Source organism: Ornithodoros turicata, unplaced genomic scaffold (assembly GCF_037126465.1).
Source record: "Ornithodoros turicata isolate Travis unplaced genomic scaffold, ASM3712646v1 Chromosome15, whole genome shotgun sequence".
NCBI classification, from domain to species: Eukaryota; Metazoa; Arthropoda; class Arachnida; order Ixodida; family Argasidae; genus Ornithodoros; species Ornithodoros turicata.
In genome coordinates, this window is record NW_026999318.1 from 1,904,915 (window position 1) to 2,049,093 (window position 144,179).

General features: G+C 46.6%; 4 protein-coding genes and 1 long non-coding RNA gene across 6 annotated transcripts in view; 3 read left to right on the forward strand and 2 right to left on the reverse strand.

Annotated features, from left to right (window-relative positions):
* Window positions 1-2,001, forward strand: part of LOC135372494 (uncharacterized) — a 4,488-nt gene extending 2,487 nt beyond the window's left edge. Inside the window, exon 2 of the mRNA XM_064606103.1 lies at window positions 1,569-2,001. Coding sequence (XP_064462173.1) covers window positions 1,569-1,868 — 300 coding nt within the window. The 3' untranslated portion in view covers window positions 1,869-2,001. The remainder of the gene's footprint in view (window positions 1-1,568) is intronic.
* Window positions 2,002-10,500: 8,499 nt separating this feature from the next.
* On the forward strand, window positions 10,501-13,798 carry LOC135372492 (neprilysin-1-like). Its single transcript, XM_064606102.1, has 2 exons — window positions 10,501-10,674; window positions 10,752-13,798. Exons 1-2 carry the CDS (start codon window positions 10,615-10,617, stop codon window positions 13,776-13,778), a joined length of 3,087 nt encoding a protein of 1,028 aa, XP_064462172.1. The 5' UTR covers window positions 10,501-10,614; the 3' UTR covers window positions 13,779-13,798.
* Window positions 13,799-34,726: 20,928 nt separating this feature from the next.
* LOC135372414 (sodium-coupled neutral amino acid transporter 7-like) lies at window positions 34,727-100,432 on the reverse strand. 2 transcript variants are annotated; one of them, XM_064606030.1, is made up of 10 exons: window positions 100,390-100,432; window positions 91,094-91,236; window positions 82,558-82,676; window positions 81,098-81,248; window positions 58,932-59,067; window positions 52,397-52,492; window positions 52,204-52,261; window positions 51,459-51,721; window positions 48,141-48,340; window positions 34,727-34,964 (listed from the first exon to the last, which is right to left on the reverse strand). In XM_064606030.1, the coding sequence occupies exons 2-10, from the start codon at window positions 91,200-91,202 to the stop codon at window positions 34,789-34,791; spliced, it is 1,308 nt and encodes a 435-aa protein (XP_064462100.1). In that variant the 5' UTR covers window positions 91,203-91,236; window positions 100,390-100,432; the 3' UTR covers window positions 34,727-34,788. The 2 variants fall into 2 exon arrangements, with proteins under 2 accessions (XP_064462100.1, XP_064462099.1); XM_064606029.1 differs by having other exon boundaries at window positions 81,050-81,248.
* Window positions 100,433-108,503: 8,071 nt separating this feature from the next.
* Window positions 108,504-110,765, forward strand: LOC135372499 (uncharacterized). The gene is made up of 2 exons (XR_010416006.1): window positions 108,504-108,824; window positions 110,393-110,765. It is a non-coding gene; the product is annotated as an uncharacterized LOC135372499 (long non-coding RNA).
* Window positions 110,766-138,571: 27,806 nt separating this feature from the next.
* LOC135372457 (uncharacterized) lies at window positions 138,572-139,039 on the reverse strand. Its single transcript, XM_064606065.1, has one exon. It carries the CDS (start codon window positions 139,037-139,039, stop codon window positions 138,572-138,574), a length of 468 nt encoding a protein of 155 aa, XP_064462135.1.
* Between the last annotated feature and the right edge of the window lie 5,140 nt (window positions 139,040-144,179).

Genomic DNA, 144,179 nt, shown 5'->3' on the forward strand with positions numbered 1-144,179 from the left:
ACACAACCACGGTTTCGCTGAAAATGGCCTCGCAGTTGCTGCATTGCCGAAGATGCTCAACTAGCTCGCGGGAGATATGGCTCTTTTTTGCTTCTTTGTCTTCGTGTCCCGTGTCTCTCGGTTATTCGTTCCTTCATCATAAGTTATTAGTGTCAGTTCTGTAATACCCGTTTTTCGAAGCAGCTATGAGCATTTGTTGTGGGCGTTCCATTCCTGGCCAATAGGGTAGTGGACTGTGATGGATTCTGCTGGGTTCTGCCAACGCCACATAGATACATAAAGCCTGCCTAATGCTTCCTCTCCCTCCTTCCCTACATGAACACATAGTAAGAATTCGTCTGCAACCGCTATTCGCCATTGTGCGAATTCAAGAACTCGCAAATGATTGCAGTTAACTTCGCAAACTTGAACCTGTAGAGTAAAAGTGAAACAGGCTTTCTAGAAAATGGGTCTTGAGAAAAATATGGGACCGTTTTTGCACTTTATCTTGTCTTCCGAATGACATCGTCTTCTGCCCTGATTTGTTGAAAATTTTCAAAAAAATCAGGGCAGAGAACGATGTCATTCGAATTGATGGTTGGATTACAGGTGAATTATCTGCCGTTCTGCTAACGGCTTTGGGTTTGCCGTCTGACTAGGATAGTAGATCGCCTGCTTAATAACTCCTCTCACTCTTTCGCACGCAGACGTACTAAGTCTGGATGTCAGCCAATCGCAGCAGACAATTTCAAACACAGGTTTTCTGAGGATACAAGTGGCCGCCCTTGGAGGCTCGTGTCCCTATAAGTACGATTTCCGAAAGCACGGTCGGGATTGGCGGAATTTTTACGTCACGTTGTTTATGCGATCAGGCTTTGTTTCTAGGTGTTGTTTACCGTGCTTAGTCGGTCAGTGTTCGATAAGAGAGGAATAAGGATGTTCCTCTGTCGTCTTGGTTGACTATTAGAAACAGCGTGTAGAGTAACTAATATGACTTGAAAGCGATGTCGAGGAAAATGTCTCGCTTGAGCGACACACATATATACCCAGGATGGCCAAACGGGTCTTGAAGCTATACTATATTGATGCTATGTCCCATTCAGGGTCATGGGTAAATGCTGCACCATTCTTATTGATCCTCAGGGCGCGTGACATGTCCCAAGCCTGCCGCATACGTGCAGCGTGAAGCCCGGCTGAGCAGCTTCTGCGGAGCTCGGACAGTGCTTTTTAAAAGTTATGTTCAAGTTATGTTTTTAAAAGCTATGTTGAAGTCAAAATGGTGATGCAGATAGGCGGGAATAATTCGCTGCGGCGAGGTCGATTGTGCCTGTTAAGGTGATGGCGGCGAGGTGGCACAGGAATGTTGACCACGTTTAAAACAAGCATTCAACAAATATATACATGCGAATCAAAAATGAAAATAGAAGAAACTTATCAGCCTCCTGGTGGCCCAGCTGACCGACATGGACGTGAAGGTCCCCTAACATTTGAAACGTTGCCGAAGGATCAGCAATATTCCTTTTATGTATTTTTGAACGCGTGCCGTGATATCGTGTTATTTTATGATGCGAATATGTACTCTTTCGCAGTCTACCGAGGTGCTCAGCGGAAACCATCGTCATGCGAATACAGCTTCACCCCTTGGTGGGAGTCGGTGTTCACTTTTTGCGCGGAGTCTCCTGCTCTCCCTGCTGGCCCTAATGGGCGTCTCCTCAGTCCTGGGCGTGGTGTCGTGGCGTCTCTTTCAAGAAGCCCAAAGCATTGATTACGCCCGCAACGCCTCATCTCTGCTGAGGCTCTTCCTGAACGGGTCGTTTTTCCCAATCACGAATGACTCAGAAGCGTACGTGGATATCAACAACGATACCCTGTCTCCTGTTGGCCTCTAGTGTAGACTATTAAGTACGCTGGATGTGTGGCCTCACTGTTGCATACGCCTAATCCAGAACTCTACAGATAGGTCACGATTGGGCGCTAGCTCACTCATTATTTAGAGTTTCCAAATACACTATTATCTCGCAATTTGGAAGGTGTATTTTCATTATCTGTATTTTCACTGAGCATTTGGGTGCGTATGGATTTTACAGTTCGTTCTACGACTGGTAAGTTCGGAAGCCTGCATAACCAATGTAGATCGGAACTAATGTATATTAGAAGTTGGCATAACAAATCAGTGCCTGATTGTAACAATGAATTAGGGGTAGAGGGCTTTGAGTTAAAGTCGACGATGTTTTCGGCTTAGAATTTACGTTGCTGACTTTCCTAATTTGGTTAATGAGGTGACCTTGAGCGGTAAGTCGTTCCACTAGTTGACAGTTCTCAAGCACCTGAATAACGTCTTGCAGGCGACGTTGCTTGGTGATCGAGCGTGTACGAGACCGTCGCGACGATATTGGTGGAGGAGCCGGAGACGTCAAAGGTTGCTCTACAGATTTTCCCGCTTTGACCTCGGACACCATATGCTCCGTAACGCTCAAACGTGTAAACGTACGTCGGAACGAGATCTGTGAAGGAATCGCATGTCAAAGGTTGCTCTGGACAGGTTCCAGCTCTATGCTATGCGTTAGACGTCAAAGGTTCCTCTGCAAGTTTTCTGACCCCATGCTTCCGGACACCGAGTGCGTAACACTGAAACGTTACGCGAAATTTTTATAGTGTGCGCCGTGCACGAGGAAGTTGGGACGAAATTGGTGGCGGAACCGTAGATATCGGAGGTTGCTCGGCACGTTTTCTGGATCTAATTTCGGACGCACTATGCTCCAACAAAATCGGTCGAGGAAACGAAGACGTCGAAGCTTGATTTCCAGGTTTCCTGGCTCCATGCTCTTGAACACGAATTGTTCCGTAACACTAAAACGTTACATGGAATTCCTCAAGTGTCAGCACACCGGGGAAGGGGCCATGGGCATCAAAGGTTCATCTGCAGATTTTCTGCCTCTATGCTCCGAAACGCCACAACGTTACATGAAATTATGCTATAAACGATTGGAAGATCAGGTAAGAAAAAAGAGGGAAATTGTTATATCGGCCAAGAGGGGAAACTAACAGCGCTCTCAGAAATGAACTTCACTGCACAGCACTCTGCTAGCCAACCATCATCCCGAATGACATCGTTGTCGCCCATGATTTGTTGGATACGGGAGGCGTACGCCTTTTTTATGACAATTATGTACCGCATAAGTGTCACAACAACAAAAGGCGGACACGTGGCTGGCTAGCAGCGTCGTTGGCTAGCGGGAGTACACAGTACGTAAACGAAACACCCATATGAATCTCCTTCCTGTCCTTTCTTTCACCTTCTTTGGCGGCAAGGGTCAACCTCGTGCAGCTCTTTTCGCTCTCTAGAAACCTGCACTTGGCTATAGTGCAGAGACATGTGTTAGTTTGCAGGACACACTCCCTCAGTTGGGCTCGATGGTGGGCGACACACCTGCTGCACTGAACGTACCTGTATCTCCTTATAGATAATATCAACTCCAAAAAGAACCGATCGGCACCTAAACGGAGCCGCACCGGGGAACGACCATTGAATTTCCTTGATCCACAACCACAACCACTAGTTTCAATAACCTTCGTTTGCCAAGTTCCTGATTATCGACTCGGATAACGAAGCAATAAAAGAGTATCTAGAGTATCTCCGTTTATAGTTAGAATCCCAATTTTTTTCTTTCAATCATCATCATCATCATCATCAGTTTATAGTCGCCAGCTCACTTGAACAGGTGATAGGAAAGGCATTTCTGGCAAAAAAAGTTGAGTACAGGTGACATTCAGGTCGAGGTAAACAATAAGAGACAAAGTAAAGTACAATGGGGTGATTCCATCTCAACTCAGGCAGGGTGGTCCGGACACCATCACCGATTTCCTTTGGAAAAATATATGTTGTACCACAGCACGCATACACGCAGGAGCAATAAATATTTTGGCTCTATGTGTTGTGGTCCGTCAGAAAAAAGGAAAAATCCCAAAGAAATTGACTCGGCGACGGAGCTTTCTGGCGGAGCGACTTTGACATTTTATTCCTCGCCATCGGACGGTCCCAAACTATAGATTTTTTTGTACAATATGTCAGGTACAACGACTTTCAGTGTGCGTGAACAGCACGGGTCAATTCTATTTTGATGTTCAACTAAAAGTCACCGAAGTTGCAACACAATTCACATTTTGCTCATATTTGTCTTTGCGCTGTACTCCTCCTATACACGCCATTGAGATATATGAGGTACCGGCGTGTCGGTCGAAGCGGGCTCTTTAAATTGATGCCAAATTTACAGGTCTATACTTCGCCCCCTCTCGGCGAGGCGGTGTAAGGTACAGCTATGTTCTCAAAAATTGGGGTTTTTGGGCTCTCGTTTCTCAAAAACCCCACCTCCGATTTCCTTCATATTTTGTAGTTATGTAGCCCAGGCTATGACCTACATCTGTTCGCAAAACGGAAGTTTCCCTCTCCGCACAACTTGGGATAGCCCGCAACAAACGTGGAGTGCGGAACACACGGTGTACATCGCGACCGGGAGAACCACGCCGGAGAGTTAAAGGTACTGTAAAGCAGCTGAGGTCGAATGTCATTTGGCGTGGCTATTCGATAGTCCAAGCAATCAGTACAAAAGCGGCACAGATTTCATTTAATTTCAACAGATTTCACCGCAGTACAAACCAGCAAGTACATATACAAAGGAAAAATAGCCGAAGCTCTGCGGGTGCACGCGGAGCATGTGCTTATAATTTGATAGTGGACTCCCAGCCGGGTACAGCTGTGTCGTCCTTGCCAAGGCTTGACGGCATTGCCAAGCAGAGGTCGGCATTTCGGCCCGAAAGAACTCACGATCACGATCATCTGATAAGGCAAGCGTGAGGCTGAAGCCGACCCACGCTCACGCTCAGGCTGATATGGCGCGTGATCGCTGTGCACCATGAGCGCGATACTGGATCGCACTCATCCTCGCGCCACTGTTTATCGCAATCAGAACGTCGAACGAATGAGTTAATCGCGCATGCAGCGATCATCATGAGGGTGATTGCATGAGTGCGATCACGATATCAGGCAAAGGCCGTTCGTGTGATATCTAGGCATTATCGCACTGACGCGATCACCATGTAGTTGCGCTGTTGGCACATGGCACCTTGCGCACAGCAAAGGCAGGGAGGGCGTGAATTTCCTCTTGTGATTGTGCTTTCGGGCCAAAAATAGGCAAATGAAAGATCGTAATGGCAGTAAAAAGCTGTTCGAGCCCGGGTGTGGGTCCTTTGGGCACTGGTTGTGCAGGCAACAGGTGTTGCGCCACTGCTGCAGCGAAGAATCATGTCTGATCGCGTTGACGAGCTCCACACCATGGGTGACTTCGCTGTCCCCGATTGGCTACAGGACCACTTCAAATATATCGGCAGCTCTAGTGACGGCGAGAAAACATTTATGATGTGTCTTCACTGTAACACGCGAAAGATTGGAAAGAGAAGAGCATGGGAAATTTCGAGCACGGTCAGAGCACGCTGTGGATCTTTCCACAGCCCTCGGCATCCACGATGTCCTTGATACAGCGTTCCTGGTGCCTGAAGTTCGGCAGACGTCTGAACTTGACGAGTATCTTGCGGAAGACTATGACGAGCAAGATGTCTGTACCTTTTGGAAACACGACACCAGTCGATAGGGTAGTCTGGCGGAGGTCTGCTTCGGCATACCGGCCACTGGCGGTGGCGTCGAACGCCTTTTTTCGGTGGCCGGTGCAATACAAAGGACGCGACAACAAACCTCACTTCTCCCGACTACAGTGGAAAATGTCATCCCCGTGGCGGAAAGCGTGAAGGGGACAAAAGGGCAGGAAGCCGGAGAAATTCCACGACGCAGCCATTAAAAGCTCACTACCCAACACGTATTTCTCCATGTCAATGTGAGGATGTTTCTCCCTTCATGTATTTCTGCGCGCTAAATAAATAAGTATGGTATTAGATGGTAATTAGATGGTATATGGTAATGGTATTAGAAGCACAATGTAGGCTACCGATTATGACAGATTTCCTCACTGCCCGATCGAAAAATCCATCAAGACTCCATCAGAAATTCTAATGGTCATTTAGAATATCTTGATGAACCATCCTTGTCGGCACATTAACAACTCCTAGTGGTCCAACAGGACTGTTAGCGGTCCGACAAATGCTATCTCAGAGCCCGTAAGGTGGGCCGAATGGCCCCACAAAAAGGCCTGATGGTACCACAGGGCCCCTGACGGCCCAACAAAGGGTATCTAACTACCCTTCAGGTGAGCTTAGTGGTCCCACAGAACAACTTAATGGTACGTCAACCGGGTTTTGCGGTCGAATAGGTGATGCCTCATTGTAGATCAGGGGCCCGTAACGGGACATAGGAGATATGGAATGCATATAATCGCCAAAACACTCCATGTAGGACGCCGTAAAGGACAGAACTGCAAAAGCTAAGACGGAACCAACCTGAGTCCTGTCCTAGTCTTGTTCGTTAGTGTTCCCTTGTGTCGAAAGTTCTAGCTGTTATAAAAAATCAGCAACGCTGTAGCCGACGTTCTTCCAGTATATTGCAGCTCGCATTGTCCTGACAGGCCGATAGACCTCCGACCGTCAGGCTACTAATTTTTTATGCCGTCTTACTCATTATGACTCGGAATATTCTAATATTTCTTCAAGATATAGTCGTTCGTGATATGTGACCCCCATAAAATTCCCTAAGACTGATCAGCTCTCAGAGACTCAAGCTCCGAACGCCGCAGCGTGTAAAGACGATTGAGCATCGCGCGACGCTCCCAGCCTATAAAGGGCATTAAAAGCGATAAAAACCCCCTTACCGGGAAACAAACAAAACGACGACACCACACACAGCCACACTGACGAACAAGATTTTTATTGACAGACCTGCTTAAATAACCCGAGCCAGCAACGCTCTTTTCTGCAAGGTTATACCCCTTTACACCCTCAAGCCTGCCTAGTAACTTCATCTTTTCGAAAGCACAATACTTATCAAGGGTCCCTCCTGTTAACAACTCCTATGTCTTGTACTTTCGAAAAGATAAAGGCACTAGGCAGGCTTGAGGGTGTAAAAGGGTAACCTTGCAGAAGAATGCGTTGCTGGCCCAGGTTATATAAGAGGCAGGTCTGTCAATAAAAAATCTTGGAAGGAAGGGAGTTACCTCAGGACGGGCAATAAAAAATCTTGTTCGTCAGTCTGTGCTGTGTGTTGTGCCATCCTTTTGTTGTTTCCCGGCACAGTTCTTTTTGTCGCTTTTAAAGTATGAAATACCGAACAGTCCAATTTGTAACCATTTTCTATAAAAGGCCACGTGCCATGCGCGAGTACCATAAGCATCCATAAAACGACTGGGAGCTTCATAGGTGGACGTCGCCTTCCGTATATCCGCCGGATGTTGCGTGACGGCAGTTTCAAAAATTTTCCTAGTCTTGACGGAATTCTCTGATGGAATGGAGTGTTGCGAGAGAGAAAAAAACGCGCGATTGCAATACAGAATAATCGATTCTCGATGGATCTAGAGGATGTCTAATCCAAAATGAGTAAGAAACACAGACATTGTGGTAGTCTTCAGTTAAAACCCCAAGCCATTCCTCACTTCAATGTTGCGTGTGTGAGTAAATTAAATAAATTTAGACACCTCACCCCTTCTGTTTAACAGCGGCAGCAAACGGGGCTGTCGGATTCGCCAAATGACGGAAGACAAGCTGTAAGTATAGTATATGTGCTATCTGCACCCATTTCCACTTTGATGCCAATGCATCAAAGAAAATGGACACTGCCATCCTTAGTGATGTTTTGGTCTTTGAGTTCTGGAGAGCGTTTATTTTATTTCATTTTTACGTTTTCTGTTCACTTCTTGAAATGTTGTGCGCATTGTATATTTTGAAACGTCTTCGAAACAAAGGAAATAAGAATTGAAGCAATGAAGAAATTAAATTCTGTCATGAGAGGAGTCAGAAAAAAGACAGAAAGAAACATTTTGTTTTTACTTTTGTGGAGTTCTCATCAGACCCGTAGGTCCTAATGGTCCCATTAAACCGAAATTACGATAGGCCTCTTGGCCTATCGTAATGATGGATTTTTCGATCGGGTGACGTGGCCATTGGCCCTCTCGTCACCAGTATGTCTACATGCCAAAGCAAAGTGCGGCAAACAGAAAACGACACAGACCACCACATGCCAACATTGCAAAATTCTAGCATCGTGACAACAGACATTGGTCACCCGGCAACAGGTTCACAACGACACAGTGATCGGCGAAGACGAGATACGAAAAATTAGAGACGCGGAGCGTGATAGCAACAGTTGAGAAAGCATCCAAAGACGAGCGTTCTGCAAATATCGCCTCTTATACTTGAGCTTTATGGGCAGCAGGATGTTGAGGGTAGACAGCAGTGAAGCAGAGCATCAACCATAATATAAAACTAATCAGAACGGGACTGCACACGCGGCGTTGTGAACGCGCCCAGAAAAGTGCGCGCTTCCCTATACTTTGCGCTTTTGCAGAACAACATGATCGCGGTGATGTGCGCAATCACGCAATAATCGCACTCAGCGCAAACAGCCTGATCGCAATCACATTGTAATTCCTATGAGTGCCTGCAGAGGCGCGGCATCGTTGTCGCAATACAGGAATCACGAAAAACAGATTACTGCCGTGAGCGCGATTGCGATCACCACAGGTTTTCCTGATGTTATTTTAACGCGCCGTGGTCATCGCAAGGGCACTTCAATGACGATTGCAATCACAGCCACACTCATCCCTTTGGTGATCGTGATGGCGTTACTGTGGGTTATCGCGATCATGCGTGATTTCGCCGAGGTCTGTTGCCAAGGCTTTTGACTGTTTATTATGTTCGTCTCATTCATAAGCTCTCCTCTCTTAATTTATGTCCGGATGTGTTGAAATAGATTGAAAATTACCTGACCAACCGTTCTCAAATAGTAACTGTAAACGACCATACCTCTACACCGCTACCCGTATCTTTTTGCGTGCCTCAGGGTTCAGTACTCGTTCCTCTTCTCTTTCTTATTTTTATCAACGACGTCCCGAACTCCATATCTTCCTCCATATGTTTTTTTTTTTCTCGATGACTGCGCCGTTTATCGTCTTTTTTTTTTCCTGATTCTGTCAGACATTCCTTAGAACATGACCTCGATCGAATTAACGCCTGGTGTTCCACTCGGCTGCTATCACTTAATGTTTCGAAGTCTTCGCATATTTCCTTCTCACGCGCCAAGCAGCCTTATCATTACTTGTACACACTAGATAATCGCTCTATCCTAAAATCGGATTCGTACAAGCATCTCGAATTGCATCTTACATCTAATCTAGGCTGGGGCAACCATATTAATTCTATAATCAGCGACGCCAACCGCAAACTAGGATTTATACGCCGCAACTTAAAACGCTCCTCCGTCCATAAAGAAACTAGCTTATACTACGCTGATTTGACCTAAATTCGACTACGCGTGCAGTATATGGGATTCTCACATCGCTAACATTGGCAACATTCTCGAAGCGTTACAGAACCGGGCTGCTCGTTTTATTACTAACGTCTATCAGTATCCTTCAAATGTTACAGCTATTAAACAATCCATTGACTTTCGTGACCTCGGGATACGCAGGGAATTTATTACGCTCCGCCTCTATCATGAATTTTTTCATAGAGCTTTATTGAGACCAAATTTTGTGTTACCGGCTGTACAAATATCACCGCGACTTTTAAATTTGAACCTTTTTCATGTAACACTGCACATTTTTCTCGCTCATTTTTTCCTCGATGCACCACCGAATGGAACAGTCTTACATTGCCGCTTGTCACTGGTCGTGATATAACTGCTTTCAAACGTGAACTGTTGTACTTTCTCCAGATTTGAGTTACATGTTCATTGAAATTGTCTTACATGTATCCGTTATGTCTCACTGCAAGTATGCACGTGTTCACCTTGCTTGTTATGAGTGTGCCTCGCTGTAAATATGTACGCGTCTATGTTGTTTATTACGTGCGGTAACCTATTAGTAAGTTTTGTTACTCCCCCCCTCATGTAATGCCCCCAGCCTTACTGGGTTAATTTGAGGTTTAAATTAGATACTTAATTAGTTAATAAGAATAAATAAAAATTAACTTACTTACTACATCAAAATATCTGAATTAAATTGAGAGTGATCGAAGTAAATCCTAGGCCCAAATTCTCGCAGACCCTCTCAAACAGAGAGAGTGCACACCTCTTGTGATTTTTTTTTTCATCCTCAGCGGAATAGCAAGTCGACCTGGTGTTTCACTACCCTTTCCTCCTTCCCTTGGAATAAACATATAACCCCGGACTTCTGTGTGCCGAGATCTCAGCGCACTTTAAGCGACCGCAAGGTGGGCAAAGTTAATTCACGGATGCATCATCCTGTTGTCGCCTATGATGATTGTTGCCTCGCGAGGTAAAAATCCGGAGTTATTGTTGTTATCTTACAGATTGAAGACGACGAAGACATTTAAACGATGAAAACGATGCTCGGATCCTGCGCTTCAAACGTCAGCAATCCACAATTACGGCCTCTGAGTCTAAGGAGGAAGACGAATGGTTGCGTGATCTCAAACCAGTGGCTTCGAAAAGCCGTCGAACAGACCAAGTATCTTGTCATGTTCAAGTTCGCCCACCAACAATCGAGCAACAGCGCAAGTGATAGTACAAACAGCGTTGTAAGCTGTCATACTTAATTTTCATGCGTCAACTGAAATGAACTTGACGTCACTTACGGTGATCTTCGCTTTTGCAGGACATCAATAACATCCTTCATCTGAGGACTGGTAGGATCACCTTGGCAGGGCTCATCTTGGTCGTTCTTTTTGTGCTGCTTCTTGGGGCGTTGACGACAATATTGGCTCTGAATGACGTAAGTGGGACATCGTCTGCATTGCCTAATGACGATTCACATAGGGCCGGCACCGTGAAACAACCTCTTGGGGGGGACAAAGCTGGGCCAAATGAAACAGTTTGGCGCGAGATGAATGACGAGAGGACGGAAGAGGGGTTTGACAGTGATTACATCCCCGACCCAGAAAAGAGAATCAAAAGTACGCCACCTGTACAGCCCACGGATGGACTGAGAGGGAAACCAAATATGAGTTCGGACGAAGACTCTGAACGAAAGATTGATGTCAAACCTGAGAATAAAAATACGGACAAGCATATCCCGAGAAAGAAGGTTCACAAAAAGGTGGGACATGATTCTGGAGCTAGTACCAGTACCATGTCAGGGACGCTTACCATGAATGTGTCTGGGTACACACCTTTGATGACTTCAAAACAGACGGACATAGCAACTCATTACGTCACCAAAAAGAGAACGAAGAGGACAACTAAAGTGTCAGCACGAGGGTCATCTGTTGTAACACACGAGACGCAAGCGACAAGGAAACCGACATCAGTTGCGGTAGAACCGAGTGACACGTCGATATCTAGAAGTGTGAAGACGATGGCAGGAGCAACAAATGAAGAGAAGGCCAGGATAACAACTGGAGCAAATGCGCTAAGCAATGGAACAGCTGAAAGCAGGAGGGTGCCAACAGGATCTGGATTAAGTTCAAAAAGGACTACAGGAGACCCTACGCAGAGCACGGTAGAGAACTCCGTGCAAAGCACTCAGAAGAAAGCTTTTAGGGTATCTGTGAGTGAAGCACCCACGAGGCCGAATACGGTAACGGTTGCAAGAGGAAGCAAGCAAGCAACATGGAGCGAAGCCAATACTGAAGCAAAGACGTTGTCAAAGTCCACGGAAGAAGCAGTAATGGAAATCACGGATGCGACGACCTCTGATCATGCTAAGGCTAACGGGAGATTAAAGCCAACGCAGAAACATGACGAACACGGCAACGAAACAGTATGTAGTACTCCTGACTGCCTTTACATACGATGGCTGATTAACAGCTCTGTGGACGTATCGCAAGATCCTTGCAAGAACTTTCACATGTATGTGTGCAGCGGGTTCAATGACAAACTCTCAAAGACTTTTGACCTGGTGAATGGAAGTGTGTCCAACATGATAACTTACAATTTATCATCCGATATCTACCGACAATTGGCTGCGGAGGTCCCTCGTGTTAAAGGACAATCTGCTTTTGAGAAAGCAGCTTCACTGTTGAAGCACTGCTTGTCTTCTACTTTGTCGGATAACACGAGGGCTATTCGGGACTTCCTCCAGCACAATGGAATGACGCTTGTAGATAGCTTGGAATTTGATCCGCTGGAGAAGCTCGTCGAATTTTCAGTGCACATCGATATCCCGGTGTTATTCCAATTAACTGCAGACTTCGCACCCGACACGAAAGAGTTCACGTTCTTTTTAATGCCATGCCCACAGATGATGACGTTGAAAATAAATAGTTTACTTAGTAGAATCACTCGAATGAAATTCGTTGAAGACATTTTGGCATTAACATTTGCCGGACATCCTATCAATGAATCCATAGTTGCTGCCGTCATAGAAGCGGAGGACAAAATAATAGAAATAACCAGCAAGGAGTATCCCCGACATAGCTACGTGATACCTATGTCCGACTTGGGGTTTGTAGACGGCGACAAAGACTTGTCGGTGAGGTGGCACAGTGCGCTTCTCCTCCACACGAAGGGTCGCCTTCCCGGCCAACGAACGCTCCAAGTTACAGCTGCCGATTTATATATTTTTTGTGATATATTTTTACGTTCGAAAGTAATAGGCCTGCGAAATACGCGGATATTCATTGCATGGGGGACTGCGTTGTACCTGAACATCATATCTGGACATCTGGAGAAGAAGGAGGCCCTAAAATATACATGCTTCAGCACTGTCCTCAAAGTGTTTCCTATCGCCGCAACGTATCCAGTTCTGTTTAAACACATCAGCAATTCTAGGATCGCCATGGTGAAGAAAATGACTGAATCCATAACGCAGGCACTCGAAGAATCCTTCATGATGTCTACATGGCTTGATGATCAAACTCAGATGGCGGCACGCAAGAAATTATCGATGCTCAGAAAATACATAGGGTACTTATTCAACCTTACATCGCTAACAGCCGTCGACATTCTCTTGAAAGACGTCCCAGACCTGACGGGTCCCTATACCGGTGACCTGATCAAGGTCAAAGTGGCCCACACGAAATTACTGTGGGAAAATGTGTTTGAAGGATCCGTGGAGTACGCCACCCAGGGTACTCTCAATGGCATGACGCCGGTTTATTCCGCTAACGCCTGGTATCTCGCACAAACGAACACGATTGTCATCCCTGCGACCATCATGTTCAGTCCGATGTTCTCACATGGAGCACCACCGGAAGTCAATTACGGTGCCCTGGGGCGCATCATAACTCACGAAATGATGCACGGCTACGACGAGTTTGGCAGAAATTTTGACGGGTCGGGTCGGCGTTCCACGTGGTTCACAAACGGCAGTGCGAGAGCTTACGAAAAACTGGTGGGGTGCCACAACATCAGCGTCAATAAGGCTACGAAGACTACGCGCTTTGAGGCCTTCTTCAACGAATACCTCGCAGATACGATGGGCGAGCGTTCGCTGCTAAAGGCTTACAGGATGGCTTCTCGGCGGTCGTCGGTGACTATTGGCCGCGTCAAGGATCTAACGAAGGATCAGCTCTTCTACGTCTCCTGGTGCTTGCTCTGGTGCGGAAAAAATTTTCCTAGCGAGTCGCATCCGCCGCCGGAGGACAGGTGCAACTTTCCCCTAATGAATTCCGTGCACTTCAGTGAGACGTTCTCGTGTCCCGCTTATTCTCCAATGAACCCAAAAAAGTGCCCCTTCTGGTAGAGAATGATGTAAAAGCAGTCTCGCACATTATATTCATATTCATTGAATAGACAAGACTTTGCTCGTTCGAATAAAATGTATCTCCTGAAAGTACAAAAATACTGATAGTGTAGAACGCTACAAACGAACAAACAAATGAAAAACAGACTACGGTACTAGGTCGTTTGTCTTGTGTTTACAGTTGTTAGCTGACAGTGATTTGACTTTAGATCGAATAAAACGTACTGAAAGGATGAAGTTTCATTCGTGTACTCGGCTTGTTAGAATAAGTACCCTGTGCAACAAATCGTCGCTCTGTCGCATCGTTTGTTACTTGTCCGCTTTACTTTTGGCCAGCAATGGCGTTCACATGAGATAAAAAAAAAGGTCAAATGATAGGGACGGGGCCCGCCGATGTCCTGCATAAAGGCCATACATGCGTGTTTGTTGGTCGATCAGTATCACTTTCATGCTTCAAGAGGAGCCGAGGTGATGCGTTTAGCCAGGGGAGTCGGACTCTTACGAGGAAGCGTTACAACACCGGAGCTGCCATCCGTTGGTCATGAAAGGCGTTGCCTTCCGTTCGCTGCTTCATTCCGCTAAACTTGACGTGCTCGTTTCCCAAAATTCATCACTTGCTATCGAAATTCGGCATTGTTTGTGCGTAGCTCATACGTATTTCTTAACCCTTTCGGCCCTGGTGTACTAAAAAAAAGAAAAGTACACAACAAAGATCTGTTTTGACGCCTCAATGAAATGGCCGAAATAGACAAAGTAGAAGAGGACAACAACAACTTTATTACAAGATGATGAATGGGGAGTTTGATGAATGAAGGGCGATACTCTACCCCATTACTAGTGGTGATGAGGGGAATGAAAGAATGAGGAGCCGCTTCATAATAAGGATTGAAGTCCTATGGTATCCAGAAAGGTGAAGAGAGCTTTGACGGCAGTGCGTTGGTGGGCTGCATGTGTCCAGGGACGAAGCAATTTTGTGAGAGAAGGGGGGGGGGCGAGAGTCCAGCTCGTTAAGAGGTCCGGAGAGTACAGTTCGGGAAGGTTGGTGGTGTAGGTAACGGAGAAGAGTGCTCTAGATCTTCTACAGCGCCGCAGTGACTGCATTGTGGATAGTCAACTTGCCTCAACCGGTAACGCCACGGCGCTGTAAAAGCCACATCGAGGCGCATTCGATGAACTAATTCGGCACCTTGACGAGAGGTGTGTCGAGGCATGCGGAAAGCGAGCGCTGGATCAACTCTGCTCAGCATGGCTGGGGGGAGAATGTCAGCGGTCCATTGGGTGGAAGCCAGAGGAGTCGTGAGGCGTCGAAGTACGGAACGACGATCTCCTAGCAGCAGCACAATAGGCCCCGTGTGCTAACGAGGGCGCGGCAAAAATTGACACGCGCACCACTTGCGGGGAAAATCGGTATGACCGAACTGAGCGCTGACTGCGGTCGCGTGTTGCGCAATGGCGAACGCAGCAGCTAGTATCAAAATCAGATGCGGCTTCCGACCTCCTAAAGAAGCAGGGTTTCTTTTTTTGACGTACAACTGTACAACTTTAGACCAAGGAAGGCTTTACTCGTATGAGTCCGGACACGTTTCTGAAGTGCAAGTTGTCTTCGAATACCCGGGAACAAGGGACGGTGCGGTGATAACAACCTGCCTTTTCTCAACTAGTCTTCCCGTTTCAGGTTCATGCCTATCTCAGACGTAGGTTTTGTGGTTTTCGACATTTTCTGAAAAATGTCGAAAAACTCCCCGAATGATTTTTTGTCAAACTAGGCATATTCCGAAAAAGCGGACCGCTATGCGGATGTGACTATGGTATACAGGGTGTTTCACGAGAATCCCCCGGCTGAATAATTCGTGAACAGGTGGCGCTATCGAAGAAATCTTTTGTTGGTAAAGATCCTTGGGACATCGGCCATGAACTGAGTAGTGAGCAGCTCATTTGCATATGCTCATTAAATAGATAAACATCTTAACTCTTAACTTTTACTTCGCACGATTATGGAACTTCTGTTTTACGCATCGGGACCTTCAGCGAAAAATGTTGCAAGGAAAAAACCGCATCGACACTTAGTGATTTTTTCGTGTAATTAATCGGTTTCGATTTACATATTTCTTGCGCGGAGCAGCGCACCAATGCGCTCTTTGGATCATCTATCCGTCTGTCAATTTCGTGTTCATCCGCCTGGTTGACACACGGGGTTGACGGAAGATTAGGAACAACCGCAACAGACGCTTTGATATTCCTTCTCCAAGCGACTGGTAAACAGCACTGTCGGTTCTGTTGTTCCGTAGGTGAGATAGCATGCTGTTATCATGGATGATGACGAATGCGCCTCGAGCGCTGTGAACAAGTGGGGTACACTCTTAAAAATTAGCTACACCGCTTAGCACGGTCCTAACCAACCATCATCCCGAATGACAACGTTCTCGCTCGACTTGTTGAAAACGGGAGGCGGGGCCTTTTTTGCCGTTATGTTCGGCATAATTGACAGTACAAAACAAGCGTACAGCTCCCATTTTCCTCAAATCAAGGGAGAAAACGTTGTCATTGGGGATGATGGTTAGCTAGGAGCGTGCTATGTGGTGTGGTTCATTCTTAAGAGTGTACCGACTGTCGATGCGTTTTTTTTTCTTTCTTGGTCTTGGTATTTTCTTTCCAGTCTAACTTACACTGGGAGGGTCACATTAATCAGGTTCTGTCCACACTCTTAAAAATGATGGTGGTGGTGGTGATGGCGGTAGGGCTTGCCGTTGTCGGCCTCACGTATGCGGGCAACGTCACGACTGACGCCCTGGGGGAATGTGCGTCCTGGGCCGACTTCTAAGGCGACTAAAATGAACTTCACCACATAGCACTCTTCTAGCCAACCATCACCCCGAATGACAACGTTCTCGCCCTAGATTTGTTGAAAACGGGAGAAGGAGGAGGAGGAGGAGGAGGAGTGTCGTTGGGAGGAACCCGAGAGGTCTGCCTGCCTGATTAGGCGGCATGTTTCTCGGGAAGGGAAAGGTGGTGGAGAGGAGGAGAGGAAAGTGTGAAGTGGAAGACCGAGCGGAATCAGCTCGGGGGGAGGATAGCTGCGTCCATGGGCCGACTTCAGGGGAACTGTGCCGGCATACGCCTATTACACATCTGAGGGAAACCCAGGAAAAACCCCAGACGGCACAGCCGGCCCGCGGATTCGAACCGCGGACCTCCCAGTCTCCAAGCGCACGCGTTACCGCTGCGCCACCGGAGCTGGTCGCGGGAGAAGGAGCCTATTTTGTGCCGTGCATAGTGGCACAAAATAGGCTCCTCCTCCCGTTTTCAACAAATCAGGGGCGAGAACGTTGTCATTCGGGATGATGGTTGGCTAGGAGCGTGCTATGTGGTGAAGTTAATTTCTAAGAGTGCAGGGCAAGTCGTACTTTGTTTTCCCTAGACGCAACTTTATGCGGGCGCCCCGTAATTTAAAGGAAACTGTTTTCAAATCATATGTTCTCCCCATATTGGAGTATGCTTCGGTGGTGTGGGATCCCCAGCAGGAATATTTGCAGAAAAGGATTCAGGGAGTACAGAATATGGCAGCGAGGTTCGTGTCGGGTAATTATTCTTTTCTTATCTGCTCTCATGAACTTATTGCTGACTTAGGGTGGGACAACTTAAAAAATAGAAGGCGATATAATCGGTTGAAATTGCTGTACGATATTCATAGCGAAGACACTGGTCTAAATAAGGATGAATTTCTTCTGCCACCTGTGTATGCATCGTCCAGGATGGATTACTCTAAAAAGACTGAACCACTCCGTTTTTCAAGGAGTGTTTTAAGGCAATCCTTCTTTTGTTCTACCATCCCAGATTGGAACTCTTTGCCCCAAGAAGCTGTTAATGCTGCCAATAACTCATTATTTATGGTTAAGATTAGGTCTCTTATGCACTGATTCTTAGTTTTTGTTGTTATTCTTTTTTTATTTTTTATTTTTATTTTTATTTTTGTAATATTGTGTGTGTTGACCTGCTGAGAATGATGCAAGTAGCATCACTATTGTACTGCCTCACGGCGCTGCAGAGCTCTCTGAATAAATAAATAAATAATAAATAAATATTTTTCCCTGAAAGTCCCGATGCGTAAAACAGAGCTTCCGTAAGCGTGCGAAGTAAAAGTTAAAAGCTAATATGCTTATTTAATTAGTGAGCGTATGCAAATGAGCCGCTCACTACTCAGTTCATGGCGGATGCCGTAAGGATTTTCTTCAAAATTTCTTCGATGGCGCGATTATTCAGCCGGGGGATTTTTGTGAAACACCCTGTATACGCTTGCATTTACTACAACAAAAGATAGGCTTTCCTTGTTTCCCTGTTTTCTACTGAGGACAAACGCCAGTTCGCTTGGTATTTCACTTTTGCTAGTTAGTTGGCTGTTTCCCTCACTCACAAAATAGACATTGCTTCGCGTGCAATTAGACAGACGCCCGCATTCGGACATCCCGTCCGTACCGACGGAACATAGCTGCAGAAAGAATCTGATTTTTACTAAACCATATAAATGTCGGTAAACTCCCCCTGAATTTGCTTGAAAGTAAATGCCGAAAGCCACAAACCTTACGTATAATCAACGGACACTGCGAGTGTAAAGCGGGAGCGGCGGCAAATGTAAACACAATGCGGCACTGGCGATACCCCTCAATCGGCACGAATTTGCGTCTGTCACCAATTTGCCACAGTGGCGGGGATCAATCCCAATTTCGAAAGGAAGGGAATACTAAGAGAAGCCTGATTGTTTTCATCACCTTTTCTGCTATATGATGAAACTGGTGCGCAAACATTATGCACACCAGATGACGTGCGTAGAGAAGTTTTACCTCGGTGGTTTGACACAACATAGTCACATAAATTATATGCAGATTGCAGAAATGAAGACGTTCACATTTACTGCAAAACAGGTCGCAGGTATCACATGAGTAGAATTTAGATTCTATTTCCGGATAGATCATATTTCGTTGTCGCGCCAGGTGACTTTAATCCAGCGTCGCCTGCGGCCGCGCTTGTACAGCCGGACAGGGAAACGATAAAACCTCATACCTCCCTTGGTTCTCGGAGTGCCAACGACCCAGCAATATGAGCCATGCGGATCTGGAGTACCCGAAACGTACTGGTCATTGCAAAAGTCGAAAAAAGTCAAGAGCAGCTGCAGGAAGGCGAGAGCGGATTCGCCGGCTGTTGTTTCCAATGCAGTCCCCAATAGACGGATTATCTCCGATGAATAGAAGGATTAGCCATTGTGTAGGGTACACCACTAGAGGGCGCTACGAGCGACGCTTCACCACTAGGGGCCGCTGCTGTCGCATTCCGCGGATGACGTCATTACGCCGTCGGGGAGCATGGTGAGAGATAGCGGGAGGCATGGGATGGTGATGCGAAATAGAGCGCCCTTGTGCAAGGCTGGGGTGGCGCTGCGAGCGATGTGACAGCCGCTCCCCAGGGCGTTGTTATGGCCTCGTGACCGCGATACGTGGCGTCGGCGGCAAAAGGTTTTGGGTCCAGCGCTGTGTACCAGTCTGAGCGAGTTTTTATTAATCTCACTCCGTTTATTGTTCAACTGATGGTTGTTGTTTGAGAGCTCAATTGCTATGCTGTGAGATTGCGGTGTACGGCACGCATACGGCATACGACAATATAAATAAATTAATTTAAATAAAATGATGTGCACGGTAAATTACGCCACATTATTCTTCCCGTGTTGCTACACTTTGTAATATAAAGGCGCTTTCGCGAACCAGTTCGTTTACTGCAGTGTATACATTAAACTTTGATACTTTTCTTTTAATGTCGTAATGACGCCTTTGCGACTCGAGCGCGTATATTAGCAGCCTGAAGACTTGCGCAATATCATTTTGGTGATGGTGCATATGTTCAGACAAGAGCGGAGGACAGTTGTTTCAATTCGCATTATGTATTTATTCACTTCAGTATATCATTCTCACATACTACTTTAAATTTAATTAGCTGTTAGTAATACTGTAGTATAAGCAATTTTGCACACTACAGTGCTGTAAGATATATTGTAAGCACCTTATGGCTGCAGAATCACTGGGTGGATGTCAGTAAAATTTTCTGTGGTGGTCACTGTTACTAATAGGGATCCATTTAAGCATTGTGGCAATTACAATGTAAACAGCCATCTGCTATATTGGAAAGTGAGTGATTATGGTCAAACAAGTCTCAATAAACATGATACCTTCTACAATACCATCTGTGATTCCTAAATGTCAGTATGACAAGGTATGGAGAAATGTTAACGTAGTGCATGTTATCCAAAGCAGGTTCTTCCACATCCCCCCATGTGCACACACTCAGAAAAAAAAACTGGTCTTGGGTTTGCCTCTGGTAACATAATTTAACTACACAAATGCAGATATGTGCGTACAAAGACATTTGCAAGGAAAGCATGAAGATAATTGCAGTTGCAACAGCCATGTCAGTAGGTCATGCACACCTTGGTATTTTTGAAATTTCTCAAATATTTCCATATATTTTATATTCAACGTGCTGGACATTTGGTGTGCAACACCTGATATTGAATCAAAATCTGAGCCAGTATTGGGTCATGAACACACCGGTGTAACATGAGCAACAATAAGGCAGACGACATGTCAACAAGTTGCAAACCGCTGTTCCATCTTGCACATTTGTCATGCCCATCTAGGTATTTTTGAAATTTCTTAAACAACTGCACATCTTTTATATTCAACGTGCTGGACATCTAGTGCGCAACACCTGATATCGAACCAAAATCTGAGCCAGTATTGGGTCACGAACACACCGGTGTAACATGAGCAACAATAAGGCAGACGACATGTCAACAAGTTGCAAACCGCTGTTCCATCTTGCACATTTGTCATGCTCGTCTAGGTATTGAAATTTGAAATTTGGAATATCAATAGGATGAATAAATGTTAACATAGTGCATGCTATCAGAAGCAACTTCTTCCACCCCCACGCCCCACACACACGCACACTCAAAAAAAAAAGTATTTGGTTTGCCTCTGTGCATGTAGCTTCTCTGATCAAATTACCTAATATTGATACAAACAGTCTGCGGGACGCACACTAAGATGTTCAGCACATTGAATATAAGAGATGTGGAAATGTTTAACATTTTTCAAAAATTCCTAGATGAGCATGACAAATGTGCTAGATGGAACAGCGGTTTGCAACTTGTTGACATGTCGTCTGCCTTATTGTTGCCCATGTTACACGGGTTTGTTCGTGACCCAATACTGGCTCAGATTTTGATTCCATATCTGGTGTTGCACACTAGTTGTCCAGCACGTTGAATACAAAAGATGTGGAGATGTTTAAGAAATTTCAAAAATACCTAGATGAGCATGGCAAATGAGCAAGATGGAATAGCGGTTTGCAACTTGTTGACATGTCGTCTGCCTTATTGTTGCCCATGTTACACGGGTTTGTTCGTGACCCAATACTGGCTCAGATTTTGATTCCATATCTGGTGTTGCACACTAGTTGTCCAGCACGTTGAATACAAAAGATGTGGAGATGTTTAAGAAATTTCAAAAATACCTAGATGAGCATGACAAATGTGCAAGATGGAACAGCGGTTTGCAACTTGTTGACATGTCGTCTGCCTTATTGTTGCTCATGTTACACCGGTGTGCTCGTGACCCAATACTGACTCAGATTTTGGTTCGATATCAGGTGTTGCACACCAGATGTCCAGCACGTTGAATATAAAAGATATGGAAATGTTTGAGAAATTTCCAAAATACCAAGGTGTGCATGACCTACTGACATGACTGTTGCAACTGCAAGAATCGTCATGCTTTCCTTGCAAATGTGTGTGATTGCACATATCTGCATTTGTGTAGTTAAATTATGTTACCAGAGGCAAACCCAAGACCCGTTTTTTCTTTCTTTCTTAGTGTGTGTACATGGGGGATGTGGAAGAATTTGCTTTGGATAACATACACTACGTTAACATTTCTTCATACCAGGTCATACTGGCATTTAGGAATCACAGTTGGTATTGTAGAAGGTATTATGTTTATTCAGACTTGTTTGACCATAATCACTCACTTTCCAACATAGCAGATGACTGTTTACATTGGAATTGCCAGAATGCTTAAATGAATCCCTATTAGTGACAGTGACCCCCACAGAAAAGAAGGAACTAAAATTTTACTGATATTCACCCAGTGATTCTGCAGCCATAAGGTGCTAACAATATATCTTACAGCACTGTAGTGTGCCAAATTGTTTATACTACAGTATTACTAACCGCTAATTAAATTTAAAATAGTATGTGAGAATGATATACTGAAGTGAATAAATACATAATGCGAATATAGGAACAACTTTCCTCCGCTCTTGTCTGAACATATGCACCATCACCAAAAAGGTATTGCGCAAGTCTGGAGCCTGCTAATATACGCGCTTGAGTCGCAAAAGCGTTACTACGCCATGAAAAGAAAATTATCCAAGTCTAATATATACACAACGGGATGCACACAGCTGTTTGTGAACGACTGGTTCACGAAAGCGCCTTTATAATGCAAAATGTAGCAACACGGGAAGAATAATGTGGCGTAATTTATCGTGCACATCATTTTATTTAAATTAATTTATTTATATTGTCGTATGGCGTATGCGTGCCGTACACCCCAATCGCACAGCATAGCAATTGAGCTCTGAAACAACAACCATCAGTTGAACAATAAACGGAGTGAGATTAATAAAAAGTCGCTCAAAGAGTGGTACACAACGCTAGAGTGTACTAGAAAGGGAGAGTGCGCCGACCGGCCGTATCCTCCGGTGCTTTCCCGTGAAGCGCAAAGTGTGGAAAGTGGGAGTGAGGGCGCTGTGATCGAGGTGGATTGGGGAGGTCTCGCTGGCTGTAGTGGGTCACACCGAGTTTTTGTCGTGCTCGTGCGGTTTCCTTGTCATTTCAGCCAGGTGTGAGTTTACTATGAAATAATATAGTGTCCCGTCTCACAAACCACCATGACCAAGTGGCGAAATCGACACTGCTACACTCCAGGGTGCCGTACTGGATATGCAGGTGTGTCGACCGGACAGAAACTGTCGTTGTTCAGTGTATACCCAAAGACGAAGTACGAAGAAAGGTGTGGGAAAGAGACCTTCACCGCAGCGACATGCCGCTTGACGATCGCTGCGCAGTTTGTGAGCTGGACTTTGAAGATAGGTCATTCCTCGTGATTATGTGCATGTCGTGAACGGCCAGGAGGTGAGAATCGCACGTGAATTGTGCCGGCCCGTGCGCATGATGTGCTAATGCTTACTGCACTACTTGACACAGGAGATGCAAACTTGCAAATCAGTTGCATGTGAACAGTATCCTGCATGTACTGTCACTAGTCAGGGTTGAAGGCCGAACGCTCGGCTGCATCGACCACAAACACGAAGCGAGGTGATACATATTGAAGTTCTATGTCCTCACACGTCTTCACTTCTGGGTGAAAGTTTTAAACAAAGACAAACAAGAAAGGAGCAAAATGCTGCAGCACTTGAAGGTCCGCAGATGCACATAATTGTGCACCTCGTATATGTACCAAACTGTATATAATTGTAGTGTATAAATGTATATAGGCATCGTTTGTGTTAATATGTGAGGAAATAATTGTTCAATAAAAAAAAAAGAGCGAGTATCCTGCGATCTGTGTTGTACGCCAGAACGCACAAGATGGCCTGAGTTTACACATTTCCTGCGTAACCAGCCGGACGCTACTTACGTTAATCAATTCGATATCGATACGATATCAATCAACGATATTCGTCCATTCAGTTGATCAAAGCGTAATCACATGATAGGCAAGCCTGAGCGATGGGCAAGACACGTAAACAAACACAAACACGAACGTTTACGTGTCTTGCCCATCGCTCAGGCTTGCCTATCGTGGAATTTATCCACCAGCTAGCCTGCATTTACGTCATTCTGTCAAAGCGTAATCACGCGCGAATGCGTCGTCCACGGAGTCCTCCACGCTCCTGCTATTTCTTTTCTTTCTTTTTTTAACGTGCTCCTTTGATAGTAACGTACTGCTCTTTGCAATTCTGCTTGCGCGATCGCTCAACTAAAACCTGTTGATGCAATCCGACGAACTATCTGCAGAAAGCGCAGTGGACTCCGTTGGGTTGGTCCAATCCACTTCGTGCGCAGCGCCCCCTGCCCCGTCCACATCCAGCGCGTCGGCTGACAGCCTCGGTCGGCGCACTCTCCCTTTCTAGTACACTCTAACAACGCTGGACCCAAAACCCTTCGCCGCCGACGCTGCGTATCGCGGTCACGAGGCTATAACAACGCCATGGAGAGCCGCCGCCGAAAGCGGCTGTCATACCGCTCGCAGCGCCACCCCAGCCTTGCACGAGGGCGCTCTATTTCGCAACACCATCCCATGCCTCCCGCTATCTCTCACCATGCGCCCCGACGGAGCAATGACGTCATCCGCGAAATGCGACAGCAGCGGTCCCTAGTGGTGAAGCGTCGCTCGCCCTCTAGTGGTGTACCCTACACAATGGCTAATCCTTTTATTCATCGGAGATAATTCGTCTCTTGGGGGCTGCATTGGAAACAACACCCTCGGAGCCTATACGCGTCCGTGTACGAGACGGGAGAGCTGCTTCTCCGGCGCTGTCGGCCTGTTCGTTCACTTCGGCACCGCAATGGGCGGAAACCGATTGGAGAACCAGCCTATGCCCTGCTTCGTAGACAAGGCGGTAAGCCATTAACACGTCCAACACCAACGGTGCGGATGAGCCTCGGATGCCAGAATTTTCAATTGCTTGCAGCGCAGATGTAGAGTCAGTGAACACAACCCATTCCCGCGGAGTAAAATGAACGATGTGCTGCAGAAAGAAAAGTATGGCATAGAGTTCCGCAGCTGTGGATGAGGTCTGATGCGAAAGGCGACGTCCTTCCACTACTCCTTCAGACGGGATGACGAATGCAGAGGCGGACTTGCCATTTCGAGATGCGCCATCGGTATATGCAGCGGTAGAGGTAAAAAACTTCGCGTCTAGCAGAGCACGGAGCATAAAAATGGGCTCGTGGGCCTTGAGGGGGGAACTGCATCTCTTCGTTCCTGGAGGTCCGGAAGATGTACAAAGGTAGGTGGCACAGGGAGACACCACGGGGCGTCCGGCGGTGGGACTTCCGTAGCTATGAAGCCAGTGAGAGCGGTGCGTGTCCTCTGCGCTACGCGATGGAAATCACTTTCAGGACGGTATCGAACTTTCCTGAGTGGTGGGTGACGGGGAATGTGCGCACGCAGACGTAGAAAGTGCCGAGCCAATTCAATCCTGCGCAAGATTGAAAGAGAAAATATTCGTAACACATCCTAATCCGCATCTGCATCGCTTGTCGGGATCTCGCGTGCCCTGGAACAGGGGAAGAAGACGACGAAGCAGGTAAAGGCACCTGCAAGGGAAGCAGCGGGAAGTACAAAACAATTTTTTTATGACTCAAGTATTGTAATGTGCATGATGAGAATTTTGCATGTTATTTATGAAACACTGAAGGCCTTATGGACACTGAAAAATATCTATTGCCCCATCGTATGCATCGGATATGGCACGTCCAGGTACATACGTGCTATATTTAGTACATCACGGCCCAGCGTCTGTCACTCCTTGGAAGTTGAACTCAGGAAGTACTCCTTTGCAACAATGTTTCCTTTGTTTTATCTTTATTTTATTGATAGGAATTCCGCCTAGTAGGTTTTATTTTGCGACGAAGACATATTCATATTCTCATATTTCCATCTGACCAAGAAAATTATCCAGGTAATGAGGAGGACGGAGAATGTGCTTCACGAGGTGCGGCAGACGACAGGCATCATGTATTACATGACCTAACTTACGTGTTTGATGAAGAGCAAATCACAGGGAATGTATAATGGCGAAACAAACTAATGAAGAAGCTATACAGCTAATTTTTGGGGCTCAAAAATTAATGTTCATCTTCCACATGCTCTGCAGTATTTTTGACAACTGTTAGTTCAAAATGATCGTGTACGTTTTTCCGTTTCTGAAGAGGGTCCAAAAAAATTGTATCGTCAAATATTTTTACCTTTTTCACAACCACTGAGCCCTGATGTACCACATTTAGTACATGACGCCATCGTCTCTAGCACAGAAATAGTTACCTCGTATTTTGTATTTTTGGGTTCCCTAGCCGGTATGGAAACCAAATCAGGTCTGAAAAGATCTAACTGAATATTTTCCCACTACATCATTTGCGCGTGTGCTCTCATTCGTTCGTCACTTTATTATCACGAACCTCGATAGACCAGAGCATGGAACGGCGTGTGGTTTTGCCATTTCCGGTTCCCATTGATTCGCAGAGTAGCATGAAGATAACGGTTGACTGTGTGTATTCATCTTTGAATTACTGTTGTCTTCCGAACTACATACCTACATTCGTTACGATTTATTGGTTTCACTCGCAAAGCACACAAACACAACTTCAACACGCCGTAGGCGGTAAACATGTTCATCCGTCTCGCTGGAAAGCAAGGGGTTGGCGGTGTCGCATACCATCTCACACATAAGATATGAGTCACGTTTGATATGACAACGTTTTTCTTCCGATAATGATAGCACAAATTTTACACGCACCCAAAAGGGTCGCACGTACTCAACACAATTACGCGGCTTGCCTGGTTTCCTTCGCTCGACGTCGTTCCCTCCATGAACCCGTTTCGGCGTTTGTTATTCCAAGTGACTGCACAGGGTGGGTAACCAACGAAGCAGCTCCGCTGTAGTTAGGGGCAGAAATTCGTCCACTAACATTGTCCATGACCAACGAGTGGCTGCGCCCTGGTGGTCACACTCGGGGATAGGACAATCCCATCGACAAAGTCCGTTCTCTAGAGTCTTCCTATACTCTATGCATTCAACGCGCAGTATGGGATAACGAGAAGTTGAAGATAGGGCTCCTGGTCACAAAATTATATCTTTCGGAATGATGATTGGCTGTAGGAGAGGGCGATGTGGTGAAGTCCTGTTTCAGCAGTGTATATCGCATTACTGTATAGTGCGTGATCAGGACATGATGGACGAAGCCCGATTCTACGTTAATTGCGGTTCGTCAGCATGAACAAGCTGCCAATCCGATCAGTCGCATCCCTCAATGAGAGGTCCCCACGTGGCATCCCTTTTGCAGACTTTTGCTGTTGGCATCCCGTGGCAGACTTTTGCTGTTGTTACAACTCTCCCGCAGAGGGAGAGAGAAGAGAACGCTTAACTACTTCATCGAGGAATGAAATTGAAGAGTACTGAACCCCGGGGATGCCAAATATTGCGGACATTACGTTTGCAATAATGGGAGCAGGACCATAGCGATTGATTATAGATAAGATTACGTCTCTATTAATAAGCGTAAAATGCACCTCGACGCCGAAGAAACTCGTCTCACCGAGGTAGACATTGTTACCGAGTAGTATAGAGGGGTGTCGAGTTAAATCAGTGTCCAGTCACAGCAGCGCCCAAATAAAACGGTAGCCAGTTAGTCCGCGTCTTCCTGGCGCCGCCAGAGTGCGCACGCATCTCCATCATGCAACAGACGTTTACTAGGAGAGCTTGGTCATTTGGAGGAGCTTGTCTCAAAGTACGCCATTAGACGTCACACGCCGGGTGGCCTAAGGGCCACTGGCACCATCTTGGATCAGAGCGTCCTTCATGGAAATCTCACATTTCGCCATTTTGGAACGGATGCACAGCTTTCAAATCCCCGTATCGCCGTGGCTCGCCTTTCATCCCGGCCAAGTGTCCGGAGCGATGACGGCTCTGACGTCACGGCGAGCCCCCATCTCCGGACAGTCAAAGATCACAGAATAGCAGAACTGTCTCAATAAATGGGTAATGCATAATGTCAGAGCCGTTTGTGGGGAGTGTTGGGCCGTTTAAAGGAGCCTGTTTTAAAGTGTCCCATTTAGAAGCAGAGGTGCTGCCTTGAAATATATCCGTGCCACCACGGCTCGCCTCTTATTTCACCAAAATGGGTAGAGGGATGACGGCTCTGACTTCATGGCGGCCCCCATCTCTGGGAGGCAGAAAACCAAAGAATGGCAAAAATCTCCTCCTAAACGGCTCCGTGTTACGTGATCTGTGGCCACCTGTGCGACCCCCTCCTCATGCAAAGAACGTACATACACAGAAGTCTACAAAATATATTATTGAAACACATCTGTCAGCTCCTCTGCATTTCCAGGAATAATCTAAAGAAACACTGCGTGACGCTAGCGAAATGTCCACGAAGTTCTTTCGAATCCGCGGGGTCTTTAGACCTCTTCCACACACACCTGCAACCCTGTAGTATCAATTATTATTCTTTGACGGATGCTGAACAGCCGACCCCCGGAGCTGTCATATCGACGCCCGACGACTTCCTTGCCACGCCCATGTGAACACATGCAAAGAATACATAGCTGTACATTTGGAAATATTTGTTTTAGACTTACACAGTTGTACACTCGAAAACAACAACTTTATTTTATGATGGTGACTGGGGAGTTTCATTGCCAGGCGAGTGTACACTCGAAAATATTTTTATTATTCATATGGAACCTGTAGTGGACGACGATGACTAAGCTCACGCCACTACAAGCTCAACCAACTGATCTCACATGTGGAAGTATCTAGTTTCCAACCAATGCAGACTATTAATAGCTGTAACAACATGTTGGAACAAGGCATGCTAATCATACCGAGTGATAATTGTCCTGCCTTGCGTCTCTGCACCACAAATTTTGGACTATGTTCATGCTGTTCAAAATTTGAGGAATAGAACCAAAGAGGACAATGACTATTCTGTATTTACTATCATAACCACCTTTTTACACACACCCCATATTTTCAATTGCACAACCAACATTCCAGATATCAAAACCCATCAAATCATGACATTCAAATTTGCAAACATGCAAATTTTTTACACTTAGAACCATCTATTTTATGTTTCCTTACACCTGACATATCATAATTGTTTTCTTAAAGCTACCAATACGACTCTATCAAGTGAACAATAATTATTCTGCATATAATATCATAATCGTTTTTTACACTCACAAATTTGTGTCAGAGGCCTAATGATTTTCACTGATCATGTGATACAGAAACTTAAACGATCCATGTTCGGGGGGTGACATTGCAGATATCAAAGCACAACATGCAACTATAGCCGCACAAAACCAGGCACAACGTATAACTGAGTATATTTTTAGCAATACAACACAATCGAACTTTTCTGCATGTGACCACCATTTGCAACCTCAGTGCTTGGAACATATCAGGCTTACCTTACCTTTAATCCTATGAGGGGGTATGTCTTAATCGGCTCGCAGTTGGTAGTCACACAGAAATGGCTATACAGCACAAACGCAATACGACTTAACCAATCCTCCATGGGCTATTCCATTAGATGACAGTAAATTATGACACAAGCACTCCTCTTCAGTAATGGCATACTTTGGCTCGGCGTGAGTTAACGTTCGACTCTCCTAGGTGATAACATGTTCGGCTCCCGTAACTCGCTCTATTAAAAAGGCACCAAGGCGGCGACCACTCGCATCAGTGTGGACTTCGGTTGGTACTTCCGGATTAAAATGTGCTAGCACTAACGGGGAAGCTAGAGCCGTCTTTAAGTCGGCGAATACAGGCATACGAGACTGGTCCACTCCCCTAGTGGTGCATGTGTTGATGACTTACCAGAATTCGTATGAAGCAAGACACAGGCTGATTCTCCAGTGGGTTCCAGCCCACTGCGGTGTTGTGGCAAATGAACTTACAGCACCGCAGAAGCAACTCTGTCATCTAGGAGACGAACGAGAATTGCACTGCTGCTAGAAGACTGTCGTTCCATTCATCAACTTCAACAGTTGCACCCCTGGCTTCCCGCCAATGGGCAACTAACATTCTCCCCAATCTATGCTTGCAAGAGCTGATACAGCAGTTTCTCTGAATCAGCTGGACTCTCACCTTCTCACCGTGTCAAAATTGCTTGGTCCTTGGCCAAATCCAGTCCACTGACGCTCAGCCCTAAAATCAATGCTAGTTTTTTAAACACCGCATTACCGGCAACAACGGGCTACAGTATCGCCGCTGGCGATGAATCTCCCCACTCATCAATATTGAAATCAAGTTTTGTTTGTTTCCAACAAATTTCCACAAATTTCGATATGCAAATGAGCCGAAACCGCAGTGATCGAGAGTGAAGCAAGCACAGCGCTCATTTCATGTAAGAGGGTCATGTGCTTTAGAGCGATAGAAATTATAGGAGCTTATCTGCTAACCAGACCAACCACTTTCCGACCAAGATAAGCCTCTGCTGGTGAAGGTGATCCGCTCCTGGGGCGCTGTTCTGGTTTCGGCTCATTAGCATAGCAAAATTCAGCAATGAATATTTCACAGCACACGCTCTTTTCTAAGTTTTTAAAAGATAGAATGGATTTCAATGAACAGTTTTCTCCCATTCTGCGATCTCGCTTTTGCCCAAAATTCCCTGATTAAACAATTAATCAAGTGTAGGTAGTTATTCATCTAGTAGTTACCTACTATCTTCGAGAGGATGTCCGCCTTGCCGTATAACTCAACAGAAAAAGAACTATTTATTCAAACTACCCTACTTCTCCACTTACTGTGGAATTGCGTAGGGGAGAGGGAAATACAGCTGATACAAAAATGTCAATCACTATATCTAGCTAACAGAAACTCAGTGCTTTCTAAGTATCAGGAAGATTCAGACATAAATAAACAAAGCTTCATGGAGAACCTGTTTCTACTGTTGGTGGCAACTAGGTCTCGTGGAAGGCCATTCCATTCTGATATGGTTCGCACGAAAAATGAATCCTTAAAGACCGACGACCGGTGGCAATACGGCTCGACCTTGCATGCCTGATCCAGCCGTTCCGAGATAAAATGGGGACTTCGCAAATAATCGTATCGGCTAACACCCGTGTATCCATAGTATATGTCGAAAAAAAGTTTCAAACGAGACGCCTTGCGGCGATTTTCCAGTGATGTCCAGCCCAAGGCTGCTTTTAAATCTGCTGATCTGGCATACTGAGAGTAATTGTTCGTGACAAACCTTGCAGCTTGATTTTGTACCCTTTCTATTTTCTTCCGAAGACCAATACCAGATGGGTCCCATACTGCGCTAGAACATTCCAAGATCGGGCGAACATACGACTCGTAAACTATTATCTTGATCTCTTTAGGAGCTGATCTAAAATTTCGTCGCAGGAATCCAAGTGTTTTAGTAGCTTTACTAACAGTCCGTTCGATATGTTTATCCCACTTTAAATTCCTGCTCAGCGTGATGCCCAAATACTTGTAGTCTTCTACAGTTTGAAGGACTGTGTTGTTTAGATTATATGTTAAAGTGTGTATATTCGAAGAAAACGCGATAGACTGACATTTAGAGATGTTTAATGCCATGCCCCATTCTCTGCACCAGGTCTCGATTTTGACCAGGTCTCTCTGTAGGATATTAACGTCATCTGCTGAGTGGATTGCCCGATATACTACACAATCGTCAGCAAATAACCTGATGCAAGAATCCACGACTTTGGGAAGGTCATTTATATATATCAGGAACATTAGTGGGCCCAATACTGATCCCTGTGGGACACCAGATGTTACATCAACTACTTTTGAAACTGCACCATTTATCACCACAGATTGCTTCCTATCTTTAAAATAGTCATTGAGCCAGTTCAATACCACAGGGTCCAATTTCAAGAACTGTAACTTGTGAAGCATTAATTTATGATTGACAGTGTCAAATGCTTTTCGGAAGTCGAGGAAAATGCAGTCAGTTCGGATCTGATTATCGAAATTACGTGCAAGATCATGATAAAAGCAGACAAGCTGAGTTGTACATGACAAGTTTTTGCAAAATCCGTGCTGTGATGGAAAGAAAAAATTATTTAGAGATAAGTGAGACACTATATTTGAACAAACAACGTGCTCTAAGATTTTGCCACAAATGCATAGGAGTGAAACAGGTCTGTAGTTTTCAACGTGAGTTTTATCACCTGCCTTAAAGATCGGAACGACGTTCGCAAACTTCCATTCCTTCGGGACCTTAGCTGTCTCCAACGAGCGTTTGTAGATCACATAAAGATATTCCACAATAACACTGGAACATGCCTTTAACACAATAGAAGATATACCATCAGGTCCCGGACTTTTTTGGGTGTTTAGATTTCGAATCTGAATTAATATCCCATTTTTTGATAACCTAAGACTGTCCATGTAGTAGTCTAACGGCACAACATACATTGGTTTGCGTGTAGCAGCATGACACGAAAACACAGATTTAAAATAATTATTTAAAACGTCACACTTGTCCACACTTGTCCACATCATTTGTTACAAATTCACTAGCAACCTTAATCGCTGGAATACCTGTAGGGACCTTATTCATCGACTTCACATATTTCCAAAGTTCCTTTGTATTGCCGCCAAGTCTGGGCTTTAGTTTGGAAAAATATGCTCGCTTTTCTAACCTGATAGACTGTCGAATGAGTCTTGATAATAGCTCTATTCTATCGTACCTTGACGGGGTTTTATTCTTGACATAAACGGAAAAGGCCCTCGCTTTCTGCCTAATTAGTTTCTTTATGTGCCTCGTAAAGTAAGGTTTGTCGCATTTTGCTTTATGTTTGATTGTAATTAAAGGGACATAGGTACGAACTAAATTCATCAAGGTATTTTTAAACGCATTCCACAGATCATCAATATCTAAATGTTCTCCAAGAGCCTGGAAATCAGGAAGACTGACCACGAGCTCTCTACTTATAGCCTCGAAGTCTCCATGTCTATACAAGAAGACTTTCCTCTGGTTGCGATAATTTCTGACACTGTGTGGGGTCCTCATTTTAAATACTACACAGTCATGGTCTGATATGCCGGGTATAACTGACGTATTACAAACGATGTCCTTTTGGTTACACAATACTAGATCTAAAATGTTTGAAGCGCGAGTAGGAACGAGGACACTTTGTTGGAAAGAATGTGCTATCAACAAATCTTCAAAGGCTCGGTACACTGGTGAGTTATTTAGTCTAACATATGCCGTCTGACCCCAGTTGTAATCTGGGAGATTAAAATCTCCTGCAATTATCAGCACGCTGTCAGAAATTAAACAAACCTGCTCATGCAATTTCATTATTGGATCGTCACCACTGTTTGGTGGTCGATAAAAGGAGCAAATCGCAACAGTTAAGCCTTTGAGTAATAGGCGGCACCATACTGACTCGCAGCAGTCAGCATGAATCGGGACATGAACAGGCCGTAAATGACTACGCACACAAATAAATACATCTCCTCCGTGGCTGCCTCTATCATTTCTAAACACAGTATATTCTGTTGGGAACACTTCAGAGTCACCCACCGAACAATCAAGCCACGACTCAGTTCCTATCACAATGTCAGGGTTTATCGCAGACAAGAGCATGCAGAAGTCGTCCGCCTTATTTTTTAAGCTTCTAACATTCAGAGATAAGACAGTGAGGTCAGGTGGTGTACCAGGGGCTTGATGGCTTAGCTATGTCGAACTGGCATTCTGCTTCGAACGGTTTTTGTTTGTTTGAGATCTAGTGGCCCGGCCTCCCGCTGCCAATAAAGATTCAGACATATCATGAACTGCCGCGTCATCGGTGTTGGCAGTAGGCTTTGTAGTATGCACCTTAATCGGTCGCCTATTCCCGCTGGTACAATCCCATTCATACAAACCTCCGCTAACAAATAGTCTGTTATACACCAACCGAACGGGCTTTCCTTGCAAACGCTCCTCTTTCGCGGAATCCCAAAGACGTCTTCTAATATCTCTTGTCCGTCGACAAAAGTCTTCAGACACGGAAACATTAGTGCCTTTCAGTTTGCGACAATTCTTTAGAACCTCCATCTTTTCCCTGTAATCACAAAACCTCAATGCGACTGGTCGATGCTTATATGCTACTCGTCTACCAAACCTGTGAACTCGCTCAACAGTTCTAGTCTCTACTCCAAGCTGTTCAGAAAAGAGCTTAGCCACCTTCTCGTGAAGGCCTGGTGGTGTTTCATCGTCAGTTTCGTCCAATCCAAAAATTAGTAGGTTATTTCTACGCGACCGATCTTCTAGGTCGTCAATTCTGTCACACAACTGGCTAACACTCGATTCTAATCTAGTTATGCTGTCCCTATTAGTAATTACATCATCAATAAGGTGCTCGAACTTCTGGATTTGAGATTGAATGGCTTTGATTTCAGTACTAGTTTCGCTCATGAATTCTTTCATTTGGTTTTGATCCTTCCTAATCTGGGCCATCACTTCAGCGTCCCTCCTTTGATTACTTAGTATTTCCTTGAGCATATCGTCAGTAGAAGGACCTGGGTTGGTTTCAATATCCCCAGATAACAGCAGCTCAGTCACGTGCCAACACTCAGACATCATCGCTACAACTTGTCGGGTGCACGGCAAGACCACTACGCATACGTTATTGCTTTTAAAACAGTCATGTCTTTTTCTGCTCACCTGTATAAACAGAAGAGGGTTAAGCATTTTGACACATTGGTTGCCGTGCACCCCTCTGAAGAGTCCGTCTGGATGGCAGCAACTATATATATATATATAGATGGCAGCAACTATACTGCTATCATAGATTTTTCATGAAAATTCTGTAAATTATAAAAAAAGCGCCTGGTATGACGACTATGATTCGCGCCGCGTCGCGAGACAACTATGGTCATAAACGACGCCGTAGTGGTTGGGTCTGTTTGCCAAACTCAAGGTCGCTTCTATTTGGCTTCTCAAATTTTTCTTTCGCTGAGTAATAACAAATGAATTTTGAAAGTGATGTCCACCAACGAAGTACGTCTCGGGGATGTTGCAAGAAACCAGTCACATAGGAAGTGTAAAAAAGGCTCTGTATTTGCATCATTCGTGTGGTAGAGGTGCCTCTATTAGTAGGATGGGCTTCAGCATTGACACTGAGTAAGATGAACCGCTGCCTGGTCAGCTGCACTTATGGCTGGCCCCGCTCTTTGGAATATGATGCACGATAGTCCGTACAAGGACCGTGCCAGATAGCAGCAGGCCAAAGATGATGACGACGCACCCCAGGAACTGCATCAACCGCTCCCGGGGCAGGTAGCCGGGTTTCTTACGTACGACACCCACCAAGCATAAACCTGAAAGCATTTTAATTGGCGACTTTATGCACAGCAGATGACAAGAAGCAGCGTCACTTTTTCAGATCAACTTAAATTAGCAATCAATATCGGCCTTCGGTGTCAGCTTCGTACTACTGAAGTACTATGGAAAAGATGTAACATGGAGTTAGGGATTTTCCCAGCACATACCTGCTCACCTTATTTGAAATCCTTATTTGGAATCCCCAAAACAAGAAGAAACAGCCAAAAAGGCCAAAACATTTAAAACAGACTGCAGGTACCGGTGCCACACCCCCTATGGAATTCCAACACCCCCTGAGGGGAAAACCTAACACAAATCCCTAAATGGAGCACTTTGAAAATGAGGTCTGAAACGTGGGAGAGGACAATATTTGTTCCCAAGAATAAAAATTATATATGCAAGCTTTTCTCATAGCCACGTTCTTTTTTCGTCTCACATATTATGGGACGACGACTCCTCTTGCCGTGCCACACGAGAGCTCGCCCCTGTGCCATGCAATCGAACGTTGGTACTTTATTGAGCTTCGTTTCCAGTAAGTTGCATGACGTATCAATTTGAAAGGGAGCAATACCCCCTTCTTCATGAAAATCTGTTCGAAACGCGAGTTTTGGACTTCCTGCGTTGAACAGCCGCGTTTAGACGTTTTCTCATGCCAAGTACCCCACACCCCACACCGCTAGCAGGAAAAGCAAAAAGAAACAACCACCCATAGCCTCGCGACACACTCAGCGCTCCGAATGCAGTAAAAGTAGCACGTAGCATATGTTTAGAGTTAAAGGAGCATAAAAGTGACTCCCAAAATATTTTTTTTCTTCGCTGCGGCGGGTTCTGCAACGAATAAAATGAGCTCCTGTGATAGAACGCTGAGCGCAAGTGACCTACACCTTTAAAAAATCCCCTCCTCGTGCAATGAGCGCATCGCCGAACGACGAACGGACATCGTGAGGTATCATGGGCTTCGGCCGCGACCAGTGACGTACAGCGACACAACTCAATCTTGTATAAGCGACGCGTGAGGTGAAAAGAAAAAACAAAGAACAAAGGCAGGCAATTTTTCAGTGGCCAGCTTTATGCAACAGAACGCCTTTCTTCGACCTCGGACAAAATTCACAGCACAACCAATTATCAGATAAAGAAAGCTAGGTCACGCTATGACGAAAACTGTCACAAACAGTTGCCATAACCCACAACAGTGAGTGTTTGGTTCCGCATAGTTGACCCTACCACCTTTGTCGCAAAGTGTCGACCATCCCAAGCATTTATATAGGATTAATTTGAGTGGCACCTGGATTATTTTGTATGGCACTCGGATTAATTTAAATGGCACTCGGATTAATTTAAATGGCACTCGGATTAATTTAAATGGCACCTGGATTAATTAGTTTGGCACTAGGATTAATTTAGCTGGCACTTGGATTAAAATCGCCGGGAAATCCTGTAGTACCTGCCCTGTCGTCTCTTCTCTCTGTCCCGTTCCCAGTATTAGTTCATCATGCAAGAACATAACGGAGCCAATATGTCTTCCCCAGACGACGCCCCCCGGCGAAGAACTTGCAGTCAGAGAATGGTAACGGCAATGGTAGCGGAAACAAGCGGTATATTACAGAAACGATAACGGAAACCGGAACGCATACCACGGTCCTCCATTACCGAAAACTGAAACGGAAACGAAAATTATCATCTGGTATTGAATTCGGGTAATGGCTATTCCTGTTGTGCGGTGACATTTGAGTGATATTTCATTTTTATTTTTGTATTTTGATGATTCCGTTCCCTGTAATGCTATAAATACCACACGTGAGCATGGAAACGAAGCGCAATTTGGATCTCGTCCCTGTCCTCCAAACTCCATGACATCAACACCTAACTTTACTCCATCATAGCACGAGGATGACAGCCTACGATTTTTAGTTATTAGTTTACTTTTTTTCATTTCACCGTGGCTATGGCAGTATTATTTACTACTATTTATAAATGCGACATTGGATGAAGGTTACGCCCATCTTGAGTTGCTGGACTCAGAGTGCTGATGACTGAAGACATCATCCAACATTTAAAAAAAAAATCTTGCAAGATGTGCGCATCCCGACGACGTAAAATGTGTGTGTATGCGTGACACCAACGTTGCACTTGGGCAAGACAGGGTGCTGACGGAGCTTTACCCGCAGCTCTGTGACAGCCGTTCCATTACCAGAAACAGTAACAGAAACTAAACTGAGAGGCTGGTATCAGAAACAGATAACGGAAACGAAAATATAGCAGTAACGAAAATGGAAACGGTAACGAAAATACGTCCGTTGCCCTTCCCTGCTTGAAGTTGTACATCAGTTGCAGTACTCTGAAGCTATTCAGTGACTCTATTGCTAGGTACTTGAACTGCAATTATGAGGTACTTTGCCCATCACTGCTCCTAATCTTCCGCACGACCTTGGCTGCCACCAACAAGCTGCCGCTTTTACCTGCACTCTAAAACAGAACTTCACCGCACATCACGGTGAAGGCCAACCACACCTTTATCACTCCCGATTTGTGGAAAGCGCGGGGCGTACGCTTTTCTGGGAACCGCATTAGTGTTCTAAAAAGGCGTACGTCTTCCGTTTTTAACCAATGAGGGAGCAGAACGATGCCATTCGGGATGGTGATTGGGCGTGCTATGTGGTGAAGTTCTGTTTTTAGAGTGGGTTCAGCGATGCCACTGGTCGCTAAGTGTCTGCACTGCCAGTGTCACCTGATGTCGTCCACGCCATCTGGCAACACGTGCGCCGCGGAGTAATAGCGTTAGGCGGTGTGCTGATGAGCATTCGCACAGGAGTTAGGAGGAGTGCCGCCAAACGCTGCGGGAGATGAAGAGGCGACGGTCGAAAATGACGAACGCGAGCGAAGCGCGGCCACCCAGGCAAAAATCTGGAGTGGGACCACTTCGAAGTGGATTGGACAGGAACCACTTGGAATGTGGAACCATTCATTGGCTGGGACCAGTTAAAAGTGGAACCAGTTTCATGGTAGTCCCACTTAAAGTGGAACCAATAGAATTTGTCCAGTGGTCCCCTCTGCTAAGTGGTATCGGATCCGACCACTTTGCAGCTGGGACCACTGAATTCATGACCGAAAGTAATGCATAGAAAAGCACATACTGTTCAAATAAATGTTGTTTATTCTGCCATGAGCATACACTAAGTATAAAGAAATAATCGATACGTATTTATTATTTATTATCAATATCTCTCACGTATTTCACACGTAATCACTCACTGCGTCTAGACTAGGCATTTCCCTGTGTTGACTGTGCGATGCACTCACGGACCACAGGAAGCATGGCGTTTTGTTGACCACCTCACACCTTGTATTTTCTCTGAGAAGATGACACCTCCGTCCATGTAGGTCGCGACATGTACCCTTTTCCTCTTCACCAAACGATCCTAACCTTTATAGACACTTCTTAACCATGTTTCTCAGGTTCCTCTAGTTCCTGAAATGAAACACATAATCAATAGTAATCGAAGCATCACGGTAAGCACTTATACCTGTAGACATCAGAACAAGTGTGCAGAACAACATCAGAACATTATGTGCCGTCCGTTTGGCGTTTCATGGTCCGGTTCTTCTCCGGACGCCGTGTCGTCTTGTTAGCGTCAAAACTTCTCCGAGATGTCGACAATAAGTTTCACATGAATCATTGTCATCACGTTGTCTTAGAAAACGCACTAAAAGCACGTAAATACTGCACAGGAGATGTCCGATCTCTGCCACGGCAACCGAAGAGAAAAAACAACTGGTTACGGCGTGTCCAAGTTCCAACTGACACTCTCCTCTCTCTGCTCACTCGCCCTACGCCCTACCGTAGCCCGCCGTTCGAATTTGAATTGATAACCTCCCGCCGCACCATGGCGCCCTCATAATTATTGCGCCTGCTTTGGGTCAGCCCGTGCAATTACCTCTTTGGTTTTTCTTCTTCTAATTATTTAGCGTAGTTTGTCATCTTTTGAATGTGTCTTTTAACATTTTGCTGGTACTTTTTATGACGTTCACCTGTAGATGAGAATATGAGCACGAATTGAAGTTACAGCATACATTTTGTCCAAGACGTAGATTGATAAAAAGCAATAAAAACAGATGTTACGTGTGCTAAAATACATCAAAATAATGGATCAAACAAACAACAAGGATATATGGCAAGAGTGGACTCTTCCTCCCCAACAGATCTCAAAGGGGAAGTCGCCCAGTTTGGAATCTCAAGTGGTTCAATCGGTTCAATTGACCATTGTGGGAACAAAATGGTACCTGTGAGGCTCCCACTGTAAGTTCTAGAACCATTTGAAGCCAGAGTGGTACCACTGATTTTACCAATGTGGAACTAGCCACTCCACTTGGGAATCCAGCTGGGACCATCCAGATTTAACTGGAACCATTCCGGGACCATCCACATTCAACTGGAACCAGTCCAGATTTTTGCCTGGGCAGTAACGCCAGGAAGCCGCGTGCGACAAGCCCTGCCGCCATTACACTCGTCCAGATGTTCAGAAATGCGCACCAAAGAGTACGGCGACTTTAGTGAGAAGTGAACATGTTTGTAATGGACACCCGGGTTTCTCGCACGAGGCCCATGGGAGATGGACGGGTTTGCCGTTGGGCTGCACGCAAATCATGTGGGGTCACACCGGACGTATCGCACTTCGTCTGCTGCAATACTATCACATTTCGTACGCGTTTGGCGGTGCGCCGAAAAGTGCAGTGATTTGTATGTACGTAATAACGATAGGGACTAGCGTATGGGAGACTTCGCGACTAAATGGATTCCAAGCATGTGGTATTCCCGCAATCATTTACACAAACAAAACACATTTGTGAAATATCTCACTTGAAAATGAAAGGGGTATAATAAAAACGACCTTTAACTTTTGAAATTTGAGAAAGGCTGGCTTCCACCAGCGATCGTCGATGGAGGTGCTGCTTCTTTCTTTCTGTGGTCAGCCAACGTCACCGTGCATTAGCCAAACCATTCCTGTGTTGTTTCCTGACGCGTGCAAGTAGACTAAAAGCTGTTTTTTTTTCATCAGTGTCTGAGTAATCTGATCCAGAATCTTCCTCCATTGTTTTGTTCCGGGAATATAACACTGCGGCTGCGACCGGCGTGGTATACTACTTGTCTGCTCCATCCAGAGTGACGTCAACAGGGTGGCCTTGGAAGGTGAAAATTTCTATGACATCCTCTCCACGTTCCTGTTTCGGTTTGATTGTTTTCTTATTTGAAGTATAATTCGTCACATGAGGAGGAAACAAAGTTGATGGCAGGTCTACAGTGGATGTTATGCACCAACTACAACGTATGGCACTTTTTTCTCCGATCGCTCGGAAGTCTCTCTTTTTTACCAAGCTGACAAACTATGCGCGTCACCGCAGGGTAGTCCATCACGTACGAATGCGCATTATTTGGACCACATTGCTGCCATCCTTGGCCGGCAGCGAACCCGTTATGAGTAGGACATCACGTCACCGAGTGCTTATGTTAAACGCTTCTGAAAAGGCATTATAGAGCATAGTGTTACTTATAGATACAACACAGCTTAAAGGTCAGCTACGCCGATTTCCCGATGTGTTAAAACGGTTGTGATATTCAGAACGAGCACATCCAACTGCCCCCGAAACGCACGTTCGTTTCTCAATTTTGTCTTCCTATTACGAAAATTAATCAATCAAAGAAACCAAAACAAGCCATGGGCGCAGCCGTTGTTGTGACGTAGATGGGAAAAACCTGCTCCATCTACGTAGAGAGAATTGTGCTTCTGATTGGATGAAAGCTGAGGCTTTCCCCGACTTCCCTGGCGTCTTCTCCCGTTTGCGAGGAAATCCAGTTATGGCCGCCGGCTACGATGAGCGTTTCGTCCGACGTAATCCCGAGAACTATTGAACGATGGAAACAACAACTGCGAACTCACCTCAACAACATTTTCGGCGTGAAATTGTGATTATGTGCTAGAGAACTTCGCAGTTCAACCGTTCAGCTGCCATTCACGGCGACCCGTTTGCTGCTTTTGCTTTTACTACATGTGCAGGAATGGGAGCGATTGGGCAACAACGTGAGACTTGGTGGTCGTTTGAGCATATACCTGCAGAGGACTGGTCTTCAAAGAAAGAAGACCGTATTTCTGCCCATGCACATCGTGCGATTGCCAGCTTGTTACACGAGATACATATATTGTGCAGCATCATAGCGTGACCGCAATGAACGACGTAGGAATGTATCGTGACCATTCGAACTGCATTCGTTCAACCATTCGTCGGTTATATGAAAGTGGTCATTAGAGTTGCCCCGCACAAAAAGTGTTGGATGTAGTTTTGTATTGTGTTGATTACCTCGTGGAGCGCACTCAAGCGTACTCAAGCGTGGAGCGTACTCAAGTAACTTTGTCACCAAATTAGTCAGTGACAAAAGGTATGTGTACTTTATCACAAATTTAATAACCTTGGTGGAAATGGTTGATGCTGTCCTCTGCCTTGTACGGTGCACTTCGTAGCAAAATACACAGTGTCCAAGTGTTTTCCTTGACCACAAAAAATAAATGCCCTGTCAAAGCTGAAAGACCCTTATCAAAATGGGGAAGCCCGGGCTTGCTTGTCCAGAGAAACAAATTGAAACTGCAGCGCTCAACCTAATTAACTGCATGCTCAGCAACTAAGGCTGGTGATGCCGAAGACCTAGTATTTCTAGGTTAAAAGGAACAAAGGAGAAAAGTCCACGGCGGCGTATTAATGTTGTTTCAAAAGTACAACACCACAAAATTTGTGAGAGTCAGTTGGTGTATTTAGTTATGTTCGTCACCTCCTGCACCAATTTTTAATAAGGTTCAATTGCGTTGCTACCAACCAGGACCTAAGCCTGACCGATGATCTAATAATAATAATAGTATCTATCTATGACCTGTATGGACATTCAACACTAGTTTGGTCTAGGTTTCACACGTGGCTTCTAGTGAAATTCGAAGCTGCTCTGTAGAGCTGACAGGAGACTTGCAGAGTAGATAATTTTTTAATATATTTTCCAAAGACCATGTAAAAAACAATGTGCTGTACCAACTGTATTCAAAGAAATACAAATATACTCTGACCGATGACACACAATGGGCGCAAGGTTGAGAACACAAGAATACTACTACTGCAGGCACTGTCCTGAAATTCTAAGTCACCATTTGTGAGAAAGCAATGACCACGCACAGCCTAAGGATCATATTGAGCTCCTTCCATTATTCTTTTTATTGACATCACGTTGGCTGCCATCCACATCCAGTTCATGAAAATGACCTTTATCGTTGAAAGAACGGTTCAACAGTAAGCGAGCTGGTGATAGTGTCCATGATGGCGAGACCTGAGGAGGAGATACAAGAAGGGACATACACACACTATGTTGAGACATTGTGTATGGTCCCTTCCTATCCCTCGTCTCAGGGTTTTTCGCTATGGACCTTCATGATGTTTCCTTCCGGAGACTTTACATATTTTTACGTATGATTGTGAAGGTACAGTCTGGCGCTGTTAGCAAATCACACAATACTTGTCTTGAAACAAGAATCCGTAGAAGGTACACAGTAATCTTCAGCATTGCACACATCTATGGGACATGGCAATCACTTTGGAATGTCACAGGTCGGCACATGATTAGTCGTGTTGAACAGACAACTATTTGTCATATTTTAGGCACAAAAAGCAGTTTTGGCACCTGCATGTTGAGACAGGTGTATCCCTACATACCTTGCCATGACACAAATATATGAAGCAACAGATGTACTCTCTACTTTATTATGGTTATTAGTCAACACTCCCAAGAATGTGGGAACACAGTCTTGTACCACCTACACTCTTCAAAACTACCTTCACACACGACACATTGTAGGTCAACGAGACTCCAGAATGATGTCCTCTCCTTCCTCATTAGCTGAAAACATTTTTCTACTACTTTACATACGGGGAAGTTAGTACAAGAAACGCACACGTTCCTTTTTTGAGCAAATCAGTATTCAGAGCGTTACCATACTGTAGTGGGCCTGCAGTGCATTACGTGGTACAGCACACATTGTAAAAAATTTCACTGCAGAACATGTCCCCCGTTCTAATGACAGTCTTCTCCAGTTTTTCAAACTGCCATTTGTCAAAGTGCTTTATGGTATGACACAGTATTTCTAAATTTTTACTGTAGTTTACCGGTTGTAGCAGAAAAAGATACACTGTTTCCGATCACAGGACGCAAGCCATAAGTGCTATACGGCAACAGTTTTTTGTATACATGATTTGTATACATGATAAATAAGTTTTTGTATACATGATACCGCTTGAATGGAACACAAGCTTCTGCTGCATTGCCAGAACACAACAGCGGACAGATTTACCTTACTTCACCTGAGAAAAAGAATGTACTGTTGCACACATTATGCTGTTTGAATGTCTCGAAAAATATAATTTATGACCGCAACACATCAACTGGAAGATTTCGATTTACCTTACTCAAAACTGACAAAAGGTATGCACGGTTGTACACATGAAACTGCTTGAACTGCCCTTGAGGGCTCTGGAAGAACACCTTATTTGTGACCAATATACAACTTCTGAGCCAACATTTTAATTTATACCTTACTCAGAATACACGACATGTGCTGCCGTGCATATGATACGATGATACTGCTTAAATGTACTCTGAAAGCGCTGGAGTAAGAACACAAACACCTCACGCATGGTTGTTCTAAGCTAGCGAGCAACAGCAAGGGTATACGAACACAAGAAGTCGAGCACAAGTCATGCAATGCACTTGATTCATCAGAAAATGAAATGTCTCAGTACCACGTGTCACTGTTCCGTCAACAAAAACAGATGAAGGGCCGTCTGGTTGGCATTGGTGACAGCCTTCAGCTTGAAACCCAGACCCAGACGGTGATAGTTGAGACGTGGAGTGCAAGCTTTTCGGTGGTGCCACAATGCCTGCGAAATCATTTAACAAATAAGGCAATTCCAAATATGTACTGAGAATACACCCGCTGGGGCCTAATCTCTAAAGGATGAAGCAGTAACTGACAGATACCGTATTTTTCTTTTCTATGTGATGGCATTTGCACCGCATGACTGACTTGTCTAACATTACGGGTCTCACCTTTATCTGCTGCCTAGTCCTGTCCCTGCAATCTCCTGCTGCAGATAATGTTGGCACAGCATCCGGGACGAGACATCTTCGGATTCGTGTGAAACAGGTTGCGCATTGCTACCCTAACATTCGTATGAGCGAAATGAACAGATCAAATCGCTGCTTTCGAAGGTGGCACCCAGTCGGAGTTGTAACCGATTGTTGCAGTCAATAGCTTTTTTTTCGTCTTTCGGAAAGTTGTAGCTTGAAACATTGGAACTGCATGCTGAAGTGTTCTTGCAGACGGGAGCAAAACGCTCACGCATTCTCGGCACGCAGCACAGAACACAAAACACACCATGAAGTCTGTACTGGCCTAGCAAATGCTTTGCAGTCGAAGGAAGCAAAACTCACGTTCCTCGTGGGTTCAGTGAAGTCCAGAAATATACTGGCTCCCTAATAGCGAACTGTTTATCACTTCCCCAATGTCAATCTGCGCAGCAGACGGCTCGACAGAAGAAACCGGCCGGCTTGGCGGAAGAAACCAAGCCAAATGTCATGCCAAGCCGGAGCACCGGCAGACCACGAATGTGTCGTCGACACAGGGTTTGCGCGCCACAAGACGGAATGTCAGTGAAACTAAAAATTCCCGTTTTCGAAAAACCGTGAGGAGTTTGGGATAACTATTTTGCACACATAATCAGTCTTCCCTTATGAACATATCGTGTGAGTACCATTCCATTCTGTAACACTCGAAAATCGGCGTAGCTCAGCTTTAAGGAGCAGACCTCCCCGTTGTATTTATGAACACCTTATTTCTCCTGAGCAGAACACACTAACCGTACTACAGAAATCAATGTGGATGTACCGTGTCTCCTGGTGTAAAACGCAGGCGTCGCGTTACATGCGGTGCAAGGTGCTGTCTCCAAGTAGATGCGACGCAGTCCCATCAACTGGTAGATGTCTTAATTTTACACGTTTAGTTTAGCTGAGATGTAATGGGTGGGATGAACAAGCAGCTTACGCGTAGAAAGGTACTAGACGTGCTTTTACGGAACACCAACCGCAAAGCGGCTGACAGTAAGATGCCACATACATATTCGGTAGCTTTGGCGAAGTGTTCTTTACGTCCATGCAGAGATTTGGTCGGGGAGAAATATCTTACTTCTTTCAGCACATAGACCATGCCTGCCAATGTATTTTCAAGGTAGAAACTTCGGACAGGGCATTTTGTAAAAGGTGTTGATCTTGGCGCATAGCTGCAATGCATCGTGCAGCTGTAGGCCGCCGCCGTACGTTTTTGCGTTCGTGTTCGTCGTCCGTGACTTATCAGTACTACTGGGTCTTCTCTCCGTGAAATTTGCAAAAATAACTGACATTTCATACACCGGGTTGGAGTTGGGACCACTTGTCTTGCCTCTTGGGGTTGACTTTCATTGCTCACCTGTCCGCTCAAAAAAAGTGGAAGTCGCTCGTGTGGAAATATTAGGGAAGTTCTACCTACAGGAAAGGGCATTGCATCGATGTTATGCAGCCGTGCAGACGACCAAAAAGGTCATATCTCACACATGTCGCGTTACCCGCCGATTCACCCACACCCTTCAATGAACTAAATTTTGTTGGTGACAACGTCTGTTTGTTTCATACATTGTTTGTTGTGTCATACACCAGGCGATGATCTGGACGAGAAAGAGCCGTTCACCAGCGCCTCAAGAACATTACCACCTTCCTGCCATCACCATAAATATGATAGACCCATCGACAAATGAGAGATGAAGACAGATCGACAGCTCAACTGCCTGGAGTACATGGTCTGTTCGGATACGAATGTCGACATAGACAGTGACAACAGAGCAATCGTACTGTCCAATGTATTGAGGTCATGGCATCAACGCATTGCCTTCCACTTCTCGAACGCTCACACAAGCCGTACGTCGAACTGTGCCGCCGTATAACGTCCCCTGAACTTACTATGCATGGTGTGTGTATGTGTGTGTGTGTTTATTCTTTACGATTTTTTAGAAAAACGATTTTTGCAGGCGGTTTATGCGCCCTACCGTACGTCCTGCGGAAAAGCCTATGTGACTACTGGATGACTGATTACCTAAATTTCTTTGATTAACTTTGTAATTGCATTAGTTAATTTCGGGAAAATACGAGACAGCAGAATTGGAAGCGGTCATTATTTGAGTACACTCTCTGAAACGAGCAGGTACTTTGATATATAAATTGCGAAACTTAATTGTGATGCAGATGAGCCGAAACCAAAACTAGGCACTTCTCAGGCGCAGAAACGACATGACTTCCGGCTTACGTGGGACGGAAAACGGTCTATCTCCCTACCAGATCAGCGCTTACTCCAATCAGCTACATCGCAGCAAAACATATGGCCCTCCGACTCCAACGTACATCGTTCCTTTTGCGCTCGAAAGGTGCGTGTTTCGGTTTCCGTTCATTTGCATATCAACATCCGGCGGTGCATATTTCAACGCATGTGCGCGTTTCGGGATTTTTTAAAAAATGGAACTGCTTTTAACAAGGATTGTCTGCCCTTCTGCTATCCCGCTTGCGCCGGAAAGCCCCTAATTAAAGAGCTAATTAATTCATTTTAGGTAATTACTAGTCCAGTAGTTACATACGGTTCCCGACAGGACATTCGCATGAACGGGTAAGCCGCCTACCAAAATCTTGGTCTGGGTAGCTTTCATAGTTAAACTATAAAATCTTTGTAGAGGATAGCAAAACGCTCTCTATATGACCAAAGCTTACAGTCCAAAACAAAAAGAAGTCATCAGAATTGACGAGACACACCATCCACAGAGACGCCGCCATTCTTGAGAAAATACGTAGAGCTGACTCTGAAGTCAGAGGGATGGATACAGAATCGTCGCACTACAGTGCACCAGAACGAACTTCCCTCGCAGGCATTGCAGAGCCAACCTATCCCGCATTGACTCTCAAGCCTCGAGCGTGCCTGCAACAGACCTCTTCTTAAACCTTCGTTCACGAGGCTAAGCCATAATTACTCTTTGGATTTCTTCCCCGCCTCATGCCTTTGTGCTTGCTGTCCTTTTTGGTGTCCTCTAAAATTTCAAGGCGTCGCTGGAGGGCTCCTACATGAGAACTTGAGACATCTGCCCCATACAATGTGCGCTTTTACTACTTCGTCCATTTTCACGTATTTTGCGAACCGTCAGACGTGTCCACGGAGTGCTCTTAATTAGGATGATGCTGGTGATTGCAGGTCTTCCGTTGAACGCAAAAACCATACAACACAGGGAATGACGACAAGCAGCCTTATGATGCAGAAAGTGGTTCCCAGAAAGAATGTTGCTCTGATTGCCATACAGCTCCAGTACTTTTGCCGCATTTTTCTTAGTGTCGTCGTCTTTCCCCCAACCAAGATATTCGTTACTTCCATCAACATTCCACTGCGCGCTTTAACGCAGGACGTTTGCCATTTTTATCCTTGTTTTTTTTTATGTAATACGGGATATACCTGGGACAGATTGGTCGCAGTCAGTGATCTCTGGCAATTTAGAGCTACTCAACGCCCGATATGTGAACTTGGAACTAAAGAGAGTTATGACGTTTTGTTTAATGTGTCGCGCTGGAGAGCACGCGAAAGCCCTTTTGATGTTGTGTCTGAATAGCGGTCGCGATTGGGCTTCGCGGGGGAGCTCTTCAGGAATCATGGGAAAGTGGTGCTTTACTGAATAGTACAAAAGTTGAGTATGGGGCTCCCTGACTCCATCGCGCCTCTCAAGTCGGATCGCTCACGCCTACACTCTTAAAATCATAACCCGATTCCAGAACATGTTTCCCATTCCAGAAGATTCCAGAAGATTCCCAAAGTGAACTAGCCTTCTGAATGAGACAACACTGTCACCTGATTTCCTGAAGACGGTAGCGACACAGTGAAAGCGCGCACGACTCCCATAACAATCAGAAGACAGAACAATTTCAATGAGGCAACAGTTGGGATGGTTGGTATAGATCCCACAACGAAGGCAACAGCAATACAACATAAGCAACATAAGGATCCATTCGTGAGCCTCATTCTCACCTGGGAAGATGTATACATTAAACATTGAGAGGCAACCCAAGAACTTCAAGGCGATTCCAAGGTCAATGGGTGATATAGCCAGCAATGTGGGAACCAGCAACCAGATGGCCATGGCGACGAAGGTTCGCTTCCGCTCTCCCTTACTTGCTTCCTCGGGAGAGAGATTGTAATACCTGATGTACATACTTTCGAGCTCTTCCCTGTGAAACAAGAGGGGAAACAGGTATATTCTATGCAGTAGTACGCTGTTCAAAACAGAACTTCGCCATATAATACACCTGTCACGAGGTCTTCAATGATTATTGAAAGTGAAGGCCACTGAACATGCAGTACGCGCGTGTAACTTGTGGACTTGTCAAAAATCATAATTAATAATTCGGGGCATTGCGCCGCGAGACAACTGTGACTTGTTAAATGGCACCGAGTGCAGTGCTCCCTGACAGGTCGATACGTTACACGCTTTGCGGCGCTACGGTTTATTCGATTTGGTCTGCACTTCCGGCACTAGTTCGGGGGGGTGCCGATGTGGTTGTTTTTGCATTTTAGTGCCCCTAATTATTTAAAAATGTACTTGAGATAAAAATTAGAAACCTTCTGCGTCATACTTGTAAAGGTTTCTTCGCCCAAACAGGTGGTTTCCCCACATCAGTGTACCTCATTAATTTTCTAATTAGCTTAATTGAACTCAAAAAATTCCCGAGGAAAGGTAACTTTTTGCGCTAATTAGAAAGCCCATGGCCACAACACCCCATTTCAGTCACAATTACAGCATCTTTCACGATCTTTCCACAAAAATTCGACACGCGAAAACTTGCCATCACTGCAAGCCCCTTTCCGGATTTCATCAGTGGCGGCGCTATCGGCAAAGCCCGAAGACATTACCGCTGCGCATGGAAACAGCATGAGAAAATCAGAAAAAAAATGGAGGACGGGGAACGGCCCAATCACGCAATTTGTCTTCGCAAGCTTATCTGTTCACTGCCATCAGATACCGATAGTCACCGACATCGGATGTTCTGTGCTATTTCCTGTGTTGCCCTTTCCTCTTCCCCATACTTTAGGCGGGGCAACTTGAACGAGCGCGCCTTGATGAGCGACGGTTTTTCAGGATTTTTTTTACGCGTTTTCGGGTGTCAAATTTTTGTGGAAAGCTCGTGAAAGATCCTGTAACTGTGACTGAAATGGGGTGTTGTGGCCATGGGCTTTCTAATGAGCGCAAAAAAACATTACCTTCCGTTGGAAATTTTTTTAGTTCAATTAAGCTAATTAGACAAATTAGTGAGGTACATCGATGGAAACCACCTCTTTGGGCGACAAAAACCTGCACAAGTTTGACGCAGAAGGTTTCTAATTTTTATCTCAAGTACATTTTTTAAAATAATTAGGGGTCATTCTTAACTGAAACACCCTGTATGTGCACATTACACGCTTTGGGAGCGCTACGCTCCTGTTCAATGCCCATTGGTTTCAATCATAATTGAAGACTGCCCGTGTGACAACGCCCGAAGCCAACTGTCAATAATATCGTATTGTCCCCTGGCTTGTTGAAAACTGGAATTTATGGATCTTTTACAAATATTACGTAGTCGCCAAGTGTCTAAAATAACTCTGATTATCAGTCCCATTTTCATCAAACCAGGCATTCGGAATGACGGTCGGGTAAGGACCTCTTAAGTTTTCAAGTTTTGTTCAGGAGCACTTCAGGTACAGGTTCAAGTTCAGTTTCGCCTGGTCCCTTTTTTAACAGGACAGATGTCCAGAGGACGCCACAGGCGGAAAAAACTATAGGCAGCTTGCCTAGGCAGATATGTCCGTGATTGTCCGAGAGACGGTGTTCACTGTTCACTTCAACTTCACGTCACGGGGTGCCCATGCTCTGTTAGGTGGTGTTGTCGTCCGGGTCGCTTGTAGTCACTTGACTTACTTGACGACTGCTCTAGGCTGCTGGCTTGACTGCTGCTCCGCGATGTCGTGGCGGCGTCTTAGCTTGGCCCTGAGGTTGGCGACTATTGCTGTTTGACCGGTTTGGCGGTTCAGTTACGGTTTGTAGCGCTCTCAGGGCGTTCTTCGTCTGCTTTTCCCAGTTGATCAGGCGGAGCGTGCACTTCTCTGCGTTGGATCAAGGCAGTCAAACAGTTGTGTTGGTCTTCTAGCCAGGAGAGCGCCCGTTCTGGCTTAGAATGGCAGGCCTCTGTCTTGGTCTCCTCTATAATAGTTGTACGGTGCCGGTTGTTCTTTATGTCAATATTAGAGGATCATGCGTTGTCTCTGTTTCATCTTTTTCTCCACTACTTAGTCGTGCTCTATTGTCTTCATTCCTTTATCTGTTTGTACCATTCTATTGCGTTGTTGGTCTTGTGGTGGGTCGTTCACTTTCTGCATTTCGAGTAAATTCGGATCATTCGTTTTATCCAATTTGTTTTTATTCCCTTGTATCGTACGTGTTGGTAGATTCGTTTTGCGTTTCTATTTTCCGGAAGGCGGTGTCTTCGCCCTAGGTAACGCGTTCTTGATTGGGCCTCTCTTTATTCGAAACTTGACCACGCCTATTCTCCTTCGATGGCTGCGTTAGCTGTGGCCAGGTTTCCTTCCATGATCCATTTTCCTACTAGTTTCTGCTCGCGTTCCAAGGCTTTGTTAGTGTTCCCCTTGTAGCTCAGTACTTCGTTGGCATATGCAACGCTTGGTACTGCTAATGTCTTCCATAGCAATTTTGCCTACCGTATATGGGTTATAGGACTGGCGGCCCATGTGACACACGCGTCCTTTCTTTCTGTTTGATGTCACTACAACTGTCTTTCCGTGCGCTTCTATAGGTAACTTGTCTATTTATTTTTGTTTGTTTTTTTAGGAGCACGCAGAGGTATGGGCATTGATAGGTATTGGTCACGTTGAAGCTCTGGAGTGAGAATCTTTTGTTGTTTATGTTACTGGTTTCCCCGAATCTAATCCACTGCATTTCCCCCCTGCTGAATTGTATTCCATTGGGTTCTGCGATCTTGGTGCGTACGTCGAGCAGAGTTTGCAGGTCGCCGGGCATCCCCGTTATGAGTAGTACTACTACCAATTTTGGAACCTTCGGTGCACACCTTTTAGGGAAAAGTCTGCCACTGAAGCGTGTCATTTGTTGCACTAATTAATTGGTTTTGGTTTACATGTTTTTGTCGCGACTGGTCGCGGTGATGTGCAAATGGACGCTTTTCCACTTCCTTGTCCACCAATGAATAAAGTGTTCTTGAGCTTACTTCGCAACCAGGGAATAAAAACGACGCGCTGTTTTCTCGTAAGAGAAAGTTGCGCAATTGAAAGAACACTAACCTTCCAAAGAACACAATGAGTGGGTACGTGACAACCATCTTGATCATGAGGGCCACGATGCCGAAGAGCACGATGGGATCAGAGGCATTGAACATCTGCATGATATTGGGCTTCACGGTGTGTCCGTACGTGGCATATCCGAAGCAGCCGACGGTAACGTATGCCATAAAGAGAAACGCGAGTGCTACGGTCAGAGCCTTGGCGAAACCAACTATTCCGCGTTTCTCCATACCAGCGTACACTGGCACTGACATCTCGTGCATCTGTGGAATTACAAACATCACATAAGTGGTGTCAGGATTGAAAAAGAAAAGAAGAACAAGAGGAAATATAGGTATGTCAAACAAAAAGCAACGCGATTCTAGTTAGACGTTCTTGTACACCCTAAAAACCTCACTCTCTTCACCGCATAATGCCTTCTGGTTGTTGAGAAACGGGGCACCGATTTGAAAAAAGAGTGTGGCGAAGAAATACACAACTCTTGGGGCCCTACTCTAAGTTTTATTTGTATAGCATATACTAGAAACACGACTTCACGCCACTCTTTATACTGCTCATTCCATGTGTCAGATTCTTCGACAACCTTTGTTTGTGCGTGCGTGCGTGCGCCCGCGTGTGTCAAACCCGTTTCTCCTCCATCATTCAAATAAGCCAATCCTCTGAACGACAGGAGAACAAATGTCCACTGCGCGGAAACTACGCAAAAAGCGACAGCCTCGCGCAGATATTCTGCGGAAGTACAAACCTGATATGCGAAGCAAAAGACAGGAATATTGACCACAAAGTCTATGATGGAATCCGGCCTGTAAGCGAAAGCAGCACAAAAGGTAAAACATTCTAAGGTAGTCAGTATAAAGTGAATTCAATGAACTTTCTCCCGTCAATAATCCGAGTCCAGTTCAGCTTAACTGAAGTACGGTACCTCATGCTGTACTTACTCCGTACGCAGATGAAGATCTTCTGGGCGTTCAATGGTATAAAAAGAGTAGACTGTCAAGAAGACAGGATAAAGCATGGCGACGACCCCCACTTTGCTGCAAGACAGTAGAACGTTCGATGACACGACGAGAAGATGCATAACCACATATAACAGATTCACAAAATTTACACGACGATAGCAGTTTAGTTCCAGTGACGTAAGTGGCCGCTGCTTTGGCCCATCAGTGACATCCTTCCTTTAAGATAACTTTTAATATACTGGTACATTTAAAGGGGCACTTAACAGCTCGACGAACATTCTCCAATTATTATGCTCCATGAAAGAACGCAGCTCACGATATCCAAATATAGAATTCATTCACTTCGAGCGAGCGTCTTTACCACGAAACAATGCCAGTGCGACTAGGGTTGTCAATCCCGAGCCATTTTTGCAGTTCCGGGATTTCGAGATTTTTTGCTGTCAATCCCAGGATCACGGGACAGGATTTTAGGATTGTAACGAGTTCTGCTGGTGCTTCCAAGTGTAGTCCTTCGTGGTTCAGAAATATCTGACCCGCATCTGTCCCGTACCCGCAGGTGCAAATCCGCACCGGGCACGCAACCCGCGTCTCGTTACAAATTGAGACCCGCATCCTCCCGCAGCCTCCATATTTTTTTCCCAAAACCTCACCCGCACCCGACCCTCAACCCGCAATACGATTAACGTTGTCGAGTAAACTGAGAGTATGCTCCCTGGTCTACGCCGGATGGTTAGATATGTCTGTGTATGGTTTCTTCTACGACATCAGCGCAGGGGGCAAAAGGGGGCAAATGCGTGTTGGTTTGTGACTTGAGGCATGATGATACGAAACGCGACATGGACAAACAACACAGGCACTGTTGCACGCTGTGAGCGTTTGTTCCGCCCTTGTTGCCCGACGTTTGACGTCATATTTCGAGCCACTGCAGTACAGACGTGTAAGCAATTGAGCAACTCGGTGTACTTGCTAATAGTGTTTTGGTAAAATGCGTTGACCGCACCCGACCAGCTGCCTGCACGACACCGAAAGCCTGAACCCGCCACCTGCAACAACGTGCGGGTGCCCGTGCGTACCGCGGGCCGTGCAGGACTCTACTTCGAAGTCCATTTACCTCAAGTGACTATATCGGCGCGTTGCGCGCAGTTCATGTGCGCTTTCTCAATTCTACTTTTTCCTGAAGGAAAGCACTCGAAAATTAGCAGTGTAACCACGTTGGTAAAATAGTGGCGGCGAAATGGTTACTTTTTTTTTCTGTGGTAGAATAATGCCACTCCTTTTTCATTCATCTGCATTTCACTGTTGCACACGAAAAGAAGGCGAATCCCACTACACTTGAAGTAACCGGAAATATTACTTTATAATTTCCTCAAACGGTGTAATATTCCACTTAAATGAAGAACAGCAGCAACAACAACAAAAGAAAAACGAATGGAAAGAAACGGAACACTAAACGGTTTACAACACCGTCGCAGCGTGCTTATTACACTGTACAATGATTAAAACGTGACATGAGAAAGCACAGCGCGTCTAGTGTGGTGTCCTCCAGTTCGGAGCGAACTTTTGTGCAAATAGTGGCTGCCGAACTGAAGGTCCGTTCAGCTTCTGCGCTAGAGGAAACGACAGTCAGCAAATATCTTTACGCACGTGTAGGCAGCGATCCTCTGGCCCCTACAGTCATAAAAAGTGCCTTTTCCTTACGAGGGAGTGAGTCTGTGCCTGATGGCCTATGGGTGTTTGATTTTCCTGACATATTTACTCTCACGAAATCCCGGGATTTTCCGGAAGAAATCCCGGGACCTCGGGACGTTAAAAATTGGGCGGGATCCCGGATTTCAGGATTCGCGATATCTCGATTGACAACCCTAATCACGACACAAAGTTCCAACGTATAGCAACACCGCATTCCATACTGCGGGGGTTGGAGAGATTTTGCCCTCCTAGCCAACGACGGGCCTCAATGAGGCAGGCTGTAGCTCGCGAAGGAACCGGTTGCGGGAGCATCGCGGTGACCTCGCAGAGAAATACAGCACCGAAAACATAGTGCGCACACGAAATGGAACATTGTGTATGGGTTTTCGTTACCTTTTGATCTGGTTACCTTGGGATTGACAAGTGGACACATGTTTAGAATTGACCTGACTTATCGATATTACAACAAAATCAATTTATAAGCGTCCCGCATTTTGAATGGTTGGTGGTACGCGACCTCACAATGACGTGTGGCTAAGGAAGCAGTGAAATTGTGCTATTACGATTGCCCGAGAACGTGCTCGGTAAATAATGCAGTCTAAGAGGGTACACGCAAAATTTTTTTCGATGAATTATGCCTTATCGGTGCAGATTCGATTTAACCAAGAACAGAGACTCTTGCGCAGACCAGTGCAACCTTCGATGCGCAAACTCAAGGCCGAAATGCGTGGAACGTCTTCTGAGAGTCAAAATGTCACGCGCACGCCGTGGACTTGCACGAGCAGTAACGAAACGCAGGGGATACGACCGCCGGAAATGCATGGGATGCGTGCATGCGAGCGATGCATACCAATGTTGACGTATTCGTCTACCAGTATTTTGCACTGGCGTTTGTTGAAATGCGCCTATGTCATTGTTTTCTGCGCTCTCTGCCTTCACTCTCTCTAATTATAGTTCAAATGCTGAAGTGAATTTACTCTGGTAGACGTCATCCCGAAAATTTCAACGCGCTATTGACACCCAAGTTTGTCCTTCCCGGAAAACGCGCGGTATGCCTGTAGTGGTCGTCGGACACCCCCCGCGATATGTAGGATACCTACAGGGTTAGTCTAGCAAACGTTACACATTTTGATAGCATCGTGAAAATAGAAGACGGGGTTCATCCAACACCAAACTTTGCAGACTGGTAGCCATTTGTCGGAAGTTTTGTGGAATTTTTTCTGAGTATTATGGTCCTGTAGAAGAGAAATTAAAAATCAAGCAAAATCTCGCCCCATCCATTTTCAATGGCCTATCTCACTCAAAAGCCGCCATTTTCTGCTCTGTGCGCTTCACTTTCATTTCACCACACACAGGTGGCACTAGCATACAGAACAAGACTTGAACAAGACGATTGGTGCATAACGTCAGAATTGGCATGTGACATCGTTGTAGGCAGCGCTACCTGTGGAAAGTGATGTGAATGTGAAGCAGACACAAGAAAAAATGGCGGTGTTTGTGTGGGATAGACCATTGAAAATGCATGGGGCGAGATTTTGCTTTATTTTTAATTTTCTTTCTACATGACCATAGCGCTTACAAAAAATTCGAATGAAACTTCAGATAAATGGCTATCAGTCTGCCAAGTTTGGGATGGGCCAAACCTATAGTCTTTTATTTTTACAGTGCGACCGAAATGTGTAACATTTGCTAGAATAACCCTGTATATGCATGTCGCCATCTCTTCGCGGTGCCTCAGGTTCCTTCGCTGAAGCACTCAATAAATGTGATCACAATTGGATCGCGATCACTATTTCACCTCGTAAACGTGGGAGCAAAGACAGGTTAGAGCATTAAAAACGAGTACAGAAGCGTTTGATAGGTATCGTTTTATAAGCATCGCATGAAGCCCTCCGAAGTGTAGAAGGCATGGGTAGCTGTTCCGAAGGAGGACGATGTTACGGTACGTGAAGTAAAGTAATAAACAAATAAGTGTCCTTAGGCTTTCAGTAGGCAGTTTTATGTTTGCAACTTACACAGAGGATCTCAAGTATCTAGTACCTAATTCCTTTTATATACTTTTTATACCTCCCTCAGAATCGTCAAAGGGGCTCTATTGGAGCCATCACTACAACCAAGCAGCAGCAGCAGCAGCATGGGGTTTCGAACTTCCGGTCCGAAATTTTAGTTTCGCTCAATTGGAGCAAAGCAGAAGTTTATGAACTCTGACTCAAACTACAAGCCGAGATAAGTTCGCCTGGGAACGCCTGCCCCCCAAACGAAGTAAGTTACTTTAACAAATACTTTGCACGCACATTTTCATGACCAAAGTTTGGACTTCTTGACACTTCTTTCATCGTTCATTTCTTAGGCAGTTTGAGGCTTTGTATGTATTTGTCCTTTCTATGTTGTTCCAGCCTCAGAACATCAGTTCTCTCAACTTCTTGCATGTTTCGGTTCCGTGCGCGCGCTTTGAATCGCGATCGTTTGCTGTGCGAAATGTCCCGTTGCAACGCGGTCAACTTCACAAATATAAAAAGCAATATTTGAGATATGGTACAACAAAATCTACAGGAACTATTTTTGCGCAGCAATCTTCTCCACTCTGAAGATTATACGCATATAGTCATTTCCTTTTAGTTTGGGACGAAGTTGTATGACTTTAATGAAATTGTTCCCACATTATAAGTTAATAAGTTCATACTTTTTCACAGATTCGTCCACAGTATCCCACCTAACATTTCTCCGCTTACCCGCTCTACAGTTATATTCCCACGTTTCGACCATCGATGCAAAGTAAATCGTTTTCAATGTCGAACAGACATCTTTGCGAAATCATTTTTTTGTCGAACCACAATTAACTGGAACGATCTTCCCTCTCACCTAGCTGAGCTCGTTGACTACGATAATTTCCGTGGCCAACTTTCCGTTTGATGTTTGTATTCTTTTTATAATGTACTATTATGTTTTTCTATTGTATGCTCTACTTTTCGTGCCAGCCAGGCAATATGACTGGTCCATTGTTTTGTACTTTTTTTTCTCTCTCTCTCATCGTTTTTGTGTTGCTGACATGCATGTACCATCCTACTCCCCCATGTAGCGCTCTGATGAGCCTTTGGGGTACTTTAAATAAAAAAATAATGTTATCAGAGCTACGCACAATTCTACATGGTAAGTACACAGCATGGCGTTTGGTGACAAGTACCTTAGCTGGTTCTCCCCTTAGTTAAATTTTCTTTTACGCTGATGATGTTTTTCCAACGGAGCAGGATCCTAGGGTACGCGATACCGTAGGGTAGGGTATTTTACGTATTATTTTACGATATATTTTTCCGCAGAATTAGTGCAGTTAAGAGCTGAACATCCGCGCCTTTTGTACGTTGAAAACACGCTGACGCTATGCTACTTAAGCAGAACTTGGCCTCGAAAGCGTAAATCCACGTGACATTGCAATTTCCCTTACGTTAAGTTGACAAGTTGTTTCAAGCCACACATACAGCTGGGTCCCTGTGTGCTAGGTCAGCATCAAGAGCAGGCGTATCATTCACCCACTGCAGACCAGCAGGCATGTTTTCAGCCGCAGCTGTTATTAATGGCACAGATCGCCTTTACGCGTCCGCTTTCGACGTTGACACAAACCCCTCCTTCTCCCCCTCCCCCATCCTCTTTGCAGTCCCCCTATCTGAGTTCGTGCATGTGATGTGGTCTCTCTCTTTTTCTGTTTGTGGAACGTGTTGTCTAGGCGCCGAAATTATATAGTCAGGACGGGACCTCCTAAGGCGTCGCATGGAACAACCTGCCTCGAAAGTAGATATGTACCCGTTCACGAAATATGGTATCGCGACACTGATACTCGTTACTTGAGTGAAAAGTATCGAAATACCGATACCGACATCTCTTCTTTAAAGTAACAGAGTGCCACTACCGTTACTTAAAAAGGTATCGCGATACTGTGTGCCCGATAATTTGTTTTCAATACGAAGACGATGCAACATAGAAATCTCACTTACACGAACGCCGCATTTGTATAACAGCAAACTGGGAAAATACAATTTTGCAGTAAATAGGTAGCGTGTTTATTATGTAGCTCGCACACATTGCTTGACGTTTATCAATAGCTGATTCTCAAAGTCGTCTTCTGCCATCCTAGCAGACCGTGGTGTATTCCGCAGCTGACACAGGCCAGTATGAGAATTACGTTAGTGTCCTGTCAGGCAAACGTATGCCATGGAGTATAATGACCAAGGAGACCTATACGAAGAAAACAACACTACAGTATATTCGAGCGTTACTCAGTGCGACACGGCAGCTTAGCAGTGAAATCCAGAGCGCACTGTCAATGGCTTGACATCTGTTGGTTGACCTCAACTCTTTTTTGTTGAGCCAAGCCTGGTTGTTAGATCCAGGTTTGAAGAAAAATGTGAACATGTGTTTGGTGTAATTCCCGTTACGGAGCACTTAGGCGTGTCCACAGGTTGGTTGCACTGTTGGTCCGCTACGGTAAAAATAAACCTTTATGTTGTTTGCTTGATTTCGTTGTTGTGCTTGTTCCTCTTCACGCGGAACGGACGGGGACGATTTAATTAATTTTCTCTAAAATGCAAAACAAGGAACCTTTGACCCTTTCTATTTTACGTGGATGGTATACGTATGGAGCACAATCGAATGCAATCATAATCCGAGTACCCTCTGTAGCTCCGGACTGCCCATTTATGCCATACTTCACTGCATATGAAGCGGTATCTTGGTACTCCTTTAAGACTTTACCATTGCGCTGGATAATATGCCATCCACATGTAACTGTGTCAACAGCAATGTAAATCCTACACGCAAGAATTATGTTTACCTGGCACGCTGCAGGAGTGTTACGTTTTTCATAAGGCACAGCGGCAAGATGAAGACTACAGCCGTGGTGACGATGGTGAAGTGGCGAGACATGTACCATTCGTGGCAAAATTGCGCTCCATACGCAGAAGCAAATACTGAAAAAGTAAGGGACCGTTCGAATGACACATGTATATATTTTCTCCGCATTCCACAAGTATATATTTTTCTCTTCTTTTCTCCTACCATCATCATCATCTTCCAAGTAAATGCAAAAACTTTGCAGGTGCCACGAACGTCGAAATTAGGAAGAAACACGATGTTGCAGGAAATCCTGCGAGAGCTAATGTATGTTAAGCACCACATCGACACCGCGCGTGTTGTCAAAACGACGTTTCGACTGCGTTCGGTAGTATTTCGTGGGACCTGTTCTCACGTACAACGCCTCGCTTCAGAGCGCTCAAAAACAACGCTGGAAACGAAACGCTGTTTTCTACCTTCGTGTTCTCACTCGCGCTCGGCAGCTGAAGTTTCGCAGAACCTCATTGGCGACGTGACGCAGCGCCGTTTCGTCTTGTGTTGATTCATGCTTCCTGTAAGCTATGCCGACGCACGACCTCAATTAGCTTTGCAAAAGGGTAATTCGACGGTTTTTTTTTTTTTTTCGATTCACCCCAACCTCGACACAGCACTGCAAAATCAGGAAGCAAAACAATCCCACAGATTCTGCGAGGTCATGAGTAAGACCGCCTCTTGACTGGCCATCACAATACTGGCGCTGGAAAAGTTCACAGGAGCTCAACTCTGATAAGCGCTGTTTTCTAGCGCTGTGGATCAAAGCGCTGCACGTGAAAACATTCACTTAGTTTTAGATAGGGTAACCAATATTAGGCAATATTTCATGGTGATCTGGTAGTCAGTTGTTCAATTTTGTCGCACACGATGTGCCTGATATGAGCACAGCCTTTTTCCAAGTTCCAAAACCTATAGGAAAAAAAAACGATACTATACATGCTGTGAATAAGCAGATGGTGGTGATGAGCAGAGTTTTTTTTTTTTTTTATGACGCACAAAGCAACTGAGGCTCTGGCGCACCAAGACAGTGGTGCGCAGTACGTGGAATGTCGCTAACACAAATCAATAAATACCTTATGTGTAGGATCCACAGAAGCCTCTTATAAATAATTATAAACCTATCAAATCACATACGTTGAACAAAGTCTGACTTCAAGTCTGAGATAAAGTGACAACAAACATCATGTCAAGATAGCCACGCGATGTCTTTTTTTTAATACATGTCTTTAAAAAGTATGATGAGATGTAGAAGCAGAACCACGTGACACGCTCAAGGCTACATCAAGTACAGTATCCAATGTATTTAGAAAGTATACAGAATGAAGAATTTCAGAATCGCAGGGCTCTCGCAACAATAGGGAGTGTCCGGGAACCGTCGCACTCATACATAGCATTCCAACGCTCCCAGATGCCTGGTGATAACTTCACCTAGCAAACACACACGGTGCTATGAGGAGGGGAGGAGTCACGTTGAATACCCTGACATAAACGATCCTGTGCCTACCCCTGCGTCCTGCCTTTTGCGTCATCTATCGTCCGAGCTGAGTTTTCGGCGCAGACCGCGGGAATTTCCGAGGGGGTAGCGCAGTAATGCTATCGCATTGAAACATCCACCCTTCCGAGTCAATGTAAAGATGATCACTGAATTCTTCCTCTTTGTCTTCTATTTCTGACAATTGAAAAACAGTCACAATTAACAATTGATTCACTATTTGCACTCCAGCCTTGGCCGGTCTTGTCCGATCACGTGACCCCGCTCTCTGACGTAGCCAAGTAGGCGGTCCATGCCAGCAGGGCTGCGCTGGCTGCTGGCCGTGTTGTGTTAGTATATTTGCTCTTGTCTTGAAATGTGGTCTCTTTCTTTTTGCCTTGCTAGCGCTGGAAAAACTTTTATGGTGTGCCGTATATCGTGCTGAAATTCTACATCCTTTGAGCTAAGAGGCCACGGTGGTCCTGAAACCTCTTCACACTGTTTATAAAGTACGGCGTCACATAGGTTTACACTGCTGCAGGACATTCCGGGCTGTCTGCTGACAACTGTAATGAGACCAATTTGAAGCCCAGTATCATAAGTTGGCCGGTAGTGAGTTGCATTAGCTGGGGATAAAGCCACTAGAGTACGCTCACCCTTGTATCCGTAGCATTACTCTGCTATCGTCGTGTTATAGTCACTAATGATAAAACGCAGTACATTCAGTCCATAGGATGAAAATGCTGCCCACAACCAGAGGTGGACGATCACCCTCACGATATCTTTGTCCTCATCTCACTTTTTATAGACTGAGGTTTCCACTTACCTCACCAAGCCTAATTTTTCCTCACCTCACCTCACCTCATCCTTTTCTGGAAAACCTCACCTCACCTCCAACTCTCTGAAAATTTTCCTCACCTAACCTCAAAAGTTCGTCAGCCAATTCTCATCTGGCCTCAAAATGTTTTAAGGGAATCTTCCCGGCCCCAAAAATGCTTTTCGCATTCCTTCCCTTGATATTTTACATACAGCCTTCTGAGTTCCCACGGATCTATCGAAAAATTGTCATCCTTGCTTCTGACGGGGTATTTATTTTTTGTGTACATCCCATCATATTTTTGTTCCCATGGAACACATCCTGAAACAACGTAATAATCGAGACATGGAAAACTGGTATAAATAAATACCTCACCTCACCTTAAACTTCCTCCACAAGTTTGTCCTCACCTCAGACTTTCTTCCAAAATTTTTCGTCACCTCTATCTTTCTTTCGAACTTTTCTCCTCACGTCACCTGAATCATATTTCCAATGTTCATACATCACATCACCTCACATCAAACTCCGTAAGGATGCCCACCACTGCCCACACCACATGCCGCTCCACAGATAATTTTATTGGAAAACTTCTGCACCGTATGACCATCCACATGTTGGGATGTGCCAGTACGCAGGAAAGGTGACATTTGATATAAAACTTGTATAAAAGCAAAAAACGTGCATTATAAAAATACTTACAAACAGACATTTGTGGATTACATTGGTGGTGCAGTGTTTAACGTAGCACGCAGTTCTTCTGCCCTTTTTCCAACCCTGTTCTGTGTTTTTCATAACAGCCGTCTACTTTTTGCAAGCTTGAGCCTCATAATTGGACCGCTGCCTGGCCTGTTTTTTGCTTGACCCAAACAGCCTCTCACTGGTGACTGCCTCACGTAGAGACCACTAGTTGATGGAGTTCCCTCCTCACGCAGTTTCTGTGCTGCCAGCATGTGCTCTAATGCGGCTTGAGCCTTGGATTCATTTGCGCAATAAAATTACATATTTTGAATTCTAGCTGCACTATTTCGAAGCATCTGACGTGCTTTTCCTAAACCTTGAGAAACCCTCCCAAAGAGTTCCTCCGTGGTAGGTCACCTGCTTGAAATTCATTACTTGTGCTAGCAAGGGCACATCGTCAGGCTGGTTAGCATCAACAAACAAGTTCTGTTCTGAACATCCCCCATCAGACACAACACAACAGTTCTCCAAAGTCAGGTGTATATTGTTCCTGTATGCCTCGGGGAGCCTCTCGAATGACCGTCCATCACAGTTCTGGAAGACTGCACAGAAGTGCTTGCCTGGCAGCTTGTGCATCTTCCAGTCCAGGCAAGTGCATGATGGCTGGTTGAAATCTACAGTGTACCGTTCTTCACGAACTGTGCTACACCTTACTACAAACGTGCCTTGTACGGATAGACTGGCGATGTCTTCATCAGAATAGTCTGTTGCACTCTCCAGGCGGCTCATAATGGTGCTTTATTACAGCAGGAGTCCGTTTGTGCACGTAGTCGGGGACAGTGTCATGGTATCTTCTGTAGCTTGAAGACCGCCTCATGTTTTCGAGGAAGAGCCGGTTCCTTCTCATCGGAAGAAAATGTTTAACCAAGTTTTCAATCAAACCGCTGAAGCTCTTTCGTCCATGACTTCCTTTCAGATGTTCATTCAGCAGTCGTTTTCGTGCTTCAGTACCGTTGTTAGTAGCTATGACAACCCCAAATTGAAGTCTCATAAACTTCACCCATTTTTCAACGTGCGGCATCCAGTGTGTTTCAATGTAACTTTTGAAGTGTGGGTTTTTCCACGGTGCTGAAGCAGTCAGCTCACTGCAAGCTCTTTGGTATTCTTCTGTGTTTGCATGTGCCACCCGTCGCAGGTAAGAGAGTGCTTCTTCCTTATTTTGCACACCATTTTCTTTGTGTCGTAGCCATCGTTCCCATGCCTGCTCACGATGGAAGTCGCAGAGCATCACCCTGCTCTGTGGAAATGCATTCTTGATTGCAGACATTTCGGCCTGACAGCAGTCAACCATCCAATATTCCGGGCAGAGGGTTGGGTACCATTTCTTGAATACTGACAGTGCTTCTGATATACACTCTGTAGTTTCAAATTGTACTATAAATATTCCTGCAATCATGTAGCCAGTTGCTGCTTTTACAACAAGCAGGAATAGTGGCAATAAATAATCTGTGGTCTTATTGGTTGCATCGAGGTAAATCAGAGAACTGCCATATTTGATAAGCAGTTGCTCCATAAACTCGGACATGTAAGAGAAGAGTAGCGTGTCTGCAAACGTCTCAGCTGCCATTGCTTCCCCGTCATCACAGTGTGTGGTTTTCTCGACAAGAATGCCTAGCACGTTTACGTCTAAGGTCTCATGGGGCTCAACTGTTGTCTGACTAGCATTCACAAAATCCACGTCACTGCTTCCATGCGGCGTGGCTTGTTGTGATGCATCCCCACGCCTCTTGTGTGGTCGAAAGATTATCTTTGAAGTGAGTAGTTCTGTCTCCAGCATCTTCACAAGCTTAATTGCATTCTCCTGGTCTTCAGTACTGCTCCTGTCCTTGCTAAGCGTTCTGTGAATATGGTTGGCAATATCTATAGTTGTTGGATAGAATGCCTGGCAGTGAAAAGGTGGCTTGTCTTTTCCTGAGAATAGAACATCCGAGACATAGTACTTGATGCACGTCTCAACTTCGTGGACCGATGTTACACCCTCTCGTACAAGCTCTGTGATCCGCTGTATCACACTACTGTCGATGGTTTGCCCGAATGCCATGAAATGATCAAATTCATGTTCAGTATGCTCTTGCATTGGTGTCATGGCAAAGTATATCCTTGTCGTGCATGCAGGTTTTCTTTGAATGACAATGCGTTTGTCAAGCTTGCGTGTGCAGCTGCCTTTTTCATCTTTATGGAAGTCTTGCTGTCGTTTCAACTAATGTCAATCTGTAAGGTGCAAGACAATGCAAACACATGCTTGTAGATAAAGCTAATTCTACTGCCTATTTCGATAGAAAAATACTTGTCTGCTCTGCTTCAGTAATCTGGTTCCCTGTGGGGGTAGACACACTTGCAATGCAGTGCAAACAAAACTCTTGAGAGGAAAGAAACCCTCCACCTTGTGCAGGTACTTCTACAATCCGAGATTTCTTTTGTCATGAACGTGGAACACAATTCAGGATTAGAAACTATGTTGTTCATCTGTGATAACCAGGTCTGCACCTGGCCTCGACATCTCCCGCAATCAGGCAGGTCACTTTGAAGCACAGCAAACAAGCACGGGGTTTCAACGAACTATGTATTTGAGAAGCTGAATCTCCTTGAGGCTTTCAACACAGCAGAATTACCTTATAGTCCGAAAATAGTTCAATCCGTCTGAGGTTAAACTTTGCGGTACAGCCCTTCTTCTTTGTACCTTGGAGTTTCTTCCTCTTGTGCTGGAATTTCTCCTTGGTCCAGTCTCCGCAAGGGTCCACACATTCATTCTTGAAGGAAAAAGACAACAAGGACACTCCTAAAATTACAAACTGCCACACATACACATAACATACACAGCTTTCAGCAGGTTGCCTGAAATCTGGGTTCTGCGCTATGACAACGTTCTGTGGCTTCTACTGGGCAATTACCTATAAAATTTGACACCATCTGGCATTGCGTGCTTAGTAATTACCCAACTTATGTGAACTGCTGTGGTGCCCCATGCAGAGCATAAATGCGGTTTAATCCACATAAATTTCAGATTAACTCAACGTCGCAATAAAACATTAACAGCGGAAAATATGTTAACCCCATGACAAGACTATCTGGGGGCAAGTTTTCAACCGGCGCTGACAGTTGCAGATGGCCGGAGCATTACCTATCGTCTGCAACGTCTTCGGTCTAGTCCACCTGTTGACTACTACTTTGACGACACAGCTTTTTCTAGAACTCACGGAGAGGTCGCTCAGGCGTGAAACTGAGATTTCTGACAGCTGCATTGAAAGCTGTATGTGCTGCATTGCTATGCTTACAATTTCCATTCCTTCTGAGTTGAGTTTGTATTCATTATAATTAGCCTAGCATTATTATTATTATAATATATATTATAATATAATAATAATAATAATAATAATAATAATAATAATAATAATAATAATAATATTATTATTATTATTATTATTAGTATTATTATTATTATTATTATTTGTTACTTTTCTTTGGGCATTTTACTCCATGTATAATGCTGTAGGGCTTTGAGGGCAAAACAGTAAATAAACAAATGAATAGGATAATGACAATTATAGGAATGGAAGAGGGGATCAAGTGTTGGCCTTACCTGCCCACGCATTTGTGTCTAGTGCTTATCTGTCCCAAAAAGACAGCCTTTGACCACAGAGAGAACAGGGAATGGCATGTCCACATTGATGGAACAGAACCCAGATTTGAAGAGAACATTATTGTGGCTGAAATTAAATGCCACAACACAATGTATATATGCACACAGTGCACAGATGGTTCGCAATTATGTGTAAGCGTTATGAAACATGAGCATTTCTATTTTTTTAGGCGCAAAATAACTAGAAGTATTCCTTAATCATACTTAATTGCTTCACTGTTATTCAGATAAGACGAAACTATCTAGCAACTAGCGTTAGTAAGTCATATTCGATCAAAAAATGCCCAACAGAAACGCTTTCGCGCACCACTTACAGCTTTTACTGTTGGTGCCGTCTGCCGTGGACTTCTTATATTTTGACGATTCTGTCTTGAATGACACTCCAATTGTCAGTAGGTCCCGTTGGAGTTCTTCAAGCTGCTGGTCGCTCCCCAGATACCCAGTCCATTCTCCGGCTTCTAACTTCAAGTCGGTTACGTAGCGTCGAAGAATTTCAATTTCACCCCGGTTCTTTTCAGCGGGCATGATGGATGTTAACAGGAGGCCACCAAATACGCAGACACCACGTCCACGAAACCCGAACGAAGATCAAAGTCCCAAACACATCCAAGAGCAAAAGAGGAAACGATCCGAGGTAAGTCGAACTATACACCGCTCATGACTGTGAGTTATGCGAAGGAAAGGAATCGATAGCCCTTAAGCCTGTTCACCTCAAATGGCTGTCAAATGCAAGCATCACGTCGTGGTTGGCGAGATGGCAAGCTTTGGCAAGCTCTTGAAGTAAAAAACGATAAGTAATATGAAGCACATGTTTTCTGCACCGCGTTCGCGCCAAACATCAACTGCGCAGACTGCCGGCGCCCGGACCGCCCACTTGGCTACGTCAGAGAGAGGTGCCACGTGATCCGACAAGACCGGCGAAGACTGGAGTGCAAATATGAAACCCCACGTGCACGTCTTCGCGTGTCATAACAGAGCGGCGAAATGGGCGGGTAGAGATGGAACGAAGGAAGCAAGGAGGGCACGACGATGGCCAGCGGGCGAAGCGGGGCAAGCTCTCTGCATTGTATTGCGTACGTACAGCATTCTGGGTGCGTGTAGAATTGAGCGGTGCTGTCGGTATCACACCGTAATTGTTGTGGATCATATACTATTTGAGGTCTTCTACGACACCGATAGCGATTTGGGCATTCCTTTGGTAGGCGTCATCATTTGAAAGTTGGCTTCACCTAACACTTCCGTGTACCGTGGTCAAGCCCACTTCAACGAACGCTTATTCCTCGAGATCTACGTCACTCTCACGTGATCTGCCCACTGGTGGGCAAAACAAACACACGTGGTCATATACGCCAGAACGTTCCAATGGAGGCTGGCGCCCACCACTATGACGCTTCAGTCGCTGCAATGTTTACATGACACGGCCCAAGCAGCACAGCGCGTCGAGATATATTCGTCGGCGCATATTTTCCAGCCTACCAAAACCACTACAGAGAAACACTCGTCTGGACTCATTAGTACTTGCTTGTCAAAAGGAAAGTATAGCGAAGCACAATTGCAGGGTCCAAGAGGACTCACTGCAGCAATATAACGAAAAGTAACAAAAAAGTCACAGTAAAAAGACACGCGACAACAACCATGTACAAGTCAAATGCATTTGGGATAGTTCAAACATGGAGAAAATATCAGAACAACATTTAACCGCTGTCCCACCAAGTAAAACTGAAAGACGTTGAAGGTTAATGAGAGTACATTGTATGTCTGAGTTCATGTATCCAAATGATCATCTGCTCCCAAACCAGTTTTTTCTCGGGATCCTCGTCTATGTGTTACGTTTGGTATAGTTTGTGGAATTCCTGGTAATGTACGGCGAGTTTGCATCACGAACGGTCATCCCAATTACGTCATCTGCATTAGCACTCATGAAAACTCAAACTTAATCCGCATTTTGACAAAATACAACTTTTACCTGCGAACCAACATTTTAAAACACGTGAAACTTGCAAATGGTAGCGTTCGGGAATGAGGAATCATCATTGTGCAGCGTAAAATCGGTGGCTGAGTCAAAGTGCCCAGTGTACCCAGGCAAAAAAATCTGGAGTGGGACCACTTCAAAGTGGTTTATTGGACAGGTCCATTTTTATCCATTTAGTGACTGGGACCAGTTGAAAGTGGAACCAGTTTCAACTGAAGTGCAACTAGTGGAATTGATCCATTGGTCCCCTCTGCAAGTGGTCCGGGATCCGGCCACTTGGCAGCTGGGATCACTGAATGCATAGCCGAAAATAATATGTGGAAATGCAGATATTGCTCAAGTAAATATACTGCTTATTTTACTCAAAACATACACTAAGCAGAAAGAAATAATCAATGCATCTCCATATATACGTACTACGCAGTATAAGTCTGATCTCTCACTGTGTATACAAAGCATATGCCTGACTGTGCGATGCACTCACGGACCATAGGGAGCTTTACGTTTAGTTGGCTACTTTACACGTTCCATTTTCTCAGAGAAGGTAACACATGGCACTCCTGCTTTCCATGCAGGTCGCGACATATACCCCCTTCCTCTTCACGATACGTTCGAAATCTGTCTCTCTTTGATTTCCTCCTAAGTTTCTAAAATGAAACATCTAATGAATAGTAAGCAAAACATCACGGCCATCACTCATACCTTCGAACATAGGAAGCACCACCACGTGCAGACCGGTTGGCGTTTCACAGTCCGTTTCTTGTGAAAATGAGTGTGAAATGTGTTGCGCAGGGACCACTGTCATCGCATTGTCTTAGAAAGCGCACTAAAACACATGGAAATACTGCACAGAAGTTACACGATCCTTGCTACGGCAACCGCGAAGACAAAACGAACTCACCGCAACCATCCGCCGGAAGCTGCCGTTTACGCAATGGTCCAGGGAAAATGGCGGGCGCCCAAACCACGTGATCCCCAAGAGCCACTCACAGCGTCTCCGCTGTCCAGCGCGGGAAAAAGCTGGGGCCCAGTGCGCATGCGCAGACCAACCTTTCCCAACCTTTTCCCCTTTTCTCCAATGCACATCACTCGGCCTGGGGAAGCCGAAGGACGGACAGTAGGGGAAGGAGGTTGTTGGAGGCAATGGAGAATAATAACATGTGCCTGCTGAACAACCGCGAGCCCACTTACATGCGATCCCCAACATCACTTGATGTATTGGACCTCTCGTGGTGCTCAAGCGACATAATTCGCCACTTGTCATGCGCTACGGACGTCGACACTAGAGGTAGCGATCATTTTCCTCTATATATTTCGCACGACAGACTGCCCCTCTCAGCCACTGCTGGACTGATTTCTTTCACAAACTGGAGACGTTTTCGTGCGGGCCTCAGAACATCTGTGCACACCGGTATGTCCCCAGAGGCTCTCTCTCAAGCAATTACCCGCGGTATTCAGGACGCGGTGGTCATGTCTAAAAGGGTAACAGGCCATGTCGGCCATTCCCCAGCCATTAATCACCTTAGAGCATTACGTCGCCGAGCAGAAAGAACGGCTCGTCGGACAGGGCAACTTACGGACATTGTGGAATACCGCCGGATGAAAGCTAAAGTAACACGAGAACTTAAAAACGAGGACAGGAAGCGTTGGCGTAAGTTTTGCAACCACCTTTCACCGTTTGATCCGGCCACGAAGATCTGGCGGACAATCCGATCTCTGAAGGAGGCGCCCCCTCAAAAGAATCCTCTCGCGGCCTTGGCTATCGTTCAGCGTGTAGACGAAAACACGCTTGCGACGGACTTCTGTGTGGTACTAACGACTCCGGCGGCTGCCTCGACCACGCCCCTACACCGCAGTTTTGTCCACAGTTTGACGGCTGAACTTCACCACGACTGGCCCCGTCCCCCGGAAGTTATGGACCGCGACTTCACACTAATCGAGCTAAAGGCAGCGTTGAAGCTTGTGAACGCCGCCTCGTCCCCTGGGCCCGATAAAATCACCTATGCCGCCCTACGAAACCTTGACGGGCGGTCACTCCAAGCTCTCCTTCATGTCTATAATACGTCTTGGCAACAAGGATCTTTACCACATACATGGAAGGAGGCATTGGTTGTTCCCATCCTGAAACCAGGCAAGCCCCCAAATTCCCTATCCTCCTTTCGCCCGGTGAGCCTGACAAGCTGTATGGGGAAACTGATGGAGAGAATGGTTTTGCATCGCCTCGACTGGTGGCTTGAAAAACAACATGCGTTCCCTCACGAAATGGCTGGATTTCGTCGCCACCGAAGCTCCATGGATCCAGTTCTCGACCTAGTCTCCACAGTTCAACATGCTCGAGCCCATCGACGGATCGTCCGATCGGTCTTCCTCGACATCAAGCGCGCATATGATACCGTCTCGCACATTTGTGTGCTGCACGCCTTGCGCTCGTTTGGAGTATCCGGTCGGCTCTTCATCTGGCTCCAAGACTTCCTTACGGACCGAACTGTCGCTGTCCGTACGTCCCAAGGCCAAAGCCCTCAGCATCCTGTTCCTCAAGGAGTCCCCCAAGGAAGCATTCTCAGCCCGACACTCTTTAACGTGGTGATGGCCGGCCTACAATCAGTAATTCCTCGCAAAGTGTCGTTCTCCGTCTATGCAGATGACGTCGCCCTTTGGACAGTAGGAAAATCACGCCCGGCTCTCCAGCGCCGCCTGCAGCTCGCTTTAAACAATATCCATACGTACCTCACGCACCTCGGGATGGACCTTTCACCCGAAAAGTGTGTCGAGCTCCCTTTCACGCGTAAAGCTATGGCCAATTTCCCTCTTTGGCTTGGCTTAAAGAAGCTTGACCCGGTACGCTTTCACCGCTTCCTTGGCGTGGTAATCGACTCGGACTTGCGCTGGGCTCGGCACATTAATCATCTTGAAACTAAAGTGCAGCGATGGCTCCCCGCAATTCAACATCTTTCTGGCTCAGGATGGGGCTGTGATCAGCGTTCCCCGCTCGCGGTTCACGCGGCATTGGTGAGGGCAACTGTGCTGTACAGCCTTCCTATTCTGCACAGGATATCAACAACTTCATTAAATACACTTCGGTCCCTGTTTGCTCGAAGCCTTCGTCGATGCCTCGGAGTTCCCAGAATGGCTGAAACACGGCAAGCAGGGTGTCGAACCGAAACGTTTTTCGTTCCGGTTTTCGTTCCGGTTACATCATAAACGATCCGGTACCGGTTCTGCTCCGGAGCAAAAAAATAACGGTTCAAACCGGTTATTAACCGGTTTCGCTTCTGCTGGGAATATTCATCCCCACAACAAAAAAATCAACGTTACAAAATGTAAACCCGTTTATTCCGCATACATGGTATTTAATATTAATAGACAGCAGTGAAATTGGTAGCTCCTGGTTCCTGTAGGTTACTGTCTGTTCAAATGGGCTTTCTCCTTTCTTGAAGCGCATGCTACAAACGGACTTGTTTGTCGTGATGTCATACGTAAAGTACAGGGTGTGTGCAGAAAAACGTGACCCGCATTTAGGCCCATAGCTTGTTGCCTATCTAACTAACGAACTTCCGGTGGCGCATGATGGCGCATTTATGCGTTCGAAATCTGCAGAAAAATTGTGGAAGCCATACTCAGCTTAAAAAATAAACGGGACAGCGGAAACGTCGGCTTCCGTGCATCAGAATAGGGCAACATGGTGGACAACAGGGTGTATGTGAAAGGGCAACATGGTGGACGTAGGAGAGATGTGTTCAGGTACCGCTAAGGGAGCTATCGGTGCATAAATCGAAACGATGTCCCACATTGGACGCTCATCGGCAGTACTCCTAGCGGTGCCTACACATAACTCTCCTGAGACCGAAATGCACTACCATGCACTGTCATGACCGCCCTATTCTAATGCATGGAAGCCCATGTTTTTGCGCTCTGTTTATTTTTTTACACTGAGTATGGCTTCCAGGATTTTTTTGTAGCTTTCGCACGCATAGATACACCGTCGTGCGCCACCGGAAGTTCCTCGGCTAAGTAGACAACGAGTTACATGTAAAAATGCGGGTCACGTTTTTCTCCACACACCCTGTACTTTCTTGCTGGGTTGGAGCGATCGCGTCCCATCCGAATGTCTGTTGCTACTGTCTAGCCAGCAAGCACCACCGCACGAGTACGACGCAAATCGAGGAACACCTTCACTCACAAACGCGTTCGACGGCTCCGTATTTTCTTCGTGTCCTGTCCACAAAAGAGTTGCCACTTCGCACGGGCTTGCCCTCGCGTATACGTAAATGTATTCAACTTAGCTGCTCTCAAACAAGGGAGGCATTGCGCGACATTACCGATAAAGAAGCCGTTATGCAGCCCTCTTGGGTCGCTGTTTAGTTGAGGAGAGTTTGGGGAGATCAAATTAAAACGAACACTACGGCACATTGCTAGAGAGTCACATGTACCTCTAAGTCTGTGTGAGTGCGCGAACGATAAACCATTACAAAGGGAGCCTAAGGGTCATAGTATACCGACATACATTCCACCGTAACCGTAACCCTCGTATAGTATCCGTGACATGACTTCAGAGCACACGACGTCTGTTTCATTCGCCTATCCGTAGTCCAAACCGGCGAAGTTTTTTCTTGGACCGAAAACCGTTAAATATATTTTTCGGTTTCCCTCCTGAGCGAAAAAAACGTATACGGTTTCGATTCCGTTCCGGTTCGCACCAAAATAGCGTTTTTTTTCGGTTTTCGGTTCCGGTTTTCGGTTCGCTCCGACACCCTGACGGCAAGTACTGGCTGAAGCTGGTGAGCTCCCGATTGAAGTTCTCCGTGAATGGGAAACGGCTCGGCACTACCTCCGTTTGCGTGCTCACATTCCCCGCCACCCGCTACTCAGGAAAATTCGATACCGCCCTGAAAGCGACTTCTATCGAGTAGCGAAGAGGACACGCCAGACTCTCACTGGCTTCATAACTAAGGACACTATACCAGTGGGAATGAACGTGTAGTATATTTCTATTGTCGGGAAAAACTCACGTGACCTCTGACGTCGGGCCAATCGTTGGGCCTCGGTAGAGAAGTTTTTTGCTTTTTTTTATTTTGTCTCCCTGGGTGACGTAAAGCGACGCTACCGAGGCGTTCTTTTTCCCTTTCCCCTCTGTTCTCTCCCCCGCTTTGGCGGTTCTGCCGTTCTGCATTTTCGTTCGCATGCATCCAGTGAAATAAGTAAAACGCGGAAGCGTTGGCTCTTTCTGTTGCACAAGGTGTTTTATTTTTCGGGATTGGTATTTCCAAATCATACATATGCAGTCTTCTGTATCTGCGCGAAACACAAACTTCACATGAACATTGTTTCTGAAGTTCGAGTAATATATGCCGAAGCAACTTCGCCTTCACTGTTAGCTGATGTCTCACGTGGAAGATTTCACAGTAGATCAGTAAATTCACTGCACAGGAACACACATTCACAAATCCAGCATGACAGAAAACATGTCCATATTCCTTTGCTGCTTGTGTAGTGGCACATGTCAAGGCTGACCCGTCACAAAGGAACCTGTGCTGCTGCTAAACCAAAAGAATGATGTTCCAACCACTCAGAGTGGCATATCCATTCTATTGCGTCCATGCAGATGCTTTTCTGAAGCAGATATGAGTTGAGCAGTACCTAGTTGATACCTGAGCAAGAAAGGCCAGAACAGGGATCAGAAAACGTGAAAACTAAAAATTCTACCGGCCGAAATGTTGCGTATATGCCACAGGTGCGGTGCTATGCTATGTTACTCTAAGCGGCAGAATGGAATAGGAACTGACTTACCTGCCATCGAGTGGAAAAACACAGATGCTTCTTGAATCGTTGTCGCGCCAAGCAAGCGAAGCAGTCCTGCCTTCCACTTATCTATCACTGAATTTACTTGCAGAAGTATCCAAGAGGATTCGACTTTTGCAGAGTCGGTATCGACGGGCACTAAAAACCATCCAAAGCGGCACCGGCAAAGATGCTTTGCGTGCATCCCTGCTGCACCATATATTTCGAAACTTTACGGCGACCCGCTCCGGCACCCCAGACACGGCGGTGCCGGCTTTCCCGCGCCACGAAGAGGTTACAATTTCAAACCGACCAATGAGCGCTCGCATACCAGAGGAGCGGCCGCAGGAGCCAATGGGATGCTCTCGGTAGAGAACTCGTGCTTCGACGTAAAAATTTTGACGTTTCATGACGTTTGATGACGCGAAAGGCTCGCAGCGCCTCACTTTAGTCCGCAAAGGAACTCGCGAGTTTCATCCCCTTGACTATACCGCCGGAAGCCCCCTGGTCTCTACCGGTACCGCCCACTTTTGTACGACTCCCAAACCTTCTGGAAAGAAGAGATCAGGTCCCCCCTCAAGTCCTCCGAGCCCATTTTCATGCTCTGGTAGACGCGAAGTTTTCTACGTTTACGGCAGCATATACTGATGGCGCATCCCGAAACAACAAGTCCACCTCAGCCTTCGTCATTCCATCCGAAGGCGTCGTGCACGGAAGACGCCTCTCACATCCAACCTCCTCCACAGCTGCGGAACTCTATGCCATTCTTTTCTTTCTACAACACATCGCTGATTTTCCACCCCGGGAATGGGCAGTCTTTACAGACTCCAAATCTGCCCTTCAAGCAATTGAAAATTCCGGCATACGAGGCCCATCCGCACCCCTAGTCACAGACGTGCTAATGGCTTACCACACTATCTACGCCGCAGGCCACAGGCTAGTTCTCCAGTGGGTTCCAGCCCACTGTGGTGTCGTGGGGAACGAGCAGGCCGACAGCGCCGCAGAAGCAGCACTCTCGTATCGGAAACGGACCCGTATTGTTCTGCTGAGAGGAGACCGCCGTTCCATTCTGCGACGCCTAGTGACACCCCTGGCTTCCCGCCAACGGACAACCGACGTTCTTCCCCCCTCTATGTTGAACAGAGTTGATCCCACGCTCGCTTTCCGCATGCCACGAAACACCTCTCGTCAAGATGCTGCATTAATCCACCGAATGCGCCTCGATGTGGCCTTTACAGCTCAGTGGCGTTACCGCTTGAGGCAAGTTGACTCTCCCACCTGCTGCCACTGTGGTGCTCTTGAGGATCTGGAGCACATTCTTCTTCATTGCCCTCACTACGAACCTTCCCGAACCACACTCTCCGAGTCTCTTCGTCAGCTGGACTCTCGCCCTTTCTCCCTCTCGAAATTGCTTGGTCCCTGGCCCAATCCAGCCCAGCAACGCTCTGCGCTCAAAGCTCTTCTGACATTTCTGGACACCATCGGACTTCGATCGTTATTGTGAAGGGGCTCGTTATTTTATTTTCCCCCATTCCATCCAGCAATGGGGTAGAGTATCGCCTGTGGCGATGAAACTCCCCACTCTCCAAGGTCGAAAATAAAGTTGTTGTTTCTCGGGTTTTTCGTCTCTCCTCCCCCCCCCCCCCCCAGCCTCGTCCGTTTGTCTTCGGCGCTTGCTGTCTTGCTGTAGAGCAACGATCATAAGCAGACAATCAAAAAGCGATGGTGTATGACAAATCAACTTTATTTGTCCTCGGGAACAGCCTCGAAAAAGCTACAGTACATATCTTTTTACGTCTTGTAACAGGCTTCACTGGAGCTTTAGGTGCTTCGACATCGAAGGGCAGTTGAAAAGCCAATACTGAGCTATGTGCGTCGTTGTTGCCGATGGCTGCGGGAGAACTAAAACAAAACAAAAAATATATTGCTGATCCGTAACTCTGCACGAAAATCACTGCTATGATAGGCAATCGATCTTGATTTCGTATTTGAACACTAACTAGCATAACCACACATAATTTGATTAACGGCACATCAGAAACATACAAGTTACGGCAATGCACTGCACAATGAAACGCCGCTAACGTACCGTAATACACTTACGTGATAAACCTGCATTACTTCCTTCAGTCACAAAAGTAATCAAACTTGTCTTACCGTTCACCTGCAGTACGTCGGAAAGAGTGCAGACTTCCTCTCTGACGATTTCTGTGTCCTTTGGAGATGCAGGGATTCCATGACATGTTCGTCTTCCCGCTGTTGTGATGATGAGGTGGATGTGCAATTCCGTTCTCACATTAGCAGTTCGCCACAATCTAAATCTAAAGCCTTCAAAACCCTCAAACTACCCCCTAGCGTCTGCGTGCACAACGGTTGCAGTCCGAGAGAACACGCGTGGCCGGACAGACGCGATGTCTTCGATGTCTCCTCTGTCGTTTTTCTTTCTCCTCCGTTCGACCGTTCGACTGCTTCCGTTGAGCGGTTCGCGCGTTCGGATGCTCGCTCCTCAGTCAAATGACTCTCGCCCAATCCGCGCAAAGGAAACTGACGCTAGTTTTTTAGACCAATGAGCATCCAAATATTTATACATATATTGCGCAGCCAATCAGAGATCTTCCGCGTACGCGCGCCGGTGGCGACAATATTTTGGAGGCGGTGCGTTTCGCTTTAGAGCCGGCGGCTGCCGCAACGCGTCCAGCTCCTAACTGTCACTTGTCACTCTCGCCTCTTCCCCTCTCTGCTCTCGCGTTTCGCCGTTTGAATTTGTAGACGCCGTGGCGCCTTCATGGTTCTGCATTGCATCAGCCTCTGCATGGTAAGCTTGGATGTCCTAAAAGTGCGCTTGCCTGCTCCGTCATAAGGCACGGCCACATGATACAATCGGCGTGGTGTCGGGGAATGAACGGGGTGAAATCCTACGTGTTTTTTTTTTTAAACATCTACAACGTGATCACGAATCGGGTGACTATCGGGGATATTTCGGGGAGCGACCTCACAATTTTTCCCTCTCGCATTTCTCATTGCTCATGCTACTGGGATACTATCGGCATAGCCTCGGGTTCCTGCATTCGATACCGGCCTTTGCAGAACCAGTAGCCCCGGTGCCTTCCCAACCTTTTCCCGGTCCTCTGTGCTGCTTGGGGGGGGGGGCTCTAATAGAGCTCCCCGTGTTATGTATTCTGCATGTAAGAATGCATATGGAAGAATGCTTATTGTTGCTTAATTGTACGTTTGTAAATTTTCCGCAACTTTTCGATTCATTCATTTGTGTTGCGGGAAAGCCAACTTTAACCTGACATCATAGACTTTGTTTAGTGATCAGCTAGGTTAGATTAGTGCGGCTGTGGCAGCTTGCCTCGCCCTTCCAACTTCATTATCGAAGCGGCTTTGGGGGCAAGGCAAGCTGCCATGGCCCTATTAATCTAACCTAATTTCACTAAACTAACCTAAGACATCATAGACTTTGTTTAGTGATAAATTAGGCTAGGTTAGTGCGGATGTGGTAGCTTGCCGCGCCCTCCCAACTTCATCATCGAAGCGGCTTTGGGGGCAAGGCAAGCTGCCATGACCCTATTAATCTAACCTAACTTCACTAAACTAACCCAAGACATCATCAACTTTGTTAGTTTAGTGATAAGTGATAAGTTAGTTTAGTGATTAATGGGGCCACATGACAGCTTCCCTTGGCCCTCAAAATCCGTTTCAATAATGAGATGAAGCAGCCTTGCAGAATAGCAATGCCAACCAAAAGAGTTTCGTACCATAAATGGTGAAAAAATCAACAAAAATCACGCTAAACAGAGAAGAAATGGAGTTCAGCAACGGTTGGCGTTCCTTGAAGTGGGCTTGCCCGCGGTGCACGGAAGTGTTAGGTGAACCCAACGTTCAAATGCTGACGCTTACCGAAGGAATGCCGCCATTTGCTCTTCAGCGGCAGAGATGAGCATGCTACCGCCTAACGTGTTGAAGCAGTGGTACGGAGTGCTGAGCTAAGGAATAAAGAAATCGTAACACAGCAAGTCCTTACGAGGACGAAAGCAATTCGTAGAATGCTACACACAGTTAACTGGCGTCTTCGACCTGCTCTACGAACCAACGGAAAATACGCTGATGCAAAACCAAACTACCCGCCATTCCTTGATGAAGCCTTTTGAGTTCACGTAAAAAAGCAGCGTGCAGTCGACAACACACAAGCAAGTGACGTAGCTTAAGATATTCTTTTGACATAAGGGCGGCCCGCATAGGACGTTTGCTCGACGCAAGAACGCCGAGCGCTCGGCATTTTTACGTTCAGCTCCACGAACAATAGCCGTCGAGCGGGGACGCCGACATCTGAGGTGAACAGATCAGAGCGGCAAGCGTAGGAAGCGACGTGTCGGTCTTGACCAATCGCATGCTTGGCCGGAAACGACCGTCTCCACAGCCGCTCAGCTGTGTGGGCATAGACGGTGTGGTCGCGAAGTACGCGCAAGTGGAAGGCAGAATGAAGTGGACCAGGCAGAATTTGCTGGAAATGAAAATGAATGCGGACACGGGAGCGAAACACACATACCATCCCACTTGCTAGCCATTGTTCGATTGTCGTTTCCCTCTGGCCTAGATATCGCTGCACCCCTTAGAGTATTCTCGACGGCCTTCTTCAATCCTTCTACCGCAACAGCTGTCGCTTTTAGAGAAGAAGCAGTTTTTTTTTTCAACAGCAGCAGCAATTTTCGCCTTTGGTTCATACTGGGGGACGCGGGAGGACAGCGGACGGAACCGGAAGTACAGCTCGAAGCAGAGTTAACTGGAACGCCGCGTCGACTAGCGGAGCAAGGGGGGAGCCACCCTGGCGGCGTCTAGTAGAAATAAAGGGCGTGGAGGTTTTGACATTTCCATTCTAGTCGGAGGGGTGTTCGCTCTGGCGTGCCGAAGAGTGCGCAATCAGGCTGGCGTTATCAACGCTGCGCGCGTTTGTTTTGGGCGACCGTGTCTGAGGGATTGCGAAGAATCGATTATATCCCGATGGCGCGCGGCAGGTTAGCACGTGCGAACCGGTCGTTTCTCACCTCTCCTAAACTTCCAAAATTAAATTAAGGTGAAGCGATCCAGATGAGAAACATTTTCAGAAAAACGATTGATGTGGGGCAAAAAAAAATCAAAATGCGATTTACGAAAGGTGGGAGAGGCAAAATTGGGGAACGTGCAGTCGAGGGCGAACCTCTACTGACGAAAACTGAAGTGAGGACAAGGGTCATGGTGAATTTGTCTAGCTCTGATCATCATTCACTACACTAGTAATAGAAAACCTTCAAAGTGACTCCCTGCACTGTGTGCCAGCATGCACACAAAAAAATTTTGTGTGTACTAATTGGCTGTTCTTCCGAGAAGCTCCCGAGAAACGCGATATGCTACACCATGAAAGCATTGTTTTGTTATTATTTAAAAACTCATTACGATGGTCTCGCGATTACCATCGTTAATTATTTCAAGCCTCTTCGCATCCTCTATTCTGAGCACAGTAAATTTTCCGAAAGAGAGAAGTTGTTATTCATTTCATTCGATCACACAGCGAGCGTTTCCGATGACGCGTGCCCATGCGCCATCCTGTTTCCAGGCGTGTGCCATGACATCGATTCTCCGCATTATCTCAGACACAATCGCCCAAAACACAAACAGGCGCAGCTTTGATAACGCCAGCTTGATTGGGCACCGTTCGGCACACCACAGCGAACACCACTCCGACTGGAATGGAAATGTCGAAACGCCCTCTCCCTTTATTTCTGCTGAAGGCCGCCAGGGTGGCTCCCCTCTTGCTCCGCCGGTCGAAGCGACGTTCCAGTTAACTCTGCTTCGAGCTGTACAAGCAAGAGATCTTCACGTTGATGGTCGGCGCGCCTTGGTTATTGCGTTTGGTTACCAGATCCTGTATTTATACAAAGTTATACTGCATGTTTTTCAAGTGATATCTGTCGCGTATGTTATGCCAGCCTATAATAGCTCTTACTCATGACGGGAAATGCCGCCAGAGGCCTCGAGTGTAAACTTTGCGCCGGCTCCTAAGCTGCGCCGAGAAAACGCCGTTAACGGATGGGCCCGACGTTTCTCCATCGGGAGTGACGTCACGACCTCAAAGCTCGGCGTATCTGCGTCGAGAAAACGTCGTGTGCGGTTCCCGCTATATTCGTTTGGAAGATGTAAAAGCCAAATTTAGCTGAATGAAACAACCAACGGAAGGCGACGCCTTCCCTGTGGTAGCTCTGTTGTGGTAACGCTCCCTGGAGCAAGTCCGAGCCCCCTGTTGCCGCTCCACTAGGCAGCGACCGACCGATCGACCGTATGCAGCACGTCGGTTCCCGGAAACGCCCTAATTTCTGAAAGCGTTCACGTTTCCTTTCTCTACCCGATGTCACCGATTATTCGCTGTCACACTAGAGTCATTAAATAAGCTTCGTTTCAGAGAGTTCTACAGGCGAGCAGGGAAGTCATTTTGTTTCCGCTCGACACCAGCGCCATCCTCAGTTGAGGTGCAGAGACAGCTAACATAACAATGCTCGCCGTGAAGGCCATTGGTTAGGGAACCATATGCGATCGTCGTGTAGTATTATCCATGTATTGCCCACGAGGGAGTCCACGCTCAGGGGTGACAACAAAATTTCGATTTTGTAACCACACACAAGCGGCCACATGTGGAAAAATCGCCATCTTGCCCTGGGCCCATGTCACGGTAAACGTCATCTTGAGGTCAATCGCCAAAGGGGGCTCACAGACTAGCCTTGTCCGAGTGACGTTTTGACCGAGTTCCATTACTACGCACAAAAACTACTCCATTAATTCGCGTCACATTATCGGCTTATTGTCGGTGATGAACGATGATGATGAGGTGAACGAAGTGATGAACGGCACTATAGGTTCGGAATCGAAAGGGACAGATGCGGTATTCCATTTAAATGCACTACCGGATACGCATTACTTTGTAGTGCATTGCTCCCAATTCTGCTTTACTGTGATGACAAGGAAACAATTATGTTGTAAGCGCTTCTAAGGGCAATATGAAACAGACTTTGATGCCGTCTGGTTGCCCCAGTTGAGCGACTGTTCCGCGTTGGAAATGTAGCTTTGGGGACATCAGGAGATAAACTTAACGAGCCGCAGCTTGTGCTCAAGTGCACATTGCGCAGGCAGCTTACATTGCACTTTAGTGTAAGACTTGGAATAAAAGTTTGTAACTAGGATCCTTATCTTCGCATTTGAAAGTAACCAAGTAGTTTGTAACTAACTTAATCGGATACTATTTCTACAGAGCAACTGTATCTGTAAATATGTTACATAATTGGGGCAGTAGCTTTGACTGTACCTAAATTATTTTTCCCAACTTTCAACTTTTCCCAAGACTGACTTTGAGTGGTGGGTGGCCGTGAGCGTGTTACGTGACCAAGTTCTGCACGTACAATGATAACGTTATAACAGAAAGTGTGGCGTACGCCCTTGTGTGGCAGCTACCAGAACTATACTGTGTCCGAAAGTTCTGAAAAAGGCGTACGCCTCCCATTTTCAAGAAATCGGGGAAGAGGGCAACATCCTTCTCAGAGCGCCTCACTCGTAACTTCTTGTTTCGTGAAAACGCTCAAATGTATCTCGGGGATGCTCCAAAAAGGTACGAAGCTTACTGCGGTCCGTAAGGTCGCCGATAATTACAAGTAGAGCGATGCAGATACCGAAGTAGGAGACAAGAACGGACCAGGCGGACACATTCCGGGCTCTCGTCCCACAGCAAGACTCCAGGACTTCGTGGTACGTGTTGTCACCGTGAGCATCCGAACAGTAGGCCAGAGCAAGGGCCGTTGGACCCAGTATGAAAATTATCACCTGCATGGATAACATGCGCTATCTTCAGGGTAACTAGGATGCCACTGAGAACTGAGAATGTTGATCTTTCAGTTTTCTTTTTATTATTATTATTTCACGTATTCTATACGTCATATCCTAGTACTTGCACAATGGACCCGAAAGGTTTCTGTGCGACACCTTATCTTTAAAGAACGCGGTGGTAATTCCCCGTCACCTGCTGGGGTACTTGTTGGGCGAACAAGCATTCCTGTACTTCAATACTTTTGTTTTGACGGCATTGGCTTACTGTCGTGTGCATGTAATAACAAATCAGATAAATGGCAAGCACCTCAAAATCTGCATTTGTTTCAAGAAAGCGACGTCAAAATCCTTACAGCAAACGATTGCAGCAATTTACCATTGCTGCTCGAAATTCTACTCCATGTCAAGCGTTCACAATACAGAATTTCGTATTCTACTTTTTCGCCCGTTGCTCTTACGAGAAAAAACAAAAAAGGAGCCATATTGCGCGGCATGAGAGAGACCGAACAGGATCGTTCGCATTACACTTTTGTTTGTTTTCAATCTGTTCTTTCTTCTCCACTTCTTATTTTTAGGATAGGATGCAGAGCTAAGAGCATTACTGTGCGCCGCTAAAGCGAAGACAAAATACGCTACGGTAGCCTGTCTCTGCGCAAGGGAGGGGTAAAGTTTGGAGGAACCACGTGACCAAGTGCCTGTCCGCTCACTAGGCAGCAAACCAGCAATAAGGAGGTATTCATAGACCAGCATTCATCTCGGAACGTGTCCGCAGAAGGAACCACGTACGCCCAACCTATACGTGATATCCCCTTATTCAATGAGGTCGCTCCACGCACAACACAGGAAAGATGGAAACTGGGAAGGTGCGCCGTCAGCTGACCTACCTACGTAGCGTATTTGGGGATGGTATTCCCACCTGAGTGCCACCCGATACAGAGCCCACACGAAATGTGAGTTGTTTATGCTATCCTAGGTCAAGACGTAGACACTATATGGAACTATATTAGGTAAGCCAGAAGGCCTGAGTTCATCAACTTCTATCAAGTACGTCCAACTTTGTGTTCTACACCATTTAGCTACATAATTTAATTACTGGTTTATGGACTGAAAGAAGCGACGCAAAGCAGCCCAGTAGCGGTTCGGCGCCCTCTCTAAACCTTACGGCGAGGTGCCAAGAGAGAAAGTAGGTACACCGTCACTCGTTGTGCTTCTCTTCTTACATTGCGCGGGCTTAGAAACTTCTCCATGCATGAATGAAAAACTTCTGCACTAACGAGGAACTTCATGACGTCAACCGAGCACTTACCGCTTGCACGGCTGTACCGATCAAAAGGCCGCCGGCCTCGTCATACGCAGCTGGATAGTGCAGCACACCAGCTCCGAGGGCACAATTCACCAGCATAAAAGCCACGGTATGCCAACCTCCTGCAAAAATTAAGACGCAAAAATACTCCAAAAGCCGGGAGCCGACATAACTAGGCAAAAAAGTTGTCAACTTCGACTTAACATAACAAAATAACAAAATTTACCCAGACGTTTCGTCCGTCATGCGACGGACGAAACGTCTGAGTAAACTTTGTTATTTTGTTATGTTAAGTCGGAGTTCTCAACCTCTTTGTCTAAAAATTAAGACGTACCAATGCAGCGTGTAGCCCTGTGTGAAGAATAATTTGACTACATATATGTTTTGGCGGAACATGAGGTAAGCAGTGCAAGAATTGTGCAGTGCGCTAAGATATCCTTGATCGGCCCTTTTCGCCTTTTTGTTTGCCTTATTGCTGTTCTGTCAATGTGAGCACCTTTTTGTCCGCGACCCGCGATGAGCATAAACAGGTGAATAAAAAATATACAATTACTCATGTCGCTCACACTTGAATGTATGGCCACTTAGGCACCTATATGTGAACACTTGACGCCCTGTTATTTCCGATACGTCCATTGCACTTACTCGCTATCCACCAGCAATGACGCCGTACAAGCGGGTGCTCCGAGCAGGATATAGCATTCATACTTGCGCTTCGTCTTATGGTGTTTGTGTGCAACACACGGACTATGAAGACCTCGCCTACCCTTATGAAAGGTTGCATCTCACTTCGATAGCCCCTACACGGATAAAGAGTAACTACAATGATAATTTAATAATGTGTAATATGTCAGCCGACCGTAGTAAGTCCAGCTCAGACATTTCGTATGCTGCTAACAACCTGTACCAACACTACAGCTGACACCGCCTGTATCCGTCTGCTGAGGGCTTGTGCAGCACATAACGATTCCTTACCCGTCGAGGAAGGTGTATCTACATCGAGGAGCCTTCCAGCACGTAACCTAAAACTGGACGTTACCGACGTCTTTACGGTGTGTGGCTACGTGCATCTTCTGAAGAGTGAGACCAGCATGTGACAGAGAACACTGCCTACTTCTTTACATGAACCATATTGGTTACAGGAGTATATCGCACTGCGTCCGAGACACACTCTAGGTTCTATACTGATCAGGAAGTCTGAATACTAATCAATAATACTGGTCAACAGGGGCAGCGGTTGCGAAAACGCTGCACTTGTGCCAGCAGGTTGCTTTTTTGAGAATCCAGTAGTAGAGAATCTAGGAGACAACAACAACTTTATATAAGATGATGAATGGAGCGGATTGATGGATAAATGGATTTCATTTCATTTCTGTTCGCCATTGCTGGTGGTGATGTGGGGAGTGAAATAATGAGCCCCTTCACAATAAGGACCGAAGTCCGATTGTGCCAAGAGACAAAATGCATGTAAGCGTAAACCATTGTGTCTGTAGAACCTCTGTGAGTTATAGGCCATGGAATGCTATACTCCTCCTTCTTGGTAGATTTCCAAATGGTAGGGTCACGAATTTACAGCAAGAAGTAAATATGACATTGGTCATGGCGGTCGCCTATTCGCAAATTGAGCCATTGAGTATTAGCAACGCATTGCGTGTGCCCTTTTACACAAGAAACCTTGCAGGTACGTCACATGGTTCACCTTTTAGCTTTGCGGCCTCCTATCGGTATTGGCAATATGCATATATGTGGTGTGGTCTTACAAAAGGATTCCACCTTGTCCAGTCGTGTGGTGCAGCTGGTTCAGCCGCTGACCACGTCACGTCAGCTGATCACTTTTTAGGTCACCACGCGCCAGGAATAGCTGGACCATATTGCCCCACATGCGCGCACTTCTAAACAAATCGTCTGAGGAAATTCGCGCTCCCCAAAGAAAATATTTTGCGTCACAGTTTCTGAAGATTCCCCCACAAAACTTTACTGTTCCACGCTTCTGTTGTCATATAGGCACGTGTGAATAAAAGGAAAGTGAAAGGACCCTTGAACGTGCCGAACACCGACTTTATACCATCGTGCAAGATGTGCCGACGTCAAGGTCAGTCATGCGGACACCCAAGTCTCAGGTGCTGTGCAGTTCGCTCTTTTACCTCACGATGGAAAGTGCATCGGTACGTAGCCGCCGCGGAGATCTGAGAGATGAGAATGCTAATATTGAGCAAACATGCTCATTTGAACCACAGAAGTGCAGTCCTTCCTACGGCATCATAAGTTCTCAGCTTTCAAGCCTTACCGAGGAACAGCAGTCTCGATCTCGGCGCAGCGCAGCAACTATCAACGACATATGTGGGTACCACTACTACTGCCTCTGCACTAGTAAGTGCCTATTTGCAATAACGTCCAGAGACTGCGCGGATCCATTTGCAAATCACAAAAAGAAAAGTTCGGGGCACAAAGAGCATTTCCGTCAGCTTGGCACAAAGGTTGACGTCAATTGGCTTCGCACCTGAGAACAAGATCTGCCCGACTTGTTACAAGTCGCTCATGAACGTCGAAGCAGCTTTCCAGTACAAGAACCACAAAACCTTCGCGAATTTCTGGAACCATGAAGAGGATTTGTGCGTCGTTGCCGCTTGGAACTTCTTCGCCACTACTCACGGGAAAGGACCTTGCGTTTGGATAAGCGGCAGAAAGGTCACTCAGAGGTCACTCGCTCCTTGCGCGACTGACGATCCCGGACGGCAGTGACCAACCAATCAAAGCGGAGACAACGACGAAGGTCCGTGGCGAATGAAAACTAAGACTACCTGGAAGCGCGTGCCGTCGTTTGTCGTCGTTGTAAGCACGTCGCCCTCGCCAGTGTCTGTCGAGAACACGACGAACGTCAGTGTTGACCAGGAAGGAAACACAAGAGCGACCCCTCGCATAGCTTTCTATGGAGGCTCAGAGGAGCCACGCCCACCGGAGCGAAGGATGGTGGGATAATCCTGTTTACCACGTGATTGCACTCGTGACCCAAACAACATGGCGGCCTCCATGGATGAAAAGGAATCCGGGCGAATTTGGTGTTCTCCGGTCACTATAGAAGAGTACCAGTATAGAAGGTGACATAATCAATAACATGGACACCGACGCATGCAACAAAGCGATGCAAATTGAAACTGAAAATAAAGTCACGTAGTGGACACGAATTAATGTCAGTTTTGACTAGACCGACCGCAAGAGGTGCCTCACCGCACACGAGATGGAAACCAACGCTCCTGTGTTTATTTCCTGCATGGTGCGAACACGCTACCCGTTCTCGGCTCTCCAGTCTCAGCTCTAAGAGCACACGCCCGGCAGCACGAACGTAACCTTACAGCGTAGACGTTGTGCTGCAGAACATTCGCGCAAGTATAGAGCTCTCAGATGTGCCGCCATTGCTGTGGGAGATGCACACGCGTTGGTAAACTAATGAGGAACGTGAAAGGTGTGTTGGCAAGAATTCCAGAAACGGGCGTGCGATGAAGGGTGTAGCCATTACTCTTTGCCAGACGTCCAGAAATGTGTACCAAAGAGCACAGTGACTTTGATAGGAAGTGAACACGATTGCAGGCGACTCGCACACGAGTCCCATGGCATGATACGGTCGGGTTTATTGTTCCACCGCGCGGTAATCATGTATGGTCACAGCGCGGGCGGTGTCCTTCGTCTCCTGCAATGCAGCGTGCCAGAGAGTCCCAGTGACTCTAGGTAGCTCTTTCTCCGAAGAAGATCGAATGCCAATTTTTAGACTGACGTGATTTCATAACCATGCCCAGTGATTCGAATCAGTCGTGTTGCATGCACGTCCTCTCAACGATGCATATTGCATGTTAGTGCTCGAATTAATCAAGGAGCCAAGTAACCGCCAATTCACAGCGCCCAATCCTGTGAGACTACACGCCTATTCACGTGACCGGATATCCGCACGAGCGAATTTATCTGGCGGGATGTCGGCAAAGGAGAGCTAGAGGAACCCGGTATCCGGCTGCCCTCGCTAGCTCAGTCGGTAACGTGCTGGTTTGCTGAGCTCAAGATCGCGGGTTCGATCCCGACCGAGGGCGGTAACAATGTGGGGGAGGTAAACATTGCTGCCAGCACCGTGTGTCGGAGATTTCCGGCGCACGTCAAAAGAACCCCAGGTGGCCAAATTATCCGCAGAGCTGTCCTACACTGCGGCACGTGCAACATGTCGCCACACTGCGCAGACAAACCTTACGTGTAACATCACAGTACCATTACCGCGTATCCGCACCAGCGACTTTTTCGGGCGAGATCTCGGCGGAGGCGCGAGGGCGACAGGAGCGGCGTCATAGTCTCTTGTGTCCTCATGAGCAACGTCACGTCTTCTCGTGCACTCGTCTGCCATCAAGAGATTGTGCGCGCTCCACAGAATTTCTCCGAAGAGAAACCGCGTCTCCTAGCTGCGCTGCGTTCAGCGCCGTCCGCCGTCGCGTTTTTGAGTAACTTCTCCACCGTCCTTGCTGACGTCGTTCGGATGCGTTTGGTATTTATTCCACGGTGTGTTGTTGGCACGTACCAACGTTTACCCTGTATTCACACGAGTCAGTTTTCTGCCGGCTGACGCTCAGGCGGCAGGGAACGTCATCGCTCTCTGGTGCCACGTGACCGGCGCTCTTCGCCACGTCACCACTTTCTGATCTCCGGAGCGGCAGTCGGAGGCAGCCGGATATCTTGTCCTCCCAGCACAGATTCTGACGACCGACGGCGTCTGCTGCCGGCAAAAGGAGAAGGTGACTTAACGGATACTTATCGCGCTTGCTTTATATTTCATCAGGAATGCTCTGCATGTGTCCCATACAACGGCGTTCACTGTACTATGGCCAATTCTGAATTGGAACGCCAACGATGGTTGGATTTACCGCGCAAGTGGTGAAACGACACCGGTGCAGCAGCGTCGGAACAATTATGCAATGCATAGATGGATGCCTACAATGTAGTGTGCGCAAAGGAAGCTTTTTCTCTACTTGAGGCGAAACAGACACGGAATACAAAGCATGGATTTTATAAACGCGGATATTTCTTTCGCTGGACAAACGTTGACTACACATAATATTTCGCTTCCACCTTTCCAATACATGTACAAAAACATAATAATTGGAAGCTACTAGTCCTGCCGAAAGGAAAATAAAAAATATTTTATTTTATTTCATTTAATTAATTATTGACTACCTGTAGCTCGACATCACAGCGTCATCGCAAGTCGATCACTTGTCGGGACGCTATGGCGCCTATATTGGTGCTCGGCATCGAGATACGCTTCATTTGTGGAAAATAAAATCGAATGTGACAACGTCTCTTCTCAAAATACTCCGACAGGCGTTTGGGACGTCCACACGGAGATTTGGGTTAATACTGTACATTTCACAGCGCTTTTTCCGAATCTATTTTTTGGCACATATCTCTGTGCCGTTTTTCACGTGAATGCACTCAGCATCATCCACAAGGAGCGCAAGTGCAATAAGTTTTTTTCTTTCATTGGTCCATCCTACGCTAGACACAGACGAAATGCAAGCGCGAATACAGAAGGGATCGGAAAACTGACAGCCGCCGGGAAACTGACTCGTGTGAATGCTGGAAATGAGCGGGCGTCTTCAGACGCGTAGTGACCTTGTTTATCTCGGATATCCTCTCACTCCTTCCCGACTTGCTGCCGGCAGAAAACTGACTCGTGTGAATACAGGGTTATAGATAGGGTCAGTTGGGAAAGCGCGCGGCCTCCCCGTAGAGACGCGGCGGCCCGTTGCTATTGGCTCCCGTTGGATGGCGCTGCCATAGCTTCAGGATCGACTCTCCGCATGTCGTCTGCTCGCTCCGTGTGTTCGAATGGCACGGATCGCGACATTTCCGAATGCAAAGTACATGCATAGCGAGCAATTATTGCCGGAGTAGGCCTTTTCAAGCAATACATTGCTCGGATGGAATACGTACCAGATCGCGGTCATGAAATTTTCATTATATTATAGCGGGAATGAAGCGCTCGTACCTCCCGGAAGATGGCAAGTGCGCATATGGTCCTGTGCGTGCGCACGCATAGAGAGCGAACATCTGCCGCTCATGCCTGCTCCTACCAAGTAATAGTTCGCAAACATTTTAATTTTCCTTCCTTTCTTACATTAGTTTTACCTTCTTTCTCACAGACGAAACCTTTCCGGGCGCGCTCAACTTTTTTGTGGCATCCTTTGCTGCAAAGTGCATTCTCAGCACAACATACGACTGCAGCAGCTCTGCTCTGAGCATATCGCTGTGCTCACTGCATCCTACGCGACGTATATTGCAGTCCCTTATCGCGTCCAAAAGAGTCCAAAAGGTATCCCCACAGAGGCTTCTCTCCTCCAGCAATGTTGACACATTATTCTCAATAGTTCTGAACATTGTGAAGAGCGCCCAAGAGGGATGCTTTAGGCTTCCATGTTCAAACTCCCTCTCCAACGTGAGGAATGCCTCAGGGCACTGCGGACTATCAGACTGAATGTCAGTTGTGCACAGTGAGCACGCCACGTGCTTCAAGAAGGTGTGAACAAGGTAGCCGCACAGGTAGTACACCACACAATCTTGGGCAGCTGGGAGGGCGTATGCGTGTTCTGGTCCACGTGCATGTGCTACTCCTGCACCTTCTCTTTCATTGCATGTTGTAGCACAGAGCTCGGCCATTTTTACGCGTAAATTCTCCTGGATTCTCTCATGGGATGCGAGCTGCTCCTTTCTACCCAATTTCATTGTGTTCTGCACGGCGGCAAGGACCGTTGTCGGCTGTGCTTCAACATTGCCTGTGATGGAGGCCTTTATGGGAGTGTACAAGCTAAGAAACCTGTATATGTGGGTCAGCCAAGACGTACATCACAGATGTACGTCTCGGCTGTAACCTTCAAATTCTTGCGTGGAATGGCACATTCCCACGCTTTGAGAACGTCGGGCTCGCTTGTGCCGTGGCATAGAAGTTTCCCCTGCTGACTTGTAGCCGCTTTTGCAACCGGGAGCACAGCATGTCGGCATGGTACTTCACCACCATTACCTTAATACAGGAAGAAATCTCAACTGCCGAAACAAAACTCGCTCCATACCAGTGGCGTAGCCAGACCGTCAAGGTAGGGGGGGCTCGATACAAAAATTTGCCTCCTCCCCCCCGCTGATCCTGGGTGAGACAACACACAATACTTGTGCACACCTCAAAATGCGGTAATTGATTTGGGCGTTCACAATACGATTACACAGTGATGTCCAATGAGGCGGTGTCACGAGCTCGGAAGGATCTTGAAAAGCTCATACTTTGAAAACCATTCAAAAGTGCCGATTAGATAGACGCCAGGAACTGTAAGAACTTTCGCGATCGTCACACTGTCACCCCCCCCCCCCATATATTATTTTCTCCTCGGATTTGCGCGATTTGCGTAGGTCCGTCGTGGCAGGTAGGGGGGGATCGAGCCCCCCCTAGCCCCCCCCCCCCCGTGGCTACGCCACTGCTCCATACGACGCAGCTCCGTAAGCAGCGAATACGATAAGCCGGCGACCTCGATCTCAAAGCGCTGTCAGCGCCATCCCGCGGAGAGCCAATGAAAAGGGGCCGCCCCGGGCGCCGAGTTTCCCAACTGACTCTATCTATAAACGTTGGCACGTACTTTCCTCCTCGCTCTTCTTTGCTGACATCTCGCCAGATGAAGTCGCTTATGCGGATACCCGGGAAAGCACGCGCTTACCGCGGAAGAACTACCAAGATCATCCGAACGACGTCTGAAGTGGTGGCGGGAAGCTGCTCAAAAACGTGACGGAGGACGGCGCTGAACGTAGTGCAGCTAACGCACGGCGTTTCTCTTCGGAAAAACTGTGTGGCGCGCACAGAATCTCTTGACGCAGAGGAGTGCACGAGAAGATGTGACGTTGATCACGAGCACTCAACAAACTATGACGCCGCTCCTCTCGCCCTCGCGTCTCCTGCGAGATCTCGCTCCAAAAAGTCGCTCGTGTGGATACCCGGTGAACGACGTCCACCAGAATACTCAAATTGATGTTGTGCTAAATGGCATAGGTCCGCTGCCACGTGAGCGCGAGCTGCTGACGCTATGTATTTCCGTACTCTCTGGGCATAGCCACAAGATATTCCGCTGCAGACGACAGGGCCAATGCGAAGTGTCTGCTCTCCATGCCGTACACCATTCCCGATATTTCGACGACATTCGATTGCTCAACATAAGACATGGCGGAATTTCCTCCCCCCCCCCCCCGTGAGCAGCTCTCCACATTTTCTTCCGCTACGACGGTGACGTGCCGACGTCGCTGATGTGAACACACGGTGCGTGTAATAGCTCAATTTGGTCACATATTGCGGAAGTCATCTTGGATCAAGTAAAAAACACGACAGGCTCGACAGCACATATATATACAAGTTTTCCCGGACAAAGCAAATATTGCGAGTAATCCAATTTGGGGTGTAGTCTTTATCGAGGATGCGTGCACCCTTGGGGGTGCGTACGTTAAGTACCGATCGTGTGCCTGTGAGACGTACCCGATGATAATTTGTGTTCCTCCACAGGACCTTCAATTGCGGGAACGTCGGCTACGACCCTGGGAATCGCCACTTCTTTCGGCTTTGGTTTTCGTGGATGAAGGTACATCTTTAATATTCAGCAGATTCTCGTGGCTCTGTTGCTGAAAAAAAAGGGCGGCAAGGTGTCGTTCATGTGGTACGGCTTCCTAATTACTTACAAGAGAACTCTTAAAGCAGTACTCCACCGCATAGCACGCTGAAGGTCAGCCATTGCACAGAGTGATAGGGTCATAACTCCTGACTTGTAGGAAGCACATGTCTCTTTGTGACAACGTAACCGCATGTGTGTCACAAAAAGACGTAAGTCTCTTGTTTTCAAAAAATCGGAAGAAAGAACGGCGCCACTCGCGGTGATGGTCGGCTAAAGTATGTAGGAGCGAATGTGCGGCGAATTTCGCCCGGCATCGGACGTCCTGTGCAAGAGTAAAAAACTGTCAGACTTTTAGAGCGCAGCTCTTAAAGGGACGGTCTCGTACAGCCCGGGCGATTCCGAAACGCACCCAAAACTATCTTCACGACTACTGTACACATACAACCGTCAAAGCTTCATTCAGATTAACCAAGTCGTTTTCGAGGTACAGTCGGACCTCGTTTTACGAACCCTCGATATACGAGTTCCCTCAACTTACGAACGGCTCCACAGGGAACCAAACTTTTTCCGTGCATTTTGACCTCGTTTTACGAACCCTCGATATCCGAACTATGAACGGATTATGAGGGAACGGACCCAAAGTAGCCAAGCCATTCTGACCTCGATATACGAACGGGCGTTATGAACGTACCGAGGACAGGCCAATGGACCGGAGGATAATGAAAGTTCCTCAGTACATGCTGCCAAGGTCAAACATACAATGTCCCAATGTCACTACGTTCCACAAACATGATTCACCATTTCCTGAAAGAATAATTCGGGCGTTTACAGCCGAATTGTTGTGAGTTTGCACCAGGTCTCCGAGATGGAAACATCTTGCCGTTCCAAGAAAGCGTTCAGTCCTGACAGCCGGTGACAAGCGTGATATTTGCTGTTGGAAACAGTCTCATCCGCGCGCGATACGGTACTTTGAGGACCGGGTGCATGAGTCAAGTGTCAGACTTCTGTCGTCTCTTCTAAACAGGATAGACCCTGTAGAAAGTATGGTGCAAAGCACAATTACGCAGTATTTTCAAAAATAAAACTTATTGAAATCAATTTCCCGTGGTTTTGTGAGGTATTTGTGCACTGCAGACCTCGGACCTCGATTTACGAATACCTCGATTTACGAACGATTTTCTGAGAAACGAAGGGTGTTCGTAAAGCGAGGTTTGACTGTATTTGTCGAAACGTGCCGTAATAGCAGACGACTGAACCTGCGCTTCACGTCATGCAACGTCACGCATGACGTCGACCTGCGGGGACGTCGCCGTCGCCATGGCAATCGGATCCTGCAGAAGGATCTTCGGTTGAGTCATCTCTTTGCTCTCGGAATGAGGACACTCAGATATACAGGGTGTTACCCTATGAAAGTCTACCCGCGCCGGCATGCCGTGCTCGCCACTTACTCAATGCAGGCGCTACAATGTGTTGCCTACGTACAAAACTCATAAGGACATTCCATCATGGTAAATATCGAAGTGATTGAGCACCGTATCGCAAGGGATCCGGAAAAAACGGTCCCGGAAAAAAAGGTCCCGGAAAAAAGGGTCCCGGAAAAAAGGGTCCCGGAAAAAAGGGTCCCGGAGAAAAGGGTCCCGGAAAGAAGGGTCCCGCAGGCAAAAGGCGGAAAAAATGGTCCCGCAGGCAGGCAATAGCTTTGCCGAAGCTTAAACACATCTTTGGTGTGACAGATATGTATTATATTTTGTGAACACGGTGTTTTATTTTCCTCTTCTTTTTTTTTTTTTTTTTTGCTTTGAATTGCATAGTAGTAGCACCTGACTACCTCGCTTGATTAAAACTGCTATTGTGCTATACCAAAGTTCGCAATAGCTCGATCGGTGCGGGACAGATGACATTAGTGCACAAATACGCTTGGATTTATTCAAGAACAAAAACAGCGGACAATTATATATCACACTGCTATAGTAAGTCAGGAAAAACTAGTCCCGGACACAGTCGTTATTTTGTTTCTCCCGCACATTCATCTGAACACTCCTAGCAGATTCGTGCATACCGTGCATGAACAGTCTATGAACTAGTGGTACCACTCCACTGGTACAAACCAGACACCTTTATTCAAGGCTTCCTCCTGACCTCCTGACCACGCCTAGGATAGAGTAGGTTACACAGACAAAAAGAACTCGGGCCAAAGCCGGAAAAGAGAATGAAGTCAAGTGTAAGCGCCAACGGAAGGACATAAAGCTTTTCACCAGTACCACGCCTAGGCTAAGAGTAGGTTACACATTCAAAAAGTTCACTGACCTAGGTCTGAGAACTCGGGCCAAAGCGATAAAAGAGAATGACGTCAAGTGTGAGCCCCAACCGAAGGACAGAAAGCTTTTCACCAGTACCGGCGCCGGATCTCAACCTACGGAGCTCTAAACGTCAGGTGAAACATCGGATCTCATCCATCCTCAGTAAGTGACTGCAAACATTTTTTTGCTAGTAGACGTGGATTGTGAAATTTGTAAGGGATTTTATTTTCATTTTCGTTTATGTGTGAATTATTTCAGAAATGTTATTTTAGCGTCATATCCAATTTTACAATTGCAGTTAAGAATGGGCAAGGGTCAGTTCTAGGGCCACTACTGTTTTTAATGACTTCGACAAGTCGATCACAGTAAAACTTTTTCACAGTGCTCTCTCTCAAGTAATGAAATTTTTACACAATTGCAGACACCCCCTGAGTGGTTACAGCGATGGAAATCATCACATCAAATAAAGGACGTGAGAAAATGTGTGTCGATGGGTACGTGTACGTAAAGCACAAGACTGTGGTTTGCGGCGTCCGCTGGCGCTGCGTGAGGAGAATAGAAGCCTGCAAAGGGGCCCTGATATGTGAAACAACAGGACAGCGCCGAGTCAGTGTAGCCCACAACCATCCTCCGAATCCCAGTGATGTCAACGTGGCAAAAGCTCGCAGCACGATGCGAGAACTTGCTATGTCTACGACGGAAAACCCTGCAGCGATTGTAGCCCGAGCGATGTCACGTCTTACACCAGCAGAGAAGGTATCATTGAAGCAAGAGGACAGCCTCAAGCGGTGCATTCGTGCTCAACGATCGTCTGTGTACCCGCCCCAGCCGGCATCTCTAGAGAACTTGTGATCGACGGTGACTGGGCGCTAACACAAGGGGCAACACAGGAGCGTTTCCTCATACATGACAGTGGCCCCGACTCAGAGGACCGCATGATTGTCTTCGCAGGCCCTTCCGGACTCCGGCTTTTAAGTGAATCGACAACATGGTTCATGGACGGGAACTTTGACGCAGCGCCTAAGCTCTTCAAGCAACTATACGTCATTTTAGCACCCCTCGGTACAACCGCAGTGCCCGTCGTGTACGCCCTGATGACGAGGAAGACACAAGAAGCGTATGAGGAACTTCTTCAAGCGGTGGTCGACGAGTGCGCTTCACAGAACATGGTACCATTACCTGATGCCGTTGTCACTGACTTTGAGAAAGGAGCCATGAACGCAGTTAAAGCCGTTCTCGGTGATGACGTCAAGACTAGGGGCTGCTTTTTTCACCTTTGTCAAAGTACCTGGTCGAAAATTCAGGAAACCGGACTGGTACCGAAGTACAAAGAAGACGAGGAGTTTCGGCACTTCATGGGCATGCTGGATGGGCTGGCATTTCTTCCCCTCAGTGATGTTACTGACGGGATGGCATTCTTGAAGACAATAGCCCCAGACGAAGCGGAGCCTATTGTGACGTACTTCGACGAAACGTACGTCAACGGGACTTACCGTCATGTAGGTCGAATCCACGACAACCCACGCATTCGACGTACGCCAGCGAGGTTTCCTCCCGAAACGTGGAATGTCCACCAAGTCACACTAGAGGGTGGAGACAGGACAAATAATCACGCAGAAGCCTGGAACCGAAGAATCAGTTCCTTAATTGGGCACTCTCACCCCAGCGTGTGGCGAGCCATTGACACACTGCGGCTCGAGCACTCAACGGTCGACGGGAAGATAGGGCAGTCAACAGCTGGTGTCCCAGCAACGAAAAGGATAAAAACATCAACACTGCGTCTCCAGGAACGTCTTCATCAAATCTGCGAGGAGTACGTAGAAGGCCGAAGAACCATGGACAGTTTCTTCGGGGGTATCGGCTACACAATTCGCTTCGGCATGTAAGTGTTATATGTAATTGTCCCCAGTTTCAGCTCTTGAATAAATCGAAGCGTACTTGCGCACTAATGTCATCTGTTCCGCACCGATCGAGTTATTGCCAACTTTGGGGTAGGAATTTTAATCAAGCGTTGTAGTCAGGTCCAACAACTAGGCAATTCAAAGCCAGATAAAAAAAAAGAAATAAAACACCGTATTCACAAAACACATACATACATACATACATATCTCTGCATGAGGAGCATCATCTGTCACACCAAAGACGTGCATGCTTGCGGGACCATTTTTTCCGCCTTTTGCCAGCGGGACCCTTCTTTCCGGGACCTTTTTTTCCGGGACCCTTTATTCCGGGACCCTTTTTTCCGGGACCGTTTTTTCCGGGACCCTTTTTTCCTACACCCGACACTCAAAAGGGATGTCGTCTGCTTACTGAGAGGCGTCATCTTGGCTGTTTTGACTACGTGAACCTCATGTTTTGCGCTATATCTTTGCGATACGGTCAGGTTCACGTAGTCAAAACAGCCAAGATGACGCCTCTCAGTAAGCAGACGACATCCCTTTTGAGTGTCTTCTGCTGAGTACGTCCGCATTTTTTGTTCCTCACGTCGCTTACTTCTGAGCAATGTACGACAGTTACACGAACGAAAGCGAAATGAAAACTGCAGTTCTATCCGGCTGGCAGAATATGCGACACGTCGTCGTCTGGGGAGCAGCATGTCAAGTGCTCTTCTCAACGCCGCTATCTTGATTGTTTAGACTACGCGAATTGCACGTTTTGAGTTATAACTTTGTGCTGCGGCGCTCAATCACTTCGAAATTTGCCAAGATTAGATGTTCTTATGAGCTTTATATGAAGATCGCACAATGTGCCACCTGCATTGAGTAATTGGCGAGTACGGCATTGCAGCACGGGTAGACTTTTATAGGGTAACACCCTGTATATCTCTATATATCTCCGCGAGCGGAGAATGTAGCCCGTGCATTGTCTGTGGGGTCTCCGATAATGTGGCGCATAATCGGATACGTTGAAGACAAGTAACGTGTTTTCTTTCCGCGAGTATTTAATGCGGTTTTTAAATAAACATGCACTCTTTCTCCATGTCCGTCGTCAGCGGCACTTCATTTCGAAACATGATCAGTGTGCAACGGGGAGTGTAATGAAAGCGCGCGTAATATATTGCGTAGCGCTTCCTGGGGGTGTAGGACAAAATGTCCCCGGACGAAATGTCCCCGGACAAAATGTCCCCGGACGAAACGTCCCCGGACAAAATGTCCCCCGAAAAGGCCCCGGACAAAATGTCCCCAGCTGCCGTCACTCAGCCGTCTGCCAGTCCTCAACTGCGTTCTTGTTCGGCGGATTAAAAAATCAAATTATTCAGATTTTTTTTCATTTAAATATGATGAATATTGATTAAATCACTGAGTTGATTTCTGTCTTCTAAGACAGATCTTCACCTCATGGCTTCCGTGTGCCACCTCGTAGTAGCGAAATCACTTTTTGAGCACATACAAAGAAGGGCGTCTAGACTTCTAACAGTGCGGCTAACAGTTACTAGCTAATGCAAATGGAGATCTATTTGAAAACTATATATTATGAATTACACCGAATAGTAATAGGAAAAAGAAATAACTGGAAAAGTTCTACGCTCGTGGAATGACCACCCGCCATGTGTAACCAAATTGTTTGCCAGTGTGCCGGAGAGCCACTGAAGGGGTCACGTGACGCTGTTTGCGCTAAAAGTCACTGAAGTATATATTTCAGGCAGTGGTTCATTTCCAGGCTCAGTCTCATCTTCCCCAGCGTCTCTAGTTTTAATTTACTATTCGAATTCAAACATAACATAAGGGAGGTGATTTAAATCTTGATTAATAGTCATTACTTAAATCGCGATAAAAATCGGTGATTTAAATCTGGCTGATTTAAATCAATCAACCCTGCACATGATAGCATGAAAAACATTTGTCACATTTGAGGTACCAACGGCTGTGCAACCGGACGGCATCTGGGGACATTTTGTCCGGGGACATTTTCGGGGACGTTTGGTCCGGGGACATTTCGTCCGGGGACCATTTGTCCGGGGACATTTCGTCCGGGGACGTTTTGTCCGGGGACATTTTGTCCGGATCCCGCTTCCTGGCACACTGCAACCAAGTTCTGGTACGTTTCCAGTCTCACGCTGGCATTGCAATAAGTGATTTTTTGGAATTGCTGAATTTATATTTGGATTCTAATGTAACTTCATAGATGGCCTTTTATACACCCAAAAGGATGGTGTTTTCATAGGTTCGTCTCTTGCACCGTTCTTATCTGAAATCTATTTAGTTTGCCTCGACTCTCATTTAGGTGCTTTTGTAAATTCGTGTTTTCCTGACACTGTTTTGGTGGCTAGATACGTTGACGATCTGATATTTGTGTCTCGTTCACGCTCCTGCTTGGCAGAACTGCAACGTGTGGCTCGTGAATCGGCCCCCGAATTAACTTTTACGGACGAGCATCCTACCGACGGGAAGTTGAATTTTTTAAAAACCGCCATTACGTCCTGTCGACCACGTGATCCTCTTTAAACTTTCGCTTTTGCAAGGCTTTGTTTCTCGCGCTGCTCTCCGTGCGTTTTTGCTTTTCCAAAGTCATTTATTGTTAAAATGGGAGCACCATCGCTGAAACAGTAATGTGTTCCTGCCCGACTGCGGCTCTCGTTCAACAGAAAGTCGCCCTGTCAAGGGGACACGTTTCATTCGTAAGTGCGCAATCAGCTGTTTTAGTAGTGTTCGAGTCATCTTGAACCGTTCGTTTGGGAGCTAGATCTGGGCCGCAGGTTCATCCTCTCTTGTTATGCACGTCTGATTAATAGTGTTGTGGGCACAGCATTCTTTACAACTTAAGCAAGAGACATACGTACGTTGCCACGCGTGAGGTTTCCGGTCCGGCGTACTCGTCCAGCGTTCTGCAGACAGTGACTGGTCTCGTAACATAAAAGTAAACCTCCAAACACACAAAATTAAAGTGCACGCACGCGTTCAACATCATGCTGACTTGACAACTGTCACACAGCTACACCTCCTGCCGTCTGCTTTGGTATGCTCTGTACTGCCTGAGGGGGGGGGGGGTCACGTGAGTGGTCACGCGGTAGAGAGGAGCATCCTACAATGCAACACGAAGGCGGCTACGCTCGTTCCGTTGGAAAACGGGCGGAAAATCGTACGTATGAAAAAGTCTTGTACACCAATGCCAAGAGTCATCCGCAAAAGTTGATTTCCGGCACTAGGTCGCGCTACAGACATGCCATGCCGTACCTCACCAACGTGGACAACGACTTCACGAACTGAGGTAGGTGGTGCTACCTGAAGTACGTACTACGTGTGAAAAATAAAAACTTCACCACAGTAGCTGCGCTCAAATTTCGCATGACAGACTATCATAATCATCCAATGAATTTGTCGCCCAGTGTCTGCAGTTCCGGAAACGTCAACTCCAGGTGAACGCGAGGCCGGCCAATGAAAGCGCAGTTCCGCTACGATTTTGTGCCACCTACGTCTCTGTGTCTTGTCGTCTCCTGTGGCCCGATCCCTGCTTAGCCTACTGCATCGCTTGAACGCTGCGCATTCTCCGGCAAGAAACACCTCTTCCTTTGTCGGTATGCCTTTGCCTTTTAGTATATGTCTTTCAGTACATTACTGGACACCTTTTTTAGACAGTTGTTGTATTTAGTTGAAGAATTTGTGACGTTAAAGTGCCACTAGGGACTAAATCTCGTGTCTGCAGAATCCAATCAATGTTATGTTACTGAAATCTCTTCTGACTTAGAGAAAATAATTTTTAATTATGAGTTATTTATGAGTATACTACTTGTTGCCCTTGCCTCTTCCGATGGGGCTCACTTTTTGCACTCTATTAGCGGAGCCCCACATGACATGTCCTCCTACCGCTCCGACCTTCGAGAAAACACAAGGAGGGGGAGACATCTCTGCCATTTTCCCCCTCTTTCGATGAGCGTCACGTGACTTCTCCAGCACGTGACCCTCGCCGGACGCCAGCGTCGTTACAAGGAGACGAGCGCCTTCTCCAGAACATTACATCAATGCAATTTCTGGGCAACACATGGCGTCACCTGCTTTTCGCGTCATCGAAAATCGTGGAGGTTAGCAGACTTTCATAAAGTGATAGAAATGCACAACGCTCGCGAACAGGATTGACATTTTGCTTTTAGACTCCTTGAGGTACATTTTTTTCATGAGCTAAATGATAAACTCCGCTTTCCGTGTCCGGAGTGGCACTTTAAGCGCATTTTTCCGAACGACTGATATCACAGGGCTCTCAGGGGGAAACTCCGACGCTGGCTTTTGTTGCAAGTAGGTAGCGAACAACTGCCGGTGGAAGGCGCATAGCACTCTGCCGCAAAAAATCCGCAATGACTTCGTCAAAGCCGGAACGACCGTAAGCGGACCACCACCCATCTCTGCAAAACATGCCATAGAAAATGTATTCCAGTACAGAGGCGCGCCACTTAATTGTCCGATTGAAATATGCAGTCTGTGTGTGCAAGCCTCTGTTTGGTTATTTTTTGTCATGCTAACTGTCTAACTCGCACGAAGAGATGTTTTCCATGTGATATTTTAGAACCTTCGCCCTCTAACTACCGTACAGCAAATCCGAGTGATCGCTCGTGTAAAGATTGCACCGCAGCTTCGTCGGATACACTATGGTATCGTCGGGGATATTCCCGGGATTTTCATTTCGATGATAGGGAGGTCCAGTATTGAGGGGTGATGCCCACTACAGCCGCTTTTGTGGCGCCACCTTTCTATCCGGTATTTTGGAGAGTGTTATGCACTTTTGGGGGTGTTAGGGGGTTAGCGGGGGTGTGGGAAAATTCCTCTGTGGTTGGCAGACAGGCTGTGTCCGATGCGTAGTATCTTGCATATGGCTAGGGTACAGAGCTACACGGTTCCATATTTATGTTATAAGATGATTTTGTGCATTACCTTGTGCTTGTAAATTCCTCCACTCAGTCAGTAGCCAAAACAGAACACACCTTCTTTGTCGTCTTCTTCTTCAACCAAACATATTTTCACCTATCTGACGCGCATTAGAAAATAAATACGCTTTATCTAGAACGGTAGCAATGTGGTGGAGGTAAACATTGCTTCTAACACCGTGAGTCGGAGATTTCCGCCGCGCGTTAAATTCGCTAAACTTTGTAAAAATGTCAGTGGTAAGTCGCTAAGTTGGTCAATCGCTTGCTTTGTCACTAGCCACAGCCAACTCAACTGCATGTTCCTTCCACGAAACACAAATATGGCTCGAACCCGATCGTGAACGGTACCAATGTGGGGGCGGTAAACGTTGCTTCGAGTACCGTGTGTCGGAGGTTTCCAGTCAACGAGTAAGTTCACGAAAAAGCCAATGAGACAAGTGCTGAATTAAGTTTGTGTTGTAATTCGTCACTGTTTTGTGTGGTTTCCTGTAACCGAACCCTATCTCGATGATGAATGCTCACGCTTCTGAAAACCATTTGTGTGATTTGACGCTGTTTTGATACTGATACGTGAGGCCGACAACGGCAAGCCCTATCACCACCACCACCACCACCTTGAAGAAAGGTCTACCAATAGGGCATTTGCCGGAGTTTAACTAAAACATATCGAACCTTTCTGCAGTTACGACTTCTCCAAATTTATGTATTTGGGCAAGTCCGCCCTCTCGACTTCTTCCTTCGTAATATAGTTTGCGTCTTTTGTGCAACTTTTGACCCCTTGAAACTGAAGAGCAGTTAAATATTTTTCGCCAACTCATTGGCAAATGCATATTGGTGAGACTAATTATCTGTGGTATTGTTTTCCTCTTCAAAAAAAAAAAAAAACTGAGGAGTTCCAGAATTTAAGGGGTCGGTTGGGTACATGTCGCCTCGCTCGCTCCAAGTCCAACTGAGGGGTGTCGAGCACATACCTGACATTTCTCCCGGGTTTTGTTCAGTCTCTCGATTGTACGGACGCGCCTTCCAATCTCCCAGAAAATTGGGGACTTGGACTTTTCTTCTCAAATTTTCCTTTAAGAGCTGCGCGAACGTATTCCTAAAGAATTATACAGCAGGTAACAGGTGTTTCGCGGCATGACCATCAATGGCTGGACGTGGCGGCAGATAACGTGTTTCTTTGGGTTAGTGTTTCTCAAAAAGATGCGCTATCGTCCACCGTCAGTCCACTTTGGTACACTAGTTTCGTCTCCTCCGATCGCGCTCCCCAACAGAAGAAATATCTGTACGTGTTCCTCAAACATGCCAAGTGCCTTTTCGCAGGTTTTCTGGTCGAGCACAATCAGCCGTAGAGCGGAAGCGACCACGTGTGATCGCTGTTCCAGAAGATGTTCCCAAAAAGTGACAGAGCGAAGGGCTACAGGTGTGGAAGGACGAAGACCACTGCCATCATTGCTGAAAAGGGTGCGACTGCGCAAAATGCATTGTCCTAAAATGGCGCGTCTTCGCAGTTGCGGTTCACGGAACAACGATAGCGCCTCACAGCTTGTGGGAATCCTACTGCCTCTTCTCGGCAGGCGAAACCCACAACCAGGACCCGCCGTCCGTTTACCGGCGAAAGGAGGTACTACACGAACAACACGTAATACAAAGGCAACGATTTATTACATACTAGCGAACGCAGGAAAAAAACACAAGCGGTACCAACAGTCCCCAGCCAGTTCCTCAAACAGCCGTCTGCCTGGTCCGGGGAAAAAGGAGCCTCTCCCTAAGCTAGGCCGTGAGCCTCGTTTTTAACCGTTTTGGCCCCGCCCCCTGTATGCCCTTGCCTAGAACTTCGGCACGTTTCACGCCAGCCACCTCCGTTCGCGACAGTTATCAGTCCTTTGATAACATGAGTTCCACAAGCTCCACCCGATAGTGGCTATCACTCTTAGCAATGGATCTTCTATCGTGTCTTCTACAGACACCCGAAAAACGGTAATTTTGGGTTTCTACTTAGAGACCACGCGAAAGCGCGGGGAATGACGTCGCATCACGTGGTTCTGGACCAAAAAATTATCGTGGATACCCTATGGTACTAACAGACATTTCTCAAAGCTTTACTGGGGAATATTGAGCCCCTGTCATTTTACGCGGGGTCAAAGTTTTAGGTAAGCACGAAAACCATAGTATGCTTGAAATAATCGGACGGGTGCATCGCTCGCGTTACACGCATAATTATGGTGGTCAAACAGACGACAGGGTTCAGAAAATGTGCTGAAGGAGCAAAGTTTGGAAAATTTCAACTTTTAGTGCCCTAAAACGCCCCAGCTATCGGCGCTTTTTCTTGCGAGTTTGCGATTTTTCAAATATACTTTACGTAACAGCTGGAATCCTTGAAAACTTTGTGGCCGTTCACGAGGACCCATTCTACGAGCCAGCTGGTTTTCAACGCCGTCAATGCAGCAGTTTTTGCCATAGTACACCTCAAACCTAGCGATTTTCGCAAAGTTTGACGTTTTTATGGCCAATTTTGAAAAGGAAGCGGTCGTCACAGAACAGTAAGTTGTATAAACTAGGTAAAGGAAACCCTCAGCCAAAACATGTAAAAAACTAGACTGGTACTTTTTGATAAGCGCGAGAAAATATTGTTTTTCGCTGAACATAGTACGCGGAGGCGCACGCACTCTCCGGTGGAGGGAGAGCGTTGGCGAGCATCCCGGGCCAGGCGCGCTACAATGCGACAGCTCAGATACGCCGCTGCTTATCGCACGATGCCAAAAACGATAATTTGAACTTGTGTGCACCGGTCTAGTGCATGCACAACCTACTGCCAATGTCGCGACAGGGAGGGAAACTGCCGCCACCAGTATAGCAACGGGAGTGCATACTTTGCATTACAAACCCGACGGAAACGTATAGCCGCGTGAAAGCACTTTTACCTACACCTTCTGTAGTTGCGACGATCATATACATAGCCTACAAAGTTGAAAATTTATCAGTGGAAAAGGGTTGTTTTCCTGGTCCTCCATTGACAGTTGCCTGCTTTTGGAGACAGTAGCCTGCGGTGCAGGTGGCAGCATGCCGCAGGCTCTACACGTTGGTCAGCTTTGTATATGCCGCTAGGTTATTGCGCTTGTAAAAGGCAAAGATATGGTAAGATAGGAACCTTTTGGAGATAGCGGCTCTCGGGGAGATACAAATCTCTTCTCTGGGATGCAAACCCAACGACACGTGAGCATACGTGTGTAAGTTTTATTACTCTGTGGCTGACAGGACAGACCCTGTTGGGTGTTGGGACGACTTTGTCGATCACGTGACGCATAAATTGGAATCACTGAAATGCCACCACTGCACGGCCAAGCAACAATGAGGGTTCCTTCGGCATCCAAAAAATACCGTCCCTCCTGAAGAAGGTGTCATCCTAATAGATTTTACCGAAAACTAGAGTTTTATCGTACAGGACACACCGCAATATTTCTATTGCTTGGAAGACTCGATGACGACTTCTGCTATGCGCGGTCGACTTATATATTTAGTGTGTTTGTCTGGGAGGGATCCTTGGTAACCCCATCCCAAACTGAAAGGGAGCCACCAGCCTCTGAAGAGGTTGTGGCTGCATTATGATGGCTGGCATTTAGGCCAACTGAAGCAACCAGAGAGGACACTTGTGTCTCTCTCTGTTCTGGTTGGGGAGTGTGGAGTAGAGGCCCAGGAGTCTGGGTCTCCACGGATACTCTGAGTGGTGCCACTCCCCTACGCACCACCTCAGAAAACATTCCTTTCTTTTGAAAGTCCAGCTGTGCTTTTGCTGCCTTATATGTCAGTTTTTGTTCGGTCCTGATTCTAAGTATATCTTTTTCGTCCTTCCAGCGTGGGCATGACCTCGAAGAGGCCGGATGGCTGCCTTGACAATTGACACAGTGAAATTCTTTGCTACATGACTCCAGTGTGTGGTCATTACCGGCAAACTTGTTGTCCACGACGCATCTGGGAGCTGTGGCCGAAAAGTTGCCATTTCAAGCATCGTCTGGGGTTCGGAATGAATGGTCGTACATGACAGTTAATGTAGCCAGCCTTGATCACGGATGGGAGTGTGTGTAACCGAAAAGAGAGTATTACATGCTTTGTTTGGACTTCCTTACCATCCCTTCTCATCACAATGCGCTTTGCACATACAACCCCTTGATCCTTCAATCCTTCCTCGATCTCCGCTTCAGAACACGAAAGGAGTTCATCCTCGAAGATCACTCCTTTCACTATGTTTAATAACGCCTTCATATGTTGTGCGGTGTGTTGTGACAGCAGCTTTGATGTCACCAGCCTGTTTCACTGCTTGGAGTGCGGTACTCTGTTGTTTTGTGTGGACTTCAACCTGAAGATCCCCAGTGTTTAGCTTTTTAGCATTGTAATACTTGCCTAGAAGTTTCTCAAGTTCCTTTGCTACTAGAAGTGGCGATACTTTCGCAGGAGGTCTGGATTCATTGTCAGATTTTATCACAAGTACTTTGGGGAACCAGGGTTCGGGGTTCAAACCTACGATATCAATTCTAACTCTATCGGTACAACCCCTTTTCAAGGGCCGATCATGATTTTTTGTGCTGGCTGAATCTGCGAAGAGATGTGTGTAATTCAGTGCAGTGGGGTGCCGCCCACCGCCGAGAACAACCAGGGGAACGTACGGTCTGCACGTTAACAATTCCCCTGCACTATACCCAAGTGCAGCTTCAACGAGAGATTTCAAGAACTGCCCAAGGTTGATCCTTGCCACCAAAGAAGGTGAATAAGAAGCAGGGAGGAGGAGAAGAAACAGAGCAGGGAGGAGGAGATGAAAAGACAAAGTAAGGAAAATAGGAGATGGCTACTAGCTGAATAGTCCTGGCCGGGCCTTCCAGGACCTCCCGTCTATGGGAAGCAGGGCCCAAAGCGGTGTGTTGCTTTTCCAGAGGGGCCCGGAAGGGTCGTAAACAACCTCCGGGTCCACTCAGCCGCAAGGATCCCCCTTTCCCCAGACACGGGAAAGCCACGCGCAGCTATACGTGGGGGTCTCCCTCCTGCGGCGATCCAACCGTGAGTGCAGGAGGGGGCTACTGCGGTTGCTGCCGGGCGATGGGGGCGCCACTTTCCCGACGCCGGGATATCCAAATAAAAAAAAAATGCAAAAATGGGCTACCAATCGTAAAAACCATGGGGAAAATATACGTAATAAGGACCAATTAAAAATTCTTGGAGTCACAAGAGACGAAGGATTAACAGTTCTCCCGCATTTAAACAATACACATAGGAGCGTTATATAATTAACCACTAAACTAGCATCCAGATATGATAATACATATGGAATCAACAGTGACAATCTTGGAGAACTTTATATTAAGGTAATTGAAAGAGTTATAACTTACGCAGCTCCAGCCTGGTACAAAGAAAAAAATAGCGGTCACATTCTCAGAAACCTTTGATCTATCCAAAGACTCCCATTAGTGAACATATCGAGAGCCCATAAGATAACTGCAAATTATATACTCCCAGTACTGAGCAACCTTCTCCCACTTGAGCTCAAACTGGAGGAAGAATGTAGTCTTTACAGAATAACTCACGGAAGACAGGACATCCAACTACAGGATCAAGACATCATAGCAGAGGAACTCGAGAAGAACTATGGTATCTGGGAAACACATCCCTTACAGAGACTCTCCATAGACTACAGACAGCCAAAGGAGGTACTCTACAGGAAAATCACCATTTTCACAGACGGATCAAAGGCACTGGACACTGTGAGTGCGGGTTCTTGTGCAATGATTCGTGATGAGGTTATTCATGCAGATCAATTCAAACTTCAAAAACATGCAAGTATTTTTGACGCGTTTTGACGCGAAGTAACTGCGTTTTTTGAAAGTCTAAAGTACGTAAATAATAATTTCAATTATGAATTTTACATATACACTGACAGCCTCTCTTTACTACTCTCAATAAAAAAACTCAAATAATCATAACCCAAGAATACGAATGATTAAGGAAGAAATCATCAAAATTAAACAAACTAAAAATCTAGAGATCAATTTCATACAGTCTCACACGGATATTCAAGGTAATGACCTGGCAGACGAACTAGCAAACAAAGGAAGAAATTGTAATAAAATCATACAGACTCCATTAAGTAAAAATTCGGTTAAAAAGTTAATGAAACAAGATGTCAGTAGAAAATGGAACACACTGTGCAGGGATAAAGAACAGTAGCTCATAAAAATATGGATTCCCGTCTGGCGACTTGACCTGAATTTGAGAATAATTTTTTCATAAGACTACTACTAACAGGGCATGGGAAACCTCCTGCCTACCTCAAAAGATTTCACACAAGAGATAATGGATACAGTAAATGTACAATGGGTAGGGGTGATGTAGTCCATTATATTCTTAAATGTAACGTCACTAAAAAATATTGAGACAAAATAGACAATTAAAAAGATCAGAAGGTGACTTCCCTAAAATGCTGAAAGAACAGCAAATAAGGCAAATACGATGCAAACTGGCAAAAGAGATAAACGACATCAATGAATAGAAAATGAATGTGGAACAAAGATGAACAGAACTGCGGCCTCAGCTGGCTCATTATCCCCGAGGTGGGAGTGAGGGATCCAGCTGTAAAAGGCCAGGGACTGGTGCATAATAGAAAAATATCTTAAAATCGCGGTAACCACGTTCGCTTGGAGACATCGAGATCCTGAAAAGAAGAGGGTAAAAGGGCTACTCATCTCCTCAAGAAGCCTTCGTACAAACGGACTACGCCCCAAGTTGTGCAAAAAAAAAAAGAGAGACAGGTAATCGAAAGGCTACCATTAGCAAGCAGCTCACTCCAAGTACCCCACAAAAAAAAGAACAAAAAACACAGAAACAAAAAGTAAGAACAAGAAAAGAAAGCTTGAAGCGAGAGAGAGAGAAAAAAAAAAGAATGGGAACGCATCACCTTATGCCCATATGATGATGATTGGGAGAGAAAGCGCTCTCTCCAGACGGATAGCAACAGAAGAAAAAAAGACCCACATAAACACCGTTTACGCAATAGATCATAATATTAAAAACAAAAAAACAGAGATAAAGAGACGCAGTCAAAAGTACACACCTGAAAGAAAAAAAAAATAACATGAGAGAGAAAATGGGAGAAATAAGAGAAATATTCGAACCAAAATTAACATTATTTCGAATAATTGCATTAACACTATTAAACTTATTTTTCTAGACAGGGACAGTTCTACAGTGATCACACTCAGTCATCAGATGACAGCAAAAAGGAAACCAGTCTCAGGCAGGACAACGGCCAAGGTGATGATGATGATTGGGAGTTTAATGGCGCATTGACAACAAAGATCATAATGCGCCATAAACTGAGGTATGATTGAGACAGTGGTGATGTTATGGTTATTTAAGAGTAAACACGACGACTAATAAAAGGTGAGTGTATACGTGTAGAACATTACTCTGCGACTACAAAAGGCTAATAACGCCAACGTCTCTCAGGAAATCAAAGACGCTTGTAAGAGGGACGAGAGCCTCTTCACCAAGCAATAACAACGGCCAAGGAAGATGAGAAGACAGAGGAACGTGATAAAGAAGACCTAGCTAAAATTATATAAGCAGACACTCTTCTATCACAAACATAGCTAACGTTGTATGATTAGATCACATTGTATCCCAATATATATAACCAGGCATTATAAAATAAATCCGCCGATTGGCCGGGTATGTTCCCTTGGCTGTGGTTCTGGATAGTGGAAAATCTCCCACTCTATTTTTTTTTCTTCGCCTCTTGCTATACCTCGTGTTGAACAAGAGGTGGGGATGTTTTATCTCTTAACACATCTTTTCTTTCTCTCATTTCTTTGTCGTCCTTGCTTTCAATTTTTGCATTGATATATGTATAGTACATACTGCGAGAAGATGCAGAGCATGTTGATAAAATGGTTATAAACCAAAGGAACAAGAGGAATACGTCTGGTGAGGAAGTCCTAATGACTTCCTGAGGATGCAGGGGCTCTTGTCGCTTGAGAGCGTGTCGTGTTGTGGTATTTCTGTTCCTTGTCTCAGCTTTTATCGTCGTTCTTTTTTTTTTTTTTTTTCAATGTGCCAGCTCGCCAGCATCCTTGCACTTCTACCACTGGCGTATACACGTGTCCCTTACATTCATCACGGATATTCATATCATCCGCAGGAAATCATTAAGACTTCCTCTCCAGACGTGTTCCTCTCGTTCCTTTTTTGAACGCAAATCTTACCCGTAACATATCTCTTAAAAGGCGAGCGGAAAGGAAACCAGGCGACACATCGGCATCCGAAGCAGATAGGACCACTCGGTAGGCAAGTTCAAGCTGCAAAGAAGTTGAAACTGAAATTGTTTCATCGTGTCCTAGAGCAAGATGAAGTCCCTATGGCTGATCTCCCTTCTATGCATCGCTTATCTGAAGATAAACGGTACGTCCAACACATTGCTCGGTTTTCAGGCCGTTTTAGGCACGTTTTCAAATGATTGGTTTGATGCGGTCGAATGAGGCAGTTGTTACGAGGTGACCAAAACCTCCCCCTATACAGTTTTGCGATACGCTGGAAATCGTCACCGCCATCGCCAAGCGAAGCAATTCGAGTTCTAAAAAAGTGATGAGAGTGTGCACCGTGACAGAATATGCGGGGGATACCCGGCTGCACCGTTCATGTTTTCAGGACGGGCGCCGCGTCCTCAAGAGCTACTACGCTCTAGTGTACTGCCCGTGACACGGTTGTCTGAAATCGCCTGTCAGTAGCTCTGCAGCGTTTATTTCCTTGATTTCCCTCGAACATGTCGTTCCGATATTCTATTTAAAAGTGGACCATGTGCTGCACGTGTTTCTTACTCAAAATAAATGACCTTGTAACACCTGGAGATGGTTTAAACCACGGGATGCAGATTTCAGACAACCGTGTCGCAAGCGGTAGAATCGACGTTTCACGATCCAGAAGCACACGGGGCGTTAGACACCCGAGCAACCAGGGGCCCGATGCTCAGCTTTCCGTTCCTCCGTAACGCGCGACAGATGCATCACTTCTTTCACCGTGATTCGCTAGAGATACTTCACAAACCCAATCCCAACATTTATTCCCAATAAACCGCAATAACAAAAGACGTTGGGCTAGTAGCAGTAGGGTATACAAAATACATTATGGAATGCGCACAAAAGACAAGGACGAAGGATGGGGACAACCCCGTGAGCCAGTTTTGTGCGCTGGTGTTTTCCCCATCCTCCGTACTTGTCTTTTGTGCGCATTCCGTAATGTCTTCCGAATGAACGTTGCATTCTGAATAAACCGACCAAAGCGGTTTTCGCGTGCCGTAGTATTTGAAGTGACGTTTGAAGCGCACCAACTCGAAAACACGCGCACACACCGACAAGAAACGTTGAGTTCAGTCCAACATCAAGGCCCAGATGAATGCACTACGCGCATCATATACGATTTGGTACGCCTCACGACTTTTACACTGGACGCGTATCCGTGTACAGAACTTGGCAGAACCGATAGACCCCCATCATTAGTCCCCAAATCACACGTTCGTTCAAATACTGAAGCCATGCGATATATTGCACGCGACATAAGGACAGTGCGAAGAATGAGAGGTACGCGTTACAAGCCTTCCGCCAAACGCCTTCATTGGTCTTCAGTAATGCTATTTAGTATGAATTATTAATTTATTACTTCTCTCTGGATATCAGTTCTCTGTTACTGGATTGCTGTGAAATCTGAACTAGTAACTAATTTCGCGTGTTTTCGGTTATTGTAATTTTCGAGACTTCCTGAAACGCGGCAAAAGTTAGAGCAAAAACTTAATTATAGTACTCAAATACAGCATATTAGCTAGTACAAGATTGAATTGGTTTATAATACCACTGAGATAGCCCCGAGATGCCTTTACCAATCTTCACCCTATCTCGTAATCTCTCGGAAAATATAATCGCCGAAAACGAGAAACCCAAGACCAATTTCTAAGTAGTTCCTTTGTTGGTTTGCAGCGATTAGCGCGACCTCTCCTGTACGCCCACCCGACTGCGGTGTTGGAGAAGTGTGGACGGGATGTGGATCGCCATGTCCTCTCGTTTGCGGTAAACCATATCCGACTATCTGCACTGCAAACTGCCTTTACAAGTGCGACTGCCAAGAAGGCTACATCCGAAGTGGAAGCGAGAACGGCCCTTGCATACCGCTCAGCGAGTGCTCGGAGGTTCCGGAACCCCCCAGCCGTCCTGGGCTCTGATGGCTTTATTGACGGCACGATGGCGATTGTAATTCGTCAAAGGAGACACCACCTTCAATGTTCTAACTGATAATTATTCAATGTCTTGGATATAGTTCACTTTGCATAAACACGTACGTTTCGAAAGTGCAGTTTGCTGTGTTTATTTTCTCTTTCGATCATATTGCCAGTTGTCGCGTAGAACGAATATAGCTGCTGACCTGCACCATCCAGCCCGTCTTTGACCTCGAGCGTCTCGTATTTACCTGGTAGCCTCTGAAGGACTGAAGGTGCTCAAGACGACCAAGTGTGCGGCACAGGAACGAAACGTGTCAATTACTTTCGCGCCTAAACCTCATTAATCGGTTGTTTAATTTAAATATGGCTACCTCACTTGTTCAAAGTGGTTATCTACTCGGGGTTACCTACTTCTCTAGGGGCTACTAGTTATTCGAGATAAATATAAAATATGATTATTTTCATCGACGTGAACCTACATTCCAAGTTTTACAGCAAAGGAAGTGAAAAACGTCTAAAAGTAGGCATCGCGAATACTAAATTCTAACCCGCCCTGACATCACTGGAGCTGCTTCCGTCAGTGAGATTAGATACGACAACCAAACGGAATGGCCATAGCTTTCGCTCCTGTAACGCGAAAGCTCAAATATTAAACAATCTATAGCAAACAATTCTTTACTAAACGAGCTACTGTTTTCCGGAGCGCAACGCTCTATATGTCATGCTCTCGCGCTCTATCCTTCGGGTCGGAGCGCTTAACTGGTGCTCGCCCTTCGTGATGTATTTCCGCCGTTTCTGCTTCCTCTGTTGGACGATGGCAGCTCCGGCGCAGCCTGTTTACGTTCTGGAAGATGTGAAGCTAAGGTAAGCGACCACTTGTTTCATGAAGCAAGCAGCAACACAAAAAGTCAAATAACGGTTCAATTGAATGTTGAGCATGTCCCTGAGGAAGGTATAGTCGCGTAGTTTTCACGGTCGTGCTGCCGGTCAGTGTTGGGGATTTGAAATCACCGATTTGATTTAAATTCTCAAAAGAGACTGGCAGATTTACTTTGGATTTGATTGGCGGGGGGGGATATATTTATTAGACGAAAAGGAAAAAAAAAACTGGGAAAGGTCAGCCAAACGGGACGTCGGCTTGCTATTCCAGAAATAATAATAAATAAATAAAAAGAAAATAAGAATGGTAGAAAGAAAGAAATAGGAACGAATAAGAAATAAATAAATAAAGAAAATTAAGGAATAAAGAAAAAGAATTAGGAAATAACGAAAAACTAACAAATGATGAAAGAAGGATGAGGTAGATTAAAGACAAAGATGACAAAAAAGAGATGACTAACAAACGGTGAAAGAATGATGAGATGGATCACAGAAGATTACTTTAAAAAGAAAGCATGAGGTTGATGCTTCGAGGGTGAGAGTGGGGCACAGAAGAATGAGATTGCACGACTGAGTTCACAGGCTGGCGGCTGATGATTGGCGGCTTCATTATGAACATGACTTGGATATGAATTGAATCATACTTTTGTTCGGGGATTTGGATTGAATCACATTTTTGCTTAGAGATATGTATTTGGATTTACATAATTTGCCATGAAATTCAACCTATGTTTATGCATGAGCGATGTGTATGCTTGCGCGACTGTGGCGCAACGCTTGATCCGGCTCTGGCTGCCTCTGTTATACCGTGTAATATAATGCTGATACTGGTGGTGGTGCTGATGAAAGGGCACGCCGTTGTCGGCCTCACAGAGCTGGGCAACGTTACGACTGACGACCTAGGAAAATGTGCGTCCTGGGCCGACTTCTAAGGGAACTGTGCCGACATATGCCTGAAAGCACTGGCACTAAATCCAATACACTTCAATAATCGCCGAAGAGGCCACTAAGAAAGGCTCGGCGACCCTTCATAGGATAAACCGTGAACCGCATGGCCCAAAAAGCATCCGAATTCTTTCCGAGCCGAATTCGGGACCAAACTTTTCTCGGAGAACAGAATTTCGGGCCGAATTCGGCCCGGTCTGACCAAGCCAGATTTCTCCTCCGAAATGGAAAGGGACGCTAACCGAAAAAGTAGAAGCATCCACTGGCTATTCAGCCGGAAGGAGAACCATAGCAACGATGACGTAGCAATCGGGTCGACTGTTGCCGTGTGTGCGACTTCTACCTCTATAAATACAGGGATTATCTCATTGAGCTGGATGGTTGAAAGGCGATGTTCCCCAAGGCCAGAAGTCATCGGCCGAAATTCAGGATGCATCTCGGTATCATGCGGTGAGCCTTAACCCCAGTTCAGCCGGTTCAGCCTTAACAGGTTTTTCTTCGGTGGTACTTCCAGAACGCTGCAACGACGGTTTTGCACGTTACGTCAATTTACGTCAATTTACGTCAATTTACGGCCTATACTTCATGCGCGAAAGAAAAAAAAAAGTGCTAGGACACATCTTATCCTTCCACCTCACTACCAAGTGCTTATCATTATGCTCCTGTCTCATCTCTTTATGATGATGACGATTCGAGTTTTTATGGCGCACAGACAACTAAGGTCATAGTGCGCCAAAACTGTGGTAAAATGATGATGATGATTAGTATTTTAATGGCGCAGCAGCGACGGAGGCTATTGTGGTAAAAGTATGACTAATTAATGCATGAACAATAGTAGGAACGTGATCAGTTAAAATTGTATACGATGCCCAGTAAAAACATTTACAAATGCATAAAACAGTTATATAAAATTACAAAAGGCTGACCATCCCGGTGTCTTTCCAGAAGTTAAAAACTCTGCAAAAGGGGATGATTGCCTCATCACCAAGCAATAGGGTTGGGTGAAGAGGCAAATGCTGTGTATAAAACTGTCTGAAGTGACGTTCACGATGGGCCTCATTGTGAGGACATGAAATGAGTATATGTATGACAGAGAGAAATTCACCACAGTGCTCGCACTGGGGTGGCTCCTCTCCGCGAAGTAAAAACCTATGAGTGATGAAAGTATGTCCGATGCGTAATCTTGATAATAAGACACTCAGCAGACGGTTTTCTAAACCATGTTTGTGTCTTTGGATGTTTGGCTTAATGAGATGAAGCTTGTTACGTGTTTGAGTATCCCAGAAATTTTGCCACTTTGTATAAATTGATTTCGTTGATGCAGATGCAATGTCTTGTAAGGGTAATTCTAAAGGCTTAACATCGCTAGAAACTGCAGCTCCGGCAGCCCTATCTGCCAGTTCGTTGCCCTGTATGCCAATGTGGCTGGGCACCCAGCATAAGACCACAGAATAGCCTTTCTTGATTATTGTGTGGGCTATGCACTGTGCTCGTTATACAAGCAAATTCTTTTGTTTACGTATGCTATAGATAGCATTAACAGAACTGAGGGAATCTCTGTACACAACTGCTGACTTTATGCAGCCTTCAAGAATGTAGTTCAGCACAAGGATAACAGCATAAAGTTCTGCTGTAAAAATGGATACAGCGTTTTTTATGCGGTAGGACCTTGTGCATGTACCAGAAACCATGCCACAAGTCACTCCTGCGCTAGACTTTGATCCATCAGTGTACACCTCAGCGTTATCCCCAAAGTTTTGCTTCAAATGTTCAAACTCTTGTTGTATTATAGGCATGGCAGTATTATGGTTGCTGTATTTCATCAGTGTAGTGTCAGATTTCGGGGGTGGTTCCAGGGTGGGATCCTCTTACTACGTTCTACAACCAAGGAATTGCAATAAGAGAAATTGTGAGACTCACTGTCATCCGTGAGTCGCATACAGAGTGGTGGAACAACTGAGCGTTTGTGAGTAAAGAGCTGTTCAAACCGTGCGCTTGTAACACAAGGCAGTGCAGGGTATTGTGGATGACCTCTTATTCTTAATGCGTAAGACGCCCCAAGATAAAATCTCCATCTCGTCAAGGAGTATTCATGACTTTCAACATACGAACTTTCAACTGGTGAGGTTCTAAAAGCGCCAGTTATCAGCTGAAGTCCTTGATGATGTACAGGATCCAGTATTTTTAAAACAGATGGACGAGGTGAACCATACACAATACCCCCATAGTCTAGTTTCGAACGTACTGTCGAAACAGATTTTACGGAACGTCTCTCGATCTGCACCCCAGGACTTGTGAGAAATGATTTTAAGAACATTATTCGATTTGATACATTTGACTTTTAAGTTTTATGATGTGGCAGAAAAGTGAGTTTTTTGTCAAATGTAACACCGAGGAATTTGTGCTCACTTCTTACGAGAATGTCATGGCCATTCAGTTTCAGTGATGGCTGAGGGAAAACACCTCTAACCCTCGAGAAAGGAACACATACAGCTTTCTCTCGTGAGAACCACTCAGTAGACCACTTCACCAACTTATTTATAGCCAGCTGCACCTGTCGCTCACATATTGTCAGGTTGATAGAGGAATAAGAGATTTGGGTATCATCTACGTAGAGAGAGTATGTTATAGATGGTGGCGTTACACTGGCTACAGAGTTGATTTTTACGAGGAATAAGATGACACTGAGAACAGATCCCTGCGGGACGCCATTCTCCTGCACAAAATCATGGGACAGTATGGTACCCCGTTGAATCCTAAATGTTCAATTTTCGAGGAAATTAGAGATGCACTTGAGAACACGGCCCCTAATGCCGTAACGCCAAGCGGTGTCATAAGCCTTCTCTAAATCAAAGAATACAGATAAACAGTGTTGCCTTGTAACGAAAGCTACCCGGACAATCGTTTAATAACGAACAATAAACGAACGAGGTGATCCGTGGTGCAGTGTCCCGCTTGGAAGCCACATTGAAATCGACATATTAAATTGTCCTCTTCCAGGATATGAATTAGACGGTTACCGACCATTCGCTCAAACGTCTTGCCAATACAACTTGTAAGGGCAACAGTCCTGTAACTTGAGGAATCCGAGGATTTCATTGCTGGTTTCAGAAGGGGAATTTTGTGGCAACTTTCCATCGTGCGGGTAGCACCCCTTGTGCCCAAACATGATTGAATAATTCAAGCAAGCATGACTTGGACACCTCAGAGAGGTGGTCAACCATTGAGCATGTGATCCGGTCTGGACCTGGAGCAGTTGCTTTTGCAGACAGTAAGGAGCGTGACAGCTCTAACATGGTGAAAGGCTGATTATATGCGTAAAAACAACAACAACTTTATTTTCGACCTTGGAGAGTGGGGAGTTTCATCGCCATAGGCGATACTCTACCCCATTGCTGGATGGAATGGGGGGAATAAAATAACGAGCCCCTTCACAATAACGATCGAAGTCCGATGGTGTCCAGAAATGTCAGAAGAGCTTTGAGCGCAGAGCGTTGCTGGGCTGGATTGGGTCAGGGACCAAGCAATTTCGAGAGGGAGAAAGGGCGAGAGTCAGGCTGACGAAGAGACTCGGAGAGTGTGGTTCGGGAAGGTTCGTAGTGAGGGCAATGAAGAAGAATGTGCTCCAGATCCTCAAGAGCACCACAGTGGCAGCAGGTGGGAGAGTCAACTTGCCTCAAGCGGTAACGCCACTGAGCTGTAAAGGCCACATCGAGGCGCATTCGGTGGATTAATGCAGCATCTTGACGAGAGGTGTTTCGTGGCATGCGGAAAGCGAGCGTGGGATCAACTCTGTTCAACATAGAGGGGGGAAGAATGTCGGTTGTCCGTTGGCGGGAAGCCAGGGGTGTTACTAGGCGTCGCAGGATGGAACGGCGGTCTCCTCTCAGCAGAACAATACGGGTCCGTTTCCGATACGAGAGTGCTGCTTCTGCGGCGCTGTCGGCCTGCTCGTTCCCCACGACACCACAGTGGGCTGGAACCCACTGGAAAACTAGCCTGTGGCCTGCGGCGCCCCCGTGCAGTGGAATGTTTTGTTTTTCAGCCACTTGTCTAAGTTTAAGGGGGAGGGGCAATATGTTTATTAAGAAAAAAAAAAGACAGGAAAGGTTAGCCAGGCAAAGAGCCGGCTTGCTATTCCGACAAAAATGAAAAAGAGGGAAAGGGGAAAACGAAAAAGAAAAGGAAGGAGAAAGAAAAAACAAAACGGGGAATCAAAGAAGAAAAGGAAGGAAAAAGAATGAAGGGGGAATCGAAACAGAGGGGGGAAAGAAAAAAGAAAGACGGGGGAGTTGAAAAAAAAAGAAAAAGAAAGGACAGAAAACCAAAAGGAAACAAAAAGGAACGAAAGAAAGAAGAGAATAAAGACTAGCACAACGGTTACATGCAGTTCACGAGTCCTTAGACTCGGAGAGAACCGAGGAGTGCGGCAGTGACAGCCCACTGGTTGGGGTGCTAGACGGGGCCAACAAGAGCGGCCAGCGAAAAGTCGTTACAGCCGATGTCGAGCAAGTTTAAGGAATTCGTTACTATAGCGGGAAGAACTGGATACGCTTTGGAAGTGATGCCCGAGTCCATTAGCCTGTTCTTCCAGGCTGTCACACACTTTTCCATTTATTGTAAAAGAGGGACAGACCGGCTGACATGTTCGCCTCTAATTTTGCGAAGCCTATCCCAAACCACTTTAGATGGGGTATTACAACATAGAGAAGATACGAAGGTTTGCCAAGAAGATCGTTTACCTTGTTTGCGTGTCCACCTGGCCTTCGCTCTTGCCTTTTTGAAGAGTAAGAGATTTTCTGATGTGGGGTATATCCGAAATCTACACCACGCCCAATTTTGAAGTTTGCGAGTTTCCTCGTATTCACTATTCCACCGGGGTTTAGGTCGCTTTGGAAGACGACCAGAAGACTGGGGAATGGATGTAATTGCTCCATCCAGAATGATGATGATGATGATTCAGGTTTTTATGGCGCACGGACAACTAAGGTCATAGTGCGCCAAAGCTGTGGTGAAAAGAAAATGGGGATGGTTGGTGACTATGTAAAAGCAGGAAGATTAAACTAAAATCATCGTTCTAGAAACGTTTAGAAATTAAAACATAGACTAACTTGGAGCGCACAGTGCTCGTATATAAGCGATGAAGGGTCTCACGATCGGCACCCCAAGACCTGTGTGACAGGATTTTCAAGATATTTATAGGGATAGTCGCATCCGGAAGCGTGTTCCGGAACTGTTATGGTCATGTTCCCTGTCGTTCATAATGTACGCCGGCAAAGTTTCTCCGCACAAATCCACTTGGTTGACTCAGAAACGATTTTTAAATGTTCGCGCTTCCGGCGCGCACGGCAATCCCCGCAAGGCGCCGACACTGGATGACGTCACTCGGATAAACCAACCATCAGGAGGCGCTCCTTCCCGCCGCAGGTCGGTGTGTGTCTGAGCGTGCGTCTGAAACTTCTTGTTGTCTTGCCGCGTTTGCTTTGAAGTACTTTGAACTAGAGCCCTGCACGGGCACGGGCCCCCGACCCGGCCCGCGGGCCGGGCCGGGCTTGTTGGTGGCTGTGTGCTCCGGGCCGGGCCGAGCCCGGGCCGACAAAATACGCTAGCACCGCGGGCCGTGCCGGGCCCGGGCCGTTAAAATACGCCACCACCCCGGGCGCTGCCGGGCCCGGGCGCTGCCGGGCCCGGGCCAACAAATATGTTTCCGAGAGTCAGGCCCGCCCGGGCCACGCAGCTAATTCCACACAATGGAGATGCATTAGTTCATATCTTCATGCGCTTGCGTCATTCCTGTGCACATTTTGCAAAGACAAGCAAGGGATACTGCATTAGGCATATGATTCGACCCTCTAGAACATTCTGAAAGCCACTTTACATTGCTCCTCACTTCTCACGTATTTCACAATCACTTGGCAAAGCTTGGTGAGAGGGGTATGGACTGGGAGAAGGAGTTTGTCGAACAACAACAACAACAATAAATGAAGAAGTGATGATGACATGGGATGTTTCCCCGTGGTAGCCACAGGACACTACCCCATTTCACAGTGGTTAATATGAGAGGATGAATTATGGTGAGAATGAAGCAACGACAGGTCGGAGTTCTGTTTAGAGCTCTTCAAGGAGTCCAGTGGCCTGCATGAAAACAAAAAGGGAGCGAAGAGCCCGGCACTGATGTTCAGGGGAGCTCCATGGGCCAAGTACTTTGGACAAGCTGAATGGTCTATGGTCGAGGAGTTCAAGTTGGCGTCGAAGTACCCGGCGTTCACACGTGTACCGCTCACAGTCCTCGATGATATGGGAGATCGTAGCTGGGGTGCGGCAAGCTAGGCACAGCGCCGTGTTACTGTAACCCAGCTTAGCACGGAACGCAGGGGTGAAGGCGACGTTGAGTCGTAGACGCCGCAGGAGTGTTGTAAAGCTGCGAAGGAAGCCACCTGGCATCCTAAATGATAATGACGGGTCCACTGCATGGGGGAGCGACCATTGAGTGATGTCATGCAGCCATTGCTGGCGGGCCAAGGGTGACACCAACGCAGACAAGTAGGAGCGCCTATCCCCGTTGGAGAGGATAATGGGCAGGGCTCTGGAGATACGGTGGGCCGCAGCAGCCGCCAAATCTGCCTCTACGTTGCCCTGAATGCCGGTGTGGCCGGGGACCCACTGTAGGGTCACCCGGTGTTCCTGTTCGCCGAGAACCCTGAGCGCCGTCAGGATACTAACAACCACCGGGGCCAACGAGCCGCGGATGCCCATGGTTCCTACACATTGCAGGGCTGATTTTGAGTCGGTGTATATCACCCAGGAACGGGGAGGGTACTTTGAGACAGACTTTAGAGTATCCCGAACCACACTCTCCGAGTCTCTTCGTCAGCTGGACTCTCGCCCTTTCTCCTTATCGAAATTGCTTGGTCCCTGGCCCAATCCAGCCCAGCAACGCTCTACGCTCAAAGCTCTTCTGACATTTCTGGACACCATCGGACTTCGATCGTTATTGTGAAGGGGCTCGTTATTTTATTCCCCACCATTCCATCCAGCAATGGGGTAGAGTATCGCCGGTGGCGATGAAACTCCCCACTCTCCAAGGTCGAAAATAAAGTTGTTGTTGTTTTGACTTTAGAGATAACAAGATGGCATACAGCTCCGCAGAGGTCGACGAAGTGCGATGTGACAGGCGGAACCCACATGATAGTGACTCCTCCGGTATGACAAAGGCAGCGGAGGAGCCATCCGACGTAGACGAACCATCTGTGAACACAGCCGTGCGGCCTCTGTAGTTTATATCCATCATTTCCAAAGTAGACTGCTTGAGAACCGAAACGGGGATCTGGCTCTTCGGCCCCAGGAGGCCAGGGATGTGTGTCGAGAGGGATGGGCTCGGCAGTGTCCATGGTGCCACTGAAGGGGCGGTCGGGGCAACAGTGAAGTCAGGGATGTTTCCAGATGTTGCTGTAACACATAGCGAGAGTTTACTGTTCTTCCGCCTACGTAGCTTTTGAACCCTGATATACCGTGCAATATGGGCAAGCTGTATAGCAGGGAGCCGCGAACCAGGGTTTTGTGGAGCACAAGAAGATCCCGCTCAGTGCAGCCCCTGCGCACGCCGGCAAAGTGGCGAATCACATTCCCCCAGAGCTGAGCCTTTGAGATGATGAAGTCAATGTGCCTTCGCCACGACAGGTTGCGGTCCAGGATAACACCCAGGAACCTGTGAAACTTGACTTGTATGAGGGGGCAATCCCCAATCCGCAGTTGGAACCTCCGCATCTCTCTTCGAGTAAACGGAAGGACAGCGCTTTTTTCGGTGGAGATATCCATCCCCGCGTTCAAGAAGAAGTTGTTGATGGCATCCAGTGCTCTTTGCAACCGATGTTGAATTGCCGGCCGACAGTCCAGATACACACATCGTCCGCATATATGGAGAGATTTACTCTCCTCGGTAGACATTCCTTGAGATCAACCATGACGATATTGAATAGTAACGGGCTTAGGACACTTCCTTGCGGGACACCCTGCGGAACAGCAGTCTTTTCTGTGTTACCCTCGCCTGTTCTGACAAAAATTTGCCTTTGGCTCAGGAAGTCGGAAAGCCATGCAAGCGCTTTCCCAGGCACTTGCGACCGAAGTAACGCATGCAGAACACCGGGGTGACTTACGGTGTCATACGCCCGCTTGACGTCCAGGAAGACAGCCATCACGATTTGCCTCCGGGCTTTCGCTTCCTCAACAGTAGAGACCAAATCCATCACCGAATCCATTGAACTACGATGCCTACGGAAGCCTGACATTTCCTGGGGGAAAACACATCTCCTCTCAAGCCACCACTCGAGCCTGTGCAGCACCATGCGCTTCAGAACTTTGCCTAGGCAGCTGGTAAGGCTGACAGGCCGAAAAGACGCCAGGTCCAAGGGGTGTTTTCCAGGTTTCAGTATGGGAACCACTAGGGCCTCCGGGCCACTAGGGAGTTTGTCGACAGCATCCTCTACCTCCGCAATATCTTGACAGTGTAACGATAACGCCCATGCCCGCGTACGTTCTGGATTTAATTTTGTCTGGTGTGGTTATGGTGTTAAACCGCCCTCACTTGTATGTTTGTCTTCTCTCCTTATAAATTTGTTTGATAATCGCGAGAAGCGCGTACGTCGCGGCTGCAAATACTATGCCGGGATCTACTCGCCGGATCACCGGGCCGGGCCGGGCCGGGCTCTATTTGCTTAGATTCCGGGCCGGGCCGGGCTCTAGTCACTGGGTCACCGGGCCGGGGCGGGTCGGGCCGCATAAAAATATGAAGGTCCGGGCCCGGGTCGGGCAGGGCCATTTTTCGATGCGTCCGGGCCGGGTCGGGCCCGGAAAAGTCGGCCCGTGCAGGGCTCTACTTTGAACCACAGCGTGTGCCCTAGGATTTCACGCCGTTGACGTGAGATGTCTCAGCCAGGAAACCAGTGCTACGTGCCCGGGTGCACAAAGACTTATAACGCGAATCCCGAGCTTACATCTTACCGACCTCGCAATGGCGAGACGAAACGAAAGTGGGAGGCAGCGATCGCCAGCCACTACTGTGGTGTGGCCCAAGGATTGAATGTTTCACGCGTCTGTTCCTGTCATTTCGCCGACGACGCCTATTTTGATGAAGATGTATTGCAAGTTCGGCTCGTGCTACGGCAGAAACGAGAAGCGACTGAAGATTGACGCCGTGCCTACCATATTCGATCAGGAACAAGGGCAGGAACCAGTAACGGAGGTAAGTGACAATCCTGCGTGGTCACAGCTACGCTGCGATGAAAAGTATCAGTTGTAACAGTAAACATCATCGCGAACACCTGGCCTTGCCACCCATTGTAACGTCACAGTCGCACCGGCTACTAATGTACACAAATTATTACAATGATTGCAGCATCCTGACGCAATAGTACGCGTACTCTCGAGAAAAAAGATTGGTGTGTTGTTGCTGTGCTAATGGTCGCCTATATTATGCAGGAGTAACGTAACACTCCCACATGACAGCGTTATTCTAATGTTATTGCAGCTAGTGGAAGTTTCTACAGTTCATAGTGTAAGCCTGATGGCAGCGTTCAGGGATGTGAAAACATCGCAATCTGTGTTTGGCTACGTCCGAGACACTTCATGTTGCATCAGTATTCTACTGCAGCCCTGTTGCTAATTTTTGGCTCTATTTCAAGCGGCAGCAAGCACGTCAACGGAATCATCTGGATTTGGTATGTTTTGACAAGCCACGAAAAAATTGCAATTCTTTTTGCACGTCCCACAAAATAATGGATATGTACAAGGCGTGAAATTTGTCGAGTTCTGTGAAAGGAATCTTGTGTGATGCGGCTGCCAGTGTTTATAACGTAATGTGGACAGGAAAATAACTGTGCCAGTGAAACAGGGACCGCAAAGGGGAAGATTTATTTGCAGAGTCATTTTTATGTTTGTCATTGTACCCGCTAGGCCCTCAACGTATTCTTTTGAGTGTTAACACTCAAGGCCATATTTCAGATGCGGAGGTCATGGCTGAAGCAAGTGCTGGGGACCCACTTCCCACTTCACGGCGCATCTCACAAGGGGGTTGTTATCCCCTGATTCCAGGAACATGAACACAAAGGACATTGACTTGCATAGCGTATTAGTACACCACATATGGATCTGCCAACATGAACCCTCCTCACATCCCTGTGGCAGTGTACCTGTAACCACCCAGACTTCGCACCACATTAATTTAGAACCACAGCACAACATAATAAAATAGCTTAGGTTTATTTGCCTCCCATACATAATAGGAGGCAAATAAATCTAAGCTATTTTGTTATTCCCACTCCGTCATACTCCACTGTACAATAAATCGATCCAATTATAGGGTCATTCTTTATTCCCGTCACTACACCGCATTGACAATCTGCACAGAGTTCCAAAATATTCCCGCCTCGGCACTAACTTAGTGCAGTACAGTCTGGATTTGATGCCAGAGCTAACTCTGCCACATGTAGTAGTTTTTGCTGTACAGACGGGTAGACAGTCTGTTGACTGCAACTGGAGATACATAATGACAAGACAAAACAGGCCCCACACTGCAATGACGAAAATTGCTGCAAGACGAAAATTTTGCTGCCATAGGCACACTTCGTGTAAGTGAGCCCTTGGTCATCCCCATTGCCTCCCATCAGAGGTTTTCGAGGATACTATAGGTATGTGGTATACGGATAAAGTATCCTCGTAAACCTCTGATGGGAGGCAAGGGGGATGACCAAGTGCTCATTTACACGAAGTGTGCCTAAGGCAGCAAAATTTTCGTCTTGCAGCAATTTTCGTCATTGCAGTGTGGGGGCTGTTTTGTCTTGTCATTCTGTATCTCCAGTTGCAGACAACAGACTGTCTACCCGTCTGTACAGCAAAAACTACTACACGTGGCGGAACTAGCTCTGGCATTAAATCCAGACTGTACTGCACTAAGTTAGTGCCGAGGTGGGAATATCTTGCCACTACATGTCTCCAGTTCCAGACATCAGTATGCACCAGCCTGTCTCTCTTGTCAAGACACCCTTGTTTCGATGGTCCTAACGCTGATAGCCTTGATAAGACGTAGACGGGAACTCCCTCCTAATTGCTCGGACAACGCATCCAGGAACCTGTCGTCTGTTCCTTGGACCAAGGTATACCCAGACCCATCTTGTGAATGACGAGCATGCCGTGAACCTCAGGCAGCTGGAAAAGACAACTCCACATGACATTTCTTTCTGTTTAACATCATACCTTGTTGGCATTTGCATACCTGCCAAATCTCCTGCAGTGTTGGGAAGACAATGGCCACAACAGACACTATCCCAACTTTGGAGTTCAAAGCCTGTTCATTCCTTCCTTAGTTCCAGGGTCTCCCGCATTTTGAATATGGAAGGTTGGCAGGTGTGCAACATTGTACTACGGAAAAATGGTCCGCCTCTTTCAGGATGAGCCCGATTCCAACTGCTAACCCCCTCCCAAACCAGCTTCACTCCAATTTCGGCAAAATCCAATTTCTCCCAAAATATGTTACTCTTACATTCTTTAGTAACATGCTTCCCCCCTTCATTGGCACCTTAAATGCTTCTGTTTTCAGACTTGTAAGACTTTCCTTCAGAGTTTAAAATTCCCACTGGATATCTGTCAATCAATCAGGGTTTTGGTGTTGCCAATCAGGCCATGGCTAACTGGCATGTGAGAGCATGTCGAGACAAGCTGAAGCGGCGGTGTTGCTCACTTTTCCTAATGGCATTGTTGGACCAGGATTCTCTGGATTGTTCGACGGCTGTCGTCCACTCTTACGATTTATGGGGGACAAACTTGTTTAGGCCAAAAACCTGCTGAGAATAGTAGCCCTTTTGTATATAGCCATTGTCCACTTTAGGTGCGACAATTTGCGTTACCAACAACACCCGACCAGCACCCGAGTGTACCCTTCAGAATCTTGATGGGGGGTCATTTAAACCGAAAAAATCATTACGGTCGTAATTATATCGAAATTGCAAAATTCCCGTATCGGACCCCCCTCCTGGGAACAAGGCTAACCGGAAGTCGCGCTTACGCTAGTAATAAATTGCGCTGTAATTTGCAGATTCCTTAGTGAGGTTAGGTTAGGTCAGTACACATTACACGCGCGGGGGGGGGGGGTATCCCCCCCTCCGCAGTTGTTCGAGACTGTGCTCACTTCCGTCAAAGCCTCGTTCCCAGGGTTAGATCGGAGACTGTCCAATGTGGGATATCTGTCTTACTCTAACCATATAGCAAACGGAAGAGCACTGCAGCAGGCTTACCTGTGGTCCTGGGGATTGAGTCGCCCAAAATGTTGATCATGGCGGCAGAATTGAGGCGCGTACACCACTAGAAGTTCTCTACGGAGGCATGTCCCTGAGTAATGGGTGTTGTGTTGTGCACTGCACGGCGGCACTGTTGCACATTCCTACCACCCTGGCAACAGAATGGCAACACAGGCGCTCGTCGGGCTCCTGTGGGTCGCAGACTCCACACAGACACCTGGCGATTTCAACATTCTAAACTGTTTCGCACATCCGACGGCAACCATGCAAAGAGATACGTCACCTAAAAATGTCACCCCGCGGGTTAGCCGCAGCCACATCTCGTGGATGGTCGGCGGGTTCCAGAGGCATTGGGTCCGTAGAGTATGGGTCATCATCCAGCATTAACTCGTCGCCGCTACCGCTAACATGTTCGTCAGAATTTCCCCCAGACAGAGAAACATCACTCTCGTTTTCCGACTCCATGTTCGCTCCCTTCGCTTCGCGATCGCCAAACAGGCGCGCGGCTCGCATTTGACCAGGGCGCGCGCTGATTGGCCTTATCCGTGTGACGTTTGCTCCCACTTTTAGAGAGCGAGGGCGAAAGGATTCCGGTTTCTCTTTCATTGGATTGCGCGAAAAGTACGCCGCGGATCGAGATGGTATTTTCGGGCCCACTTCAGTGGTCGGCAAGGAATTAGAATTCGCATTAGTTTCGAAATTGACCTCGGAGAATGCGACTGTCCCTTTAAAGACTTGAGGCCCTTTGCTTTTAAGTTTTCGATATGCGCTGAGAAGGTGAGCGTTCTATCAAAAGTTACTCCCAGGAGCTTGTGTTCATCCCGAACGGCAATATCCTGACCACTCATTTTGAGTGTGGGTTCTGGCAATGCACCCCTAATTCTTGTAAAATGAATACAGACCGTCTTGCTCGGTGAAAACTGAAAGCCGTTTTCACACGACCACTTGTCTAACTTGTTAAGAGTCAGTTGAAGCTGTCGCTCACGAACAGCAAGACTTGAAGCTGAGCAGGACTTTTGCAAATCATCAACGTACAAGGAATACTTGACTGATGGCGGCATAACGCTTGCAACGGAATTCACTTTCACTATAAACAGTGTAACGCTGAGAACGGAGCCTTGTGGGACCCCGTTCTCCTGCACGAATGGGCGAGACAGTGTAGCTCCCAGTTGGACTCTGAACATACGTCCTTGAAGAAAGTTGGAGATACAACGGAACAACCGGCCTCGTACTCCCAAGGAGTGCAGGTCCCTTAGAATGCCGTATCGCCAGGTTGTATCGTAGCCTTTTTCGAGACCGAAAAATATGGAAACACAGTGTTGTCTCTTAATAAATGCTTCTCTTATGGTAGTTTCTAAGCGCAGGAGGTGATCTGAGGTAGAACGGGAGGATCTGAACCCACACTGGTACTGGTCAAGGCATTGATTTTCCTCCAGGTAGTATATAAGCCGGGCATTGACCATGCGCTCCTCAACCGGTCCGGTCATTTTCCTCAACCGGTCCCATATTATTTTAGAAAGGGTGCTTGAGCTCAGGGATGACACAAAATTCTTCCAAGAATCTTTTTTGGCTTGACGCCTTGTCCAACGTGCCTTTGCACGAGCTTTCTTGAAAAGAAGTAATATGATGATGATTAGTATTTTAATTGCGCAGCAGCAACGGAGGCTATAATGCGCCAAAACATTGTTAAAAATGTCACTAGTTAAAAATGGAATAATAAGGTTAAAACCAGTACATGATACAAATTAGCTCAAGTACTGTGTTTTCAGAAAAATATCGTTAAAATTACAAGGCGTTTAAAAAACCAGTGTCTCTAATAAAAATATAGACTCTACTAAACGGTAAAAGAGCGTCATCACCCAGCAGTAGGGCTGGGTGGAGCGGTAGGTGATTTCTATAAAATTCCTGGAAGTGACGATGGCGAAGAGGTTCATACAACGCACAAGAAATAAGGATGTGTAGAACAGAAAGGGGTTCCCCACAGTGCGTGCACTCGGGTGGCTCCTCTCTGTGAAGAGGGAAACTATGGGTGAGGTGAGTGTGGCCAAGTCTTAGCCGTGTACAGGTTACTTCATGTGCTCCCTTTTCCAAGCTCTGTATAGGGTGTCCTATGTTATTTTTAACCAGGTGGAGTTTATTGTGTATCTGTATGTCCCAATATTCCTGCCATCTTTTGTTTATCGTCCTCTTGAGATGGGGCTTCAAGTCCTGAAAAGGTACATCAAACGGCGTCACATCAGCAGAGAGCGCAGCAGCGGCAGCTTTGTCGGCAAGCTCGTTGGCTGCTATCCCTCTGTGGCTAGGCACCCAATAGATGATAAGAGAAAGACCTCTGTTTACTACTCTGCTGGCTATGTACTGAGCTCGCTGCACAAGGTGGTTCTTCTGGGGTTAGATATTACATATGGATTCTAAAGCACTAAGAGAATCTGTATACGTATATGACAGATGATTCGATGTTACTTTCTAAAATGAAGTTCAGTGCTAAAACGATGGCATAAACCTCAGCGGTGAAGACGGACGTGATGCTCTTTAAGCGGTGCATCCTAGTAGATGAACCGGATACCATGGCACAGGAGGCACCTGTGCTTGTTTTGGACTCATCTGTATAAATTTCAGCGTGGTTCTGAAAACTACTCTTCAGGTGCTCAAATTCCTGTTGTAGCACTAAGGAAGGGGTCACATGTTTTTTGTACTTTGTAAGGTAGCAGTTATACTTTGGCGGTGGTTGCCATGGAGGTACCCTCGAACTATTTTCTGCGATCATATAACTGGAAGCAGTAAAGCCATAGAGTTGAATCTCATCTGATATTCGCATGCTAAAGGGAGGGATAACTGATGGTTTGTTTTGGAAGAGTTGCCTAAAACGCGTGTTCTTAATGCAAGATAAAGAAGGATGTTGAGAGTAACCTCTTATCCGTAGTGCATACAGAGTCCCAAGAAACAAACGACGTTTTACTAAGGACCAATCGTTTGCTTCCACATAGAGACTTTCAACAGGTGATGTACGGAAAGCCCACAGCACGAGTCGCAGTCCCTGGTGATGAACTGGATTCAGAGCCCTCAGCACAGATTGGCGTGCAGACCCGTACACAAGGCATCCATAATCTAGTCGTGATCGGACTATACATGTGTACATGCGGTATAGCGTTTCGCGATCTGCACCCCAAGATCTGTGTGAGAGGATTTTAAGGATGTTTACAGATTTCAAGCATTTCACTTTTAGGTTCTTTATGTGGGCTGCAAAGGTGAGCTTTGCATCGAAAATAACACCAAGGAATTTGTGTTCTGATTGGACTGCCAGTTCGCATCCATTTATGCTTAGCTTGGGCTCCGGGAATAACCCTCTTACCCTAGTACATGGTACACAGACTGTCTTTGCAGCTCAAAACTTAAACCCATTTTGAGACGACCATTTGGCAAGCTTATTAATTGTGAACTGGATTTGCCTCTCACACATGGCCAAGTTCGTAGACGAATATGCTATCTGGAGATCATCTTGAAGTAGTAAGAGCGGAGTGCGGCAGTGCGAAACAACAGGTTTAATGTGGGAGCGAACAGCAAAGGTAGAATGAGTGCGCGAGACACAGTGCTCATGCGCCACAAGGCTGTTGTCGCCCCCTTCTAACACCCCCCCCCCCTCGACAACTAATGCTCAAAGAGACCCATGTGCTCCCTCAGAAGCAGTAGTCGCGGTCGCGGGATGGGTTTGGTTAATTCGTCGGCTGTTTCGCAGTATTGCAGGTGTATGACTCCGCGTTGGACCTGAGTGAGATGATGGACCTGGACCTGGACTGAGATGATGATGTCGCACGTCAATGTGTTTTGTTCGCGCGCTGTGTACCTCGCGAAGTGCAAGCTTGATGCAGCCTTGGTTGTCCTCGTAAAGGCAGGTCGGCTGAAGTTGGTCATAACCAAAAACTTGTAAGAGCTGTCGAAGCCACAAAACTTCTTGTGACGCGTGTGCCGCTGCGACATATTCGGCCTCTGTAGATAACAATGCTACAGACATCTGTTTCCTCGTGGACCAGGAGACGGGACTGTCTCCCAGCTGGACGAAGTACCCGCTAGTCGATTTGCGGCCCGACACATCTCCTGCCCAATCCGCATCCACGTAGCACTCCAGCTTCATACCTGGCTGCCCGGAGAGCTTCAGCTTTAAGCTTCTGGTGTACTTAGTAACGTAAAAGCTTTTTCACGGCATTCCAGTCTTGCTGGCGTGGCTTACTCACGCGACGACAAAGAATTTCGATGGCACAAGCAATGTCCGGTCGCATAGTTGTGCTCAAGTACAGCAGCTCCCCGACAGCTTGACGGTACTGATCGTTGGTCGGCAGTAAGCCGTGATCCCCGCTCAACTTCAGGTAGTCGTGGTCCATAGGTGTGTGACTAGGCTTGACGTCCATGAGCTGGTATTTTTCCAGAAGGGTGTCGATCTTTTTACCTTGGTGGATGTAGAAGCAACCATCTTGTGATCTCTCTATTTCAATTCCTAGGTACCGGCTGACATGCCCAAGGTCCTTGAGCTCGAAATGCTTGTTCAAACTTTTCCAGACTCCAGTAATGACTGAATCATCCTTGTGGCAAATCAGCATATCGTCAACATAGAGAAGGATATATATGCGACTGCCTTTTTCTGTCTTGAAGTAGAGGCAGGGGTCTGCCTCGCTACGGCTGAAGCCCTCTTCAAGAAAGACTTCGTTTGCCTTGATGTTCCATGCCCTCGCGGCCTGCTTGAGCCCATAGAGGGATCTCTGCAGCTTGCAGACTAGATGTTCTTTACCCACCGAAACGAAACCTTCGGGCTGTCTCATGTATATGTCTTCTTCAATCACTCCATTGAGGAAAGCAGTCTTGACATCGTAGTGACGAACCTGCAACTTTCGTGATGCTGATACCGTGAGAAGAACCCGCAAGGTCGTAAGCTTTGCAACGGGGGCGAAAGTAGCGTCGTAGTCCTCTCCGTATTTTTGAGAGTACCCCTGGGCAACGAGCCTTGCCTTGTATCTCTCAACATTGCCGTCTTTGTCTCTCTTTGTTTTGAAAACCCATTTGCAACTAATGGTCGTTTTCCAGGGGGAAGCTCCACAAGAGTCCACGTGTTAAGTTGGTGAAGTGAAGCAATCTCTTCGTTTGCAGCCTCAATCCACTTCACTCTCTCGCAAGCTGGCAATGCTTGAACTTTTTTCCAGCTCCCAGGATCAGCAGTTGGCGCGGCCTGAGCGATGTAGGAAAATCGGTCTGGCGGGACGCCCTTATTGCTCCTAGCCGAACGCCGAAGCTCAGTTACGGCTGTCCCTCGATCCTCTCCCGGTGTACCACTGACCTCTTCTTCCCCGGGTGAAGATATGCTCGGCCACATCTCTACTTCTATCTCGCTGGGACTATCTGCACCCGCTTCATGACGTAGCCGGTGATCTCCTGATTCTTCGTGACATGGTGGAGACGATTCCGAGCAGAACTTCTGTATGATTGGAGCTTCATCGATTACCACGTCCCGAGTCACCTTTATCTTATGACTCCCCTTGAGAAGTACTCGGTATTCCTTCTGAGTTCCTCCGTAGCCAACCAGTCTCCCTTCGACAGCACGAGCATCCCATTTAGACCGTTTTTCCTTTGGAACATGCACGAAGACGTGACTCCCAAACATCCTGAGATGTTCCAAGCTCGGCTTTTTGCTGTGCCACAGCTCGTAAGGTGTTCTGTGAACTGCTCTGCCTGGTAGTCGGTTTTGGAGGTAGCACGCCGTCACGATGGCTTCGCCCCAAAAAGTCGTTGGCATATCCGCTCCAAAAAGCATGCTCCTGGCACTCTCACACAGTGTGCGGTTTTTCCTTTCTGCTACACCGTTTTGCTGAGGGCTATACGGAACAGTGGTCTGAAGCTCAACCCCACAGTCTCGCAGAATCAGTCGAGATGTACTGCCAGTGTACTCGGTTCCGTTGTCCGCACGCAGGACCTTCGGGTACGTGCCAAACTTAGTCTTTACTAATGCAAGGTACTCTTAGTTTCGAAGGTACCTCGTCCTTGGACTTTAGCAAGTATAGCACAGTGTACCGAGAGTAGTCATCGATAAACGTTACAAAGTACTTCTTCTTGCTCGGCGTAAGAACCCTCATGGGCCCGCAAACGTCCGTGTGTACCAGGTCCAGTACGCCTTCCGCTCTTGAACCGCTCACTTTTGGGAAGGATGTCCGCTTCGTTTTTCCTTTTATACAGCTTGTGCATTTGAGCAGCCGGTCGCAGTCTTCAATAAGGATTCCGTCTGCCAAACCATCCCTGTACAATTGCTTTACGGCTTGTGCATCTCGGTGCCCTAACCGATGGTGCCAAATATGGATGCAATTCCTATGATGCGAAGCTTGTGTAATGTTGGCAATTTCGGTCTTAGCTGTCACAAGCCGGTAAAGGTCCCGCTCGAGCTTTCCTGTAGCCAAGACCTGCTTATTCTTAGCAACCGTGCACTGGTCTCCCCGGAAGGTCACCACGTTGCCGAGACCAGTTAATCTCTTCACGGAAAGGAGGTTACCCTCCAGAGAAGGCACGTAAAGGACTTCTGTGACAGGAATAGTCTTGACTACCGACGGCGATACCCGACACTTCAGGGTGCCATCTCCCACGCCTTGAGAAGAAAAACGTGCTGACCGTTCGCAACTGTAACCACTTCTGTCTTCTCCCTGAAGTTCCGCGTGAAAAAGTTCAGGTCGTTGTACATATGACTTGTGGCGCCTGAGTCGATGTACCAATCCTTGGCAGAAGAATTTCTCGATAAAAGAAAAGCAATCTCCGACGAGGACGGGTGCTGAGATACTGCCGTCTTAGCACGCTGTCTGCTTCTTTTTTCTGCGATTTTCTCTGCGCCTTCCAAGCAGCGCAGTTCCTTTTGATGTGTCCATTCTTCTTACAATAGAAGCACTCTCTTGTATCGCTGGACGTATTCGTGTCACGGGAACCTTGCACACGAAGTGCCGCTTCCGAGTCGGGCATTGCTGACACAGCTGTCATCTCTTGCTTCCTTTTAAATTCGTCTACACGCTTGCCTTTTACGTATTCGAGCGTGAGGTCATCGTCGGGCCGTGTATCAAGTGCGGTGACCAGTGCTTCGTAGGAACCCGGAAGCCCGCTAAGAAGAAGAGCAGTGACTTGGAAGTCAGTTATCTCTTGACCAATTCCTCGTAGTCGCTCCACCAACTCCAAGGTGCGCCTTATGTAGACTGGCATCTCTTCACCTTTGTCCAATCGAGACTGATATAATTTCCTCAGTAAATACAGCTTATTACTGAGGTTTGCTCTCTCATGAACCTTCTACAGTTCATCCCACATCTGCTTCGACGATGAGCAGTTACAGACGTGCACTATTTGGCTGTCATCGACGCTAAGGCAAATCGTACTTTGCGCTTTCCGATCTCCAGCAACCCACGCAGCCGACGGATCCACTGGGGCTTCGTCTGCAACGTATGTCCAAGTGTCCTCCCGGATCAGAAGCATTCTCATCTTGAATTTCCAAGCCTGGTAGTTGCCGTCTGTCAACTTCGCAACCATGTACTTGACCGAGTCTGCCATAACTCCGACGGCTGACGCAGCGGTAGTTCAATTAGCAAAAACCGAGGAAGATAAGCAGGGAGCAGTGCTTCTGAACAAGGTATCCTGGGCCCATAACCTGAAGAAGTAAGAGAAGCGCAGTGCGGCAGTGCGAAACAACAGGTTTAATATACAACAGGATATGGTGACGGCAGTTCATCCAGTAAATCTTCCAGTTGTTTTTGCTCTACCACCACCGATGGAGGTAAATATAAAGAGCAAACTGTTAAGACCCTATGAAGACAAATTTGAACAGCAACTGCTTCAAGACCGGTTTTCAGTGCACGGTGCTTCGTAGGAACAGAATTTCGTGTGAGGACTGCAACACCGCCAGATGTACGTGTTGCATCTAAACGATCTTTTCGGAACAGGTTCCACCGCCTGAGTGTGTGTGTCTGTTGGGGGTGCAGGTAAGTTTCTTGTAGTGCGACACAGAATGCATCATACCTGTCCGAAAGATCGTTGACGTCATCCAGATTTGTGAAAAGCCCTCGGCAATTCCACTGTACGATAGCCATAATGAAGAAAATAAGAGGAATATATACAAAACGTGTCTGCATTATGGAGGAAAGTGTACTATTAAAGCAAAGTATTATAACTTTTTCTTTGGGGGCATTATGGGCTGTCTCGGTGTTTTCTTCCGAGCAGCCGCCAGTTCCTTAGGTGATATATCAGGGAGTGAGCCACTCCCCGATAGGCCACCTTTCGGCTGTCATTTTGATGATGATGATGATGATTCGTGTTTTAATGGCGCAGCGGTGACTATGACCATAATGCGCCAAGACCATGATAAAAGCATTTAAAAGTTTAAAAGAAAATGATCCAGTGATTCATTAAAGGGTATAAGGATTTCATTATAACTAACGCATTACCAATCGAAAGGCATAAAAGAAAGCTGTAAAACTAGAGTGCATTTAAAAGACCAATGTTTTGGAATGTTTTGGAATGTTGTAAAACTCACGGAAATGACGGTGTCGGTGGGTTTCATACAATGGACATGTGATGAGAAAGTGGAGGACGGAACTGTGCGCGCCACACCGTGTGCAGAACGGGGGATCCTCCCTACGGAGGAGGTGACCGTGCGTCAAATGAGTGTGGCAAATCCTCAGTCTTGCGGAAACGACTTCATGGAGACGATTAGTAAAAACGTACGTTGATTTCCCTATAGTGGGTTTAACTAAATGGAGTTTATTCTCATGTTGTGCATCCCAGTGCTGCTGCCACCTGCTATTTATGCTTCTCCTAAGTGCTAGACGGAGGTCATGAGAGGGTATGTCAAACTGGCTGATCTCAAATGAAAGGGCCACTGTGGCAGCAAGTTCATTCCCGAGTATACCAACATGACTGGGTACCCAGCAGAAAGTTAAAGAAAAGCCCTTTTTTGTCACCCTACTGGAAAGGCACTGTGCCCTGCGTACAAGAAGGTTCTTTGATATCCCTCTGTTGCCTATCGCTTTAAGACAACCTAGAGAATCTGTGTAGATGACCGATGACTTGATATGATACTGTAAAATATAGTTCAATGCGGTTATTATACCATATATCTCAGCACTAAAAATGGATAGTACATGAGGTAGACGATATGAACGTGTACACCCACCGGATGCCATTGCGCATGATACAGCGATACCAGTTTTTGAACCATCTGTATAAAAATCTCTGTGTTCACCAAGACTTCGTTTTAGCGACTCGAACTCCTGCTGGAGTACGACAGGTGGTGTGTCCTGCTTCCTCCACTTCGTCAATGTGCAATTAAAACGTGGTGGAGGCTCCCACGGTGGAATACGTGAGCTAGCCTGTACTACCGCCGAATCGCAATGAGGGAAGCAATCCCAATGAGGAGCAAATCCCACATCTGGCGCCCAACGTGGGGTGCCAGATGTAGGATCTGCTCCTGCAAGTAGCCTTCCCCACCGGGTTGTGGTCTAAGTAACCAGTACGTTCCCTATCGCCAATCAAGAATGACTCCGACACCAGACTGGAATGCAACTTACATCGTTTATTCGTCTCGAACAGGTCTTCCTCCTGCGCTGCTCCGGTCCCGAATGACCCCTTTTCCCGTCGCTCCCTCCCGCCTCACCTCCCACTGACCCAAATCCAAGCGACAGCACGGCACGTGCGGCGATCTTGGTCAGTGGAAGAAAACCTGCCCGGAGGGCAGCTGAGAAGGTTGGGGGGCCTCAGACAAAGGGCCGCCCCCTCCTCGCGACCGCGTCACCACAAGTTAAATTCCATGACCTTGTAATCGTATTCAGCAAAGTTGCATCGTTTAACTTCCTGAGAGATGCGCATTCAAAAAGGAAGTGATTGTGACGGTTTATTCAAAAATTGTTGCTTGTATTGAGTTTCCTGCACACATTCGAGCGCTGGATGTTGGGGGTAACACCGAACCCTAAGTGCATATGTGGCGCTAAGAAAAAACCTCCGTCTTGCGAGTGACCAGTGGTTCGACTCGACATACAAACTCTCCACTGGCGATGTTCTGAATGCACCAAGGACTAAGCGTAGTCCCTGGTGATGTATCGGATCGAGTATCCTCAAAGCAGTTGGTCGAGCCGACCCACAAACAGCACATCCATAGTCCAATCTAGAAAGGACAGTGGAGATGTAGATGCGATTCAGTACTTCGCGATCTGCTCCCCAGGACCGGTGTGAAAGTACCTTTAGAATGCTAAGGGATTTAATGCACTTATTCTTGAGTTGTTTCATGTGTGGCAGAAATGTCAGTTTTTTGTCAAAGATGAGCCCGAGAAATTTGTGCTCATGCTGTACATTAATTGGGTGGCAGCGCAACTTCAGAGCTGGCTATGGGAAAACTCCCCGAAGCCTCGAAAGGTGGACACAGGTCTTTTCAGGAGAGAACTGGAAGCCATTTTCATTTGACCACTTCACTAACGTGTTGATTGCCAGCTGGAGCTGGCGCTCGCATGCAGACACATTTGAAGAGCAATAGGAAATCTGCACGTCATCAACGTACAACGAGTACTTAATTGAAGGAGGAATTACTTTTGCTATTGAGTTCATTTTTACGATAAAGAGCGTGACACTTAGCACTGACCCCTGTGGGACACCATTCTCCTGTACAAATGGTCGGGACAGTGTTGTTCCTACCTGGACTCTGAAGGTTCCCCCTTCGAGGAAGTCCGAAATACAGCGCAGCATGCGACCGCGAAGTTCCATTGCATACAAGTCTCGAACAATACCGTACCCCCAAGTGGTGTCATAGGCCTTGTGCACGTCAAGAAATACACTGACACAATGCCTACCTCTTACAAAAGCCTCCCTAATTGTTGTTTCAAGGCGCAAAAGCTGGTCCGTTGTCGACCGTGCAGCCCCAGAGCCACATTGGTATCGACCCAAGCAGTTATTTTCCTCTAAAAAATATACGAGGCGGTTGCTGACCATGCGTTCAAAAGTTTTTCCCAAACAACTTGTGAGCGCTATGGGCCTATAGCTAGATGGATCTTATGAATCATTTGCTGGCTTCAACAGCGGGATTATGATCGCTACTTTCCAACCAGAGGGGAGTGATCCTTCTCACCATACGGTGTTGAAGAAATCTAAAACGCATTCTAACGAGGAATTGGATAGGTTTTCTAGCATGCTGTATGTCACACGATCTGGACCTGGTGCAGTAACGTTTCTGCGTGATTAGGCCCTCAGCAGTTCTGTCATTGTAAATAAGGAGTTGTAAGTGTACCCATTGCCAGATCCAGGGGGGATGGTATGCTTCTCTGACTGTTCCTTGATTTTAATGAAGTCAGCGCTATATTGTGTTCGATATGCTCTGAAAGTGTTCTCCAAGGGCGTCTGCCTGTTCTTGCACGTTTTGGCATACAACGCCATTTACTTGTAGTAGAGGAACAGAAAAACTAGCATAATCTCCCTTTACTTTTCGGAGCCTGTCCCAGATTACCTTTGAAGGTGTGTTGTTATTCAGACTTGAGACAAAATCCTTCCACGACGCTTTTTTGGCTTGGCGCCGTGTCCAACGGGCTTTAGTCCTAGCCTTATTAAACCGGATTAGGTTTGTTGTGGTTGGATATTTGTGTAAGATACTCCATGCCCGATATTGCTCCTTTCGCGTATCCTTGCAGTCGGTGTTCCACCAAGGCTTGGAGCGCTTTGGCAGGTTCCCAGACGTTTGTGGAATGGATAGAACAGCTGCATTTATGATCGCATCAGTCACCACTCTGTTTGCTTCTTCAATATCTCCTCTCTCAAGAGACAGAGATGACAAATCAACTCTTTTCTTAAAATTACTCCAATCCGCGCGGGAAAGGTTCCATCGAGGCGGTTGTGTTCTTAAGCCCCTTGTTGGACCAGGAAATCTAAGTACAACTGGAAAATGGCCGCTACCGCGAGGGTTTGCTTGCACATCCCAATTGACATTATAATACAGAGAGGGGCTGCACAAAGAAATATCTAGGGGTGAAAATGTCTGAGTGGCAGAATTTATGTACGTTGGGAGACCAGTGTTCAAAGGGCAGAGCTGCTTTGAAAGTAAAACCCTTTCAATTAGCTTGCCACGACTGTCGAGCCTTGAGCTGCCCCACAGCGGATTATGGGCGTTAAGGTCCCCGAGAATCATGAAGGGCTGAGGAAGCTGATCACATAACTGTTCAAACTCTGCTTGGTCTACGTTTTCTGCTGGCGGTAAGTACAGAGAGCAGACAGTAATTACACGTTCGAGACATACTTGAGCGGCAACAGCCTCTAGGTTTGTTACCAGGGGTACGGCCCTTGCAGGTACAGACAGCAGGACAACGACAGCCACACCTCCCGATGCGCGCGCGCACCCTAAACGATCCTTTCTGAACACGGTGTATCTCCGAAACGGGTCTATGCTTTGTGGGTGTAAATTTGTCTCCTGTAAGCAAAAACAAACCGCCATATGTTCCTCGAAGAGGTCTTTTATGTCATCGACATTTGCAATAAGACCCCGACAGTTCCAATGGAGGATTGTTTGGCCCATAATGTACGAAAGAAAGAGAAAAAAGATTAAATCTAAGTACCTCGAATCAGAGGACCGTGCTTTCATTTCCTACTTTTTTGGCGCAGTTATTTTCTGTCAAGGGGTTTTCTTCCTGGCCTCTGCCAGTTCCTTGTCAGAGATGTCTGGGAGCGAACCACTCACAGACAAACCCTTGACAGTCTTTTTCTGTGATTATGAGCTCGTGCTCACGAATGAGCGCTCCGAGCTCGAGTCATCGTCACAATCCATAGAGATTTTCTCCACGGAGGACGATGACAGTTGTGACACCACAGCTTCAGGTGGCGTCATGGATGTAGTTGGTAAGACAGTGGGTGTGATGTCAGTTTGCGTTTTGGTGGATTGTACCTGTGTTTCTGTTGCGCGTGTTATCATTCTTGGTTTCTCCTTAGCCTTGTCTGCATAAGATTTGTTTCCGAACAAAAATGGCGATACCCTTCTTCTTGCCTCAATGTAACTTATATTAAGTGTCACTTTAAGATGCAGAACCTCTTTTTCGGCTTTCCATTTTGGACAAGACCGAGAATAAGAGGGGTGGTTCTCAGAACAATTGACACAATGTTCAGCACGATCACATTCCTTGGTTTCGTGTCCCTCCTGCCCACAACGTGCGCAACAGGGGCGGCCTGTACATGCATCTGCAGCGTGTCCAAAGCGGTTGCACTTAAAGCAACGAAGAGGGTTGGGTATGTAAGGCCTAACGTCGGTTGTTAGGTACCCCACCTTAAGCTTCTCAGGTAGCACCGGTGTGTCAAACGTAAGTATAACGTTCCTAGTGGTGATATATTCGTTGTTTCGTCTGATTTTTATCTTGCGGACGTCTATAACTTGTTGGTCGTTCAAGTTCACCAGAATATCTTCAGCTGGCACATCGATCAGTTCAGACAGGGAAATGACGCCTCGGCATGTATTCAGGGTCTTATGTAGAGACGCTGAGATCTTGTGCCCCATCATCTCTGTCGCGTTCAGAATTGTTTTGCTATACCTTTCGGATACACATTTGAGCAGTAAGTCGCCAGACCTCATGCGCTTGATTCTTGTCACATTTTTTGAAAGTGATGCAACCGCTTTTTCGATGAAAAAGGGCGAGATTTTACCTAAAGGAGTGGGCTCAGGGCCAACACTAGTCAAGACAATGAACTTTGGTGTGTTGTTTGGCGTGTTCAATAGCACAGTTTGTAAGCCATCGGTGCGAGGGCGCTTACCGCCCCCGATCAAAGATTTAGAAGAAGATTTTTTACCCATGCGGTATTTAGAGCTGGACTATCCAAACTGTCTCCCACACTTCACGTCCATACATGTGGGAAGGTCCCGGAGTTACTGAAAACCCTTCGGCCGGGGTTTGACCAAAACCTCGACAGCTTCCGTTCATGGTTTCTCTCCCTTCACCTTTCATCTCCTCGGCACGGTAGGTAACACCTTGGGACTGGGGGCTGGGGTCCGTGTTGGCGCCACTCACCAAACACCAGCCGAAGCCGGTGCCCCCTGCGGGGGCGAATGAGTGGTCGGTTGTTGAGCATCCCATTCGAAACCAACACTGAAATTCCGACAAGCAGTTATTCTCCTCCAGATAGTGCACAAGACGGTTGTTAACAATTAGTTCAAATGTCTTTCCAATGCAGCTCGTGAGCGCGATCGGCCTGTAACTACTTGGCGTTGAGGAATCCTTTCCAGGTTTCAGGATTGGGATGATGGTAGCAGTCTTCCAAGCAGATGGCATTGTGCTCCTGGACCAAACTTTGTTAAAGAACTCGAGTAGAGAAATTTTAGACTGTTCTGATGAGTGTTGTAGCATTGGGTAGGTGACCCTGTCTGGTCCTGGGGATGTGACGTTTCGAAATGATAAAGATCTGACAAGCTCCACCATTGTAAAGGGCTGGTTATGCAAAAGCTCTTCACCACCATTCATTGGAATTACTCGGTTTTCTGCGTTGGATTTTATTGTTCTGAATTCCGTGGAATAATGTGATGAGCTTGAGACATTTTCAAAGTGTTCTCCGAGAGCATGCATTGGCCTGTTCTTCTAGGCTGTTGTTTGATTGGCCATTAATACGTAAAAGAGGGATGCAGTAACCGATATGCTGTCCCTTGATCTTTCGGATCCTATCCCAAACAATTTTGGATGGGGTATGACTGGCTAATGATGACACCAAACCGCGCAGAGATGTCCGCTTTGCTTGTTTGCGTGTCCACCTTGCTTTGGCCCTCGCTTTTTTAAAAGCAGGAGGTTATTTGCGGTTGGATATCTTCGGAATACCCCCCAAGCACGGTTTTGAAGTTTGCGCGTCTCCTCACATTCGGCCGTCCACCAAGGCTTTGTGCGCTTGGGCAGGCGGCCAGAAGACTGTGGAATGCTTTCAGTTGCTGCTTGTATGATAACATTTGTGATGAGGTCGTTAGCATTCTCAATTGCTACATGATTCAATGGGATCAAACTGAGTTCGCACTTCTCACTAAAACAACTCCAGTCAGCGTCCTAGAGTCTCCATCTCGGAGGACGTGTTGTGAGTGTATTAGCTACTGGAAAATATTTCAAGATCACTGGGAAGTGGTCGCTTCCAAAGGGGTTTGCCTCAACTGTCCATTCTACATCCTGGAAAAGTGATGGGCTGCAGAAGGACAGGTCTAAAGCAATGAAAGTCTGAGTTGGAGTATGTAAATAATTTGGTGATCCTGTGTTTAAGAGGCAAATCATAGATGATGAGAGGACTGCTTCCAGCATCTGTCCCCTGCAGTCAACCCTCATGCTGCCCCAAAGAGGATTATGGGCATTAAAATCACCCAAAAGGAGAAAAGGCTGTAGCAACTGACTATATAAACTTTCTATATCTATTTGTGTGACAGTTGCTGCTGGTGGCAAGTAAACTGAGCATACTGTCACAACTTTATCAAGACAGATCTGCACAGCCACAGCCTCCAACTCTGTCACTAATTGTACTTGCTTAGTTGGAAAAGATCCTCGTGTGACGATCGCTACGCCGCCAGATGCACGTGCTGCGTCTGTTCGACCTTTTCTGAAGACGTTATGTCTGCGAAGTGGATTCAAAGTGTTCGTGTTTAGATAAGTTTCCTGCACAGAAACATGCCGCATTGTATCGGTCGAAAAGATCATTGACGTCATCCAGATTTCACAGCATTCCACGGCAGTTCCATTGAATGAAACTTCCCATCATAATAAATGAAATAAATATGGGGAGCGCAGTACAAAGAACGATAGAGACATTAAAAACTCTACTGTGCAGCTTGGGAACCGAGAATTGCATTTTGGGGGCTTGGACTCTCCGCAGTTGTTGTTTCTGCTGTTCATTTACTTTCGCGCCCCTGCCTCTACCAGTTGTCCTCTCACGTTTCTCTTTCGCTTGGGAGCAAGTGCTTGGAAGACTCGATGACGACATCTGCCATGCGCGGTCGTCATCATCAACCTCCATGTTTAGTGTGCTTGTCTGGGAGGGATCCTTGGTAACCCCATCCCAAACTGAAAGGAAGCCACCAGCCTCTGAAGAGGTTGTGGCTGCATTATGAGGGCTGGCTTTTAGGCCAACCGAAGCAACCAGAGAGGACACTTGTGTGTCTCTCTGTTCTGGTTGGGGAGTGTGGAGTGGAGGCCCAGGAGTCTGGGTCTCCACGGATACTCTGAGTGGTGCCACTCCCCTACGCACCACCTCAGAAAACATTCCTTTCTTTTGAAAGTCCAGCTGTGCTTTCGCTGCCTTATGTGTCAGTTTTTGTTCGGTCCTGATTCTGAGTATATCTTTTTCGTTTTTCCAGCGTGGACATGACCTCGAGTATGTTGGATGGCCGCCTTGACAATTTACACAGTGAAATCCTTTGCTACATGACTCCGGTGGGTGGTCATTACCGGCACACTTTGGGCAAAACGTTGGGCTGTGGCCGAAACGTTGGCATTTAAAGCATCGTCTGGGGTTTGGAATGAATGGTCATACATGACAGTTAATGTAGCCAGCCTTGATCTCTGACGGGAGTGTGTGGAACTGAAAGGAGAGTATTGCGTGCTTTGTTTGGATTTCCTTACCCTCCCTTCTCTTCACAATGCGCTTTGCACATACGACCCCTTGATCCTTCAATCCTTCCTCGATCTCTGCTTCAGAACAAGAAAGGAGTTCATCCTCGGAGATCACGCCTTTCACTATGTTTAAGGTGCGGTGTGTTGTGACCGTAACTTTGATGTCACCAACCTGTTTCACTGCTTGGAGTGCGGTACTCTGTTGTTTTGTGTGGACTTCAACCTGAAGATCCCCAGTGTTTAGCTTTTTAGCATTGTAAGACTTGCCTAGAAGTTTCTCAAGTTCCTTTGCTACTAGATGATGATGATACTTTCGCAAGGGATTTGGATTCATTGTCAGATTTTATCACAAGTACTTTGGGGAACCAGGGTTCCGGGTTTAAACCTACGACATCAAGTCTAACTCTATCGGTGCGACCCCTTTTCAAGGGTCGATCATGATTTTTTGTGCTGGCTGAATCCATAAAGCTATGTATGTAATTCAGTGCAGTGGGGTGCCGCCCACCACCGAGCCCAACCAGGGGAACGTACGGTCTACACGTTAACACTTCCCCTGCACTATACCCTAGTGCAGCTTCTGGAGAGTGAAAGACTGCCCAAGGTTGACCCTTGCCACCAAAGAGGGTGAAAAGAGGAAAAGGAGAGAAGGAAGGAGACCAAGGAAGAGGAAGTAATGAAAAGGGAGATGGCGACTAGCTGAATAATCCTGGCCGGGCCTTCCAGGACCACCCGTCTATGGGAAGCAGGGGCCAAAGCGGTGTATTGCTTTCCCGGAGGGGCCCCGAAGGGTCCGAAACAACCTCCGGGTCCACTCAACCGCCAGGATCCCCTTTTCCATAGACACGGGAAAGCCACGCACAGCTATACGTGGGGGTCTCCCTCCAGCGGCGACCCAACCGTTGGTGCAGGAGGGGGCTACTGCGGCTGCTGCCGGGCGATGGGGGTGCCAAGTTCCCGACGCCGGGGCTGTCGTTTTGACTGGGAGCTCGCGCTCGTGAATGAGCTTTGCGAGCTTGTGTCGTCATCGCACTCCATAGAAGTCGTTTCTATGGGTGGCGATGACAGGAGTGGCGTCGATGACGGTGACGCCACGGAAGTTTTGTTGGTTGGAGGTGGGTGGTTACCTCCTTTGTCTTCACTTGTGTTTAAGTCTGTCTGTGTGCACTGTGTGATCAATTTTGCTTTTTGTTTGACTGCTGCTGTAAATGACTTCTCAAAAAAGATGGGCGATACTTTTTTTCTGGCTTCTGGGTAGCTTAAGGTTTGGGTAACCATAACGTGCAAAACTTTTTTATACTTCCACTTCGAACAGGATCCGGAGTATGATGGATGGTCCTTGGAGCAGTTGACGCAGCAGTCTGGCCCTTTACATTCTTTAGTCTCGAGGCCAGACTGACCACATCGTGCACAACAAGCGGAGCCACGGCACGAGTCCGCAGCATGGCCAAACCTGTTACAGCGGAAACACCGGAGAGGATTTGGAATATAGGGACGCACATCGGCTGAGAGATATCCGACTTTCAATTTCTCGGAGAGTGTTGGCTGGTCAAATTTCTGCGGAAATGAAAAATAAATAAATAAATAAAATGTAAGCACGATGTTCCTGGTTGTTATGTACTGTGTTGTTTTTCCTTATTTTTATCTTACGCACGTCGATCACTTGCTGCTCTTTCAAGTTGGCAAGGATCTCCTCAACCGGAACATCAATTAGTTCGGGAACTGCAACCACTCCACGACAACTGTTTAATGTCTTGTGAAGTGATGCAGCAATCTGTATATCAAGCATTTCACGAGTGTTCAGGATTTGTTCACAATCAGCCTCAGATGTACATTTTATAAGGAGGTCCCCTGATCGTAGCTTCTTTATTTCCCAAATATTTGTTGACAAGGATGTTACTGCTCCTTCAATAAAGAAAGGTGACATCTTTCCAAGAGGTACAGTTTTTCCATTTTCTGGAGACATGGCTGACAGCACGATGTAGTTGGCGCAAAAAGGTTTGAATTTTTGTAGGAAGAATTCGGTCCGGGGACGTTTACCGCCCCCGATCGGAAGGGAGTTATAATGTTTAACCATGCGAGGTTTAAGGAAATGAATGTTCCTAATTGTCACCCACACTTCACATTCATACATGTGGGAAGGTCCCGGAGTTTTAAGGAAAACCCATCGGCCGGAGCTTGACCAAGACCCCGACCGCCGCCGTTCAAGGTTTCTGACCCTTCACCTCACATCCCCTCGGCACGGTACGGTTAACAGCTTGGGACTGGGGGCTGGGGTCCGTGGTGGCGCCACTCACCAAACACCAGCTGAAGCAGGTGCCCCCGCGGGGTTGAAAAGTTTGTGCTTGTGGGGTATCTCCTGAAAATACCCCACGCCCGATTTTGTTGCTTGCGAGTCTTCTCGCAGTCACTCGTCCACCATGGCTTTGGACGTCTTGGAAGGTTACCTTTTGTTTGTGAAATTGACTGCTGAGCAGCATTTATAATAGTATTTGTAATTACTGTGTTTGCCTCGTCAACATGAAGATGTTGAAAAGATTGGGTCAAGATATTGGCCTCTTTGGTGAAGAGGTCCCAGTCTGCCTCTTGTAGTTTCCACCGAGGCGGGCGTGTTGCAATGTTGTTGGCGGGGCCACGAAATGTGACAACAATTGGGAAGTGGTCACTACCACGTGGGTCGTGATCCACTCTCCAATCTAAAGAGGAAAATGGGAAGGACTGCAAAGAGTGATGTCAATAGCAGAGAAGGATTGTGTTGCAGAGTTTAGGTAGCTTGTTGACCCTGTGTTTAGGAGGCAAAGTGACCTCGAAAAGAGAACTCTCTCAGCAATTTCTCCAC

Excerpts from the sequence above, each read along its gene's own strand:
- LOC135372492 (XM_064606102.1), top strand. The coding sequence starts at position 10,615 with ATGTTCAAGTTCGCCCACCAACAATCGAGCAACAGCGCAAGTGATAGT. Across the intron at positions 10,675-10,751 it reads GTGATAGTACAAACAGCGTT|GACATCAATAACATCCTTCA; the intron begins GTAAGCTGTCAT and ends TCGCTTTTGCAG.
- LOC135372414 (XM_064606029.1), bottom strand. The coding sequence starts at position 91,202 with ATGTACCTTCATCCACGAAAACCAAAGCCGAAAGAAGTGGCGATTCCC. Across the intron at positions 81,249-82,557 it reads TCGGTACAGCCGTGCAAGCG|GTGATAATTTTCATACTGGG; the intron begins GTAAGTGCTCGG and ends TTATCCATGCAG. Across the intron at positions 59,068-81,049 it reads CGGCGACCTTACGGACCGCA|TATTTGCTTCTGCGTATGGA; the intron begins GTAAGCTTCGTA and ends TTACTTTTTCAG.
- LOC135372457 (XM_064606065.1), bottom strand. The coding sequence starts at position 139,039 with ATGCCATCTGCTTGGAAGACTGCTACCATCATCCCAATCCTGAAACCT.